The 120,009-nt window shown below is 63.1% G+C and overlaps 2 protein-coding genes across 5 annotated transcripts; both read right to left on the reverse strand.

Moving 5' to 3' along the window:
- Positions 1-16,354: 16,354 nt before the first annotated feature.
- PDGFA (platelet derived growth factor subunit A) lies at positions 16,355-34,090 on the reverse strand. Of its 2 annotated transcripts, XM_036240761.1 has the most exons (7): positions 33,638-34,090; positions 32,130-32,226; positions 27,506-27,610; positions 24,990-25,177; positions 19,045-19,171; positions 18,456-18,523; positions 16,355-16,963 (listed from the first exon to the last, which is right to left on the reverse strand). In XM_036240761.1, exons 1-6 carry the CDS (start codon positions 33,698-33,700, stop codon positions 18,468-18,470), a joined length of 636 nt encoding a protein of 211 aa, XP_036096654.1. In that variant the 5' UTR covers positions 33,701-34,090; the 3' UTR covers positions 16,355-16,963; positions 18,456-18,467. The 2 variants fall into 2 exon arrangements, with proteins under 2 accessions (XP_036096654.1, XP_036096655.1); XM_036240762.1 differs by lacking the exon at positions 18,456-18,523 and having other exon boundaries at positions 33,638-33,861.
- A 17,291-nt stretch (positions 34,091-51,381) lies between these two features.
- Positions 51,382-113,462, reverse strand: PRKAR1B (protein kinase cAMP-dependent type I regulatory subunit beta). 3 transcript variants are annotated; one of them, XM_036239966.1, is made up of 10 exons: positions 113,267-113,462; positions 102,778-102,945; positions 101,621-101,712; positions 84,445-84,506; positions 83,907-83,953; positions 75,805-75,963; positions 69,739-69,799; positions 63,516-63,637; positions 52,606-52,687; positions 51,382-52,261 (listed from the first exon to the last, which is right to left on the reverse strand). In XM_036239966.1, exons 1-10 carry the CDS (start codon positions 113,438-113,440, stop codon positions 52,089-52,091), a joined length of 1,140 nt encoding a protein of 379 aa, XP_036095859.1. In that variant the 5' UTR covers positions 113,441-113,462; the 3' UTR covers positions 51,382-52,088. The 3 variants fall into 3 exon arrangements, with proteins under 3 accessions (XP_036095859.1, XP_036095860.1, XP_036095861.1); XM_036239967.1 differs by lacking the exon at positions 113,267-113,462 and adding an exon at positions 109,887-109,992; XM_036239968.1 differs by lacking the exons at positions 51,382-52,261; positions 52,606-52,687 and adding an exon at positions 63,034-63,145.
- Between the last annotated feature and the right edge of the window lie 6,547 nt (positions 113,463-120,009).

Here is a 120,009-nt window from a genome sequence, read left to right on the forward strand (position 1 = left end):
CCAGATACTGAACTCTGAGACGGATCCTCAGGCTCCGCCCTCTGCTCCCAGCCCCACCAGGCCCACCAGGCCCCACCCCAGAGGCCCAGCACGTCCACTGACAGCCCAGCGGAAAAGCCGCTCCAGAGCCTGCTTTCAACGCTCTCCATGGACCACACACACCTGAACGCTGCCCCTGCTTCCTGGCGAACCCAGAGGTGCTGACTTTATGGTGATTACGTGACCTGTGCCAGGCTCCCTGCCCCGGGATCCGACACGCAGCAGCCCAGGTCCGGAACCCTGAACTCCCACGTACGTAGCCCTGCCGATTGCTGACTTGAGAACAGCCAGCCGGAGGACGGGCACCAGTAACACTTTGTGTGGGCGGGTGGTAGGGGCCACATCTGAGACGGTTCTGTGAACCCTGGGACGTGAGTGCCTGTCGGGCCCGGACATCCCCCAAAGTAACCACGGGTTTTGGCACAGCCCTGGGTGTTGTGAGCTGCAGCAGGAAGACTGGATGTCAAGACGCCGGACAACGTCAGCGGTGTTCTCCGAGGATGTCCTCCGTCCTGGACGGCGCCCGGCCCTGAACGCAGAGCGGGCGGGTGGCCTGTGGGAGTCCCATCTGCTGGAGAGAAGACGGCAGAATGAGCCCCGCGTGGGACAGGGCCACAGACCCCCACGGGCCGACCCTCCACGGCATGGCGCACGTGGCTGGGCAGTCAGATGGCGTCCAACGCTGCCGTCCGGCCTGGTAGCAGGAGTCCCGTGCGGCTGCTCACATTCAAACAGATTAAAAATAAATAAAATGTTAAACATTCGGTCCTCAGCCACACAGGCCACGTTTCAAGGACCCGGCAGCCACACGTGACCAGTGGCTGCCGTGTTGGACAGGAGCTCTGTCCACGTGATCGAACACGCCCCCCTCCAGGAGGTCCAGAGGCAGGAGCGGGGGCCCAGGCGGAGGGCCCGGGAGCCCTGTCGCTTTCCCAGGGCGGGTCACAGCCGCAGGCATCCATGGTCTCGCTCGGGGACTCCAGCGACCAGTGATCTGGACTCATGGACGCATCACCCCGATTCCGCCTCCACGGCCCCAGGGCCTCCTCCCTGCGCCCGTGTCCCCATCTCCCTTTTTACCGAGATACCAGTCAGAGGATGAGGCCCCCCGACTCCAGCACCAACCACCTCCACTAATTACCTCTGCAAAGATCCTATTTCCACGAAGGCCACAGCCACCGCTTCCGTGGATGTGAATGTTGAGGGGACAAGGCAGCCCCGTGCGCCCCGCCCGTACCCGGCAGGGCCCTCTGCCCCTCCCCGTAGAGTGTTGACTGTGTGTTTCCGCCTCCAGGGCATGAGCTCCTGGGTGGGCACGTGGCCTGGGCATCACGACACACCCAGAGCCTGGCCCGCAGACCGGACAAGCGCACAGAGGGACGATGACGCAGGGCGCCATGCTGGGTCTGACTGTTGTACACCCCACAGGACAGTCCCAGGTTCGGGGAGGTGACATGGGACAGGATCGGCCTGGGTCCAGGCCCAGCTCTGCCGGGTGCCTGGGGGCCATCCACCAACCAGGGCCCCGTGTCCTCTTCTCTGCGATAGGGTGGGGCTCACCTTTCGGGGTGACCTGGAGGGCGGTAAGTTGATGGCAGGGTCTAATAGGGACCCCATCGGTCTCCAAGACTGTGGACAAGGATGGGGCCAAGAAGGGGCTGTCTGCCAGGTGGCCCAGGACCAAGCCCGTGGGCGCCGGGTCGAACAGCCCTGGGGAACCCGTCCCGAGCCATTGTCCCCAGGGCGGCCTGAAGGACAGCAAAGGTCTGAAGTCCAGGGACCTCGCTGCTGGCCCCCAGGAGTCACGGGGCTGGGACGGGACCCAGCCGATGGAGGCCCAGGAAGCTTCCCGAAGGCGGCCATGCTGGGCGGTGCGGACCTTCTCACAGGACAGCCCAGGCCAGGGCGTGTCCCCTCGCAGCCCAGGAGGCCGAGGGCTGGTGACAAGCCTGGCAGCGCCCCAGGCCCGGGCGGGCTGTTTCCAAAGAGCGTGAGCGAGTCCCACAGACCAGGACAGCAACTCCATGACCGAGACGTTAAAAATAGCTCTGCTCGCTCAGTCCGCTCTCAGAATTCTGTGGGAAAGAGCCCGCTGGGGGGGCGGGCCCCCCGGGCCTCACGCTAACTCGGGCAGAAAGCGTGGGAGGAGCTCGGCAGTGGTGCCCCGCGGCTGGACGGTGGCCTCGAGGCCCATCCCACACCGCCCCTCACTGACGCGGAGGGGACGCCACTCGGGACCCTGCGGCGGCATCTGCCCCACGGGGTGCAGAACGTCTCAGCTCCTGTGGCCCGATTCCCTCACTTCCTCACCTAAAACTGTCTCTTCCCAGGCTCTGCTCCGCACCAGGGGCAGCCCTGGGCTCCGTTTCCACAGCGAGGGAAACTGAGCGCAGGACACGCACAGAAACACCCACGCTAGGCTGCGTGGCTGCGAGCACAGAGCCAACACGAGATCTCACATTCGGTCCTCGGTCCACAGGCCACGTCTCCAGTAGACACACGTGACTGGTGGCTTTAAATGCAGTGTGTTGTGTGACAGGGAGTTCTGGCGGGTGCACAGTGAGTGTGTGACATCACACAGTGAGCGTGTGACATCACACAGGAAGTTCCGGCGGGTGCACAGTAAGTGTGTGACGTCACACAGTGAGCATGTGACATCACACAGGAAGTTCTGGCGGGTGCACAGTGAGCGTGTGACATCACACAGGGAGCTCCGGCGGGTGCACAGGACTGTGTGGCATCACAGGACTTGCGATCCCTCTTCGTCTCTGCTCTGCCATCCTCACTTAGGCTCAGTCTTCAGAATTTTTTCTCAGTACTTTTCCTCATCATTGCAAGATGACTGCCATAGCTCCAGGCTTTTCATCCTTATCCACCCACCTGCAGGCAGCACTGCCTCATGCCCTAAGAGCCAGGGAGAAGGTTCCAGGAGCCCTCTAAAGAAGCCCTCTGGTCCGCAGGGCATTGGACCTGGACCTGAGAGCCATGGGCTCAGTCCTTCCAGGCAATCGTAGGGTTTATAGGACAGTCCGGGACCACATGGGTTCTGGGCGCTGGGCTGTGCAACACGGCGGCATCAGGCTCCAGGCCCCCCAGCTGAGCGCTGGCACCCAGGGTCAGTGACCTTTTCACTGGTTAGCTGTTGGTCTTCTTTAAAGACAAGAATCATCATCTCCTTGGAATCTCCCTCGGTGCCATGGTCCTGCCCCTTGATGGCTCACGGGTCTCGTGTTAGCACCAAGCCTGGCCCCCAACACACCCGAAACCTCAGGGCTCAGCATGGTATTTCTCACTCACACAAAGCCCTCGCCACTGCCCTTGGGTAGCAGGAGGCAGCTGCATGGTCACTGAGGGACCCCAGGGTCAAGTGGCCACGGCTCTGCCCTCCCCGTCTCCATCCACACTGACGGGAGAAGGTGGGGGCCACCGCGGGCCAGGGACGGTGTGGGCCAGGGACGGCGTGACCAGGGACGGCGTGACCAGGGACGGCGTGACCAGGGATGGCGTGACCAGAGACGGCATGGCCAGGGACGGCGTGGGCCAGGGGCGGTGTGGCCAGGGATGGTGTGGACCAGGGACGGCGTGACCAGGGACGGCGTGACCAGAGACGGCATGGCCAGGGGTGGCGTGGCCAGGGACGGTGTGGGCCAGGGACGGCGTGGCCAGGGGTGGCGTGGCCAGGGACGGCGTGGGCCCGGGGTGGCGTGGCCAGGGACGGCGTGGGCCAGGGGCGGTGTGGCCAGGGGCAGTGTGGGCCAGGGGTGGCGTGGCCAGGGACGGCGTGGGCCAGGGGCGGTGTAGCCAGGGGCAGTGTGGGCCAGGGGTGGCGTGGCCAGGGACGGCGTGACCAGGGACGGCGTGGGCCAGGGGCGGTGTGGCCAGGTCTGGAACCAGCACATGTCGCTCTTCCCTCCCGAGCTGCCTGCCGCCCAGCCTGGCACAGAGGCCGGTCCACCTCGCTCACTGGGTGACCCACTGGTCCGTGGCAGGAGCTCAGGCCCTGATAACAGCCGGACTCCCCAGCACTCGGGGACACGCCACGGCCCAGAGCGCTCTGTTTTCCGATGGACCCTGACAGGGAAGCCGGAGTTCTCAGGGTTGGCTCCCGAGCCTCAGGCGGCAGCAGGAGCATCTTAAGCCTCAGTGACCCCTGTGGGAGAACAGCACAGCCATGGCCTGGGGGGGGGGGGGTGAGGACAGCACGTCCGTGGAGTCTGCTCTGCCCAGCCCGGGGTCGCGGGGACAGTTTCTGCTCCCCAGGATCGGTCTCGGCCAGGGGCCGGAGCGCGGGCCCTCCGTGTGGCTGAACAAACCCGCCTCCGGCGCTGAGCATTTTCATGATTCAGGGGAAGACTGAAGTCCCGTTGTTGCTGTTTTTATCACATTAAAACACAGAATTAATTCAGCCGTTTCTCCTGACCTCGAAATGTTGGGGAGATGAATTATTCATGTCTTTGAAATCCGTTCTCCAAAACACGGGCAGAAATAAATTGGTTTTCCCCCGAAACGGGGCTGTCCACCTGAGGGGCTGTGAGTCTGAGAAATCAGGCTTTGCCAAGAGACCTGGGGGTCCCCCCCCAAGGTCAGCCTGTCCAGACGAAGCAGCAGGTGGACGGCATGTCCTGGGTGCTGAAGCCATGGTGTGTCCTGGGTGCCGCTGGGGGTCCTGTGCCGGGCAGAGAGGTGGGGGCTCAGTGGACGTGGTTGCGGGGAGGACCAGGGCCCAGGACCCCCGGTTGGACCGGCTCTGCGTCCTTATCATCCCTCATGTTGCCAGCACCCCACTTTTCTCATCTGTGAAATGAGGTTGCTGAAGGCTCTGCACAGACCTTCTGCGACCAAAACCTGACGTCCACCTGAGCCCAGGGTCCGGCTCCCCCAGGCAGCGGCCCTCCAGCGGGGCAGCACCCGTCAGGGGTGCGGGAAGGTGTCCGAGAGGCTTTCGGAGGGATGGGGAGGAGCGCAAACTGTGGCCCCCCTGGTCACCCCGCGGCACCTCCTGCCGCTGTTTGTTTCCTCAGTAGCTAAAGGCGTCGAACATCTTCTGCGCACACTGCCGCCCTTACACCGTCCTCGGTGAGGCGTAAACCGGCATCTGGACAGTTCCCGCCTGTCTGTGCCCGGCTCCGAAGACCAGCCTCTCCTCCCTGAGGTTCCCCCGGGACAGGGACAGGCAGACACACCTTCAGGCTACGGGGCTGGTACACTGAGGGCGGAGCGAGAGGCGGGCAGGGCGGGCGGCTGTCTTCCCGTCTGGGCTGCTGAGACCCGGCGCAGTTCCTGACAGGGGCCCCAACACCTCCTCTGTCAACTGGGGGTACTAATGGCACCGCCCGTGGCCCCATCGACCTGTGGGCCGGAGGCACCCCAGCTGTCAAACTGCAAACCCTCAGCAGGAGCTGTGCCCACTCCTGTTCTCCCAGAGAGGCGACCCCTGCCCAGCGGCCCGGCACAGAGAAATCAACACTGCACCCCATTTCCAAGGACCTCGGTTCGGTTTATTTTGCAGAAAGCCAGCCTTGGGGCCAATCAGCCTCCAGGGGAGGGGCAGGCGGTGGGGGGCCCAGGCAAGTGCTGGGGCAGCTGAGGCCACCTGGACCTCCCCGGGGCCCAGTCAGTGTGGCCTTGAAGTGGGGGACCAGCCAGAGATCCGTGTGGGCTCACTGGGGTGGAGTTCCCCCAGAAGCCTCTGCCCCGGGCTCCCCTGGGAGCACCCTCAGAGGCTCAGCTGAGAGTCGGGGGGCAGGGAGGGGCCTGCTCACAGCTGCTCGGTAGGTACGAAGTGGAGTCCGAGACCCAGAGGAGCAGGTGGGGGACACCGAGACGGGGGGGCTCTGTGTGCATCCGACACAACTCAGCCCTGGACACGGACGCGCAGATGAACCGGCCAGTGGCCTGGCGGGAAGCCCCCTCCGCATGCAGCATTCAGGGTCCTGCCGCCAGGTGGGCCGGAGGAACCGCGGGCTCGCGGGCTGACCAGGAGCTTCCCCGGGAAGGCTGAATGGGGGCAGGCCTGGCCTCTCTGGGAGCTGAGGCCACAGGAATGCTGGCCGCAGGTGGGAAGGGGCAGGGGTGGGGGTCCAGGGCCTGCCTTGAGGCCTTGGCAAGAGCTGGCCTCCCGACCGGGGCCTGTGGGCTCCTGACCCTGCAGGTCGTCCCTTCCTCGCAATCTCCTGTGGCTCAAGGCTTCTGAGCCTCCTGAGGGGCCCCGGGCAGGCAGTGCCCCTCAAAGCCCTGAACCAGTCTCTCCTCCTCATAGGCCAAGTCATTCCCTGCTCAGACTCGGCTGCCGGCCAAGTCCGAGCTGCGGAGTGAGGGCGCAGGGCAGAGAAGGCGCCAGGCGCCTGGCGCCACCCCATCGAGGTCACTGTCGTTAGCTGGACGAGGCTTGGCAGGCCCAGCTGGGGGACAAGAAGGAGCAAGCCCAGGATGGGCGGGAGGGAAGCGGGAGGCTGGCCAACTCCACACAGAACCTGAGACAGCCCTGTCCACAGCAGGTCGCCGTCCCTGTCCTCACACAGAAAGCAAACCTGGTTTCCCGTGAACCCCAGAGGAATGGGCTCGGCCCCCACGGTGAGCCGGGGATCCCGTGAGCTGCAGGAGCCGGGCCGTGTCCAGGCCAAGCCCCTCACGCCTGGACCGGGAGGAGGGCCCTGGCGGAGGCCTGGCCTCCAGTGGAGGCAGGGAGGCCGAGTGGGGCTGGTGTGGTGGCAGGAAGCCAGCACCTGACCCGCTAGCTGACTGGTTCCAACAGCTCGGAGGAGCAGCCTGGCCCGGGAGCGCTGGCCCCCAGACAGCGGCATCTCCTCTGAAGAATGCTTTGTCTAATTGGTTTCCAGTGTTTGGAAACCAAAGACTGACCTCACCTAATCTCTCCATCTTCGCTCCTCACCGGCAGCTCATCAGCAGCGCTGGACAGCAGGTGGTCCGAGTCAGCAGAGGGGGTGCCGAGAGAGGGAGCAGCTCTCCTCGCGCCCCCCACCCCTGGTCATGCTGCTCCTGTTAGCACAGAGGCCCCCCACAGCCAGTCCTTGTTCCTAGGACACTCTTCCCCCCGCTTCACCACCCCCCACCGCTGCTTGTCCCGGGGACTCATGCAGGTTGGAAGTCTCCCCTGACCCCACCAGACCAGGTTGGATGCCCTCAGCAGACCCTACAACCCCAGAGAGGCAGGACCCCCTGGTGGTTAAAACTCAGTCTGGCCCAAGTTAAAATTCTGACTCTTCCATTCACAAAATTGGGGGCAAATTCCTTACTGAACCTGCCCCTCACTTCCTCCTGCACAGCAGAGGTTGGTCATGGTGCCCGTCTCATGAGGTGGTTGTGAGAATTGAAACTGACCAACACACATAACGGAGCCTCAGGGTCCAAGCAGCACCTCTCCTTCAAGCCCTTCCTCAGACTGCAGTTTGTGGGATTCGTGCTCGGCTCTCCCCTTAGTTATCACCACGACAGCAATGATTCAGGGGTGCCCAAGAGTGGCAGCCCCTTGGAAGGTGCTCAGAAATGTTTGCTGGATGAATGAGTAATAAATGAATGAATGGATGGGTGGATGGATTCATGGATGATGGGTGAAAAAGTGGATGGATGGATAGATGAATGGATGGTGGATGGATGATGGATGGATGGATGGTGGGTGGGTGGATGGATGGTGATGATAGATGGATGGACAGATGGTAGGTGGATGGATGAAGGATGGATGGATGGATGGATGGATGGATGGATGGATAAGTAGATGGGTAGATGGATGGATGGTGGGTGGATGGATGGATGATAGATGGATGGACAGATGGTAGGTGGATGGATGAAGGATGGATGGATGGATGGATGGATGGATGGATAAGTAGATGGGTCGATGGATGGATGGTGGGTGGATGGATGGATGGATGGATAGATGGTGGGTATATGGATGGATGATGGATGGACAAATGGTGGGTGGATGTATGGATGTATGGTGAGTGGGTGGATGGATGGATGAATAGGTGGGTGGATGGATGGATGGTGGGTGGGTGGATGGATGGATGGTGGGTAGATGCATGGATGAATGGATGGATGATGGATGGATGGATGGATGGATGGTGGGTGGGTGGATGGATGGATGGATGGATGGTGGATGGATGGATGGATGGATGGATGATGGGTGGGTGGATGGATGGATGGATGGATGGATGGGTGGGTGGATGGATGGATGGATGATGGATGGACAGGTGGGTGGGTGGATGGATGGATGATGGGTGGATGGTGAATAAATGGTTGGTAGATGAATGGATGGATTAATGAATGAGAGACTCATGGGACCAAAATGGAGGCTCCATTATGTCCATCTGAGTGTCCTGCAAGGGCACCTAGCCCAGCCGAAAGAGGAACTACCTTTCCACGTACTGACCAGCTCTCGCCTCCCACTGTGAAATTCAGGCTGACCTGGGAGCACAGCTCTGCAGAGTCGGGTTTCCAGCCTTGGGTTCAAGGCTGCCAGAGGGCACAGCCTGTCTCCAGGACACCACTCCCTGTGCCCATTTCTCAGGAGGAAGAGGAGACAGTGTCGCTTTGCCAGGGTGCGGGAGACACAGATGCCGGGTGCAGGGAAGGCCCGGTGCTGCTTTGTGCTCAGCCCCTGGGGCCACCTGGGCCCTTGTGCTCAGACGGAGGGTAAGCTGGCCGCTCTTCAGAAGCCAGGACAGAGGTCGGTGCCAGGCGTCGCCCTCAGCCCAGCCTCGGTGGGCCTCGCCCCCGAGCCCCTTGCCCCTCCCCAGGCAGCTGCGACACCCGGCACTGTTGTGAGAAGCCGCTTACTGCTCGGGAAGTTATCATCTCCAGACTGCAGCTTCCTCAGGCGTTGCCATAGAGACGAATTTTCTGTCATAAATAAAAGTATTCTGGGGTCAGGAGATCTCAAGCATAACTAGGACAGATTTTGAGGAGGAAAATGCCAGAATTTTTTAAACACATGAGATGATGATCTGAGCTGCTTCTTCCCGGAGGCTGTTTTTCAGGCTGTTATGAATGTGCCCAGGAGCCCAGCCTCTGACAGCAGTCTGTCCCTCCTCTGTCTCCCCGAAACCCCCTCCCGGGCCAGGGACTGGGACTTCGAGACCTGGTGTTTGAATCAGGTTATGCTCTTGGGGTGAGGTCTGGGGTAACCGAAGACGGGTTGGCTCCCAGGGGTCCCCTGGCCACAGGAAGAACCCAGGGTGCTGTGTGTTCAGGCGTGTGACTCGCTCTGGCCCCGGGCGCCGGCTGTCAGCCGAGGATCCTTGGCACGCGCCCCACGCCTCCCAGAGTGCTCTGGGACTCAGGTGTGTCCTGTGGAGCTTGGGGAGGGTGTGACCTCCCAGGTGCCCAGCTCCATCCCCACAGACACAGCTCTCTTCCCACCAGCCCCACAGAAGTAGTTTTAAGCGTGTCCTTTGCTCAGGGTCACCGCAGGCCAGTGTTCGAGGAGGTGGGGAGGCAGGGGGGAGGTATGCAAAGCTGAGGGTTCTCTGGACACCACCACCCAGGCAGACAGTGCAGGCCCACAGCCAAGGACACAGACAGACACACACACACAGACAGACACACACGTATCATGTAAACAGGGTCCTCTGCCCCAGCCCCAGCTCCAGCGCCATCCCTCGCACAAAGAGGCTCTGGGGTCCTGGGGCCGAGACTGCTGCCCCCTGGGTCTCTACCTGAGATGGAGCAGCTCTGAGTCCCCAGGTCTTCCCCAGGTAGCACCAACCCCCAGGAAGGTGGATTCAAAAGTATGAAGAGGGGTGGAGGGAGAGGGAGGAGGGAGAAGGAAGGAGGGGGAGGGTTTGCTCTGGGGAGTGATGCCCTGGAGTTGGGACACTCCCTGTGGCTCCCATCCCCACTTCCCCATTTGAGAGGGTGAGAATGCCCAGGTAAGGAGGCCTTGAGGTGCCCTGTGGGAGGTCCTCAAGAAAGTCCTCCTTAACCTGCACATACTCTGCAGAACAGGACCTCTGGTCATTCCAGAATGTGGCTCAGACCCAGGGTCTGAGGCTGACCCCACTCCCATCAGCGTCCCCAGACCTGCCTTCAGCCCAGGGCTCTGACTCTGGGTGAATCGTGACACTTCACTTATTCAAACACCTTCATGAGGACAAAACCAAGCGGAAGGTGGCAGGGACCCCTCAGTGCCATCTCACCAACACTGGCCATCCGCCCTGGCCCTTCTTTCATCTGCAGAAGAGTTCTGTCTGCATGCTTGTGTTGCCTGTGCCACCACCCAAGAAGGATGTCAGCTGCCAGGGGAGACAGCAGGATGTGACGAGGACCTTTAAGTGTGCGCTTCTACTTCTAGAAAGACTGTGTGCCCAGGAACTCACACAGACCCTGCAGGGAGTCAGGGGAATCTCCATGGCCACAGAGTCAGATTGTGGCTCATCCAGGGGGGCTTCTGGGAAGCCAGAAGAAATCATGGCTTTAAAGAATATTTAACAGCCTGGGAAGGTGCCCTTTTCACAAGCAGGAAAAAGACACAGAGGTATATACAAGGAACACTCAAGGGAAACTAGAAAAACTGAGGCAAAAGAAAACACATAAAAACTTATGGGATGCAGGTAAAGCAGTGCTTAGAGGTAAATTTATAGCTGCAAATTCCTATGTTATAAACAAAAGAAAGATCTCAAATCAATACCTTAATCCTCCCTCTTAAGAAACTGGATCAAGAAGAGCAAACTCAGCCCAAAAATAAGAGGAAGGAAATAGTACAGATTAGAGGGAAATAAAATGGGGAGGAGAAATCGAAACTATTAAGACAAAAGTTATTTCTTTGAAAAGATCAACACAATTGATGCACCTTGAAAATTACAAAAGCAGCATTGAAAGAAAATGAAGACCTTAAATAAATGGAAAGCTATCCTGTGTTCACAGACTGAAGATGATATTAAGTGGCCAACCTCCCACACTGGTCCACAGAATCAACACCATCCCTATCAAAATTCTAGCTGCCCTGTCTGTAAAAAACTGACAAACTGATCCTGAAATTCAAATGAAAGACAATAAACTCAAAATTACCAAAAGAGTGTTGACCATTACACTGTAATACAGTTGTGTGTAATTTAGAAATTAGGAATCTCATGAAGGATGGTCTGGATCTCCCCATTAAGTATAAAAAGGAATCCCTGGCCCAGCTGGTGCGGCTCAATGGACTTGGTGTCATCCCATAGACTGAGAGGTCCCGGTTCGATTCCCAGTCAGGGCACATGCCTGGGTTGCAGGCTCGATCCCCAGTAGGGGGCGTGCACAGGGCAGCCAATCGATGTTTCTACATTGATGTTTCTCTCTCTCTCCCCCTTCCTCTCTCTAAAAAAATCAATGAAAACATTTTATTAAATGCACAACTGAACGTCCACGTAAAAGAATGACAGCACATCGTAGACAAAAATTAACTCAAAATGTATCCAAGACCCAAGTATAAGAGCTAAAACTACACAAGTCTGAGAATAGAACATGGTCATAAACGTTCATCACACGTCACTTAAAAATCACCCTGTGAGCCCTGGCCGGTTTGGCTCAGTGTTAGAGCCTCAGCCCGCAGACCAATGAGTCGCGGGTTCGATTCCAGTCCAGGGCATGTACCTCGGTTGCAATTCGTCCCCGGCTCTGGTTGAGGTCGTGAGGGAGACGGCCACTCAATGTGCCCCTTTCACGTCGATGTTTCTCTCTATTCCTCTCGAGGTCGTGAGGGAGACGGCCACTCAATGTGCCCCTTTCACGTCGATGTTTCTCTCTATTCCTCTCTCTCCCTCCCACTCTACCTGAACAAAACATGGAAAAATGTCCCCACGTGAGGATTACAAAAAAAATCACTTTGTGCATACAATTTGGGGCCTCTGGGGTCCTGTGGTCTGACCCAGTCACCTTACAGACGAGGACACGGAGATCCTGTGTGAGATCACACCTCCCCCAAGGCCAGGCCGCAGCAGAGACAGCTTGGTGTGTGCTCGGAAGAGAATGAATGAGTGAACCAACCAACCGACCGACGAACCTCTGAGACCAGGCCACAGCCCTGCAGACCCGTCTCGGGTTCAGGTCCGGTGTTTCCGTCGCTGCTCCTGAAGGCAGTCTGAGGAGGGCTGTGTGGATGACCCTGGCTTTGGTTCTGGGCTTGGACAGAGGAGTTGGCACGGCCAGCCTGTGCCGGGGGCAGGGCAGAGGGTCCTGGACCAGAAAAAAATGGGCAAGTGTCTCTGAGGTCAGGCAGAGTTCACGGCGCCCCTGGTGCTGAGCTGAGGCCGCTGAGAGGGGCAGAGCCTGCATCCAGCCCAGGTGGCAGCCGCCTCTAGGAGCACAGGTCCTGGCAAGTCTGCAGCAGCCCTTTTCTCTCCGGAAACGCAGCTGTGAGAGGGGAGCCCCGCCCTGGGAACTCAAGGAAACCTGGGGACAGAGCGGTGGGCGGGGCGGCTCTGCAGGCGACACCTGCGTGTTCTCCCCCAGGGCCCTGAGCTGGGACCAGGAAAGGCCCGGGAACCACGCTGAGCCACCCCAAGATGACACCCACCCAGGCCCACGCACAGGCCGAGGGGCCGGCAGCGCACTTGGGTGGTGCAGCAGAGTCGAAGGGGCTCAGCCCGTCTGGCCCACCCGGGACCTCTGACGGCCACACTGCAAGGGGCATGGCCAGCCCAGAGCCTCTAAGTGCTGAGGGCAGGCTGCCCCCCCCACCCCGTGCTGTGCTCCTGGCTGTGGGGCCCTGAGGGCTGCGTCCCCCAGGAAGAGTGAGGGGCTCGCAGCCCAGCCCTGTGGCGGGGGCCAGGCGGTAGGATTGCGGCCCCAGCAGAGTTCTGCCAGGCCGGGAGCGGCCGTGTGTCCCCTGCCTGGACACTGCCCGAGGCGTGGAGGGAGCCTTTCTGTGTCTGCCCGCACACCAGGTCCCAGAGGGCTTTCCAGGTGGTGCGGAGCCAGGTGGCAGGGAGGCCCTGGGGCCAGCGGGCTGGGGACTCTGCTCGGCTGGGCAGCCAGTGCCTGGGCGTGGCAGGGCGGCCCAGGAGCACTGCCCAGACCGCAGGCGGAGGCCAGGCCGTGAATACTACACATTTTTGGCAGCTCAAGGGCCTGGCCGGGAACAGTCACAGTTTTATTCTGCAGAAACCACAGGCTTTGCGTCCCCGGCCCCTCGGGGAGTGGGGGTGGGTTCCAGCCTAGGCCGCTGGTGAGGGGTGGAGAATGTGGGGTGACAAGCCAGCTCCTGCCTACGGCTGTCACCTCCAAGACCAGGCTGGTCCTGGCCCCCAACCCAGGGGTGAGCCCAGAAGCTCCTCTGTCAGTACCCTCAGGGCCCTGACCCAGGCTCTGATGAAACAGCCTGCTGCCCCCTTCAGGGACCACCTGGGGACCCAGAGGAGACTTAGCTCCAGCCCTACCCCCAAGGGTCCAGACTGATGTGGAGATCACGGGCCAGAGAGGGCGGGGGGCCCAGACCCCCACATGGGCCGGGCAGGAGGGGGGCGTCGAAGTCTTCACCACCTCGTCTGGGGTCCCCCGGCCCACCCCCTCAGCTCACACGCCGTCCTACTGCCCACGCAGCAGGGCTGATGGAGGGCGGGCGCACACTGACCTCCCCATTGGGGAGCCGCTCAAGGCTGACAGCTGGCTGCAAAGCGGTCTCCATGGGCAGCTCCATCCCCACCCCTCCAAACTGCAGAGGTGGGGGAGGGGGACCCCAGACTCCTTCCCAGCACAGCCACCAGCAGGAGTTTCTGAGAACAAAGAAATGACCTACCCGCCAAAATCACATGACAAGGTCATCCAAGGTCGTATGAGACACCCAAGGTGTCATGGCGAGATGCCCAAGGCCACACTGCTGGGCGGTCAGGGCGAGGAAGAGCCCAGGAGGGCCACATGCTGACCCCTGGGGGTCCCCGCCGGTGGGACTGCGATGCTCACTGTGCTCCCCAGCCACTGGGTCATGAGGCTGGCAGGACGTCAGGTCCCCCGGCTGGCAGGGCCCGTCCCAGGTTCCCAATTTCATTCTCAGAACAGGATTCTCAGCGGCGCAGGAGGTGACAGGACCCCAGAGACAGCCACGCCCACGGCCCGGAAACTGGGACCCAGCACCCTGCACTGTGGTTTCGGACACATCCACGCCCACGACTCCTCCCCGATGGGTGTCCCCTGGAGGGGGCCCTGCCTGACCTATTTCCCCTCAATTGTTCATTTAAATCAACATTCTTTTAAGTGAAACTTTGTATCACTGCAGAGCATAACTAGCTGGACTTTCAATACATCCCTCAGCTGATACACACCCACCCCGGCCAGGGGCACCTCCTACCTGGCTCACACCTCCACCGAAACCAGGCCCCGAGACAGAATGAGCCCTTCGACACACCTGCTGCCCCCCCGGAAAACGCTGGGTTCCCCATCACTGCTCCCCGCTCAGGGTCATCTGAGAGGGTTAAGGACATGCCTAGGGCACAGCTCCCTCTCCAGGACGGGGTTGGAGGGACCCGAGGCCAAGCGCACCCAGACTGTCTGAGCCTGGCCTGGGCCAGCAGCTGGAGGAGACGCGGCACCTGGGGGCCAGCAGGACAGCTGCTCTCCAACCAGGTCCACTCCCCTCACAGAGCAGACACGGAGGCAGAGGGAGATGCCCACATTACAGGGCAAACCCACCCCCTGGAACCCGGATCTCACAACCCAACAGAACCAACACAAGGCAAGGATGGGTGTGACCACGTCACCAGGGGTCTCCAAGCATGTGGACAGGTGGACAGGCCGCTGCCCCAGAGCTCCCAAGCCCCGAACTGCAGAAACAAGGACAAGGCGGGGCAGGTGTGACCCATTTCTGCACAAGGAGGCAGACAACCGAGACCCCAGCAGGGCCAGGGCCCCCTCCTCTGTCCTCGGCGTGGCTGACCCTCGCTCTGCCTGAGCTGCAGGCCACTCGGGCCCCGACAGAGGCCTCTGGCTCAAAGACTACAAAGAGCCAGCCCAGCCACACCCAGATGCAGCCCAAGGTGACTGTGCCGGTGAGGTGCCGGTGAGGGGCGGAAAATACCAGGAATGCAGGGCAAAGCCTGCAGGCTGCATGGACGTAGCTCAACCCACCAGGCAGCCCAAGTCCCCACTGCCACCGACTTCAACCCTGGACCCTCCTGGTGGCACCTCCCCCTCCCCGAGCACAGGCTCCGTAGGCCGTTCGTCAGCCGGTGTCGCGTGAAGGAAAACTGAGCAGGATTCTCAGTGCATCACGGACACGAATACACAAACGACGTTTACACATCTCACATCACGCACTCACGGGCTCAGGGTCCAAACAGTGCTGCCCGAGGCACCGGCCGGGCCCAGGGTGAGAACCAGGGGCCACAGCCTCCTGCCCACCAGTCCCCCTCCCCACCGGCCCCTCGAGGTGTCGTTCTGAGAACCAAGTGTAGAAAATGTGTGCTGGAGGAATTTCTTTATAAAAAATCCCCCGCAAACACATGATGGACACCAGAAACAGCCCCACAGGCAAAAGGATCTTGCTGGCCACACGCTGGGCAGCCTCGAGGTTGGGACGGCAGCTGGCTGGCTCGGGGAGTGAGGTTACCTCCTCCATCCCCGTGGCTGCTCTGGCGGGTGCAGGGCCTCCATCTCCGAGGGCTACAGGCACCAGCGAGGCTCCGGTCCCAAGGGCAGGAGGCCCAGGGACGCCGCCGGCCCAGAAGGCTCTCCTCCCCCCATGGACCACCCGGGTGCCCCAGCAGCTGCACCTCGGGCCGGGACCAGAGGCAGGACCAAGACTCAAGTTACGCAACTAGAAGACGGTGACCACGAAATGCATTTCACGTGTATGGGTTTTGTTGGTGCTTTTTTCATCTTTTGGTTCAAAAAACAAAAACAAAAACATAGCAGGCTCTCAGGTATGCAAAATGGTCATATTAGATAAAAATACAAACTTCACCTTTACAAAACAAAAACAAAAAACAACACACGCACATTTCTCTTGAGTACACGGAAAAGCGTAACATCTTACCAAAAATAAAGAATTTAGGTTGTGTGCACACACAGGCAGTCGCCACCTCCCAGCCACCGGCGAGCGCACGGGGACAGGAGACCGGGCAGCATTTGATTGGTTCACGCATAGTTGTCTCAAAATGGCTTAAATTAAAAAGCAGAGCAAGACGGGGAGGGAGAAGCACGTCAAGTCAGAAACATCTAGGAAATGATGCACAGGTGGGTGTACCATGTTTATTTTAATACATCTTTCCGTTTGCTCGCACCCCGCCAGGAAACACCATCTCCCTGTCCTGACTGTCACAGCAGCCGGTGTTATTGGTGTCAATGTCATCCAAGAGATAATTTAAAAAAAAAAAAAGCTAGGCAAAGAGTAAAAAGGAAAGCTTAATAATCACTTTATGGTGTAAAAAAAAAAACAAACAAACAAACCCCACTTAAGGCTCTCAGGAAGGTTCCGTATAGACTTAAACACTACAGCAAGGAGATGTGGTTTCTAAAGTCCCGTGGCGGTTTCCGAGACACCCGCTCCTGCGCACCCCTGCAGAGCCGTGGCACCTGTCCGTCCTCCAGGAGAGCGGGCTCCGTCCGTGTCCTTGGCAAAAGCACCTGTGACCACCCTGGACAGAAATCCGTCCACCGAGGCATCCGTCGCTGCCGTCCCACAGGGCGCCCTCCATTCCCGCGGCTGTCTGGGCATTGTTGAGTCAGTTCTGTCGGTCGGGTTCCGTGGCTGTTTGCTCTCTCTCGACAAGGAAGCTCTCACTGTCTCACCGAGTGCTACAATACTTGCTTTGATGTCACATTAAACAAACGCATACGTCTCTTTGTTCTCCAGAGTGTGCATGGAGACAGTTTTTCACGGAGGAGAACAAAGACCACACGCTGGCAATAAGCACCGTACATAGTAGGTTCAGGAATGTAACACGCCATGTACATCCATGTCCCGGGAAAGGGCTGCTAGCTTATCCTCACCTCACATCTGCAGGGAGAGGGAGAGACAGGCAATGAGATGGGACCATGACAACCACACCGAGCGAACTCTCAACCTGACCAAGGGCACACGCACGCACACGCATGTGCACACACGCGCGCACACACACAGCAGCCAGTCTTAGGATCCGAAGTTTTCGTGAAATTTTTCACACCACACAGGGTTTGTTACCCTTTCTGTAACATCCTGACCAGAGCTGGAACTAGGATCTCAGGATCTCACAAAAGAATAAGGCTTGAGAGTAATTCTCTTGTACACATAGGGGAAACTGAGCCCCAGAAAAGTTCTTCTCAACTTCCACTTTCTTCCAGCTGAGGGCTTGATGTGATTCCTGGAGCTCTGGCAGCCACATTGGGCCATGAGGCAACCCTGAGGATGGATACCACCAGCCAAAGGAGGGGCCTCTGACCAGGCAGACCTACACCGAGCTCTGAGCTGAGAGCAGCTCGTCCCGTGCTACGTCCTGTCCCCTGGTCATTCTAACACCAGCCACGTGCCCAAAGCCTGAGTGTTAGCAGGGCCGGGACAGCAGGGACACCTGCCTCTCACTCTGGTCTCTGCCATCGGCTGGCCCATGGAGGCCGGAGCCCAGTGGTCGGTAGATGCACAGACAGCACAAAACCGCCCACACCCGTGGGCCCTCCACCTGGGCCTTTCCCCCTCAGACTATCCTCAGTAATGTGCCTGACTCACACGCCTCAACATCTCCTGACCTGGGAGCTTCCTGCAGCCACACTGCCAACCACAGCCCCCTCGATGCCCTGTGTCCAGGGAGTCCTTCCGCCACCATGTGCTGTGGACGCCACGGAGGACCAGCTCTCCAGAGCCAGAGGCCAAACCAAGGCTCTGGAGGCCTGGCGCTGGCCGCTCCGGGCCGCTGTGGAGGCAGCAAGCCCCCTGCGAGCCTGCATTTCCCACACCCCCTTGCTGCTGAGCGACGGCCGTGCGGTCAAGTGAAGGTCTCGGGTGGCATTTCTCGAAGAAGGTTGTTTTACCCTTCTCCCCACCCTACTCTCTTTTAGCCTGGAGCGTGGGTGTGATTCCTGGAGCTCTAGCAGCCCCCGATGACGACATGGTCTGGTTTCCCTCTCTGTACATGAGACGGGAGTATCTACCCTCAAAGATCTGTCCAGCCTCTGACAACCCTTAACTGCAGCGCCCATAAGCCTGTGTTTTTACCTGTCTAGTGGGGAGGTCACGCTGCCCGAGCTGATTCCAGGGCTACCCAGCAAACCCCAATCACTCGGCTCATTAGATGCCCCCAATCAACGAAAGGACCAAAGCCAGAGCGGGGCCTCCGGGCCAGAAGGGCTGTGGGCCAGACTTCTGGGCGAAGGGAGGGAGGAGTCGGGACCAAGCGGGAGACCCACAGCCAGAGCAGAAGCAATCAGGGCCGATCAGGGCCTCGTCCGCGGTGATTCGCCCTGATCAGTCATCGCACCGCCCCCGCGGACACGGCCCATCCAGCGACAGCTCCTACCTGGTTGGCTTGTTAGGTGGGTTTTAACCTTTTTCTTTTCCGCTTTTTACCTGACTCCCTACGCCTTCCTGTTAACAGAAGGGCAGGCAGAGTGAGCGGCCCGAGGGCAGGCAGGCAGGGGGCACTGAAGTAAGGAACACCTGAGCCGCTGGTCTTTCTGGAAGAAAACTACCTCCATGCGTGCAGGTGTGGACTCTCCCTGGGCCCCAGCCTGGCCCCCTGACCATCCTGCTCCCGGACGGTCTGCCCGCTGGGGAAGGCCGAGACCCCTGGCCATGCTGCAGCCAGCGACCCGGCAGCCGACGTCCCACCTGGTGGCGACCTTCCGCACACACATCTCCCCTGCGCCCCCAACCAGCCCTGCTGACCAGGGCCAGAAACTTCAGACACCCCCACCCCTCCGCCCCGCAGCCTCTGCCTCCCTGCCAGAGCCAACAGCTCGCCCGCCTCCCGCCCGTCCCAGGGACAGAATCCACCCACGCAGGTGCCCAGGGTCAGCAAGCAGCTGACTGGCCTCGGGGCCGCCCCGATCCCCAGCCCGCCGCGCCCACGCCCGGGAGCCCAGCCAAGGGGAGCGCCTGCCGCTCACCTGCCTCCTCCTCCCGGGGGTCCGGGCTCGGGCTGCTGGGCACACACGTGCACTCCAAGTGCTCCTCCAGCCGCACCTGCACTTCTTTCAACTTTGGCTTCTTCCTGATGTACTCCACCTTGGCCACCTGCAGGACGACAGGCCGGGTGAGCCCCTCGCCCCCAGGCCAGGAGGCGCCTGACCTCCAGGCAGGGGTGCGGGTGGAAACAAGCCCCAGGCGGCATTTGTGGTCTGGTCCTGATTCCCCCGATAACCCGCGTGCCAGCAGCCTGAGGGTGCGCTTCAGGGGGAGCCTGGGAGGGATGATTCCATGTTTTGGGGGCATCTGGGGTACAAGGCAATGCCCTCCAGTGTGTCCTTGGTTATCACAGGGGGACCCCGGCCAGGGCAGGGGCGACCCTGCTGTGTGCTCCCCCCCAGCCATCACCCTCCCTCCTTCTCCTTCCTGCAGCCCCCCCCCCCCCAAGAGCCGGCACGGCCCCAGGCCACACAGCCTGCCCCAAGGACCCCCCACCAGACCGGCTGGGCCAGGCCGCCCCACAGCCTCAGTCCCATGCAGGAGGCCTTCTCTGGACGCCAGGCCACAGGCCTCTGTGGACTTGGAGGCGATGTGGGCAGAGACCTGGGACTGTCCCAGGGGTCGGTACCTCTTCAGTCCCATCCGTGGCCTTGCCGGCCAGCACTCTCCAGACAGAACCACGGGGCGGGCCCACTACCCGGAGGACTCGCAGGGGAAAATGGCCCCAAGTCCAGGCAAGAAGGGGAGCCTCCAGGTCTCATCCCCACGGACCCCAGGACACCGGCTAATCCGTCCTGGGCATGCAGCTCCGCCCTACACAGAGGCACACACACACATGCACACACCCAGTGCACACGCCTGATCACGAGACCTCAGCCTCACACGCGTACACACACCCAGCACACAGCCCGTCCTAGGACCTCGGCCTCACACACGTACACACACCCAGCACACAGCCCGTCCTAGGACCTCAGCCTCACACGCGTACACACACCCAGCACACAGCCCGTCCTAGGACCTCGGCCTCACACGCATACACACACACCCAGAGCACACAGCCCGTCCTAGGACCTCGGCCTCACGCACACCTGGCCCTCAGACTTGAAGCCCGACCAGTGAGCACCACCAGCCACCACTCCCTCCTCAACTGCCCGTGTGTGTGGACAGGAGGTGACAGGAGACTTTCCCATCCCAAAGGCCACAGCCGGGGCTGGGTCCCCAGCAGGCACCACCACAGCCGCCCGCTGGCCCCAGGCCCCACACAGAGCCAGGGGCACGGCACACATACAGGCCCACTGCCCACTGGGACCCAGGGCCCAGACCTCAGACACCCACTCATCCCCTTGTTGTTCATCTGGGGAAACTGAGGCGGAAGGGGAGCAACACCCACAGGCGTCACCCCAAGCACGTAGAGGGCCATGCGGAGCTGGCGGGGGCGGGGCAGCAGACTCTGGCCCAGGGCAGCTGGGAAAGGGGAGAGGAGGACCTTCGCTGACTCTGCGGAGGCCTGAAGTCCACAGAGCGGATGACCCTGGGAGTGAGGTCAGCCCGCACCGACCACCGGGACCCAGCCCACAGGCCAGCGGCCCGAAGGTTCGCCCAGGCCCGGCCGGGGCCCCTCAGCTACATTCGCAGTTAACCCTCCGCGCAGATTGTGGGCACCTGGCTGGCGACCCTGTGACATGGTGAACCCCGTGGCCGGGTACGAGCTGGGGGTGGGGGGTGGGGCCCCAGAGCCACCCTGGGTTTGGGCCAGGCCTGGGAGGTTTCCTGAGTGGAGAATGAAGAGAAGCTGACCCCCAAGACCTGGGACACGCCGCCCACCCACCTGCCCTTCGCCAGGGACTGAGCCTGAGAAATGTCCACGGGCCCCGTGGGCGGAGCCCTGCCTTCCGGCCTGCAAAGTGGGAGCAGGGTCCCAGGGTCCCAGGGAGAACAGACAAGGTCACTCTCGTAGAAGCACCTGGAACTTGGGACTGAGCTGCCTTCCCGAGCGACCCCGGTGTCCAGACTTCCACACAGGCTCCTCTCACCAAAGTCAGCCCCCCGGCTCCTGCCTGCACCCTGGCCACGCGCCAGCCTTCCTCGAACAGGAACAAGTCTGCCTAGGCAACACCTGGGGGCCGCAGCTCCCTGACCCCCTCCCCTGAGCCCAAGCAGGTGGGACCCAAAGGCCAGCCCACGCCCCGCCATGGCCGCTGGCTGAGTGCCCATGCACCCCCTCCACAGGCTCCTTCCATCCCCTTGGCCTCCGCTGGACACACAGGAGGCGGGGCAGGCGGGCAGGTGTCCTGCGCTGGTCCCAGGCCTCACCCAGTTTCCCCTGGGGGACAGATGCCGAGCCCCAGCTCAGCCGAGACCCCCAACTCCTGGGCACAGGGAGCAGGGAGCGCTCTACCTCAGGGCAGGGTGGACCCTCCGGAAACACCTCCCCACCCAGTCCCTCTGCAAAGCTCACACAACACTGGCCACCTCCGGCTGAGAACCGCTCTCTTCAGACGGTCTGTTTTTATCAAAGAAAAAAGACTGAGGGTGCACCTGGGTCCCCAGGGATTCCAGGATGCCCCGCACCTGTCTGGGCAGGAAATGGCTACATTTCCCCCAAGAACACGCCGTGAATATTAAATTCTCTGAAGCACCCTCCGCTCCAGCCAGGTCCACAGAATGACACATTTCGTCCTAGGAACCCCATTCCTGTAACCTCGGCCCCCGGACCCACACTGGGGCCCAGGTGGGGTTCCCATGTCCCTTCCTTCCCCGTTTGTGTCTCGATGCCTGGACTGCACCTCACAAAACAGACATTTCAACTGCCCACCACTGGGGGTGTCTGCGCCCTGAACCACCGGCTGATGCACCGGAAATGAGGGGACGTCTCCCCTCTGCACAGGGGAGGCTGCACACAGAAGGCTCCAGCTCCCAGGCTGGGCTGCCAGGAGGCGGGAGGCCCTGAGGGACCCCAGGTCAGTCCCGACCGGCCCACCGCAGCAGTGACTGTGCCCCCCATGCACCTCTGTGCGGCTCACAGCCACCCCGCGAGCTCAGTGCGCCCACTTCCCAGCGAGGAGGCTGAGGCAGCAGACAAGGCGGCTTCTGCCGCGGGGAAGGGGCTGGACCTGCAAACAGCCGCCCCGAGCTCGTCCTTAACCAGGGGCCCCCCAAGTCGAGGAAACCTGTCCCCACCGGTGTGACAGCTCCGGAGCCGCTGCTCCAGACATGGCTTCTCTGTGTCCCCTCCCCGGCCCCACAGCTAACCCCAGGGCCATGCGGACCGACAGAGTGAGGGGACCCCTTCTCCCCTCCACCGGCGGGAGGCAGATGCGGGTGGGAGGACAGACCCCAGGCTCCTGAGCGGACTGAGAACTAGGCCGCCGCTTCCAGCACCCAAGGCCCAAGGCGTGGCCTCCCTGCCCACGGGCTCCCCACACCAGCACAGGCACCCCTGCCCACGGGGGCTCAGAGGCTCTCCCTGGAAATGACACTTCGCCCCCCAAGCCTCCCAATTCTCCCTCAGGCCCTACACTGGACCACACAGCCATGAGGCCCCAAAGGGCCCCTCTACCTCCACCACGGGTGTCGAGGCCCATCCCTGGCACCCCGTGAGGACCCCCAGACCTGCTTCCCAGAGTCTAGCAAAGCAGAGCTGGGTCCTGGAGACCTGGGGGGCTGCCCACGTGCATTTCCTGATGGACCTCGGCTCACGCCACAGGAGCCCTCAGACCAGGCGGGAGGCGGCCCTGCAGCTTCTTCCACGGGAGACGGAGCTCACAGCCGCTCCTTCCTGTGACCACATCTGCACGGGCCCCGGGGACACCAGTCACGGCCACCACCAAACTAACCCCAGGCGTGGCCTGCGGGACAGGGTCCGATGTCAGTTCCTCGGGGAAGCCAATCAGGGAGTGGACAGTAATGCTGACCTCAGCAAGCCCAGAGCAGGGACGTCAACCCCCCAGAACCCCGGCCTACCTGACAGCAGCTGTCCCTGGCTACCCTGGGGTCCTGTGGGGGTGCTGGGCCCCTGCCTCTAGATCCTTCCATCGAGCTGCCACAGGGGAGGGGGCACAGGCCCCAGAGGACAGGTGAGCCCTGCCCCAGGCCCTAGGCCTGTGATCTCATGAAGATGAAGGTGGGGGGCTGGCCATCGACCCCAGCACGTCCTGACACCCAGGGTCTGGGGTCCACTGGGCAGCCTTGAGCCGAGCTCATGCTCAACAGTCCACCTTCCTGGGCATCGACAGGGTGGCCACACCCAGCCTGACTGTCATCTCCGTTTATAAGGAGCCTCTGTGACTCCAAAGGCCAGAAACCAGGAAAGTGCCACCCGGCCAGGATCCCGCCTGCCGGCACCCACCAGGCCCAACTGGGGCTCGGATGCCAAGGGCCTGCTCTGTCTCAACCCCAAGTAGAGCGGGGACAGACTTCTGGCCAGGCCGGTTGGCCTCCACAATGGGCCCCCTGTTCCCACTGACCTTTTGTCCCCTTTCAGCCAGAACCCCAGTGTCTGGGGCCGGATGTTTTCCTGCCAACCCTCGGATGGGTGGGCAGGGCGGAGGGATAGCCCCGAGCCTGAGCGGAGCAGGGACCCGCCTGCCTGGTCTCCAAATGCGGGTGGAGCCCCTGTCCCCCTTTGGGCTGACCATGACCCCAGCTGGGCAGGTGGAGGCCGTGGGGCCTGCGCCCCGGGCACAGCTCTCCCCGCCCCGAGAGCAGCCAACACCCGGGGCCGGGAGCACAGCGTGTGGGCCTTGCAGACCGTGGGGCCACAGGCTGTGGAATGTGCTTGCTCAGCTCCCAGGTGGGGCAGAGACCTCGTCCCCGAGGTCAAGTCTGGTCCCGGTTACGGGTCTAAAGGGCCTTCTCATGTGACAAGTGGCCCGGCCGGCGACACGGCCCTTCACCGAGGAAGTGTTTCCCCTGCACCTCACGCGGAGGCCAGGGGCTGACGTCGAGGGTTTGGAATGACTAGTCGTCAAGGAATGAGTCCTACGGCAGCCCCAGGCTGACATCTTCAACCCCGGAAAATGGCCCACCTGCCAGCAAGGCCCAGGGGGAGGGTGCAGGCCCGCGGCCCAGGGAAGGACCCACGCCCCAGGGTCCTAACCCACCCAGAGCCTAGATGGGGAGCCCCTGACCCCTCCAGCCTCCGCCTCCCTTCCGAGAAGCCAGGAGACACCCAGGCCTCCCTCTAGTCCTGTCCTGCAAAGGGCCAGGCAGGGACTGAGGTCCAGACGCAGAAGCCTCCTGGCAAACAGGACGGCCCTGCCCCAGGCTCTCTAGGGAGTTTCACAGGCCAGACACCCAGGTGTCATGTTTTAGACCCATTTCACAGAGGAGACACGTGAGGCTGGTCAGGGGGGACCCAGGCCCCGACAGAAGCTTCCAGCCACTGGGCCACAGCCAGCCCCAACGTGGCCGCCCCGAGTGACTGAGGAAGCAGGGTTTTCCCAGGACTCGGGCAGGGAGCACAAGGAACCCCCACGTGACCTTCCCACACCCGGCCCAGCGGCCCTGGGTCCCTCAGCCAGCCCTGGCCCAGGGCGCAGAGGGCTCGGCCTCAGTGAGCACAGGTGGTGGTGAGGGCGGTCGTCCCCCGTCCCTCCTGAAAGGGGACAGGCTTGGCCTCGCCGCGCCCCGAGAAGGGCCCTCCCAGAGACACACTCCATGGACACCCGCATCTGAGTAGAAGGGGGTACCCTCCTGATGTACAGGCAGCGAGCCCAGGGCCACCCCGGCACCTTCTCCCCGACTCCCGTGTTCTGGGAGAGGTTCTGGGCTCAGTGCGGGCTGCGGGGACTCCCCGAGGCTGCCTTTGAGAAGAAAGGTGTCCTTCTGCACAGCTGCTCCCTGCGAGAGGCTGCGTGGGGTGCAGGGAGGGACCCCAGAGCAGGAGACGGCCCACCGCGCGCCCTCCCGCCGGGCGCGGGCTCACCTTGACGCTGCGGTGGTGCACGCGCGACGGCTGACACTTGACGCTGCTGGTGTTGCAGCAGCCGGTACAGCGCCTCACCTCCACGCACGGCGGCCAGATCAGAAAGTTGGCGGACGTGGGGTCCACCTGGCTCCGCGGTATCTCGTAGATGACCGTCCTCGTCTTGCAGACAGCGGGGACGGCCTCCTCTGTGGAGAAGGAGCCTGGGTGAGCGTGGAGGCCGAACCCCCAAACCCCAGAGCTGAAGCAGCTCCAAGGGCTGGGCCTGGGGCTGCTGGGAGTGTGGCTGCTGCTGCCTCCAATGTGACGTGTCACAGCCCAGGGTCCCCCACACCCCAGGGTGCTGCTGAGCCGTCCCAGCGGAGCAGGAGTGCGAGGGCCGGGGGGGGGCAGGAAAGGACTGGGGTCAAACAGGAGGGACCCCTATGTGCCAGGAGGTAGGGGGTGCACAGCCGGGCAGAGGGAAGGAGGCTGACAAGCCAGGGAGCCACTGGGCAGAGCACGACGCAGCCCAGGGTGCCCAGGGCCAGGCCCCCTCCCGCAGACCCCACAGGAGGTGGTCCGGTCTCCAGGGCTCATGCCCAGGCTGCTCTGCACCATCCCGTCTGGTTTGCTGTGGGGGGGTGTCACGGGGGCCTGGGGAGGGGTGTCAGGGGACCTGGGGGAGGGGTGTCAGGGGACCTGGGGGAGGGGTGTCACAGGGGCCTGGGGGAGGGGGTGTCACGGGGGCCTGGGGGAGGGGGTGTCACGGGCTCTGGGGGAGGGGTATCAGTTGAGGGCCTGGGGAGGGTGTCACAGGAGACTGGGGCGGGTGTCACAGGGAGCCTGGGGGGGTGTCACAGGGACCTGGGGGAGGGGTGTCAGGGGGGCCTGGGGGAGGGGGTGTCACAGGGGCCTGGGGGAGGGGTGTCAGGGGACCTGGGGGAGGGGTGTCAGGGGAGCCTGGGGGAGGGGTGTCAGGGGACCTGGGGGAGGGGTGTCAGGGGGGCCTGGGGAGGGGGTGTCACAGGGGCCTGGGGGAGGGGTGTCACAGGGGCCTGGGGGAGGGGACCTGCTCCTAAAAGGGAAGCCCACTGTGAGGACCCCACATTGGCCACAGGCCCTGTCTGTGCTCCTCAGCACGTCAGCCAGTCCAGCCCAAAGCCCTCAACTCCTACGGACATCAGGGTGGGACTGATGGACGAGAAGCCCACCCCAGACCCCAGCACACGGCCTCCCGGCCCAGCTGGGCTTGTGTAATGGCTGCCTGGCAACATCCAGCCAAGGAGACTGGCCACCTGGAGGCCCTGCTGCCCAGACACATGCTCAGGGCACCCAGACAGACCGCTCACTGAAGCTGTCACCCGAGCAACACTCAGGGCCCTGGGACCCCGAGCAGAGCTGCAAGGAGCCTCCCTGGGGATGAGGGCCCCGCCCCGCAGGCGCGCCCCGTCCTCGACACCCAGACTCACTCGCCCGCGGCCAGCAGGGAGCTGGGAGCTCCGTCTCAGGTAAGAGGAGCACGAGGTGCCGCTGGGGGTGTCAGACGCCCCTCCTCTGCCAGGGTGAGACCTCCCAGGAGGGACCCTGCACCCCCCAGAACAAGCCACTGAACTGGGAGGTCCGGAAGCAGGGGCCTGGCTGTCCCACGGAGGGGACGGTGAGAGGGGCCCGGGAACCGGACAGGAGGCCAGGGGATGGAGCCGGGGGAGGCCTTTGGTCCAGCCCTTTACTGTGCCCGAGGACACGCCTCCCCACTGGGGCAGGACGGGCCGGCCCAAGGGTTCTGCAGCCCTGGCTGAGCACTGGCCCTGGTGTGGGCTGGAGGAGTGACCCATGTGGCCGCAGCAGTATCACCTGGGGACAGCCCGATTAGCTCCACTAGGACCCTTCACCCACACACCGTGCTCAAAGGGACAAGCGACAAAGCCCATCTTCTGGGAGCAAACAAGCTCGGGGGAAGTCACCGGCCCGAGGTCGCAGTCAGGGCTCAGAGTACGGCCACCGAAAGCAGGCGCATCCTGAGGGCATGGGGCAAATGGGCCACAGCCCCCATGGCACCCCGAGGCAAGAGGGCACAGAGCCCGCAGAGGCCCCTCAGCTAGCAGACCTGGGCTCTGGGAGAGGGACAGGAACCAGCACCCCAAACCCATGCCAAGGCGGAGCCCAGGAGCCAAGCCTGGGGGTGGGGCACAGAGGGGCCTCGGGAGCGGCCAGCTGGGCCCCGCAGGCGGCTCCGGGGCCGCGGCTCCCACCAGGAGCACCCGGGCGGCACGTGACGAACTGGAGATGAAACATGACAACTTCCAGCAAGGCCTCCCGGAGAGCAGGCCCCAACAAGACCGGCACTTAAGGAATTTATGACGGCTCCCCCTCCAGGGCTCTCGCAGGGCTCTCGCAGGGCTCTCGCAGGGCCAGGCTGGGGCAGGGAGGCACCCCTGCAGGAGGGAGGAGCCCCTGAGCAGGCTGGGCCTTTGTTTTAAGGAGGAAGAGGCAGGCTCCCCCGAGGCCCCTCTCCGGGCCCGGCCCCAGCTCACCGATGCTTCTTTTCCTCCGAACAGGCACCGGCCGCTTCTCAGGTGTGTGCTTGGTGGCGGGGCCCCCATGAGCTCTCAGGCCGCTTTCCAGAGCATCTTCAGCCCCTAAAGGTACAAAGAACAGTGACCGGCTGGCCCCCAGGCCCATCCACACCACTTCCTGCAGCTCAGCCCCACCCGCGCTCCCCAAGATGAAGGGGTCTCCTGGGAGACCCTCCATGTCCACGCAGGGCGTGGCCAGATATGCGGGAGAGAAAGATGCCCGGCTGCCAAAAACATCCCACCCACCTCCGCAAAGCCTCCCCGGACACCCCCACCTCACTGCACCTCGCAGCAAAGCTGAGGACACAGGGGGAGGGCTGCAGGGTCCCCACTATGGCACCTCCTCCAAAGATGCCCCGGAGAGGGCTGAACCAGGCAGGGATGGCCAAGGCTGGCCCTCCCAGTCCACAGACCCAGCCACCTCGTGGACGGCACCCTGGACGGGGCTGAGGACTGACTGGCCAGGGTGCTGCTGGGCTGGGCTGTGTGCCTGTGTCTCCTTCTGCCTCTCACTGAACCCACAGGGTGGAGCGCCCTGACCTCGGCGGGTGTCAGCAAGGCCAGATGGCTGGCTGGCAGCCAAACCCCACTGTTCCTGAAGCTGGTCCACAGAGGGCGAGACCCCCAAGGCACACCAGAGGGAAGCAAGGCCTCCCACTTAGCAGGACCAAGGAGCAGCTGCGGGGCTGGGACAGGCGTCCTGGTGACGGACAGGCGTCCTGCAGGAGCAGGAGGCCTCTGCCGCCAAGCACCTTACTGAGGGCCACGATCCCAGAGCAAGCTGCCGGGGTGGGGGTGGCAGCTGCAAAGCATTGGGCCCCAGAGCTAAGATCAGAACTGGACCCTAGTCCCCCAGACTGGTGCAGCCCCCCAAACTCACACCCCCAGCCTCTCCTTCCCCAAGGCCCGCAGGTCTCAGAGGGAAAAGGTGGGTGAACGGAACACCGAATCCTGCCACCTGCCATCTGGCCAAGCCCAGCCCACTGACCCTGAGCGCACCTGGATTTAGTGTGTCACCTGGTTTTACCTCCTGTGCCCCCAGACCCAGCTTGGAGGTCTTCCCCCGCTTCTCCCCCTCCAACCCCAACCTTACCAATAAAGAGCCAGGGGCAAGGGGGTCCTGGGGAGACGCGTTCCAGCAGCTGCACAAAGACCCCCACCTGCCGCCACCTCAACCCCCCCTCCCGGCCCTCTCCGGGTGCCTGGCCCACCTGGGCCCAGGGACGGCCACACGGTCTGAAGGAAAACCACACACCACGCCCAAGGCACACACGGCAAAAGGCACACACTCTTTTGAAGTCTGAGCGGAACTCAACTTTTCACTGAAAATGACTCAATGTTCCACTGCCCCTATTTTTCTGAGACCCAAAATAAGATCAGAAAAGAACTACTCATGCTCTAAGAATTTCCCATCACCCAACTGTTACAAGAAGCACTCTTTCATGAAAAAGTGACATTTATGAGTCATGACTTGGTGGTGGTCATCTCGCTATCGCCAAACCAAAGAGCAGCTGGTCCGCAGAGTCTCGGCACTCAGAGAGTCCAGTGACATCGGCTCCCACTCCCCGATGCCCTACTGCGGCCGGCGCCGCCTGCTTCCGTCAGCGCCGAGTCGTCCGGTGTGCGGTGGGCACCGGTGTCCGCGCCCGAGGACACCGCGGCCCAGGAGAAGGCGTGACAAGCAAGGGCAAACACTGGCAGGACCTTGTGTCCAGGCTCAGCTCAAGCTCCCGCCCAGGCCTCCGCCTGCCTAATGAACAGAGAGGACAACGGACCTCCCAGTTCATGCACCGGCTGAAATCTGAACTGGTTTTGGGGACAAGAGACAGAGTAGAAACAGCTTCTGGTCAAACAAGCCCACCCTCCGCCCCCCATCAAGATGGGTGGTCAGCAAACCAGCCAGTCTTCGCACACGGGGAAGCGGCCTCGTGGTGCTGGTTGGCAGGGACTTACAGGAGAAGGCCGGTAAATCCCGCCCTGTGACTGCTCTGCCGACAGCTAACCCTTTTGTCTCCTCTGCAGAGAAAAGAAGCCCTCCAGCCATCAGCCCTGGTGGGACGTTAATGGGCCGTGGGCCGGGATGGGATATTTATGTATCGTTTACTCAATGACCCGCGGGCACAGAACAAAGCTCGGAGGCCACTGGACAAACAGGCCCCAAACTCCACACACGTGGAAAGTCAACTCCCCGTCCCTCCTGCACACTCAGAAAGGAATTCGCAGGCTCGGGGATTTTCTGAGCTGGGGTGGGAATCCGGTGCCTCAAGGCCTCCAGCCACACCTGGTCGGAGACGCCAGCTGCCTCTCACCTGCGAGATGGGACTGCAGCCCGCCCACTAGGAGGAGTCCACAGTCCCAAAAGCCAATTGCAAAGCCCCGTCCACGGGAGGAAGGAGCCCCTCTGTTTGAAACACTTCTGCTTCCTGGGCTTTAGCCTCCCACTCAGGTCCACCTGGAAGGGGTCCCCACCTGCACTTGCAGAGGCAGCAGACTGTCAGCGGACTCCTCTGCACCCCCGCCCCTTCCCCACTGACCCCAGACGGACCTACAATGAGACCTAGTGGGGAGCCCAGGCCCGGAGGGCAGCTTGATCCTCCACAGCTGCTTACAGCCTTCCCCAGCAGCCCGCTGGGGTTCCACTCTCCACTCTGGGTGGGAACAGGGGCTGGGGGAAGACCCCACACACACAAGCTCCAGGAGTAACAGGTGCAAGCCCTGTGCTCCCGAGAGACTGAGGTCTTCTCTGGTTTTCAAAGCAGAGGGAACAGGACGAATACTTTGGGTTGTGTGTCACCAAGGACACCGGAGGGGCAAGCTAGTGGCAAGGAACATCCTAGAGGTCCTCTCTGCTCACCCAAAACCTCCCAGGCACAGAAAGTCTTGACAGGTATCCGGACGGGGCGGCCACTCCTGTCCCTGGGGCGGGAGGGATGTGAACTCCTGGGGCTTTTTATGAGGCGAGGATCTGAAACCCGCTGAGACTGGCTGGAGAATCCTGGCGTTTTCGGTTCAGACACTCGCCCCCCCCCACCCCAGGCTCTGGGCCCAGAAGCCCCCAGGTCAGGAATGCCATCCGCAGAGCTCCAGGAGCAACGCTAAAAGCATTAATGGTGGGGGTTGGGGAAGGCGGGGCTGCAGGACCAGAATAAGAATGGTCGCTGCAGAAAGTCGATGGCCCATTTCCCGGTGGTGTCCCAGAGCCTTCCAGCTTGGGGGCCCTGCACTTCTCAGACCCCCCTCCGAGCAGAAGCTGTAGCCCTTTCTCTGGGAGGCCGTTCCCCCACCTTCCCAAGTGCACTGGGCCCAGCAGCCGGCTGGTGGGTGCCTTCCTGGCTCACCAGAAACAAACCCTTCTCCCCAGGGCTACACATCAAGGGGCAGATACCCCCCCATCCCCGCCCAAACCCTGATCTCCAAGTGAAATTCTACCCAGTTCCCGATAAGGATCAGCCAAAGGATTTCCTGGGTCAAGAAACTACAGAAACCGCCGGCCTCGCTGCAAGACGGTCTCGGCACGAAATACAAACAGCTCAGGCCTCTCCGCCACCATAATTAGGTACAAATTTCCAAATGGCCAGACCTTGTGATTTCCCTCCATTCCTCCACCCCCACCTCTTTGCCAGAGTAGTTTTCGGAGAGAAATCTTTTCACCGATCTGCCCACTTGCCCACCCACCCACCCGGCCGCTTTCCGTGGACAAGCTCATTGTGGGCCCCGGTTTCACTGGTCAATAGTCAGTTTCCTAATAGGAGTGTTTCCCCAGTTAACACTGACCCTGGAGTTCCCACGCTACAACCAGGAGGCCAGGATCCCTGTCCGCCTCCTGGACGGAGCTCTCTCTGGTCCACACCCCAGCAAAGCCACCACCACCCCCGGGCTCCCCTTAACCAGCCACCCGGGTCCCCGAGACCTTGGCCAAGGCCACTCTGACTGCAGCAGGCACTCCAGGGCGCCCACAGTCTACTTCACAAGTAAACTCGTCCAAAGTGGCTGGGCTCCAGGGCCTGCGGGCGAGCCCCGAAATAGTCCCCAAACAGCAGATGTGTCCAAGGCCCGCCTTTTTATTGGCTCGTGAAAAAAGAGAAGACATGGCCTCCAGCAACCAGAAAAGCCCAGCCCCGGGCAGAAGCAGCGCACGTTCTTGGGGATGCACAGGGACCCCGACCAGGGCCCGTCCACCCCTCCTTCACCCCCGCCCACCTTTATGGCTCTGGGCCCAGGGCCTGGACCAGCTCCCGGCCCCTCCTCCCGGCTGGAGGGCAGGCCCCAGGCAGGCACACCTGGCCGGGGCACCGGCGCCCTCTATGCGGCTGAACTTTCTGTGACACACGCGGCTTGTTCCTTAAATGCAAAAACAATCTCTGGGCGAGCGAGCAGCCCTGGCCGCCGCTGGGAGAGAAAGTGGTGATTGGAAGAGAAACTCCTGACTCATCCGCCTGGGCTTTTATGGCCCGGGATTGGATTCTGACCTTTCGGTGCGCTCCTGCGCGGCGCCCGGCCGAACGCGGGAGGCGGCTCGCGGCTACCTCGCTGCCCGCCCGCCCGCGCCCTCCCCGCGCGCGAGGGAAGGGGCGCGATTTACCTACGGAGTCTATCTCCAGGAGTCGCTGGAGGTCCCGGATGCTGTGGATCTGACTGTGCGCCAGCCTCTCAATTACCTCGCGGGGGATCTCGGCTTCCTGCAAGCAGAGCCACACGGTCAGCGCCCGCGGCCCGGCTCGCGCCCCCGCCCAAAGCGCGTGGTCCCCGCCGGAGATGGCTCCCGGCTCCGCCCCACGCGGGCACCTCACCCGCCAGGCCGCCGGGTCCCCGCCGGGGCCACGGAGCCGGAGGCCGGGGGTGGGGCTGGGTGAGACCCCCAAATTCTCCATCCCCATCCACGTCTGCCCTTTGCAAAAAAAAGCCCGCCCCACCTTTAAATGTTCAAACAAAAGCCCCCCCCTCCAGCCCCTCTGCCCGGGGTGTCCGTTACAGGCCGTCTGGGGGCCCGGGGGGCCCGGGGAGTTGCTGATTTAATAGTGAAATCAACGTGCAGAAAGATCAAGTTGAAATGCGTCACGGATGGGCGAGGAAAGTCACGGCAGCCCTAACACTTTAATCTAGCCAGGGGCTTAAATTTCACACCCCGGAATCCCAGGCGAACCTGCGGGGGAGAGGGTCTCTCCGTCTCACAAACACGCGCGCGCGCGCACACACTCACACCCACACTCGCCCCACCCCGCTCCGGCCCAGCAGCGGCCCTAGCGCCGACGAGGACGCCCCAAATCCAGCCAGCGGCTGGGGGAGGCTGCAGGGAATGTGAGGATTAAATATCTACCTCCTGCAGCTCCCGGGTCCCTGCCCAGACAACCCCACCACTCGGCCTCCCCCCGATCCGTCCCGATTTTTAAAAGGACTCGGGGGTCGCGGGGCGTAGGTTTCAAGCACGAAGTTCCCACGACGGGGGGCCGGAGAAAGTCATTCATCAAGGAGAGCTCCGGGGAATTCGGGAGTCGAGATGGGGGGCGAGGGGGGAGGGGGAGAGACGCGGGCAGTGGGAGGGCGCGGGCGCCTGCCCGGCCCCGGCTCGCCTCGCTCAGCCACCTGTAAGCAGGCCCAGGGCGGGCGGGACTGCGCCGGCCCAGCCGCCCAGCCAGGCTTGGGGACCGGGTGCCCGGAGCTGCGGCTCCGCGCTGCCCACCCTGGCTGCCAGGGTCCCTACCTGTTTGTCGGCCGCTCTCCCCCCTCCCCGGGCTCCACCAGCTCACACACACCCCCTTCCGCACTCCCCGCACCCCGTTTCTGCATTGCCCGCCGCGCCCGGTTCCCTCCCCGGAGAGGAGCCCGCGCCCCCCGAAGTTTCTCCCCGCTCCTCCACCCCGCCGCCACTCCGTCCCTCCCGGGCAGAGCGACGCAACACGCTGAAACTCACCAGACACACTTGGGCAAAAAATAGCACCCAGTCGGGAGAATTTAAAAACCGACCACCCGAACGAAAATCAAAACGCGCTCTGCAGAGCCCGAGCCCCGGACTCCCCGACCCGCTGGCGGCCGCAGGGGGCGTGCGCCGGGGCAGCCGGAGAGGGGACGGGACCTGGGGACGGCACCCACCTCGGCCAGGGCATGAGCGAGGTAGACGCAGCCGAGGAGCAGCAGGCAAGCCCAGGTCCTCATCGCGTCCCGAGGCGCTGGCGGCTCGGCGAGGAGGCGAGGCCGCGGGGCGGGCACTCCAGCCGGGCTCCTGTGGCGGCGAAATTCAGTACCATCCCTCAGGGAGCGCGGCCCAGAGGGTGGCGCGGAGAGCAGCGAGCCGGTGGAGCGCGCCCGGCGCGAGCAGCGAGTGCAGAAAGGCGAGCAGCGCCAGGGAGGAGGAGGAGCGGGGAGTGCGCGCCCGCCGCGCCCGTCGCGCCGGGATCCTCCTGGGCCGCCGGGTAGGGGGTGGGGACGGAAGGGGCGGAGGGCGGGGGCTGGGCCTCTTCCTTGGTGCGCTCCCGGTGCTGGCCGCCGCCGCGCTCGCTCCCGGGCGCGGGCTCTAGGAGCGACCTGGCCGGTAATTCTGCACGTTGGCGGGCGTCAGCCCCGAGAGGGAGCCTGGAGCGAGGCTGGAGCCGCCGCCGCTGCCGCACCACCACCACCCATCACCTGTCTGGACGCCTGGCCAGGCCCTGGCCTCAGGCTCGCGCTCTCTCTGGGGGCTGCGGGCGGCCCTGCGCGCCCACCGGCGGCCTGCGCTCGCCTCCGGTCTCTTCTCGCCACCGCCGCCGCCAGGCCGGGCACGGCGCGGCCCAGCACAGCGCGGCCCGGCGGCCTGCGTGCGCCCCTCCGCGGCGTGCCCTCGGCTCCGGCGCCGTGCTCCGCCCTCCGCCGGCCCGAGCCGGGCAGCAGCCGCCGGCTGCGCGGGGCTTCGCCGCGCGGGCCCGAGGGCGGGCGCAGGAGCGAGCCGGCGCTGCTGCTGCCAGCAGCCGAGGGACAGGCGCGGGCAGGCCCGGCTCGCCGGAGTTGTACGGGCTCCTTGGGGCGCGCGTGTGGAGCCGGCCGGCGACGGGGAGGGGGTTATAGCGCCGCCGCCGCCGCGCCCCTCCCCCGCCCCCTCCCTATCGCCTCCCCCGGATTCCGGGCCCGGGACCCGCACCTCGGAAGCGCGCGGGGGCCGCACGGGCCGGGCCGGGCCCGGCCGCCGCCGCCGCCGCCGCCGCCGCAGTGAGCACACACACGGGCTCACGCGGGCAGTGAAATCCATCCGAGCCTCGCGCCCGGCTCCGAGCACAGCCGCCGGGCTCCGCGCGCCCCTCCCTCGAGCTTGCCCACCCTCCAGTGCCAGCCAGCTGCAATCCTGCGGCACCGGTCGGGGAGGGGAGGAGGCCGCCGCAGAAGCCGACTCGCCTATCGGGCCCCAGCGGCAGCAGAGAGCAGCGCCAGAGCTGCGACGCCAAAAAGGGCAAAAGCAGGCCGGCCCCCGCCCCCCGCCCCGGCGCTCGGGCCTCTTTCCACGGTCGGGATCCAGGGCCCCTGCCTCCCCCGCTCCATAAAAGGAGGGGGAGTGAGGCTATGGTGAAAGGTGGGCGGGTTTGGTGGCCTTCTGCGGCACTTACCTGGTGGCCGCCACGCGCCCCCGCCCACGATCCGAGGCCTGGGGCGTCTGCATGAGGAACCGCCACCCACATCCCGAGATGAGATGCGAGGACGCCCAGGGGCTGCAGGGCGCCTCCTCCCACCCTGGGACCCCGCGTCCCCCAAGCCTCCACGCCCTCGTGGAAGGCCGGACTGCGGCCTAAGCCGGGAACTGGACAGGGTAGCGAGGAAGGGAAAGAAAAGGAACCCCCCGAGTGTGAGCCTCGGGCGCCGGGATCCGCTGGGCGCGGAGAGCGCCACCTCCCGCCAAGGCGAGACACAGCGCTGTGCGGGGGCAGGAACGGCGGCGAGCCGGAGGCCTGAGCGCGGCTGGACCGCTCCACCCGAAAGGGCGGGTGCGCCGGGGCTGGGTGGAATTCAGCCCACCTAGACCAGGTGGGATAGGACCCTGGCGACCGGCCCTGTCACCCGCCAGTGTTCGTCCCTCGAGGGGGTGGATGAGTTTCTAGACGGCCCAAGCGACCCCAAAGCCATAAGGCCAAGGATCCTGGAGACCAGCAGACGCCCCTCGCCCGTTGGGGCGGGTGGGCGGCAGCGAAGTCCGCACCCCAGCCCTGGGCAGCAAAGGCGCAGCCCCACTGGCTGACTTTGCTCTTGGGCTGGGCGGTCCCTGGCATTTCAAAGGAGGGGCTTGGGGGTGCTTGCCTTTTCCCAAATACCTGGGAGTGGGGAGCTTCTCCTGTGGCTCCAGAGGACTTCGGTCGTCACGGTCCTTCACAGGCCTCCACACACCTGCAGCCTCCCACCAGCAACACGACCCCGGCCGGCAGAGACCCCTGGACGGTCAGGATGGAGAACAGAGGCAGCAGCAGGGAGAACTTGGAAACGTTTAGGAGCCATGAAAGCCACTTGCCTGTCCAGGTAGAACCTTCTGTTGCTCCGGAGGGGGACCACTGGAAGTTTCTGGAAGGCAGCCAGCCGCACTGCCAGGACCCTGGCCGGAGCCGTGGGAGCTGTGCCCTGAGCATGTGGGAGTGACCACAGGTCCAGCTGAGCCCCCATCCCTCGAGGGCGGAGAGGACCCAAGGACATTTCTCCAGGGTTATCAAAGGACTGGCTTTGTTAGTGGGTGTGGAAGCCAAGGAGAAACCTCCAACCTCTTCTTAGAGGGTCTGCGCCTGGGGGTCCGTGCCACCTCTGAGCCGCCTGGCGCTGGAGTTTGGGGCCAGCAGGGAGATTTGGGTACGTGGAAGGGGGTGCCTTGGAGGAGCCTCCAAGACCAGATCTAGGGGAGCAGGGACCAGCCTGGGTGCATTCCCCCGGCACACACTATGCTGTGAGGGGAGCGAGGGGGCCTCCCTCCCTCCCTCCCTCCCTCTCTCTCTCTAATCACAGGCCGCTATTAAAAATAAAACTAGTCCTCGTAGTCATAGCAACCAGGACAACAGCCGCTGCGTGAGGGTGGCAAAAACTTCTGCAGCCCCAAATCAGCCACCCGGGGGGAATCAGGACACCATGTGCATGGGCGTACCAAGGCCCTCCCTGGGGTAGGACAGGGACCCCTAACCCTGCCTGCCCCACCCCCACCCCTTCCTTGGGAGAAACTGGCAGAAGCTCCGTTTTCGAGAACTGGAGATGGAGACAGGACTGACTTGACCAAGAGTTCACCAACTTGGACGAGAACCCTCCCTCCCACATGGACTCCCTCCCGGACCCTGGTCCTTCTTCAACACCCGCCTATCCGGACTCCTGGAGAGGGGCTGTGTGAGGCTTGGGTGGGGATGCTCGGCTGAGAGGGCACCTTCTCTGCGGCCTGGCGGGGGGGAGGGGGCGCTGCACCTGCTCCCTGAGGATCAGGCCACGTGCTGCTTTTCGCCCGGAACCGCCCCATTAGGTCCACACGGATCACTGCAAACGTTTGATAATGAGACTAAAGATACTTGAGTCAGAGGAAGCACAGACACCGTTCCGGGCTCTGTGGGCGGGGACCCAGGCCAGGGCCAGGCGGGTCCCCAAAAGCATGTGTCGGGAGGCCCGCGGGAGGGACCCTGGTGGAAGAAGGGATGCCAGGGACCCTCCAGGCTGCAGAGGTGCTGGTGGGAGGTGAGGGGCACTTGGCGGCCACCTCCCAGTCCCAGCCTTGCCCTGCAGGCGCACAGGTCCATGATCACGGTGAGCCAGGAGCTGCAGACGCAGATGGCAGCCCGGTGCCGGCTGAGGCAATTGGCAGGGCACCCACCCGAGGTTCCCTGGTGTGCAAGGAGGCTCCAGAAAGACCCGGTCCATTCCTCAGAGCCATGGAGGGACGGAAGGAGACCATGTGCCTTCAGTAAGAGCATCGCACAGCCCAGCATGTGTGCAGCCAGCATCCCCCCAGGACCCGTCCTTGGTGGACGGTCCCAGAGCAGATGGGAGACGCTGTCCTAGGCAGCGGCGCCCGCGGCCAGTGCCCACACCCAGCTGATCCCTGGCCCCAAAGTGCGAGGGGTTTGCCAGGCCCGGCGGCCCCTAGTCTCAGTTCTGAAAATGGGGACCAATGGCCCTGAGTGCAAGGCTGCATCTGAGCAGTGCACCTGCAGAGCCCTGGTGTCCCGGGCGGGGTGCAGCTGCCCGCTCCTGGGTCATGCAGGTGGGGCCAGAAGGGCGTCCAAACCCAGGCCCCTGCCGGTGCCCGAGTGCATTTCAGAGCAGTCGGTAAGGCTCTCAGTTCATCCCGGAGCAGCCTCCGCTGAGTGGGTGTTAATTAAGTCATCAAGGGTGCCCCAGGCCCGCAAGCAGGGATCAGGCCCTTCCAGTTCAGGCTCCCGGAAGCCAGAGGCCTGCCAGTGAGCAGGGCAGCCATTCGTGTTGTTTTTAACTCCCTATTAAATACTTTCTAAATACACAAACAGATTTGTGAATATTCTGTGAATGAAGGCCTGCGTCAGGGGGTGCCCGCGGGCGAGGGAGGGAGGGCTGGACCGGCCGCAGTGGGAGCCACCCCGGTGGGCGCTGTAGACTGGGCTGTGCCGTGCGGTAACACAGTCTCCCAGGACCCAGTGTGAGAGTAAAGAGCGTAAAATCTCTCGTGAGTACGTTTTAGATTAGTCCATGTGAAAATGGTAACATTTTTGAAATACTGAGTTGAATAAACTATATGATTGCAATTAATTTCACTGCCCTGGCCTGTTTGGCTCAGCGGTTGGAGTGTCGGCCTGCGGTCTGGAGAGACCCGGGTTTGGTTCCCGCTAAGGGCACGTACCTTCGGTTGCAGTTTGTCCCCGGCCCTGGTTGGTCGTGCGGGTGGCAGCCACTCGATGTGTCCCTTCACGTCGATGTTTCTCTCTCTCTCTCCCTCCCACTCTATCTGTACAAAAAATGGAAAAATATCCTCGTGTGAAGATAAAAAAAAAAAAAAGAAGTCATTTCACCAGTTCGTTTTTCCTTTGTTTAATGTGGCTACTAGAAAATGTGAAATGCCACGTTGCTCCAGTGTTTCTGCTGGGCTGTGCTAGTGTAGACACCAGAGTTCCCGTCTACACAGCAGAGCCAGCCACTGAGTGTGTGTGTGGGGGGGGGGGGGTAGGGGGTGCTGCCTCCTGGGAGAAACCCAGAGCCAGGGGTCAGGGCTCCCAGCCTCATGGCTGGGTGACCTTGAACTATTTAGCACCTTGGAGCTCAGCGTCCTCACCTGAGGAACAGCGGCTCCAAAGGTTGGAGAAATACACACTCATTCAATACGCAGGGACGTGCCAGGCACTGTGGAGCCTGGGCAGCCACACCGGACAGGTGGCCTTGCACAGCTGCACACTGTTTCAGGGAAGGACCTGGGGGGTCAGGGAGGCCTCTCTGAGGAGGAGCCAATTTTGAGGCAATTTAGATGGAGCCTTCTGGGCAGATAACAGCAGCAGGAGCAAAGGCCCTGGGGCAGGAATCTGCTTGGCTTGTTCAAGGAACAAGGAGGGTGGGGATGGTAGGAGACAATGAGCTGGGCCAGATGCTTAGGCCTTGAGCCCAGAGCTGGTGCCAAAGTCAGAGCCGCCGCTGGCCATCAGGAGCCAGTCAGGTGTCCACGGCCCACCCTGTAGTCCCACATCCTCGAGGGGTTCAGAGCAGCACAGCCTGAAGCAGCAAACCTTGGAAACAACCTAAGCCCAGGTGTGAATAGACAGGCCTCTTCCCCCTCGACCTGTTTGTGGGAACTGTGTCCATTCAGGTGACGGCTGTAAAGACACTGTAGCCGGTCATTCACATCCAGTGTCCCCTGGCTGAGTGTGGGTCCCGAGTCTTCCGAGCATCTGCGAAGTGGGTCCAGGCTGCGGGTTCGGCGCCTTCTCGCCAGCGTCTTGTGTCTAATGTGTTCACATTGCTCATCTAGGAAACTCAGTCACATCTGTTTAGAACAGATGTTTGGGTAGTAGAAGCCATGGTTCTGGGCTGGGGGTGGCAGGTCCCCTCCCTCCCCAAGCCTGGGGCTCCCTCTGAACCAAGGGTGCCTGGGAGCTCAGGGGGAGGGGTCGGGCAGAGAGGCCCCATGCCCTGTCCAGGGGAGAAGGCACAGCCCACTCCACCCTCCAGTTCCGTAGACATTAGGAGTCTTGGTTGTGGTGAGGAGAACCCAAGGCATCGGTCCCGTGACCACCAGGCTCTGCAGGAGCAGCTTCAGGTACGGCTGGATCAAGACACAGCTCGGGAGCTCATTGCTTAGAAAGTCATCCTGGTAGTTCAAGGTTCCGGGTTTGATTCCCGTCAGGGCACATACAAGAATCAACCAGTGAATGCATCAGTAAGTGGAACCACAAACTGATGTCTCTCTCTCTCTCTCTCTCAAAAGCAATAGATACATTTTTGAAAAGACACAGCCCATGTCTTCAGGGCCCTCAGCCTTCATCTTCCCCTCTCTCTAGAGGCTGCAGGCCTCCCCGTCCCCCCGCTCCGGTGTGCCCCAGGTTCACGGCAGCCCCCTGCCCACCCCCACAACAGCCTCCTGGCCCCAAACTTTTTAGAGCATCAAGACTGCATGTCCCAGGCCCAGTCTGGGGGGCACCATGCTCCCCGATTGGCCTGGCTGGACCCAATGCCCAGGACTCCTTGGGTCGCCCTCAGGCCCCCAGGAAATGAGACCACCGCGCCCCCTGGCCAGCGGAGGGGGGGAGTAAGGGGAGGCCCCGTGATTCAGGGCTCACTGTCCTGAGTGGTCCTGACTGTGTCCTTCCTCCTCGGGGACTCACCACCCGCCCGTGACCTTGACGAGGGTTTGGGCCCCGCAGGGGGCAGGCCTGCAAGGCCTCCCTGAGTGACCGCTGGAGGAACGTTCTCACCTCGGCTGTTTCTCTCCACCGGAGAGAGCAAAGTACTGTCAGATAACCTCATCCGTGTCCTGCTGTGACCCGGGGGACATCTGGGGGAGTGGGAGGCCCACAGCCTCTGCAGCCCTGCTCCCCTCTGGTGGGGCGCACAAGGGGGCGGCCCATGGGTCCCTCAGCATCCTGAGCACCCACCACACACCCATCGGGGGCATAGAGGGGCCACCGTGTCGCCATCGGCGGAAGGAGCCCAGGCCCCTGAGGAACGAGTCTCGGCTTTGAGAGCTGCTCCACCCGTGCTGGCTGCACATGTGGGCTTCACCTCTCAAGGAAGCAAGTTCACTGCCCATCGGGTGGCTCAAGCCAAGGACGTCTCAGCACAGAGCCCGGGGCCGCCAGGGTGCGGACCACGTCTCGCTGACCCTCGCGGACGGGCTGTGTGCAGAGACGCTGGTACATGCCGAGCGGCACCGAGAGCCTCCAGCTGCCCCAGCTGGGTCCTCAGAGCCCTCAGTGCAGCCCAGGCTGTAGTGCGCCCCTCAGCCCGAGCCCCGAAGTGAAACCACCCAGCTTCGGTCACAGGGTTATTTCTCGGCCTGCTGACTGGGTTCTGGGGTGCTGCCCACACGCAGTGTCCGCCTCTCCCGCTTTGACAGGGACTCGAGACACATTCACCCGGCAACACACCTTTGCTGGTCTGCGTGTGGGCCATGTTTCGTCACTGGGGGCCCCGCGTGAGCCACCCTGACCCTGCCCTCGCGGCGCTGACGAGCAGGGGGCTCACCTGCCCATCTCAGCTACACGCTCTGGGCTGCAGAGACGCTCTGGCCGACACACTCAGCCCAGGGCTTCAGGAGGGGTTGGATCAGGGAGCCTGCTGTGTCTGCAGTTCTCTCCATGACAGCGTCTTTCGGCAGAGGTGCCAGGAGGGCCGCTGGACACAGCTCTTCCTGTCACACTGAGCGAGGAGGTACGACGCTCTCGCTGACCTCTGGAGACCGGGCAGCTTGCTCAGCCCACTCCCCTCGGCCCATCCCTGCGTCCAGCTTACCCCCGCCGGTCAGTCACCAAGCTCTGAGGCTGAGGCCTTGCTCAGTTCCCAGGTCTCTGGCTGACCGAAGGGCAGTGTTTGACCCGGCGGCCACACCCTCCCCCTGGGCGTGGTCCCCCATGGCTTCCAGGACCCCCACTTGCTGCTTTTCCGAGTCCTCCCTGGAGGCCCAGTCTCGTCTCCGTGGGGCCCCCACCGGGTGAGCCAGGGCCCTCCTGTCCCCTCTCCCCCTGGGTGCCTGACCAGTCTCACAGCGACCATGTAGCTCCAGGCTGACGATTCTGCAGCAAGACCAGACCTGCCCCCGAGCCCCAGATCCGTAAGTCCAACCACCCCCTCCGCCCCTCTGCCTGGTGTCCAGCAGACTTTTCAACCTTAACACGACCAGGCAGCCCCCAGACCTGCTGCCCTCTGGTCCCGGGACCCCTCCTCCAGCTGCTCGGCCCAGCACCTCAGTTCCTGGGGCCAGGCCGCCCCCCTCAAGCCCTCGGGCCTCGGACTGTGCAGGGCCTGTGTCACTGCAGGGTCCCGTGCAGCCGGGCCGAGGCCTCGGGGTCGCGGGGCAGCTAACAAAGACCCCAGAACTCCAGCAAGGAAGCAGGATCCTGGACGGGGCCGGAACACCCGGTCCAGTGTCAGGTCCGAGGTCAGGCTCCGCCTCCTCGAGTTTGTTCTTGGGTCGGTCACGTCGCGACTGGGCCTCAGTTTCCAGCGTTGTCCCAAGACCGAGAGAGTAAAACCACACCGAACGCTGATCACCGCTGTTCCTGCGGGTCAGGAAGCAAGAGCGGCGTCGCTGGGCCCCTGAGGGGAGCGGGGACCTGCTGCCCGGTGGCCTCCCAGGGCTGTGGGCTGGGGCCTCGCCGCCGCAGCCGTGCCGGCCTGTGTCCTTACAACCGGACGCCGCTTCCTCAGGAGCCAGCGTGTCCCTGCCGGCCTGTCCGTCATCTCCAGTTTCCTCCTGGTCACGCAGACCAGCCCTGCTCCCGGGGAGACCACCAGGAGTGGGGATCACTGGGCACCTTGGGGGCCCGCTGCTCTCTTGACTTCAGGGTCCTTGCCAGGGTCAAGCCAGCTGGTGAACTAAGTGCCCGGGCGAGGGTGCCCGAGGGGCTTGGCACAGGCGTCCCCTGGGCCTCTGGGGCCTGGACACCTCCTGCCTCCAAGAATCAGCCGCTGCGTCTCCAGGGACCTGGGCGGGGCCTTGTTCTGGGGGGGATGTGGGAAGGGGCCTGCTCATCACGTCCCTACAGGGTCCCTCCCACACAGCTCCAGGACCCCGACACCCCTCACCAGCTCCGAGCGGGGGCTCCCCACACACCGGGCCTACACGCCCTGCACCAGGAAGAACGGGGTGAGGACCCCGAGCCCTCGGAACGGCGCTGCACACGGGCCCTGAGATGCCCAAGGCTGTCCGTCCTGCACAGCAAGGCCTGGCCAGCCCCCCTCAGACGCAGGCAGCCCAGCGGGAGTGGACAACCCACGAGGCCCTGCCCCCGTGTCTGAGCCTCCAGGGGTCAGGATGAGAAAGCCCACCAGGCTCCCCAAGGGCACCTCTCGGTCCAGGGCCCAAGGGGGAATCCCAGAAGGCTTCAAGGAGGAGGTGGCGTTTGAGCGGAGCCTTGAAGGACAGCAGCCAGTGCGGGGCTCCCCAGCCCAGGAATTTTCCTTCCTGCCTGGCCCCACCCGGCTTATCTCCCGCTCAGGGAAGCAGATCCCAGGGGCCTTCCCGAGAAGGGCAGCTCGCCCTCCCCCCCTCCAGGCTGGGAGCTATGTCACCGGTCTGGAATGCACTTTCAATTCCTCCCTCCCCTCCCCCTCGCCCTCCTCCCCCACCTCTGTCCCTCTTCCTTCCCCTCTCCTCCCCGTCTGTCTTCACCCTAGTCTCCTCCCGTCCCCACCCCCTGCCAGTGCCAACCCCAACCAGCCACTCTGGGGATTTCCAGACTGCCCATCACCCAGGAGGCTGGGCGGAGGGAGGAGGCGCCCTGCAGCCAGGGGGTGGGGTTTCCTCAAGAGCCTCCCCCAAACCCTCCAGCCCCAGAGGGAAAGGCAAGCTCTCAACACCCCTCTGGGCCAGGGGCCCCACCTCCTCTTCGCCTCAAGGCCTTTCTCTTCTTGGGGTTCCAACTTCAGGAAGCGACTGAGCCAGGGCCTCCGACGGTCCGGTGGCCTCCTTGGAGGAGGGGGCATGTCTCTCCCAGGCATCCGCCCACTCCTGTCTGGGGCAGCATGCTGTGGGTTCTCAGGTCCTTCACCTGCCGCTGTGCGCTCCTCCAGGCCTCTGGCTGTCCCAGCTTCCACCGGCTCCCTTTCCTGGCCTGCGGCCTCAACTAGGGCTGGACGGGGTGTGGCCCACAGGTGTTGGAAATGGGACAGAGTCCACCGAGGCTGCCTCCCTCCCCTGGAGGGCCCTGCCCGCCCCACCTGCTTCCCTAGGCACTCGGCCTGCTCAGGTCTCCCACCTGCCGCTCCCAGCGTCCTCTGGGTGCCCAGGGGCCACTGCGGGGGAGCCGCCCGGGGAGGTCAGAGCCCACGGGAGAACTGGCCGAGCCCACCGCCACCTGCGTGCGGCATGTCCCTCAAAGCCAGCCCCGCGGGCCTGCACCCCTGCCCTGTCTGACATCTGTGGGCACCGTAGGACGGCAGCTCTGTGTTTGCAACGTGGGCAAAGGCTCAGACCTGGGGTGCCCTCGGAAGGCCCCTCCCGCTGGAGCTGGGGCAGCCTGGGTGAGGGGCCCACAGAACTTTCCAGCCACGTGTCCACCCGCCGTGCCTGTTTGGAGCTGGGGCACCTGGTCAGCTCTGCAGCCTGTGCGGAGTTGGTGCGGGAGTTCTCAGGGGGGCTGGGGAGCATTCCCAGGGTTCACTCACCCTCAGGTGAGGCCTGGGGTCCTCCTGGGCCCCCATGCACACTGAGGTTCCTCACGTGCCCCTGGCTGAGACCCCGCCAACCACGTCCTGAGGAGGCCAGAACCCAAACTCGCTGCCCATGCGCGGTCTCCCTGCCCACCAGACGGGCTGGGGACCCCAGGGCCCGTTGGTCCCCTTGTCCCTGAGACCCGACCCCACACTGACCACTGGTGAAATGCCTGAACAGTTTGTATTTTCCGTGGAACCCAGGGCCACCGTGTGCCAGGCCCCCGCTGGGCCACGCTCTGCTCTCCCGGCTCGGCCCACAAGTGACAGTGGACGGGCCAGTGGCCTCAGGGACAGGCCTGTGGGCTGAGGGGCAGGGGGTGTGGAAGCCCAGACGAGAGGCTGGCCAGGTCCCCTAACCCAGCACTGGGCCAGCAAGTGGAGGGCATGGCACCTGCAAGGTGAGCCACCCAGCCAACCACAGGACACTGCCCACTGCAGACACTGCCCCGCCCCTGCCTGTTTCTTCACTGGCCTCCGGGTGTTTGCTCTGAGGAGGAGGCTGGCCAGCCTTCCTGGGCTGGTGGCCCGGCCCACACACGAGGCTTTATGACCAGGGACAGTCCAAGGTGGCAGGGGTGAGCCCGGGCCCCACCCAGCTCTGACGGAGGAGACCTCACCTGGGCAGGAACAGGAGGCCCTGGCCTGCGGAGAGGACGGGTCCTTCGAGCCCCCCACCCTGGCCTGGCCCGACTCCCACAGGCCTCCCCAGCCAGCAGGCGACTTCCCCTCTCTGCGCTCCCCGGGCTGGGGCTGGGACCCCAGTGACGGGGCCTGAGGGCGCCCTGCAGGCCGGCACACTCGATGTCAACACACGGTGGGGGGCTGTTCTACATCCACGTGCCCCCATCATGGCCAGCAAGGCCTGAGGCGGGGTGCCGGGGTTGGCAGGGCCGCCCGCGCTGGGCGCTCTCGAGGCCTGGGGAGTGAGTGAGCAGGAACGGGCAGGAGGGCCTGCCTCACCTCCCAGTGGTCAGGGCAGGACACAGACGGGGGCGGGCCTGCACCTCTCTGCGGGCCGGAACCAGACCCCCCCGAGCGGCTCCTGAGCTAAACAAGGGGTCCTAGACACAGGTCCCCTGGCCGCCTCTGCCCCCAGGGCAGAGGGACCGTGTGACGTCAGTCCTCTTCCTCATCCCCAGCACCCCAGGGACCGGGGGAAGCAGCAGGTATCACCCTCATTCTCAAGCACCGCCCACCCTAACCAAAGGGCCTGCGCCCACTGGCGGGTGGCACTGCACCCCTGAAGCTTCCAGGCCGCCCACAGCTCCATCCACGGGAGCCCTGGAACCCCACACCCACCGGCGGCCGTCGGGACCCGTCGCTCCGCTGCCGCCGTGTCCCAGGCCCAGCAAGCAGGGAGGAAGGCAGGGCCCTGGGGTCACGGTGGGTGCAGGGGGCGTCGAGGAGCCAGGGACACCCACTTCTGAAGTCCAGGAAGAGGGGTGTGTGGCAGCGTGGGCAGCTGAGACCCAGGAGGGCCAGACTGGTCTCTGTCTGCGGGTCCCCGACAAGGGTGCGGGAGACCGTGAGCAGCTGGTGACAGATCACCAGGCCTGCCCAGGGCGCTGGGGTGGCAGAGACAGCCAGTCTGGGGGAGGTGCCCGCAGCTGGGCGAGGGGGGACCCTGGGCAAGGCCCTTCTCTAGCTCAGGGTGGGCGTCGGTGTGGCTGATGCCCCCTGGCCCCACCTCCCCACTGGCCCTCAGACCTCCCATCCCCGGACCAGAGCATCCAAACCGTGTCCAGAGTGTGGCCACAGCCTCAGGCACCCTGGGCCCCCCCCCACCCCCGGCCAGCCCGCACTGAACCTGTCTCGGCTGCCCTGGCCCTCCTGCAGAGCGGCCGTGCGGGGACACCACGGACAGCGGACGAGTGCAGAATTCCCGTGGGGGTGTCAGATGCATGACGTCCTGGGGTCCCCAGGAGGGGGCCGTGTGACCCACACGTTCTCCTCCGAGCAGGTAAAAGTTTCTGGGGTCAGTGATGGTCTTACCAAAGCAAAATAACAGTCTCTCCTGATCAGGTGAGGTGGAGGAGTTACAGGGGCCTGGGGCCGGGCTGGGGTCCCAGCCTTGGCTCTGGCAGCCCCCTCCCGGGACCTGGCGAAAGCCCCTGTCTCCAGCCGTCAGATTCCTCACCCGGCGAACCCCCTGGGGTTCCTCTGCCCCACAGCCCGACTCACTGGGACCCAGGCCGTCCCTGGGAGGCTGCGTGTGTGTTCAGTCCATCCTGCATTCGCTCCACAGACAGCTGTGTCCACTGTGTGCGTGGGCTGGGGGGCAGCTGTGCACAGCGGACAGGTCCCTGTGCGGGGAGCTGGGCCCTGGAGTGAGCAGGTGGGGTCTGCACCCCGAGGACACAGACGGCCCGGGGCCATGCGCTCTCGGACCCTGAACCGAGGGAGCGGTGATTCTAGACCCTGACTGGGATGCTTTGCCACTTCTCCCAGCAAACTGCGGGCCTGTGTCCAGGTGCGTGGGGACCGCCCGGCAGAGGCCCAGACACCTGGGTGGGGCCCAGTCCTGGGCTGCGGCTGCGGGGTCCGCAGCGGGTGTTTCTGCCTCTAGTTCACAGCAGTTACAAACCATGAGCTGCGTGTAGCGGGGACACATCTGTCCCCTCCATAGAGGGGGCCCCTGCGCAGCACCCAGGTGCCCCTGTCCACACCCTCAGAGGGCAGCCCGCGAGAGGAAGGGGGGACGCGTCAGTCTCCCCACTTCCCAGACGACACAGTTGGGGCTCAGAGGAGGGAAGCAACTTGCTGCTGCACAGAGCTCCTGAGCCGGGCAGGACGGAGGCCGGCCGGCTGGACACCTGGGTGCCCGCGGCCGGCACGGTCCCGGCTCGGAGGTCAGGGGTGGCCAGGCTCCTGTCCAGTGTGTGGCAGATGTACACCGGCCTGATTCTCCAGCGGAGGCCGGGGTGGTCTCCAGTGGCTGACAGTCTGTCCCAGAGGCGGACCCCGCTCCAAGCCCAGGACTGGGAGATCCGGTGCCCAGAGACACGACCCGCGGTTGCTGCGTGACCCCACGAAGAGCTCTGGGGGCCCAGGCACGCGAGGGGCCCCGGGTCTCTGAGAAGCGAAGTGGAGGCTCCCTGCCCTTGGAGACCAGGTTGAGCCCAGGACCCCGGGAGGAGGGGTCAGCCCAGACGGCGTGGCCAGCACAGAAGTTGACTCACCAAGTTCCTGTTGTGCTCACACCCTGAGGAGAGAGTTCTGAGGGGAGCGAGGTCAGCGAGGCTGGTGACCCCGGGCCAGGCTTCCTGGAAGGGGGCGGGACCCGCTCGCTCTGCCGAGGCCCCTTCAGGCCTGTCTGGATCGAGGGTCGGGGCCCAGAACCCCTGTGGTCATGAGAAGGCTCTGGAAGGCAGGACCCAGGACCCCAGGTCAGACCAGGCCACCGTGAGGGCCTTCCGGACAAGGGGCCACCCCGCCCCGGTCCCTGTTGTGGGGCCTGCCTGTCTCCCCAGCCTGGCAGCTGGGCCGGGAGGGAAATGCCCTGCCTGAGTGAGTCACCGCCCCCTCTGATTCAGCCGCCCCAGGCGGCGGGTGAGGCCGGGGTGCCCCGGCAGGGCATCCCTGCAGGTCTCGCCATGCGGCAGGACCGCCGAGCCCCTCCGGCTGGTGTGTGCACCAGCGCCCCCCTGTACAGACGGGCAGCCTGCCAGGGGCACAGGCGCCCAAGGCCCAGGCCGGCACAGCTGGATGGGGGACGCAGGGCAGCCGGACAGGCCACAGCGAGAGCACCCCCATGGCCACCGGCCGACTCAGCACAGGGCTCATCCTCTGGCCAGAGTCCCAGCCCCCCGGAATCGGTGTCCCCGAGGAAGCCCCCCCCCCCTGACCGGTGTGAGGGGCACAGGAACTGTGAAGGGGTGAAGGAGCGATCGAATGCACCCATCCGGGCTCCCCAGGCCCCTGCCCCCGCCCAGGTCAGGGAGGACCCTGTGTTCCCTTCCAAATGCATTTGGGGTGTATTTCTAGGCCTTCCAGAGAGGGGAGGGGAGGCCCCGCTGCCCTCCTCAGCCCGGCATCTGCTCCCTTGGGCACGCTCCCCTGCTTCCCTGAGATGAAACAGAGAACCAGCCCCTTCGCCCAGGTCCCTCAGCGCCAACACTCACAAACCTGGCCCGATGCCGCCGCCGTCACGGCACCGACCCAGGGCAGGTGCCCACGGGCAGGGGCCCGAGACAGCCCCGCCCGGCCCCTCCCAGCGCGCCCATCGTCCTCCTGCGACTCATTCCCAGGCCGGGTGGTCACACGGCGCCATTCTCGGGCCCACCGGCTGCTGCGGTCAGCGGGCCGCCTCCTGGCCGAGCAGCGTCCCAGGGCGGGGACCACGGGCTCACCCCCCGCGGGTCCTGGCGGCCCTGACCCTTCGCACACAGGTTTCGTGTGGGCACATCTTCGGTTCTCGGGGACCAGTGTCCCGACAAGCAGGTCGTGGGAGAGGAGTGTCCAGTTAGGGTTTTGTTTTATTTTTTCTTTTTTATTTTTTTAATCCTCATCCGAGGACATTTTTCCATTTTTTTGTACATACAGAGTGGGAGGGAGAGAGAGGAAGAGAGAGAGAAGCATCGACGTGAAAGGGACACATCGAGTGGCTGCCACCCGCACGACCAACCAGGGCCGGGGACAAACTGCTACCGAGGTACATGCCCTTAGCGGGAACCAAACCCGGGTCTCTCCGGACCACAGGCCGACGCTCTAACCGCTGAGCCAAACCGGCCAGGGCTCAGGTTTTGTTTTAAAGAAGCGCTGACGTCCCCCAGCGTCCCGTGGTCCCCTGCCGGGCTCATCGCCATTTCTGTGTCACCACGGTGATGGGCGGTGGCGCGGGAGGTGACCGCGTGGCTGCACCCGTCTGTGAGAGCGAACAGGCCGACGCCCGCAGTTCCCGTGTGCCCGCTCCCCGGCTTGGACCCTGCCTGGGTTGGCTCTAGAACTCTCCGCCCGTGGCTGTCCTGGTGTTTGTGGGAGGCGTGAGCCAGACCCTGGATTCCCCAAAATTTCCCTCCTGCAACCCATGTGCTGGTTTTGTTTTTATTTGTTTTTAATTCAAATCTTTTTGGGACGGACTCAGTGCCCGGCCCTGGGAGGCCGGGGACCACAGGTGAGTGACCAGGCCCCACACCGTCCCTCCGGGGTCACAGCCCCGGGCTGCCGCCACCACACCCCAATCCTTCCGGAAGCAGCCTCGAGATGAGGGTGTGCCCAACGGCCCCCCCAGCAGCTGAGAGGAACGGGGACCAAGCCACGACCCCGGGACACGAAGGGTGGACAGCGGCCCCGCCACGTGGCCCCTTCCCAGGTCTGCTCCTTCCAGTGCCCCTGGCACTGCCCAGGGACCGAGACGGGCTGGACAATGGCCCGGTCTGTCGTCTCAGGAGGACACAGCGGGCTTTCACCAGCCCCACAGACGGCGTCTGTGCCCGCCTGGTGCCAGAGGGGGCAGGCCCAGTGCCCAGCTGGGGAGGATGCTGCTGCGGCCCAGGCCTCCCCCCGAGACAGCCCCCGAGGCTTCCTGCGCCTCCAGCCAGACAGGGGCCACAGAGGGTGCCCTGCCCACCCCCGCCAGCACCCCAGGGCGCCCGGAGAGGAGGCGGCAGCCGCTCAGGGTGGTCCCGTAGGCATCTGAGGGTGGAGCTCGGGGCTCTGCCCAGCTCCTGTGTCCGCTGTGACAGGTGCCCAAGCTCACGGGCTCAGGACCACCCCCTCGGCGTCCCAAGGGCGTCCGCACTGGCCCACAGGCCTGCGTGTCTTCAGTGGCCCGTCTGGTCCCACGTCGACTCACGGGCCCCGTCGCTGAGCCCGCCAGGCCCAGACTTTCAGGGGAGGGTGGAGTCGACCCTCAAGGTCGCCAGGAGGGGAGAGGCGTGGACAGCCACCGGGGACACTCCTCCAGCCTCAGGCTTCATCCCCCACGATGGCTGGGCGGCCACCGTGCTGTGACCTCAGAGGCACGTCCGGAGCCCTGGGGCAGGGGACCCGGGGGCAAAACCAGCCTCAGGGCTGCCCCAGACTCTGACACCCTCCCCCAGAGGACAAGGCCAGCCCTCCTCTCGCGTGTGGCTGGACTTGGTGGCCGGTCGCTAACAAGAAGGTGATGGTGTGTGGGTTCGAGGTCACTGGCCACGGCACCCCCTTCTCTGGGTACCTGCTCTGGGGAAGCCACACGCCACGTTGTGAAGAAGCCCAGGAGAGGCCGCGTGGCAAGGAGCCGAGGCCTCCCGCCAACAGCCGCAGGGGCCTCTGGCCACGGTCAGCCTTCAGAGGGCGCAGCCCCGCCCTGGTCCGGATGGCGGCCAGAACCCGAGTCCAACCACCGGCTGAGCGGTCCTGTTGCCCGGCTCCGAGGCCCACTGGGTTACACAGCACAACCACGGGGCGCTGGTGCCGACGCTGGGAGCACTCGCACGGGGCCACGCCCGACGTGAAGTGTGCGGTTTCGAGGCTCCACACTGAGAACACCGTACAGTCTCCTGTTAACACACACTTCATGCCCACAAACGACACTGAGAAATGGCGAGAAGGTAAGTTTTATGTGACGGATGTTTTATCACAATGAACACGGAAGGAAGAGCATTCTGGGGGGGCTCAGGGCACGCCGAGGGGGAGGGGGCACACTTAATACCACATGCAACGCAGAACATCAAGATACAGTGAATGGCGTGAGCCGGCCACAGCCACGGCCGGCTGCTGGGGCGCCATGTGCCGGGCACCCCAACCCGCACGGGCAGGAGCAGAGGTGGGCTAATGGCGCTGTTTCAGTTGCCTCGGTCACCAGCAGCGACCACGGGCCAAGCCCCAGGCCGGGCGGGCTCAGGCGGCTGAAGACACGTTCACGGGGGGTTTAATCGACAACAACGAGGTGTGTAGGGTCCAGGGGACCTGAGCTCAGACCACAAGCTGTGTGGGGCAAGGCCTCCTGATCAGGGGAGTCCGGTTCTGACAGCGCCAGGCTGTTTGAGGAGATCCCCCCCTCCCTCAGTGTCTCCTGGAGCTGCTCTGCCCCCCCCCCCCCAGACAAGCAGCCGCTATCCGGGCCCCGCGAGAACAGCGCACCTGTCTTGGAGAGCCCTGACCTCAGGGAGTTCCCTTCCTGCCCTGGGCGCTGTGGCCCAGCAGGCGATGGCGGGACCTGCCTGGCACACTGAGGGGCCCAGGTCAGCCGACGTGGACCTCCCAAGACGGGAGCACCACGCCCGCCCGGCACACCTGCGTGGGGTCACTGCGCCGGACGCAGAACCAGCCGGGGCCCCGCCTCCAGGAGGCTCTCCTGACCCTGAAGCCCCTTCAACAAGACCCGCTGGACCCTCTCCTGCTTCAGACTCAACTTCCCCACCAGCTGGAGGGGACTGCGGGACACCCCCTCGGACATCGCTGCCCACGTCACAGAGCCCCGAGACCCCGGTGGCCGCCGGAGCAGCTCCGGAGAGAAGGGTGACCGGACAGTGACCAGCTGGCCGGGGCCTCATCCTTCCCTCGGCCACAGGGTGAGCACACTGCTGCACCCCCCGGGAAACGGTAGGAGCGGGGAGTCCACAGAGCACGGAGAGGTGGGAGGTGGGGGACGGCGGCACCTCCTCGGCCTGGGGTGCCCCTAGTTGGCTTGTTCTCAAAGTGCACAGGTGACTGTTTAATTCCAAACACGAGTCTGGAGGGAGGGCCAGCCCCGCGTGCTGGACGCCAGCCCGTGCAGCCGCGCAGACGCGCCCTGGGCGCAGGGGGCTCAGACGGTGAGGGAGATGAAGCTGTTGTAACGTTGGATGTTCCTCTTGAGGATCTCAGAGCAGGGGCCCAGCACACGCTCGAAGCGGGGCCGGTCCAGCCTCACGCACTTGAGGGGCCCCCGCGCCACCACCGTGGCAGCCCGAGGCCGGTTCAGGAGCAGCGCAATCTCCCCTGCGGGCCGGAGAGGGTGCAGTTAGGGGCCTGGCCTGTAGCAGGGCTGCCGGTTTGGGGAAAACCACCCACACCCCAGGGCCCTTGGCTACATTTGAGCCCAATGAACCAGTGAGCAGTCAGCACCAGCGCATCCCCCCTGAGGACACGACCCTTCCTCAGTGGGCTGACCTCCAACTTCAGCACCATGTCCACCCCGCCCTGGGGGTCCTGTGCCCCCGAGGACAGCCCTTGGCCAGGACAGTGGGTCAGAGCCTCACACCAGGCTGGGCCGCCTCCTGGGGCCCCGCGGGCCTCCACCCTGCACCTCCCCGGGCCCTGTGTGGGAGCAGCTCCCCACTCACCGAAGTAGTCAGAGGGTCCCAGGCGCCCGACCTCCACATATTCCTCATTTGGGGACCGGCGTTGGAGGACAGAGGCCGTGCCCTGTGGACAAGGGGACACGTGAGGGTCAGCTGGCTGGAGGTCATCTATCAGGGGTTCCCCTCCCCCCAGCTCCCTTACACATGCCCCCCCCCAAGCTGGATTCCCTGCTTCCCTCCTCGAGGACAGAGCGGGTGGGGTGTCAGCGCGGCGCTGTGGTCGGCCAAGGGGCCTCCAGAGACCTGTCCTCCCAGCCGGCGCCCTGTCCTGGTGGGCGGCAGTGGTGGCGGCAGGGAGAGCTGACCTCCGCTGACTCTCGGACGGGGAGAGCGTCCTGCCCAGCGAGCGGGAGAGCTCGTGGGTATGTGACCCCTGCCGACCCCACAGGGCCCTCAGCAGACCTCGTAGCTCAATGATTAACACGGGCTGTGGGGACGAGACAGAGCCTGGGGCGCGTGACCCCGAATGTGGCTGGGCAGCCTGGGGCAGGGGGTCCAGGGGGGACCCTGGTGCTGGGGGGGTCCAACCCCAGGCCCTGCCCGCCGTGTGGGGTGTCCCCCATCTGCGAGCCTGAGACTGCGTGTCCTCGTCACCAGGAACCTCGCTGAGGCGCGCGGACGGCCCAGCGCACACGGTGTCACCCTCAGCTGAGCCCCTCGCCGCTGGTCTCCGGTGCCTCCCGATTTGAATTCTGAGCCGCCAGCCGGTCACAGCTCCCTTCACCCTCCGCCCCGGGGCGCCGCGTCCCCTTCACAGCCCAGGACACCGAAGCGCCAGGGCACGTCTGGGCACGCCCGCTGCCCATTCAGCTCTGCAAACGTGACTTCGTTTCCAAGCGGCCGGCTCACTGGGCTCGCCCCACCTGCATGCCGACGGCCCTGCCTGGTTAATGTACAACGCCCACCGTGCCACCGTCTGGGAGACAGCGGGCCAGGGGACCCCACGGTGCCACCTGAGGACCCCCCTAGGCTGAACCCCCTGGCCCTGCTCCGGGCACCGGGTGTTCGTGACGCCCCCATCGATAGAGCAGGACGGGTCCACAGTCACTGTCTCCACCAGCCGAGGCTCGGCCTACACAAGAGCCCAGAGGACCGGAGCCCTGGCCCACCCACCAGGGCAGCCCTGGGCACAGCTCTGGGCTCAGGGCCACGGTGGAGGGGGGCTGTGGGGAGCACAGGGGTTCTGGCCACCCTGGGACCCCAGTACGTGAGCCGTTGTGACAGGCGTGACATGTCTGGGTGTCCACACACCTGCACCTTTCTACCCGTGACCCCTGGCCCAGTGCACCCCACACGCAGACCAAGTCCGCCTTTGAGAGCCAGGCGGTGCTCAGGGCTGCTCACGGGTGTCTCCAGAACCCCACTGATAGAAATACCCACCGCGGCGGCGGAAGGTGAGGTGGCTACAGGACGTTGGTGGCAGAGCCCCCAAATGGAGGGGCCACATGGGCCCAGCCCCCCCAGGACCCACAGACCCTTCACATTCCTCCACCTGCCTAGTCGGGGGGCTCTTTGTCGCAGCAGCTGATGTCTCCCTGACAGACGCACACCCGTCCGTCCTGCGACTGCTCTGGCCCGGCCTCAGCACGAGACACCCAGACGCCCAGCCCCACGGGGGGGGGGGGGGGGACCGGCAGTGGACGGGGCGGGCGGGGCTCCCACCAGCACCACCGTGTCCTGAGACGCGGCGACGGCGTGACCTGCACATCCTGGGAGTCACGCGCTGCTCTGGAGCAGTTCCGGCGTCCTCCGGGGACAGTGAGCTGGAATTTTCTGCGCTGGAAAAGTACACTTGCCAGAACTCCAGATCATATTCCCCAAATTTCTGTTATTGATTCTGACCCAGCTCTAAAAATAAACCAGGTCACAGACCCAAGGACCGGGAAAGAGAGGTTACTGCCCATGCTCGGGGGGGGCACAGAGAAAATGACCCACTTTCCTTCGAACTTTTTTATGTTTAAACATTTTTCCACAAAATCAAAAGCAAAATGGACCTTTTGGTTGTCTGCATCGTCAGCTGAGAGCAGAAGGCCGTCCGGCCACAGTGGACGGTGCTCCTCCAACGCCCCAGCCCGGCTCAGCCCGGGACTCGGGCTCGGGCCCTCGGAGGACCTCGTCAGGAACTCATGCAGGGCCGGGCACCGGAATCACTGCCCACCGGCCACACTGTGCTCACCGCCCAGACAGCAGGCCAGGCCAGCCACCTGCGCCTTCAGCGACCACGGTGCAGGAAGAGGGGAGCCCAGCTCCAAGGCCAGGGTGACGGAGCCCAGACACACACGCACGTACCCTCTGATCCCACTTGCATGAGATCTGGAACAGGAAAACTACTTTAAGTAAATTTATTTTAAAAGACAACATCTCAGCCGTACGTGGACACTGAGGTCGCTCTCATAAACTGAAAGGCAGATGGACAGACGATGCAAAGAGGCAGGTGCTGGGAGGTGATCAGGACGCTGTCCCCAGCCAGAGTGCCCTCGGACACAAGGCCGTCCACTCTGGATGCACCGCCCACATTGCTGAGCCCGAACCCGGCTCCGGGTGCTCGAGCCACAGCCCTGGGGCGGTCTGGGCCCGTTTCCTTCTTCACCAGGTGGACACAGTGTCAGCCAACCTGATAGTGCTGGCCAGGTCGGAGGCTCTTGGCTTAGAAATAGTACCATGCACGTCAAATGTGACATCGTCACGAGGGCACAGACGCTGGAGTCCAGTTGAAGAGTGGATGAGACACGGAATGCTGGTTCCCATGCTCTCGGTGTTCACGAGACGTCCACCCCCAATAAGCCCTTGGAACCTGGGAAACCACTTATAACTGTACCTGCTTTGCCTTTACGTCCTATGTGAACATGTTGTTTGCTGGTCTCTTTCTGTATTTAAGCAGAAACAGACTCCTAATAGCACATGTGCACACATGTGCACACATGCACACACATGCACACACATACATGTAGACGTGCACATGCATTCACATGCACACTTGCATGCTCACACACATGCACAAATACACGTGCACATGTACATGCTCACACACAAACATGTATGCTCACACACATGCACATGCACACACGAATACTCACACACATTCACCATTCACACGTGCATGCTCGCACACGCACATTCACACACTGCATGCTTGCACACACACACTCACACACCTGCATGCTCACACACGCACACATTCACATGCACGCGTGCACACACATTCACATGCGCATGTGCATGGTGACACAGTGCACATGTACACTTGCATGTTCACACACATTCACATGCACACATGCATTCTCACACATGCACATACATTCACATGCACATGTGCATGCTCACACACGCACACACATACCACACAGCCTGAGCCTGTGAACACCTCCCAGGCAGCCCTGTGCACACGTGTTTAAAGAAGCAATCATTGTAACAAGCTGCTGTCTCCACGTGGAAGACGCTTTCGCAATCTTCACTGAAAGTCACGACCCTCCAGGTCTTTCTGTCCCCGAGGGGGCTCGTCCCTGAGAGCTCCTGCCGCCTGCGGCTCCGAGCGCTGGGGCGCAGCCAAGCCTCCGCTCCCGCTGGCTCTCAGGGCCCCCGCCCTCGCAGGCGCCCGCCCCTCTGCTGTGCACGTCCATCACACACTCTGGGCTGCAAACTGTCGTCAAAACAACTGCACAAACACACTCGGCTGGTGAGCAGCCCGAGGTCGGTTTCGTGCCAACGTTTAATGGATCACCCATGAGGTCGGGGCCTTGGCGCGGGTACAAGCCAGCGGCTTCCGTGGGAAAACAACACCAGTGAGGCGGGTCTGGCACCGGGGCCGGGGCAGCAGAGGCCCTGGCTGGCGAGGGTCCCCGCTGCACACCCAGGATGCCCTGGTGCTCGGACGGCAGGGACTCCTGGGAGCAGTGTCCGTGCTTCTCTCTGGGTGATGAGGGGGAGCGTGGTCTGGGGTAGTGACCCATCCCTCAGACCCAAAGGAGGGCTGGGAGACCAGAGGCCAATGCCCCGGGGCCCTGGGGCCGAGGCTGACCCTGCAGAGCTGTGCTCCCTCCGTGCAGGCCCAAGGCCAGCAGAGCGTCCGGCTCTGGGGCATCCCCGCCTTCTGCGTGGGGTCAGCCCCACACTCCAGAGGTCAAGAGCTGCCCCAGCCACGGTAGCCGAGTCACAAGTGAAAGGCACCAACAGATGGCAAATTGCTGATTTCTGTCTCACCCGAATCACTGTCTAAACTGTCCGGTCATTGTGGGCACTTACAGACGCGGCAGGACCGGGTAGTGGAGCACGTCCAGGGCCTGACCCCACGGCTCTGGAGGCAAACCTCAGCCCTGGTCAGCTAGGCGGCCTCAGTTTCCCTGCTGTGAATTAGACACCAGTCACCCCGACTTCCCAGGCTCTGGCCAGGCTCAGGTGACGGGACAGGTGTTGGGGTGTGCAGATCCGGGAGCTGGTGTCCTCCGGGTGCTGGGACTCTGCTCACTGGTGATTGGGAGCTCACGGTCACTACCCAGGGACTCGGAGGGTCAGACGGGCTGAGCACAGACACGAGCAGCAGAACGGAGGTTCAGACAGCCCGTCGTCACCACTGTTAGTGATCAACGGAGGGCTCGGTCGGAGAGACGCAGCGCGGTCCCTACCTTCCGCGGAATACTACTCAGCCCTGAAAAGGAAGGCCCTCTGACACCTGCTACCACGTGGGTGAGCCCCGATGGCAGCGATCAGCCAGACACAAAGGGACGGAGGCTGGTGACTGCACTTCTGCGAGGTCCCTGAAGGAGGCAGGTTCACAGACAAGAAGTAGGAGGGTGGGTGCAGGTGGAGGGGACGGGTGGGGAGCGAGCGTCTCGGGACAGAGCCTCAGCCTGGGGAGATGAGAACGTCCTGGAGATGACGGTGGGGTTGGCTGTACAACATGAATGTACTTAGGGTCCCTGAACTGTGCGCCTAGAAATGGTCAGAATGGTTGTGTGTTTTGTCACAATTTAAAGAAACAGACGTTGTTTTTGAAGGGCCTGCCCATTGGAATCCTGACTGGCCCTCGGCCCAGGACCAGGCCCTTGGGTCTCCTGTTCCTGCAGGGTCCACGGGCTCCCCACGGGTCCCTGGTCCAGGCGGGGCCCCCAGGTGCCCCCATGCCTCCCCACCTCTGTCCTGACCACTCAGGAGGGCAGTGACCTCGTGCTCAACTCCCCCCCCCCCAGGAAGCTGCCTGTGTCTGTGTCAGGAACCTTTTCCCGGGGTCCCACGGCCAACTTGAGGAGGGCAGCAGGGCCGGGCGCCGCAGCTGTGGTGGACACCACCCAGAGAGACAGCCGTCCCTCCCCCTCAATTTTGCTGTGACCTAAAACTGCCCTAAAAAGTCGTCTTTTTAAAAAGAACCACAGTGAGACCCTGGCACCTCCCACTGCGAGGGACCCAGGCCCGTCACCACGGAGGACGAGGTCTGTGAGTGCGAGGGAGGTGACCGCCAGGCGGCCCACGGCAGCACGGCCCCTCGCCCAGCCGGCCGTCTGGAACAGTGTTCCTCCCAGCTTGGCGCAGACAGAACGCTGTTATTTTTCTGCTGAAGGAGGCCGGACCGAGAAGGCGCCTTCAGCGCGGACTGTGGCCAGTGAGCGCCGCTTTCGGTCCCCCCGCAGGGAGGGTCTGGCATGGGCCGCGAAGACGCAACACCAACCCCTGGACGGAGCCCAAGGCCAGGCTGACCCTGTGCAGACACTGACCCACGAACGTCGAGAGCGATGTCCAAGCTGCACGTCCGGAGGCGTGGGTGCCACGGTCCAGCCGTCTCCGGCCCTGTTTGTGCTCCCGCGGCTGGGCTCCTGGGCACCTTGTTCTCCAACTGGAAAACTTCTACTCACCCTTCAATACCCAGCCCCCTGCCCACCCCCATCTTCCCTGCCCTGTCCTGGGCCCACACCCTGCCTTCCTGCGTGGCCTGGCGCGTCCCCATCAGAACCCGGCGCATCTCCAGAACGCAGGTCAGAGGACTCCCTTCCTCTGCGAACACACAGCCCGCAGCCACCATCTGCGCCCCCCCGGGCAGCGTCGTCCTTGGCTGGAGCCCAGATGGGGCGCGGCAGGTGCAGAGGGAGGAGGGGACACGAGGGCTGGGTGGTCTCCGTCTACACGTCCGAGACGACGGCGACCGCTCGGCACGCCCCCTTCGACGCGAGGTCCTGCGGACATTCACCACATTACTCCGCGGGGAGGGGATGAATCCGATCTGGCGTTCCCATGGCAACGCCTCCCGAGTGCAGCTGGTGTGAGAGCCGTGGATTGTCACTCTCAGGATTTTATGGGAACCGGCTGGTGGGGTCCAGCTGCCCCCAGGCTGTGCGGGGTTCCCGTGGGCACAGAGACAGGGCGGCGCGGACGACGCGGCTGCGGGAGCCCGAGGCACAGCCTCACCCGCCTGGGCTTCAGGAGAGCGGACGGCAGGGGCGGGAGTCGGTTCTCCAGAGAAGCCGGAGCCAGGAGGGGTGTGCGTGGGGACCCCATGTCAGGGAGCGGCTCGCGGGACTCGGTCCAGGGCCATCTGCAGGCAGGGCCTGTCCTCCCGGGCCCCGGTCCATGCTCTGTCCAGGAGAGCCTTCCACCGACGGGACGAGGCCCACCACGCTGGGAGGGCCTCGGCTTCACGACAGCACGTTGGGGTCTGTGTGGACCATGCTGGACCTTCGCAGGAACAGCCTCTGGGCGCTGTGGGCTGGCCAAGCTGCCCCATAAAATGACCTCCTGCGGCAGTGACCATGGGCTCGTTGACTTCCTGAGCGTCACAAGAACTCGGGGTGAAACGCACCGACGCGCCCTGAGCCTATTACAAGCACACGGCTCCCACCAGAGCGGCTCACGGCAGCGTGTGTGTGGCAGGCCCTCTCCTTTACCGGAATGTTACCAGCCAGGTGTCACTGAGATCGCAAGTGAGTGACCCCACGTGGCTTCTGGAAGACGCACAGGGCACCCCTTCTGCCCCAGCCGTGACGTCCTGGCCGCCTTCTCTCCCAGAACTTCCGTGTCAACGTGCAGGCCGCTCCGCTCAGCTCTGCCTCCCAAACCCAACACGCAGCCCTGGAGACGCAGCCTCGGGGGCGCCGGGGAGAGCAGGCTGGCGGCTGGGTTGACACGGCGCATCTGTCTTGAGCCGGCCCGGCGGGAACCACGCCTGAGGCTGCAGAGGTCTGAGAGCTGCGTCCCAGCTCTGAGAGCATCTGATTCCCGTGAACCCCAGTCCCGCTGTGACTTGGAAATCTGGCCGATCACAGAGGAAGAGGGAAAAAATCCACGTTGCCAGGGAGACCACTTCAAACACATTTTACAACGCGGTGGAAGCTACACCTTGCGAGAGGCTGGGTCACGCTCAGAGGCCTGCACAGGACGCCATGCACGTGGACGGCCCCGCCCCGCCGTCCACAGCGCCAGGTCCGCGGTGGCCGCAGTCACAGAGGCTAGCGCTGGTCAGGTGCTGTTCTCGGCCACCTGTTGGTGCAGACGGTCTGGAGCCCCCAGAGGAGGGTGGTCAGTGCCTCGCCTCAGCAGGGGAGCCGCTGGGACCGCTGAACATCAGCCGCTCATGACCACACAGCCTCGGCGCCAGGCACACCCTCAAAGATGACCCTCTAACGGCCGTTAATGGACGAGCAGTAGCAACGCCCAGTCCCCAGAGCCGGAGACCCAGCAGCCCTCCGTCGTCAGCAGGGGGTGGGGGGAACACAGGAAGCAGAAAGTGTGCATCACTCTAGGGTGAGAAGGGTGCGATGCACACACCACACATGTGCACACAGCACACATACACATATGCGCACGTATGTGCACACATCATACACAGCATGCATGCACACAGGTGTACACACTGCACACAACACACATGCACACACCACACACAGGATGCGCACACATGCACACCACACACCGCATGCATGCACACATGCGCACACCACACACAGCATGCATGCACACAGGTGCACACACCACACACAGCATGCATGCACACACTGCACGCATGCACACACCACACACGCACACAGCACGCATGCACACACCACACATGCACACAGCACACATTGCACACAGCACACATGCACACATGCACACATGCACACAGCACACATGCACACACCACACACAGCACACATGCACACACACACACACACACAGGCAGGGACTGCCCAGCAAATGGCAGGAGCAGAGCCTCCAGGATGTGGGAGTGAGACGCTGCTGACTGGGATCTGTCACCTGCTGGCCGTGCGTGTCCTTGGGCAGAGGACCAGCCCTCCCTGCCCAGCCTCCCTCGCGAGACACATGTATGGTGGAATTCAGATGACGCTCGGCCCATCCTAAGCTCAGTCCCCGCCATCACGTTGACTACGGAACAGGTGGTAGAGACGCCCTCCCCTCCCTGAGCACTCTGTGAGGACCCCTCGCCGGGCTACGCCTTTCACAGACGTTTCTACCATGTTCCACCCGTGGCCTTGCACCCAGCTGGGAGGAGGCTGGGGCCACAGGGAACAATGGACAATTGTCCGTACTGGCCAGCGGCCCAGTCCCTCCGCTTTTAGACCATTAACTTGGAGGGTGCAGAGCCCTCCGGTGAGGCAACAGGGCTGGGTGGGGACTGGGGCCCGGCAGCGTCCTCATCCGGGGCCGCCGCCTCCCAGGGCCACCTGGCTGTGGCCAGGCAGGAACGGAGTCCACATGGCCAGTTACCGCACTGGGAAATCGAAGAGATCAGATTTTTATGTGAAATATCCTGAGTTTTAAATACCGGCAATTTATTCATTTAGATGGAGGGCCTGCCTCTCGGCCAGCCCCGCCCTCCGCCCGGCAGGTGCTCCAGCGCTGCTGTCACTCCTCGGCGAGGGGTCCTGGGCTGGCCCCGCTGCTGGGCGGTGGGGCTCAGCTGGTCTCTGTGCGGCCGCAGGCGGGTGCTGGCGGGGCTGCTCCTCTGCAGATGCACTGGCTGGACATTCAAGGTGGTGACCCGAGGGACCGACTGCTGGAGAGGAGGGTCATCCTGCAGGCCCCTGAGGGCAGGGCCAGAGCTCCACGGACAGGGTCCCAGGGGGTGACCTGGCCTGACGTCCACACCACTGCCGCCGGGCCCCCTGCTCGAATGAGGACCACAGCCGACACTCGGGAATCGGCCTTCGCTTTCCCGAGGAAACGCCATGGAGACCGGCAGCCGCCCTCAACCCCGCAGGTTCGAGCCCGGGTGTCTGAGTGATGGCTGAAGGGACCCCTCTCCCCAGACGGACCTTCGCTCCCGCCTCCGGGAAGTGCCAGGCGCACACACGCCCAGAGAGGTGACTGTCCACGGTCGCTTTCATGGCTGCAGATGGGGGCTCGGACGTGGCTGGGGCACCACAGGGCTGGACACCGTCGGCAGAGCAGCTCGGAGGCCTGTGGCGAGGGGGCCCCGTGCAGCCTGCAGTGCAAGTGGCCCCACCTGCCCCTCCAGCCCAGGCCACAGCTGCACACGGAGATGCAGGGACCTCGCTAACACACGGTGGGCCCAGGCGCTGTGCCCAGGCCGGCAGGGGAGCCACAGGGGCCTCGGATCCAGCATCGGGTGCTGCAGCCGCAGCCCCGGCGTGTTCTGTGCCCTCGAGCAGCGGTGAGGGAAGCGGGGCCAGGCCCAGCACCTGGGAGCTGGCTGCATCGCTGGCCTTGGAGGCTCGGGGGGGGCCTTGGCATGAGGTCTCTGAAGTTACAGCGGAGGGACGGAGGACGCTGGGGGCCCGTCCCACATGGACCAGGTCGTGGTCTGCTCCGCCCGTGGTTTTAGTCTCTCGCCCTTTGTCCTTCTTCAGAAACACGACTGCTGAATGAGTCTCGAGTGTGAACACGACCCTGTGGGGAATTCACCCACGCGGGCCCCTCCCCCAGCGCTCCGCGGGACCTTGGTCTCCGCCGTGTTCACCACCAGGCTTGGCACTGGGGCAGGAGGGAGGTGACCAGGTGGCCCGTGAAGACCCTCCCCCTCCGTCCCGCTGTCCTGCCCAGCGTCCGACCTCCCCTGCAGGGCGGCAGCGGGCGTGGGAAGGAGCCCTGAGCACGTGGGATTTTATCTGTGTTGCTCACACTTACGGAGAGAGTTCCGCCCGTGTCCTTCCCACCCGCGGCCCTGGGCCAGCATGGGCATCCGGCAGTGACGACGGCGCCAGCAGCCACCCCGCGGCCGTGCTGGTGCCCCCGTCCCCAACGGCAAAGCCCACAGCCGACGAGTGTGCTCTGCTCAGCGTGCGATGGGATTCTCCCCGCCCTCGGGACAGAAGGGGAATAAGCCAAGTGACCCCCAGACTTCAGACACTGCGTAAGCAGGAGGCCGCAGTCCGGCAGTCACGACCGTTCCCGGGCTCCTGCGGGGGCTGCTCCCTGGGCCCAGCCGAGGCGCCGGGGGTGGGGACGCTGCCCGGACAGCTGCTTGCCCCCATCACTGACAGGCTCCGTGTGGCCGCGGGGAGGACGGCCCAGACCACCTGTCGCTGGCCCTCGGCAGGGCCCACAGGAAAAGTGACTCACGGGTGCAGCTGGGAACCTGGCACCATTTTCCAGAATCAGACTCTCACGTGAGGTCACCGCAGACCCCGCAGCCCCGAGGACCACGGCGAGACCACAGCCTCCACCGCCTGCTCCAGAGCCCAGCGCCCGTCACACAGGTTCTGACCAGGTGTCGCCGCGGACCCGCCCTGGCCCCCCACTCCCTGCGCATGGCACCTTGGAGGGCTGGGGGCACCCTGCGTTTGGAGCAGAACCCCCTTCTCAGGGAGACGCGTTAGGACCGGTATGAGGCCGGCCACTCCCGAGGCCGCTGTGGGGGATGAGGGAGCAGGCTGGGGGGCGGTGACGGGGGGCTGGCAGCACACGACCCCTGCCCAGGTCCCCAGGGCGTGCTCTCGCGGACTCACCTCCGTGATGATGAAGAAGTCGTCCCCGGGCTCCCCCTGAACCACAATCTTCTCTCCATCTTCAAACTGGACGGGCTCCAGGGCGTCGGCCACCGTCAGCCGCTCCCACTTCTCCAGGGACTCTAGAGGGGACAGGAGCCGGTCACCCCACAACGTCATCTCAGAACACCCCCGCGGCCCCCAGCCGTCAGGCCCCGCGGCAGGGCGCTGGTGAGACAGAAGGTGGGCAGACTGGCGCCCAGGTCACACGCGCCCACCTCAGGGACGGTCACACACGCCCACCTCGGGGACGGTCACACGCGCCCACCCTCGGGGACGGTCACACACGCCCACCCTCGGGGACGGTCACACACGCCCACCCTCAGGGACGGTCACACACGCCCACACTCGGGGACAGGCTCCAGGACGCCCAGGTCACACGCGCCCACCTCGGGGACGGTCACACACACCCACCTCAGGGACGGTCACACACGCCCACCCTCAGGGACGGTCACACACGCCCACACTCGGGGACAGGCTCCAGGACGCCCAGGTCACACGCGCCCACCTCGGGGACGGTCACACACACCCACCTCAGGGACGGTCACACACGCCCACCCTCGGGGACGGTCACACACGCCCACACTTGGGGACAGGCTCCAGGACGCCCAGGTCACACGCGCCCACCTCGGGGACGGTCACACACGCCCACCTCGGGGACTGTCACACGCACCCACCCTCGGGGACGGTCACACACGCCCACCTCAGGACGGTCACACGCGCCCACCCTCGGGGACACGGCCGGGACCAGGCAGCTCCTCCAGCCCTGAGTCTGAGCTCTCACTGAGCACAAAAAGGCGTCTCGTCTTCAGAGGGGCACAACCACCCACGCTTTGCAAACAGGGTCACAGCGACCGCGAGGGCAGCTCAGGTCTAAACAATCTGGCGCCGTGAAGCCGTCCCCCACTCCGCGGAAACACCCTTCGCCCGCACTCAGACGGGCACCGCCGCCCCCTCGCTTCAGGTCAAGGGCCCTGGTTCCAAAGCCAGGTTCACCTCCAATGCTGCAAATTCGGGGCACGTTGTTCCTCCTCACACCTTCCTCTCCCCGCCGGTACCCCCCCCCCAGCCCTCCGGAAAGAAAAAAACCAGTATGTTCCCTTTTACAGAAAACACAATTGCCTGATTAACTTTTCCTGGCAAAAGAAACTTCCCTGGCCCGCACTGATCAGACGCCACGTATGTAGGTCAGCTGCTAAAAATACGGAGCGAACCCTCTGTTCAGATCCAGGTGAGGAACGGGATTTCTCTGCTTTGAACTCCCACTGGTGCCACGCTGCCACGGCCACGCTTTCAACTAGCCGGGGTCACGGGGTGCCTGTGATGTGGGAAGGAGGGGAGCCAGGCACCCCTAGCCCACCTGCCCACCAGCTCTCTGCAAGGCCTGCACCACACAAACACAGCTCGGTGACCCAGAACAGGGTGTCCCCACGCGCCCACAAACACCTGAGACTGGACCCCTGCCAGTGACCTCTGAGAGACTGCAGTCTGTGTCCGGGACCAAGGGTTCAGGCTGGCGTGTAAATGCGTTTTGCTTCTCGGTTTCCTCGCAAGGGCTACCAGAGACGTGTGGTTGACAGATCACGTGTGGTCGTCAGGTCACGTGTGGTCGACAGGTCACGTGTGGTCGACAGGTCACATGTGGTGGACAGGTCACGTGTGGTCGACAGGTCACGTGTGGTCGACAGGTCACATGTGGTCGTCAGGTCACATGTGGTCAACAGGTCACGTGTGGTCCACAGACACGCATGGTCAGGTCACGTGTGGATGACGGGTCACGTGTGTTCGACAGGCCATGCTGCGGCTGGAGTTCATCCCCATGTTCGACCGTGGGCTTCCTCCAGTACTTCTGTAGCCCTGAGTTCTGAGGACCAGACTCCCCCACAGCACACATCAGAACACCGTGGAAGGCCACGGTGGATGTCACAGCAGCCTGTCCGCCGAGACCACTCCCAAAATAGCGCGTGGACACTTCCTACGTGCTCAGGGTCCCTGGGCCAAGGGTCCCCAGTGCTGACGGTCTGCCCTTCGTGGGACAAGTTCCACGTTTACTGACCCTTCCTGAGAGGCGTCACCAACACGGCGCGGTGGTGGGTGCCGCCCACGACAGCTCACACAGGTCGGTGCCAGGAGGGCAGCCCGAGGGGCAGGACCTGGGCGCCACGGGAACTCAGAGACACAATCCAGTGACCACCTGGGCCGTGTCCCTCGGCCGCCGACCTATGTGTTTGTCAGGAGAAGCCAGGGCCTGGGCACGTGCAGTTACCCCAGGCAGGCGGCCTAGGGCGAGGTCCTCCTGCCAACACCCCCGGGGACTAGCGCAGCTGGTGCACACTGAGCTGGGAAGGGGCAAGGTCTGGTCATTTCCCGGACAGCCACAGAGACGCCAGCGCACTTGGTGGCGACTGCGTCCCCCACGGGGAAGGGAGGCGCCGGGGTGGCAGCCGAGCAGGTGTCCGTCTGGTGGCATTTGGGGGCCGGGCCACCCCTCCCTGCTCGGGCTCAAAGGGAAGAACAAGACAGGCCTGCGAGGTCCCGGGTTTGGAGTTTTCATGGCGCTGACACACCCCTTCCCTGGGCCCCTGGAAACCTTGGGGACCAACCAGGAGGTGCCAACGTTTTCTCTGCCAGACACGACATGAGAACACCCCCTGGAAAGAACTCAGATGCAGAATGTGACTCCGTGTCTGCGAACCGTCCGTCCAGTCCGCCGACACGAGGGTCAGGCCCGACGGCCAGGGGGCCGAGCCCGCAAGGGTCCCCACGGCCTGACCCTTGTCTTTCGTTACCACAGTAAGACAAGAAGAGCCCCGGCCCCTGGGAATCCGAGGGGGCTGCAGCCTGCGCCCTCCCGGTACCCCGGGCTGCGTCTGATCCTGGTCGGGCACAGACGGGAACAAACCGGCGAAGGTGAGTTAGCGGGACAGCAACTCCACGTCTCCCGCTCTCTCAAATCGATTTTTTCAAAAAGAAGAGAACCACGGCCTTCTCTCGTTTCAGACGTGCTTCCGGGCCGGCTGCGGAGGGGACTCGCACGAGAGGGCAAGCACCCCTGCAACACCTGTGCGCCTCCTGGCCTCCTCGGGACCGCGCGTCTGGCGTGGCCGCGTGCGGCCGGGGGGCGCCGGTCAGACCTCAAGCTCCGGTCCCTCGTGAAGTCGCTCTGGGTGGAAGGGGGACTGCTCTCCCACTTACGTGGTCTCAATCCGCACTTCACCCTTTGTGTTAACATCACTCACACTCACTACAAAGAACTCCAGAAACATAGCGACGTATAAAGAACATGAAACGGTCGCAGGTCCTCCCAGGCGGCCGGGGGCCTGCGCGGAAATACCTTCCTCAGAAGCGACACGGGACGTGCTGTTTCCAACACGAGGCTCACGTTTTATCTGCTTGAATTTAACAAGAATAGAAACAGTGAAAGTGAATTTCTGGTGGTTTTTTCCTTCAATGCAAGATACGGTCTTTTCTACGAGATTCCGCTACGAAGTCTCACGAAAAGGACGTTGACGTGGTCATTGCGTTTTATGTGCACGGAGTCATACGAATGCCTGCTTTTTTAAGTCAAAAGGCGTAGAAAGTGGGCCATTCCACGCGCATTAACTTTGTCGTGAATGTCAGGGAACACGGACGTCCTGCGCGGACCCGAGGACAGGTGGGGTTCGCGTGTCCACCTCCCTCAGCTGTGGTCGCTCCCACGCGGTCCGTCCCAGTCGCCGCTCGCCTTCGCCGCCTCGGGACGTCTGGTGAAACGTGTGAGCCGAGTTCTGCAGACCAGGGAGTCTGCGTGGCCGAGCCCAGGAGCCGGAGCCTGGTGTGCTGTCCGGGCGGCTTCCCCAGCTCCGCAGGGTGACACACGTCCCCCCTGAGGCCCGGAGGCTGCGGTTTCCAGCTGTGAAGTTCGGTCAGGACGTGTCCTCCTCCGGCCTCACCGATCCTCCTCGGTGAGGGTTCGTCCTTCCTGTCAGCAGCTCCCTCGTGGTGGCCGGTGCGTCCCCCGGGCGGGTGCCTGTGTCTCCCAGAGGCCCTGTCCCCCTCAGTCGCTTTCCCGGCCTCCCGTGGTCGCCTCACCTGGGTCTTCCACGCCAATAATTCCATCTCTGGTCTTGTCCGTTTTTTTAAATTTGGAAAAAAATTAACCAGGAAAGGTCTTATGCCCTTAGGATGATAGAGAAGTTCCATAAGCCACGCCGACGTTTTGTTCTGGGGACCCACGTTTTCACGGAGACGAGCTGACGCGCACCATCGGCCGTGCACAACTCAGACACAGACACACGCAGGTGGTCTGCACGGTCGCTGTTGTGAAGACCACTGGCCGAGCGTCCACGACCGAGCCCTCACGCCCAGGCGACAGCCTCCGAGGTCGTGAGCTGGCCGGCCCCCAACCCAGCTCATCGCCAAGGCTGCACCCTCGCCTCCGCTCTGCTGTTCCGTCGTCTCGGCCTCTGTTCTGTGTCACTGAATTTGTTCTTAATAAATCCTGCGCTCTGATCTGCTTTCTGTTTCCTTGGACGTGCCTTCCTCTGGCTGGGCTCCCATCCAAGCTGGACAGGGGGCTGGAGCGGCTCAGCGGTTGCAGCGCTGAGAATCGGCCACGTGTCCGAACAGGCTCACCACATGCGGCCTTGGGACCTGCACAGGGGCCCAGAGCCGAGCCTGCGCCCTTGAGCACCTGCCCCGGGTGGACAACCCCCCACTGACACACCGATGCCTTCTGTCTCCTCCTCTCTCACTCCTTTGTGCTCTTAGAGGGGGGGACCTGCCCAGCTCACCGTCGTCACGCACAGTCTGGCCTGGGCTTCCTCGGCTGGAACTGCCCTGCAGGGACGCCTGCTGGACGGTGACTCTTGTGGTTCCGGAGCCACGGCCCTCTCTTGTCCCTCACCTACCTGTCGGTCCCTTCTAGGGTCTCAGGCTGCCCTGTCCCAAACGGCAGCTACTGCCACCCACGCTTCTTTGTCTAAGTAGGTTACAGCGAACAGCACTGTCACTGCCAATGTCCCGCTGGCCACGCCAGCCCACGCCAGCCAGTGGTCACCCCCAGCCACGTGAGAGCACTGAGAAGGCTCTGCTGGAGAGAACGCTGTTGACACCCCAAACCAACAGAACGGTCACCAACGTGCTCGTCAGACCCCGGAAGGGAAAGCGCAGGAGCACCAGGAGCACCAAGCCGCCAGGGGAAGGACCTCCACGCTGCAGCCTCACCCCCCAGAAATAACAACGGGCGCCACGCAGGACTGACTGACTGATACGGACGACGAGCTGGAGACAACGGCACTGACGGTGGAGAGACAGAGAGACAAGCAAGCACAGCTGCAGACAAAGATGGCTCGGTCGGACCAACAGCAGTGTGTGTGCATGCATGTGTGCACTGTGCATTTGTTCATATATGTGCATTGTGTGTGCTTGTGCATGCTTGTGTGTGTGCGCGAATGTTCATGTGTACACTGTGTACTTGTTCATACATGAGCATCATGTGTGCTTGTGCAAGTGTTCATGTGCATGTGTGTGCGAGTGCTCATGTGTGCATTGTGTGTTTGTTCATACATGTGCATTGTGTGTGCTTGTGCAAGTGTGTGTGCGAGTGTTCATGTGTGTGTGCGAGTGTTCGTGTGTGCATGGATGTGTGCACTGTGTGCTTGCTCATATATGTGCATTGTGTGTGCTCGTGCAAGTGTTCATGTGCATGCATGTGTGCTTGTGTGTATGTTTTGCGAGTGTTCATGTGTACATGCATGCACTGTGCGCTTGTTCATACATGTGCATTGTGTGTTCGTGCAAGTGTTCATATGCATGTGTGTGCTTGTGTGTGTATGTGTGAGTGTGCATGTGTGTAGTGTGTGCTTGTTCATATGAGTGCATTGTGTGTGCTCATGCAAGTATTCGTGTGTGCTCATAAATGTGTGCACTGTGCTCTTGCTCATATGTGTGCACCTGTGTGCTCATGCAAGTGTTTGTGAGTGCATGTGTGCACGTGTGTGCTCGAGTGTGCATACTGTGTGTTCATGCCTGTGTACAGGTATGTACAAGTGTGTGCACACACACTTGTGTGCAAGCGCACATCTAGGAGCATGCACATGTGGCTGAAACGTGTTTCCCCAACTTGCCCAGCACAAGACCATGGGGCCCACCAGCCTCCTGGGGCACATGCAGGGGCGGGGCCTGCACAGGTGCTCACACTGACCCAGGATGGAGACCTTGCTGAGGAATTCCTCGTACATCTTGCGTTTCCGCAGCGTGCTGCCCTGTGTGGGAGGAAGGGGAAAGTGAGGAGGTGGTTGACATTTCCAAATTTCCCCAAATGACCTTGAACTCTTCAAAGGACACCCTTTGAGCAATCCATGTCCCGAAAGCCCCTCCAATGACCAAGAGTCAAGGGAGCTGCTACCGTTCCCAATGGCCCAGCACCTTGTCCCCAAGACAGGGGACCATGAGGAGCACAGGTCACCCCAGTGCCTCCCACCCGCTCCTGCAGGACTGCGGACCACGCTCTGGCCGTTGGGATATAAATGGCCATGGTGGGTGCTCTGAACATGCCCCACGGAGAAGGGCCCCTCGTTCCTTCCTGCTGGCTGGGATGTGGGGACCATGACTGGAGCTCCGGGAGCCCCGAGCCTCTGCGGACGGAGCTGCCAGGCCTCTGTGGGGGCGCCGGTCCTCCGGCCCACAGGACAGCTTGAGCGTGAGGAGCAACCGTGGGTCAAGCCATGTTTTGCGTGTGTCACACCCATGTGGCAGCCCGTCTCTGCCGGTCCCCTGACTACGGCCAGGGCTCGCATCCCTGGAACGGGCTGACCGGCTGACTGGAGCACGGTGAGGAGTGAAGCCTGAGACTCTGGACGCTGTCCTGAAAGGACACGGTGCTCTGGGGGGGCTATGGAGAGGCCAGGGCGCCTCGGGCCGACCACCAGCGCCCTGTGGGTGAGCCACTGTGGAAATGACCCTCTAGCCCACCAAACCCGCAGCCACCCAGCCGAGAGGTCCGATGGGGCCGCCAGCTACACCGCTTCCCTCACGACCAGACACTGTGTCCACCAAAGTCCCACGGCTATCGCGGGCCACTCAGCTGGGGGAGGTTGGTGGCTCAGCCACCGCCTGCCAGCCCTCCTGTCCACTGGCGTGGTGGACGAGAGTCCTTGCTCCCGTTGGGCCACCGCACGATGGCATTGGTTTCCCGCCCATCCCATCCTCAGGCTCAGCGGCGTCGGTTTGCACAGGGTGTCGGGTCCCTGCAGCCTGGTGTCGGGCGCTGAGCAATGTGTGAGGAGACATCGGGAAAGGAGAGAGTCAGACAGGGGAGCGAGACCCCACGGAGGGCCTCTGCCCGAGGGCCGCCGCTCAAAGTGCCGGCCGGCCACCCGGGAGTCAGGCACACTGCTGCTGGCGGTCACCACAAGCCCCACGTGGCCCCGAGGTCACACATGTGTGGTGTCACCATCAGTTCTCAGAGACATGAGCACCTTCAAGGAGTCGTCCAAGTCCCGCTCCAAGTGGTACCCAGGGGCCAGGGATCCTGCCCGGCCCCTGGCCCACCCACTCTCAGACGGACTTCAAAGCAGATTCGACTGAGACAGCTGGTGGCCCTGCAAAGAGGGGCCCACTTCCTCCCCCGGGAAGGTGGGCCCACAGGAGCTCGCCCTGTGGGGTGGGAGGGAGAAGCGGCCTGGTGGGCATGGAGCGGTGAGCCGTGGGCAGACACGGCCCCATCCCCTGTCCCTGCCCCGTGGCTGGACACCGCTGGTGGGCAGCAGACCCCTCGGTCCGGCCTCCCTGCCGAGGGTGGGAGAGGGTGGCGGAGGCAGAGAAACAGGGAAGGCGCATGGCACTAATGGCCTGTCCCCAGAAAACTATGACAAAAATGCACTTGCAGTGAAGTGTGGGCAGGAGTGTCAGTCCCAGGACCAGGCTTCCCACACGTCCTTCTGGACCCCAGGGTGGCAGGGCTGACCCTCCCCGCCTGTCTCAGCTGCTGGGCACGGAGCATGTCCCGTAACCCCAGCTCCCCGGGTCTCCCGGTGTCCCTCAGCACCCCGGAGGGAATGCTGAGCCCACGACGGGCACCAGCCCCGAGCACGCCCCCTGCACATTCCAGGGCCTCGGCACAGAGGACACTCGGGCTGCCCGCCTGAGAGAAGGGCCCTTGTCGAGTGGGTGAGTGTGGGCTGAGTGTGCACCTACGTCTCTGAGCCTCAGTGAAATGGTGATTATGACTTCCCAGCCTCACTGAGCCATTTCTAAGGACAGACTCTCAACTGTTCCTACGTTGTTGACGGTGATGATGATGGTGATGATGGTGCTCATTGTGGTAGTGATGGTGGTGGTGATGTCAGTGGTGGTGACTGGTGGTGGTGGTGATGGTGGTGGTGGTGGTGGTGGTGGTGATGGTGGTGGTGGAGGTGATGATGGTGGTGACTGGTGGTGGTGGTGATGGTGGTGGTGATGGTGATGGTGGAAGTGATGATGGTGGTGATGGTGGTGGTGATGGTGGTGGTGGCGGTGGTGGTAGTGACGGAGGTGATGGTGATGGTGGTGATGCTGATGGTGGTAGTGACGGTGGTGGTGGTGGTGGTGATGTCGGTGGTGATGGTGGTGGTAGTGAGGTGCTGTACTCCTCACCGAGTACAGTGAGGACTATGGGAGAGTCACACACTCTACTTCCAACCAGAACGCCCATGACCCCCACTCCTAGACCAGTCCAGCTCTGTCTGGGCTTCAGGTCCTGCACCAGGAGGGTGATCAGTCTGGCGCCACATCTGGGTGTCTGACCTGGCTTCTCCCTCCCTCCTCGCTACCAGTGCTCTGCCAGCGGCATCTCCAACTCAGCCCAGGAGGCGCGTTGTCCGCTTCCCACCGAGAGGCAGAGGATCCCAGCCTCAGAGCACCTTGCCCATCATCGGCGGGTGCAGAGACCTCCGCAAACATGCGCTCACCGCGCGTCAGCACACGGCGGGCCCCCCGGGACGGGTGCACAGAGAAAGCGTGGGGAGGCCTTCCCACTGCTACCAGCAGAGGTGCCTCCTGGGCGGCGGCTGCTTCTGCCCTCAGGGTCTCTGCAGGTGAGAAGGCTGAGTGGTCACACCTGCTCCTACCCACGAGGCTGCTGAGGGTGGGGTCAGGTTAGAACAGGAAGTCTGGACCCAAGCTCAGACCCCTGCTGCTCGTGGACACGGCATTTCTCTTGAAAAGTAACTTACGATTCACACTGGCCCCCAGGGCCATGCCCACTCGGACCCACGCCGGGCCTGGGACCTGAAAGCTCAGGGCAAGGGGCCCACGTCCCCTGTGGCCGGGACCCCCGGGGAAGGAGACCTGCCTCTAGGGCTGATGGGACGCCCTTCTCTTCAGGAAGTGTCTGCGACGGAGCCGGCGGGTGAGGCTGGGCCGGGAGCCTGGCCGTGTCCATACCCGGGTGGCGTCCCGGAGGCCAGCCGTGACCTCAGGGGTTCTACAGGGCGTCTGCTGGCCGGCCCCAAGGTGGGCTCTGCCGGGGAGGCTGGGGCCGCCAAGGCCACAGCACAGGGAGCGGCCGGGGGGCCGAGGAGATGGGGCCTGACTGAGCCCAGGACACCTGACCCTTGGTCCCAGGGGCCGGCAGCTCTTCAGGGTCCCAGGATGAGGCCGCGTCCAGGGGAAGGGCAGGCGGGTGCTGGTAAGAGAGACGTGTGGACGGGGAGAGGCCGAGGCGTCCGGAGCCCCTAACTGCCAGCACCTGGGACCTCGGCTCAGGCAGCTGGGGCCACAGCGATGGAGACGGAAGGGCCTGTCCTGAGACTAGAAATGAAAGGTCTGCAAGGTCCAGACCAAGGTGCACCCCCCATGACCCCACTCCAGACGGGAGCCAGGGCCCAGGTGGGCGGCTGGGGTTTCGGTGTCGCAGCTCAGAACCCAGGCTCCAAAGGCCCCAGGCCAGTGGGAATCTGGACACCCCAGCTCTGCCACCTGGGTCCTAAGTATGACCCAAGGGGACAAAGGAAAGAAGGAGACAGTGGGGGGGGGGTGCCGGCCACGTGCTGGGAGGGAGCTGGAGGAGGGCGGAGCCCTGGCCCCTGATGGCAGCAGGTCCTTCCTCTGGGAACCAGAGGGAAGAGGGGAGATGCTGTAGGGAACAGAGTCTGAGCTAACATTTCAGGGAGCAGCGCTGTCCCTGGGGACCCCACTGTCCCCTCCCCAGTTCCTGCTCCCGGGGCTCGTCCCAGCTCAGCGCCAAGTGGGCGCAGGAAGACCCACTCCTTGGCGTGGGTCCACGCAGGACGGAGCCAGGACACGCCCGGCCGGCCCCACGCTGCCACCACCCCCCCCCCCCCGGGAGCGGCCCGCAGACGCCAGCACAGCTGGGGCTGTTCTCAGAGCACAGGGACCCAGAATTAGCACAGAGGAAGCGCCAGCTGCCTCGGTGGTTTGGGAACTTCCCTGAATATAAGGTTCCAGCCACACAAACCCCACGGCCGAGAAGGGCCTGGCGTGGACGGAGCCGGAAAACAATGGCTCATGCAGCCCGAGCCAGGTACACCCAGGGGGCCGGAACCGTGCTCCCAACGCCCACGCTCTTGCAGGAAGGGTGTCTGGGGACCTGGCCACATGGAAGGACGGAGGGAGAGCAGACTCCAGACAGGAGAGCAAGCACTGTCTCCGCTGCACCACGGGGCAGGGCCCTCCTGGTGCATCGCGGTGGGCGCTTAGGGTGGCGGCCACCTGCCCGAACACCGTGCCGAACCCTGTATCATGACAGACCTGGGGCCAGGACAGGCCACAGGCAGACACCTTGTCCCTCCTTCCTGAGGGGCCACCGGGGTGGGACGCCCCCTCCAGGCTCACTCCTGGCTGAGCTCACAGGCCGGTTCCCAGACTCTCCCTGAGACTCCCCTCCGCAAACCCTCCCTGGAAACTGCACCCCCGGCGGCCTTGAGGGGACGACCAGGCCCCAGAGGTGGTGGCCGCAAGCAGGCAGGTCCAGCCCCCAGGAGGGCGAGTGGAGAAGGGGCCCGGGTCCCCTGGCAGTGTGCTCACCTTGGTCACCTGCCTCCTGGTGGGCAGGGGTTCCGGGGTCCCCGGCCCCACAGGAGCTGGCTCTGGGGAAACGCCACCAGCAGGGCAGGCCCAGGGCTGCCCTCAGCAACACGCCCCCTGCCATCCTGGGCCACCGACCGGCTCAGAGAAGCACCTGCCCCGCGGTCACCAGGGTGAGCACAGGCAGCTGGGGGGGGGGTGCGGCTTCCCAAAGGAAGGACGCTTGGTGCCCAGCGCCCTGCCCAGAGGTGGGAGGGGAGGGACCAGAGACCTGGGACAACAGGGACCCCCTGGGCCAGTGCAGGTGCCCAGATCCTCCTGCTCTTCCCTCCAGGTCAGCAGGGCCCCGTCCTCACCACGCTGGCTCTCCAGCCGGCCAAGCTGCTGGGTGCAGGTGGACTCTGGCCACACGTCTGCTTAGACTCCCTCAGGGGCTCCAGGCCACCCCCTCACCCCGGGACCCCACGCACCCACCTACACGGTCTCCCGTGTTCCCAGTGTCTGACACTCCTGCCCGAGGCCTCTGCTGAAATGCCTTGTCCAGGGAGGGGTCTGCACCGCTGCGGGACAGCAGCCCCTCCCCCGCCTCTGCTTTATTTGCCCCCAGGAAGGGCTGCCACCCAGGCAGGACGCGCTCGCGTCACCCCAGCTTCACGAGGGCAGACGCTGCTCTGTCTGTGCCGACCCGATGGGCCGGCCCAGCAGCACACGCAGCGCCTGGTCAGTGCAGGACGGGCTCTGAGCGGCCCAGAAAGACCTGCCTCCTCCCCGGGAGGGTCGCGAACTCACCTGTGAGCACCTGAATCGGCCCCTGCCCTCCATAGCCGGCTACAGGCCTCACGGGCAGAAACCCAAACAGCAGCAGCTAAAACGCCAGGGACCACTGCCCACATCGGGAGTCTGGAGGAAAGCAGACTAGCAGGCACAGGGCCCGCTGTGCCCCCCAAGAGCCAGGCCCCACACCTCTCTCCACCCGCCTGGTGATGGTGTTTCTTCTCAAAGTCACCTCATGGTCCAGGACGGCAGCTGGAGCTCCAGCCCTCGCGACACACTCCAGACAACCAGGAGAGGGAGGGAGGCAATGTGGCTGCCCTAGGCGTCTGCCACCTTTTACCAAGCTTCCCAGAACCCCCTCGACATCCCCACCAGCACGCAGGCCCTGCCCCCTGGGGAGCTGAAAACCCAGGCCTCCCCACCTGGGCTCGGGTCCCAGGCCCTGAGAAGCCCTCAAGGGGCCGCTCACCATGAGGATGCGGCGGTAGCTGTCTCGGTCGATGCCCCAGAGCTTGAGGTCGGTCTTGGCTTTCACGGTGGCTGCCCTGGGGGTGCCGTAGATGAGCGCGAGCTCCCCGAAGCTGCCGCCCTCGCTGATGCTGGTCACCCACTCTCCGTTCACGTACACCTGGGAGAACAGCATGAGGAGCATCATGGGACACGCGAGGGTCACACCATGGAGGGCTCTGGAGCTGGGACAACGTGGCCCCAACCGAGGCCCAAGCTGGTGGGCAGAATGCCGGGCTCTCCTGCCCAGGCCCAGCCAAGGTGCTCGCCTCCCCCAGCCTGGCCTGCTCCACCCGAGACCTCACATCGACCCCCAGAGGCAGATGGCCCTTAGTGCTCATGGCCGACGGGCAGGCCAGGGCTGGAGGCAGAAGACGCCCGCCCAGGGCCCCGGTCTGTCCAAGCAAGTCCTGCCTCTTTCTAGGGGGTCTTCTGCCCCATCCCCATCGACTCTAGACGGGCCTCTCTGGGCCTCAGTTTCCCCAACTGCACACGGACGGTCACACTCTCCACAGGCAGCTCTGCTCCCCGCTGCCATTCACCAGCCGCCCCGAGCGGCCCCCACGCCCAGCCTGCGTCTCCCCCAGGGCCCACCCTCCCCGCCCCCAAGCAGCACCCCAGCTCCCGGCCTGCAGTCAATGGGCCCGCCAGCGCTGAGGGCCGGACAAGACTCCCTTTCAGCCGTGGGCAACGCCCGCAGAGTGTTCCCGCTAAGCGCGGACCCCGCGGTCCGTGTCCGTGCGGGAGCCGCACAGACTGTCCATTATGCGGAGCGGTCACTACAGTCGGCACAGGGCCTGGTCCCACTGCGCGTCGACGAGCCCGAAGAATGGCTCCCGTTGCGAATGGGCGCAGCTCGGGAAGGAATGGATTGCGATGAGTCATGGAAGCCGGTCTCGTCGAATCAATGACTCATTATCTTGGTGATGACTGGGGCACAGAGCTGCCCAGCTGAAGAACATGCCAGGCAGGTCCGGAGAACTGACCGACCATAAAGCTTCCCGAAGGAGTCTGTGTGTCTGTCCAAGAGCCTGCAGAACCCCATGGCCCAGGCCCAGGCGGAGCCTCCCACCCCCGCTCCCAGCCTCACCCATTATCCCCTGCGCCCACAGCGCCCTCGGGCCCAGGAGGGGAGTCGGGTACATGGGGAGAAGGAACACCAGCACCCACTGGACAAGGCCTGCAGGAGTCAGGACAGTCTCCTGTCCTCCCCACCGGGCAGCAGGGCGCCTGCCTGGAGCTGCCCAGGATGAGCGACGGGGGAGGGGGCCAACCACCCAGGGCTTTGGGGTGAAGGGAGGCGGAGAGCACTCCAGAACCTCCGCCCCAGAGCCGTGGGGGGCGCTGATGGCAGCCACAGCGGGCAGCTGGCACCCGAGCCCCTCAGCTGGTCCCCTCACGGCCCACGCCCATGACATCCTGAGACATCCTGACCGTGTGGCTATGACACACATGTCAACATGCACGAATCCACGTGTGCGGCTCGGTGAGCTTCCCCATCACTCAGATCGAGGCGTGGGGTCTGCGGGTGCTGCCGGTGCCCCCGCCAGGGGTGGGTCTCCCAAGGCGCCACGTGCGTGAAGGGGCCACGCAGCACATCCTCAGGGCCACGCGGTGGTCCGTCCTGGGGTGACGGCCCATTCGATGCCAGGCTGACGCAGAACGCGGCGTGAACACTGCACGGGCACGCCGTCCTCTCGTGGGACATCAAGGTGCACGTGTGGGCTTCGCTACCTCCCAGCGCTTGTCCCAGGGGCCCTCCTGCCCGAGGCCTCGCCAGGTGGTGCGGCTCAGGGGTCACGCTCGGGACCCAGGGAGCCGCCGCCCAACTGGCTGCCAGAAAGGGCCAGGACACCCCCATCCACCGCCGAGGAGCCCAGGGGCCCAGGGAACGAAGCAGGTGTCAGCAGAACCACTGATGCTGGCTGTGCCCCAACTTTCCCGGGCTGTACCCCAAAGAGGGGGCATGGCTGGTGCTGCAGAGCAGGACAGAGGGGACCCGGGGCCCAGTGCCCACAGGGGCTGCAAACCTGTCACCCCAGAAGCCCAAGGACTCCGAGCTCCCCGAGGCGTCAGAGAACCATTGTGAGCCTCCAGCCCCGGACACAAAGGCCGTCTCTCTCCGGACACTGGCCTCTGTCACCACGCCGGCCCCACCCCAGCTGGCACGCACAGGGCTCCTTCTTGCTTTGTTTTATTTTCTGTTTTTCTTCTTCTAAAAGAAGAGTTGTGGGAGGCCCCGCTGGCTACGTCTGCGCTCTCGCCATTGCCCGTGGTGCTCCGGCCAAACCCAGGGCTCCCACCGGGCCGTTCTGCGTCCGTCCCTTCGCTCATTCACGAGCTTGTTCATTCCCGCGGCCCCGCGAGCGCCGTCTCGGGCCCCGCCTGGGCTCGGCCGCACAAGGCAGGTGAATCAGTTCACGGGACATGCCGACCACCCAGGAGCGGGCGGTAGGCAGATGATGGTACGAACGCACCCTCGTCCTAAGTGTGCTACCAGCCACGAGAGAATGGGGCGGAGGGCTCAGGCAGGTCCACAGGAGAGACAGCCGTGCACAGACTCGTGGGGCGAGCATCTGAGGCAAAGGGACAGGATGTGCAAATGCCCTGGGACAGGACTGAATTTGCAGGGTTCCGGCGGCAGCCGCACCAAGGCAGGGGGAGGGGCGTGGATGTTCTCCTAGAAGCCACAGACCCCATCGGGCAACGTCATCAGTTTACGTCTGCGGTGCCCCCTCTGGTGCTGTGTGGAGAGCAGCCTGGGCAGCCTTTGGGGAGCAGAAGGGAGCTCGGGGCCACAGGGATACTCAAAGGCCGTTGGGAGCAGCGGAGCCAGTGGGAGTCAGACGCCGGGATGGGGCCCAGTGACCGGCGCTGTGACAGGCAGTTCTGACAAAGCTGGGGTGGGGCTCCCACAAACTCAGGACGGAGCCGGGGACAGTGGCGGAAGGCACAGCAACCCGCCTGGTGAAACCCCAGAGTCGAGCCTGGCTGGTGCGGCTCAGCGGTTAGAGCGTCGACCAGGGCCCAAGGGTGAGGGTTCAATTCCGGTCAAGGGCACGTACCTGGGCTGCAGGTTTGACCCTGGTCCCAGCTGGTACACGTACGGGAGGCAACCCACCCATGTGTGTCTCTCTCTCCTCCTCCTCCCTCCCTTCCACTCTCTCTAAAAAATCAATGGAAAAAATACCCTCGCAAAAAAATAAGTAAACAAGCGAACAAAAAAAGAAATGAAAAAGTAAAGGAAACACACACACACAAAATAAAAAGCATCCTTGGGTGAGGATACAAAAACCCCAGAAGCCTGCCCAAGGCAGCAGAGTTTTGTCAGCACAAGACTTTAGGTGCAGAGCAGAGAGCATCGCCCACCGGGCCGAGCCCACCTGGCCAAGCCCACCAGGCCGTGCCCACCTGGCCGAGCCCACTGAGCTGTGCCCACCTGGCCGAGCCCACCAGGCCAAGCCCACCTGGCCGAGCCCACTGAGCTGTGCCCACCTGGCCGAGCCCACCTGGCCAAGCCCACTGAGCTGTGCCCACCAGGGCAAGCCCACCTGGCCGAGCCCACTGAGCTGTGCCCACCTGGCCGAGCCCACCAGGCCAAGCCCACCTGGCTGAGCCCACTGAGCTGTGCCCACCTGGCCGAGCCCACTGAGCTGTGCCCACCTGGCCGAGCCCACCTGGCCGAGCCCACCAGGCCGTGCCCACCTGGCTGAGCCCACCAGGCCGTGCCCACTGAGCTGTGCCCACCTGGCCGAGCCCACTGAGCTGTGCCCACCTGGCCGAGCCCACCTGGCCGAGCCCACCTGGCCGAGCCCACCAGGCTGAGCCCACCTGGCCGAGCCCACTGAGCTGTGCCCACCTGGCCGTGCCCACCGGGCCGTGCCCATCTGGCCGAGCCCACCGGGCCATATCCACCTGGCCGAGCCCACCGGGCCATATCCACCTGGCCGTGTCCATCTGGCAATGCCCAGCTGGACAGGCAGCTGGGGCCACTGGGAGCTGGGCAAGCTGCCAGGAGAGGTTAGGTGCCCAGCGAGGGGGCAGGACCCACGACCTGGCTCCACACCTGTCCCCAACCCGATTCCACAGAAAAGAAGACGGGGCTAAAAGAGCTGTCTGGGTGACAGACACAAAACCGGTCACCTGAGCTATCCCCTTAACCGAGGCAGCCACGGCACGTGGCCTCAGCCCCGCCCACGCCTGCCGTTGCCATCACAGCCGGTGAAGAAGGCACTCGGGTGCCGCCAGGTGACGACGTGCGCTTCCCCCGGCGGCGAGAAAACGCAGACGGCCCATCTCCTTCTGCCCCAGCTCCTACCAGGTGAGCTGACACCTGGGTCCTGGGAAGTCAGCTTTGCATGTCCCCCCTGCAGCGTGGCCCCTGAGGCAGTGCCAGCCAAGGCCGCCTGCTCTCCCTGCTCATCAGGAAACCCCCCTCGTAGGGAAACCCCCCTCTGGGCTGCCTGCCCCACCAGGTGAACCCAGTTCCTCCCCTCAGTGGCCTTTAGCCTAGAACACCTGGGGGCTGGTTTGTTTGGTTTTTGCTTAAGCTGCGTCCCCAGCAGAGACATCCCCCAAAGCTCCTGTCCGTGACACCCAGGCCACGTGGACAGCCATGTGGGTTGTTTCCACTCCTCGACGTGGCAGGTGGTCAGGCAGGCTGCCCCAGTGGAACCCCAAGTTCACCATGGCTCAGGGTCCCCGCCTGCCCTGCCCCATCAGCCCCACGCACACGGAGGACCCACCACGTCTAGGGCCCAGAAGGTACCGGGATTCCGTAGAGAACCCCACACCAGCTCAGGGCCACGGCCACTCAGTCATCTGCGTGACTAATGAACAGAGCTGCCCCGGGAGCAGGGAAGAGACCACACATCATGCTCACGGCAGGTGGACGCGGCCCCGGGCCCACCTGCGGGGTCTGGGGACACCCTGTGAACTGTCCAGACAGTGGAAGGTCACTCAGCCTTGAAGAAGACACTGACACATACAACGTGGCTGAGGACACTGCTCCATGAGACCAGCCGGACACAGAAGGACACACACTGTGCGATTTCACTGCTGTGAGGACCTGGAGGAGGGAGGTTCAGAGACAGGGAGCAGAGGGGGTGCCAGGCGGGGGGGGGGTGTCTCGTGGGGACAGAGCTTCAGTCTGGGAAGAACAGTCCTGGAGGAGAGGGTGACGTTGTACCACAGCGTGAATGTGGTGGACACCCTGAACCGCGCACTCGAAAACCATTAACACAGTAAGTTTACAGTATGTGTTTTGTCGTGTGTATTTCACCAATGAAGAAATAAAACAGACCCCCCGGCAAACACTGACTAAAACTGTGACCCGGGGAGCCAGGGCCACGTCCTGGGGCGACCGTCCGGACGCTGCCCCGGGGCCCCGGCCCCCCCAGAGGGAAGCTGGGGTGGGGTGAACCCCGCACGAAGGCCGGGGGAGGAACAACACTGCTTCCCGAGCGTGAAGGCCGGCAGCGGAGAGCCCTTTTTAGTGGAAATGCTACGTTCCACGAATAAAACAAACTGGGAGGTATTTTTATACCGAGAAAGCGGATTATAGCTCAGCCACACACACCAGCAGCATTCCGCTGCCTCCAGAAAACCATAATTTACACCAAGCCTGGTGCTGTGCCCTCTGGTCACCTGGCCGACCCCAGGGAGCCACTGGGCAGGGGCAGGGGCAGCGTCCACCCGGCAGAAGGGAGGGGCGCTCCGGATGCCCACCCCACATCCTGCCCACGAACAGGCCAGGGGGCTCCTCACAGGGGGCTTAAGGCACCAGGGGCCATAAGACAGATTCAGGGTCCCCCTTCCACTGCCCCAGCCTAGGTAACCCGGTCACTCCAGCATCGGTCACCCCAGCCCCAGTCACCCCAGCCCCGGTCACTCCAGCCCCGGTCACCCTCAGCAGCTCCCGACCCACGTCCCCACCGCCCTGCCCTCCATCAGTCACCACCTCATCCCACCAAGGGCCGACTGGCCCAAATTTAAGACTGTAGCCAGGACACGGGGGTACCCACGGTGCCCAGACATCCTGGCCCTGGTGGGCTGGGGTCCAACGAGCACCTTAAAGCTGCCTGGGGCCCTGACCTGTCTGGCTCAGAGGTTAGAGCGTCGGCCTGAGGACCGGGGAGTCCCGGGTTCGGTTCCCACTATGGGCATGTGCCTCAGTTGTGGTTCGTCCCGGCCCCCATTGGGGTCGTGCGGGTGGCAGCCACTCAATGTGTCTCTCACGTCGATGTTCCTCTCTCTCTCCCTCCCGCTCTGTCTGAAGATAAATGCAAACATGTCCTCGGGTGAGAATGAAGAAAGCTGCCTTGTACCTGCTTGCCGAGGCCGGGACTGGGGGTGGCGGGACCTGCCCGAACACTATATCGGGGAACTCCCAGTGATGAGGTCACCTTTTCCCTTCTCAAAACTGCCTCCACGTGCCCCTGGTCTGTACCTTCCTGGTACATGGGCAAGAGACCACGAGACAGGTGAGGGGTCAGCTGAGCAGGGCGCTGGGAGGGGAGACGCCACCCACTGTACTCCCGGGGCCGCACAAGGGCCCCGCACACAGCAAGAGGCACATCTGGGCAAGAGAGAAATAAAGGGAGGGGGAGGGTCTGGGGACGGTGGGGCAGAGGGCCAGGTGGAGGCCAAACACCTCAGCGGGCCCGGCTCCGGCATCCACACCAGGCCGACGCCCAGGTGGGCCGCTGGCCGCGTCCGTGTCTGTCTTCTCTGCTTCGTGGGCTGGTGTTTCTTTCAACCCGAGTGAAGCCGGCAGAGCCGACTGTGGGCTGGCAGGCCGAGCCCAGGGCAGAAGCCTCCGCCTCCCTCTGACCCTCTGCCTCCACACTTCCTCTGCGGCCTCTGGCTCCTGCCTCAGGTGCCCCTCTTTCGTGGGGCGCCCACCCCCACCCCCGACACGCAGGCTCAGGGCAGACAGAAACCCCGACTCCTGTCTTCAGGGCCGAGGGCCCTCAAGCGCCGCGTGACCTCGCTGCGAGATGCCCACGGTGACTCATTTCCTCCGCCACCACCTCCGGAAGCTGAGGGCCGCCTGCCCAGTTCCCAGACACAGCGGGATGGACACAGACAGGCTGCTGCAGAGATAAATAAGTCTGTGTCCCCCAGAATAGCTTGACTGAACCGGACACTGAGCCCTGAAATACCTTGGCTGGGGCAGCCCGGCCAGAGTGACATTACCGGGCAGCAAGGGGCACGGGGGGGGGCACCTCGAGGGGCATGGTCTGCTATGAGGGGTGTGGGAGTGGGGGCCACCAGATGCCCCGTTCCCAGCACTGGTGTCTGAGGTTCAGGGGTGACTGGGGGCCAGCCTGGGATGTGGCGGCCTGTGGGGTCTCACGTATATGTCCTGACTGTGCACCAGGACCACAGACCCCCAAAATGCAGGGGCAGACTCGGTCCCTGCCCCCGGGGCTTCCAGTCTGCATGGGGCCGGCCTCAAACACACCAACAGGGCGGGGTGCGGAACCAGAAACGGGGTCCTAGGAAGGACGGCTCGGTGCCGAGGAGAAGCCACGGCCTGCGGGGCACCTGCCAACGCCCAGGCTGAGGAAGTGCGCGCGAGAGGCCAGAAGGAGAAGCAGGAGATGAGCCAAGGGCGGGGTTCCCGGCACAGGCCCGGGGCCCTGCCCTGTGGTCACGGCAGGGGGCTGGTGTGGCCAGGAGGCAGGTGAGGTGATTGAAGGACAGCAACTCCATAAAAGTGGGTCCCCCAACCCTTCAGACAGGGGAGACTCAGTGATCAGAGCAAAGCCAAGTGAAAAGGGGAGAAAGCGACATTCCGTGAGACGTTCCGCATCAACGGCCAGCGAGGCCGAGGGAGGCTGGCGCGGCTGGGCCACGGCCGGGGCGGCGTCGGTGAAGCGGACCAGCAGACGGGCACCGGGCGGGGACGGGCTGGCTACACCCGCGCCACCTGCACACGTGTGTCTCAGACTGCGCTTCGACACCTCCCTGCTATGTTACACGGAGTGGATGACTCCCCGGGGTGAACACGTTAGAAATGTACCGAGACGCTGTTTTCCAAACCAGCCAGGCGGTACTTACGTCTACTTCCCCTTGATCGATGACGTAGAAGTTGTCGCCTTCGTCCCCTGCAACAACAGAAGAGATGAAAGGGTTCAACGCAACGGGCACGGCTGCGGCGTGTGTCACCTAAACCACGTCACAGAGCTGGGTCTCATCTACGTTTTAAAATTCTTTAGGCAGGAAGGAGGGGGCCCCGGGGCGGGGGGGACATCTGTAATCCTTCCAACAATAAGAAAAGTATTTCAATAAAAACGGTCTGTATTCAGGGTGGACAACACGATATGCATTTTCACAGGGAACCTCGGCGGTCCACCAATGAACGCCCCAGCTCCCACGCGGTCACTTCAGGGACGACTGCACCTGAACCGCTCCGTCCGGGTGGGGCCCCGGTGCTCAGACAGGCACTCGGGTTTAAACGGCAAGACTGTTGACATGGGCTGGGTTCGCTCGTTAAGCAGATCACCCTTAAGTTTCGTTAGTGACGTTTATGCTGGTCATTCTTTAAGGGGACAGCCCAGTGTTCCCCGGTTTCGGCGCAGAGGGGACTGGAACGTACCTTGCTGAATGACAGTCTCCCCAGCGATGTGCGTGACAGGGAACATGGCGTCGAATATGTCACTGAAAAGAAGACACGGCGGTGTGACCCTGCTGCGGCCCCACCCACGTCCCTCACCTCCCAAGGGGCTGTTTTGTTGAAAGGAGGTCACGTTCACTGTGGAAGGAGCACCCACGTCCTTAAAGAAGGAACGAGGTCCGTGCCCTGGCCGGCAGCTCAGTTGGTTAGAACACGCTCCCCATACCCAAGGCGGTGGGTTCAACCCCGGTCAGAGTGCAAACTCAGCAGTGAACGTGTGAATAAGTGAGCAGCACGTCAGCTTCTCGCTCTCCCTCCTTCTCCTGAAAGTCGGTCAGGGGACTCACGGCCCGAGAGCGGCGCTGCCTCAGCACACCTTCAGGTCCGTTCCTGCACCCCGGAGGGGCTGCTGTCTGGGTTGGGGTCACACTGCAGACCCTGCTTTGGACGCCAACTTAAAAAACCGAAGTAACAGCCGGCGTGAGCATTTCTCACGTCGGGAGATCGAGTTCGAGAACGGCGGTCCTGACGACCTGTTCTCCGCATTCTCCCCTCGCAGGCGTCCTGAGAGGCTGGACGTGAGGTCACCCCGTGGACCCCAGACTCTCCCTCCGCTCCACGAGCCGCGGAGCCCGGGAGGCCGAGCCCGCGGGGCAGCCTGGCCGTTTAGTTTTTTAAATTTAGTTGTGAGATGGACTGAGGAGGGGACGTGCACCCCTCGCCACCCCCGAGAGGTGGGCAGGGTGGAGCGTGCCATCAGGACCCTCATCTCCTGGGGGCTGCAGCCAGACGCAGGGTCAGAGGTCAGTGTCTACACCCCAAAATGCAACGACCGCCCTCGGAGGCTGCGCCCACCCACAGAGACTGGAGCCACAAAGAGCTGGCAGGTGGGGGTGCACCCTGAAGGCTTTTCTGAAGCTGCTGCTCTTGGGTCTCACTGTGACCCCCGCTTCCCCCATCCACAGACACTGCTGAGCACCCTGCACGAGGTGCTGGGCTCTGGGGACACAAAGAGCCCTCCACCCAGCCAGGGTCCGGGGCTGGCAAGGGACAAGCGGGAAGAGCTGTGGCCATCAGTCCCGAGGGTACCAAGGGTGGGGTCACCCCTTCTGCACCCCAGGCCTGTGGGGTCAGTACTGCCGTCCTCCCCATCCCACACGTGTGGCGGTGCCAAGGTCAGCGCAAGCAAGAGCAAGGCCAGACTGCACCCCTCACGGGGCTCCCCTTGGGGCACAGCCGGAGCAGGGACGCCAGCCTGGGAGAGGACGGGTCTGGACGAGGCCAGGGACAGCCCCGCAGGCCCCTCGCCCAGGCCCCCGCTCACATGCTCTCCATCCAGGACACGGCCCAGGCCCTTGATTCCTCCTCAACAACCTCGCTCTCCAGCTAACACCGTTGCCCGTCTCCCCTCCTGCGCCCCTCTCCCCCTCCCCCGTGCCCGTCTCCCCCTCCCCCGTGCCCATCTCCCCTCCTGCGCCCCTCTTCCCCTCCCCCGTGCCCGTCTCCCCCTCCCCCGTGCCCTTCTCCCCCTCCCCCGTGCCCTTCTCCCCCTCCTGCGCCCATCTCCACGCAGGGAAACAGCTCCTCTCTCTCCAGTTTGCAGAGCTGCTCACGAGTGGTAGACACTGGCCTCAGACCCCTTCCTGCGGTCGGTCAGCTGTGGGTCCCTTCCTGTGCCGTCCTGCGTGAAGCTGCCCTCCTTCCCGGACCAGAATCTCCTGTTTGCGGTTACGGGTGGTGCTGTGTGGGTTTTCCCCGCAGGCCAGAGAGCAAATACTCTCCCGTCACCGCCTGGGACCGGGTGTGACTTCAACCTCAGGCGCTGCCTTCTCTCGGCCTGGAGGCCGGGCGTCCGCGGCAGGTCCTCACGGGCCGGGAGGGTGAGCTCTCTGGGGTCTCCTCTGTGAGGACGCTGATCCCGTCACGGGGGCCCTGCCCCAGTGACCCCCCTTAACCCTAAGCTCAGCCCCAAGCCCCATCTCAAATACCATCCCATTGGGTTAGGGCTTCAACACACAGGTTGTGGGGACACAATTCAGACCATAACAATGACCTCCCGCTAAATACAGTTTTCATGTCTGTGTTCGGGGCCCTGGGCCGGGGGGCAGGGGGCCTGGTTCTGTCCTTCCCCAGAGCCAGCCAGCACCCCCACGACATCCGTCACACACTCTCGGGGTCCGGTGTGAGCCAAACGGCGTGTCCCCCACATTCACGCCCGCTGGGAGCTTCCCGTTCCCCGAAGGGGCTTGGAAAAGTGAGAAGGGACGTTGGGTGGCGTCTGACAGGCCCACCTGGAAGCCCAGCCCTGCGCTTCGGGAGGGAGGCTCTGGCCCCACTTAAATTCTAGTGCTTGTTGGTCCCTCGGGGTTTTCTACGTCCTCATGTGCCAACGTCGGCACCATTTTCAAACTCGGCAAATTTAAAAGCTGAAAACTGTAAAGATGCAAATCTGGGGCACGTATTTGGAAAATAAAAACGGCCTGAGGAACAGGGGCCCCCTGTCGGCGCCCGGACGGGCGTCCCCAGCTGGGGTGGAGGCCCCTGCACTGTTGGGGTGAAGCCTCCGTCTCTCTGTCAGCTGTGAGGCTCTAAGCAACACTCTGTGAGCAGCGATAGCTCAGGCCCAGCAGCAGCTACAGAGGGAGCACAGTGTCTGCAGACCCCGGAGCCTTTCTGGGGTACCTGGTCCTGTCTGGGGGTTCCTCAGGCACAAACGCCCGGCACTGGAGAGAGAAACACAAAGGCCGGGACCCGGGGGAGCACCGGGGCATCCACGGGGGCCACGGTGCCTGAGCCGCAGGGAGACAGGCCCCACCCAGAGGCACCGGTACACCCGCCGGGGGGACCCCGCATCACGGACGCCCAGGCCCACCCCGGCTCGAGGGCGGCGGCACCTACGGGTGCAGAATGATGAAAGTGGACGTTTGCCTTCAAAACGGGCATGGCCTTTGAACCTGCATGGCTGCTCACGGTTTTGATTCCTGTGAGCATTCCCGCCACAGACACGGTTTACACGTGTGGGTGGGGCAGGCAGGTGTACAGCTGTGAGCAGCTCGTCCTGTGTTCCTGCTCACTAACTTTCGTGTTCTCTTCCGCATAAACTGTGAACCTCTTCTCACCCAACCCCGCAGATAAGACGTGGCCACAGTGCAGTTGGTGGTCATGGGGATTTGACATGCCTGATGGCTCACCACACTGCAGAAGGTGGTACAGGCGGTGTTCTCAGACAGTCTGCGGAGACACGCCTGTGGGGGTGGACGCGTTCATCACAGGTCCATTCAATAAAGCAGGTCACAGGCAAAAGCTGATAGAATTGCAAGAAGTAGACAAATCCAAATTATAGAGGAAGATTTCAACACCCCCTACCAGAAATGGACAGACAGAGAGACCGGGCAGGCAGACAGCCAGGGACAGAGCCAAAGTGAACAGCACGGATCCAGCTGGCACCCACAGACCACTTTGTCCTTCTCGGGCTCCCATGAAACATTTACGAGGCGCCCCATCTCCTGGGCCACACGACACACCTGAACAAACTCACGGGAATGGAAGCCATACAGGGTCCGCTCTCAGAGCACAATGGAATTAAAGAGAATCAACACAGGAAGTTAGCTTGAACATCTCAAAAGAGTGGCAGATTAGAAACACATGTCTAAATAACACAAAGAAGCCTCAAGAGACACTGAAAAGATTTTGATCTCAATGAAAATGAAAATACAACTTATCAAAATGTGTGGGATGCAGCAAAAGCAGTGCTTAGAGGAAAATTTATAGCACTGAATGCCTCTATTAGAAAAGGAAAAAAATCTAAAGTCAATAACCTAAGCTTCCACCTTAGGAAACTAGGGGAAAAAAGCATGAATTACATTCAAAGTAAGCAGAAGAAAATAAATAATAAAAGTTACAATGAGAAATCAATGGAATTTAAAATAGGGAATTAACAGAGAACGTCGATGAGACCAAAGCTGGCTCTTTGAAGAGATCAAAACAATCCCAGAAATATTTAGCCAGCCGACCCTCCCCCACACATACACACGAGAAAAAAAAAAAACACAAATAACTAATGTCAGAAACAGAAGAGGGACAGATCACCACAGATCCGGTGGACATCAAAGAACACACAGCCCGGTCAGTGTGGCTCAGTGCCTGAGCGTCGTCCCGTGGACTGAGAGGTCCCGGCTGGGTTCCTGCTCAGGGCACATGCCTGGGTTTCGGGCTCAATCCCCAGTAGGGGGTGTGCAGGAGGCAGCCAATAGATGTTTCTTTCTCATGTTGATGTTTCTATCTCTCTCCCTTCCTCTCTCTCTTTAAAAAAACAATAAAAACATATATTTAAAAAACGAATAAACAAACATGACGAACAAGAGGAAGGAGAGGCCGGCACTCCACACGGCTCCTGACTGGGAGGGTGGGGTGAACATCTCGCTGGCTGGGGCGCCCCCAAGGTGGAACCCTGGCTCCACCACAGAGGACCCCCTCAGCCACCCCCTAGGACGCCCACACCCTCCCAGAAGCTTGACCAGGAGCCCCACCGGCTCGTGCCCACCCAGAGGCGCCACTGGACGCGGGTGAGAGCCAACGGTCAGCTGGGGCCGAGCTGGACTGACCAAGGCCAACGCAGCCCGTGCCTCCAGTCCAAAGCAAGGCGGTGGACACAAAAGGGGTGCGGCCTCTGCTGTCACATTCACTTGACACGCAGGGAGGGCGGTGTGGGGCCAGCCCCCTGCTCACCCCGCCAGGCACCAGCTGTGCCTCGAGTGGACCTGAGGAAACCATCTCCTGCGGCCCTGGAAGGACCATGCGAAGGGACCAACGCTGCTCGAGGAAGCCACCCCAGAGGTCAGGAGACCCCAGAAGCAGCCAATGGTTTCTGCAGACAGTCCAGCAGAGGAGACTGGGCACTGCAGGCGCCCGGCCAGGCCTGCCGCCCACGCTGTGACCGCACTCGGGCTGGGAACCTCATCACAACCCTGCACCGAGGGCTCGGGCCGGTTCCCGGGAGCCCAGGGGAAAAGCCCCCGCATTTAGGGTGGCCCCCGCTCCCCGAGTTCAACAGAGGCCGGGGGAGCTGCCTCCAAGGCCCGCTCTCCCGAAACTTGAATTCTGGGTCTTTTTTCAAAAACTCTGTTCCCTGAGGAAGAGACCAGCTGCCTGAGGTCACTCCGGGCTGCCCGGGAGGCATTCCGGCAGCAAAGCCAGGAGATGAGCCGAGGGCCCGAGAGAGTCAGCCCACTGCAGACCTGCCTGGGGTTCAGGCCTGGGTCAGCTGGCCTCCCCACCGGCCGGCGGGACATGGCGGCCAGCACACCTGCTCCGGGCTTCAGTTCCTCGGGTACAAGTGGGGGCAACCTCGCCCGACCAGCACAGAGGTTTGCAGCATGCCACGTCGTCATACAACCCTGTCCTCACCTTCTCCAAGAAGTCCTCCAGGACTCACACACACACACTCACATCCATCAGTGCTCCTCGGTCCCCACACCCGTCGGCAGCACACTCGAGTGTGCCCACTGCCCCCGCCCCCGTCTGGACCCTGTGGGCAGGGCTGTTGTGCAGTGTGACCAGTGCCAACCCCAGATGGATGAGGAGTCTGTCGCCATAGCCACCTGGTCACCACAGGGCGAGTGGCCCCGGGCCCACACTGCAGCCCAAGGGCCCCTCCCAGAGGCCGCCCAGGGTCGGGAGGGAGGACAGGAGGGCCTGGAGGCGCCCCAGCCCTGGCTGCCGTCCTCTCCCCCATCACCCCCAGAAAGGACTGTTTGTGGGTAAGAGGCACCTGCTCACTTTAAATGCAGCGGGCCCGCGGAGCGATCACGGGGTCCAGGCAGCGGGTGTGTCCTGACCCCCAGACCCCTCCAGCACGTGGGCAGAAGACGCCCATCAGGGCTCCTGGGGACGCCTGTGTTTGCTTCCACGGCTGCTGGACGGATCAGCGGCTCCTGGGCGGTTTCAGAGGGCTGGGCACAGGCCCTGGCCACGGGGGCAGGGCGCCACCTGGGCAGACAACCCCAGCAGGCGAGGTGGGTCACTGGGTGCCAGCATCTGAGGGGACCCAGGCGGTGGCCTTGCTATGACAGGGCCAGCCCCGGCTGGTCCTGGTCCCTCCCTCCCCCCAGAACTGTGCCTCATCCCGGCCTCCTCTGTCCCACAGCTGGACAGTGACACCAGGTGGCCGGCATCCCAGCCAGCGGCTGCCACAGGATGTGAGCAGACGGCAGGTCCTCTCACAGAGCTGATTGGCCAGCACGGCTCTGGGCGGGGCTCCCTGTCCGTCTCCCGCCTCGGGCTCCGTCTCTCTGGTCTCTCTGCCTTTTTGTGCGTGTCTCTCCGTCTCTGTCTCACTCTGCCCTGGCGCAGCGTGGGCGCCACACGCCTCACCCCATCCTGTCTGCAGCACCCCCACCAGCAGCTGGGACCAAGGGAAGGAGCGGGCAGAGTGTGGGGCAGGCAGGCCTCCTGCCCTCCTCCCGAACCCTGAGCTGGTCGTGGGCCCCCCACAGCAGGTCCTGCCTCCTTGGGGGTATCAGGCAGCAGGACAGGTCAGAATAACTCGGTGACCATGGGGCCCCAGAACCAGGACCTGTGGCCGCACCCCAGCTCTGCTGCCCACGGGCGGTGTGTACCCCCCCCCCGGGTTGGCCCCCACTCCTGACGTAACTGTGCGGGCAGAGGACAGACAGGGCTCCAGGGCTGCTGGAACCCAGCCCCGGGACGGCACCCCAAGAACGGCACCCCGAGTGCGGATGGAAGTGTAGACCACGTAGACTGAGTGGGGGCTGCAGGTGTCGCCGTCACTCTGAGACTCACGGGAATGACCTGGGCGGGACAGCTGGGCCCCGCGTGGCCCTCCCACCAGCCCTGCTTGGGGCCGGGCCCAGCCCCAGGACCATCGGGCACACAGGCTGGTAGGAGGACACCTGCCCACGCAGGCCGAGAGGGCGAGGACAGAGACTCCGCCTGAGGCTCGAGTCAGGTGCGGATTTGGGCTGCGGCGTGACCGGCATCACAGTGCCGTTTCCTGGATGACCTGAAACAGGTCACACACCCAACGGAGCCGCACACCCCTCAGCAGCATGAACACCCGTTCGAGGACCCCGTAAACTCATCACCAGCCAGGTCAGCAGGGCCACCGCTCGGGAGAAGGTGGGACACTCACCCAGGGACAGTCTCCACTGAGAGCACCGAGGTGACCCAGCCCCTGAGAGGGGAGGGGTCCCGCCCAAACCCACCCACCTGGTCGGGGGCAGGGGGACGCACCCTGGAGTCCGGGCCCTCACTCACTGCACGCTTGCACCCCCGCACCCCCTCCTCAGAGCACCAGACGCCGCACAGGCTCGGCAGGGCAAGGTGTCCCGTCTGCCGGCAGAGACCCTGCAGTCCCTGGAGGGGATTCAATCCACCCTGTGCTCCGAGGCTCGGCTTCCTCAGCCGCACACAGGGCTGAGCACCAGCCTCCTGGGGTCATCGTGAGAGTCGACGTCTCCGCACACGACCGCCGGGCCAGCCTGCCTGTTCCAGTGCCTGCGCCGCCTTCCCAGCGGGACTCGGACTCACGGATCCTGCTCAGGGGCTGGGCCCTCGGCCCACGGCAGACACCCCATCTGCCCGCAGGGCGGACCCGAGAACGACGGCCCAGACAGCTTTGCTGACCCCCCCAGCTCCTCAGCTGGGCTCATTTCACTTTAAACCCCACCCCGTGCCCAGAGGAGCCGTGTGGCAAGCGTCTGACCACGGAAAACCTTCCCCCGCACTGGTCCCAGAGGCATCTTCAGAAGCCTGTGAACACAGCTCACAGAAGTGAAACGGTTTGGAATCTCCCCATCTGGCTGCAGACAACGTGCGTGGTGGTGCCCAGGAGGCTGTGCCCCGAGGGGCCAGGGCACACGGCACAGGCACACAGCACAGGGGCACACGGCATGGGCACACGGGCACACGGGCACACGGCACAGGCACACGGGCACATGGCAGACTGCACACGGCACACGGCACACGGGCACACGGCACATGGGCACACGACACAGGCACACGGGCACACGGTACATGGACACACGGCACATGGCATGGGCACACGGTACATGGACACACAGCACAGGGCACACGGCACGGGGTCCCTCCGCCAGGCCCAGCCAGGCCTTCCTGCACGGCCACCTGCCCACACACCCCTTGCGGCTCCCACAACCACACCCTTCTTGTCGTGGAGAAGACACTACCACCCCCTGGAGGTAGTTTACCTACAGGAAGGCGAGCCTGGCGCCCGGCGCTGCGGACACTGCGGGACGGAAGGTCTGCACGGGGGAGAGACCCCGCTCGGGACTCGGAGCCTCGACAGGGACACACTGTCCGTTCTGCATCCGGCTGATGGACAAACGCGACGAACTAACATCCCCACAGACACACCGCGGTCCCAGGAGGGCCCAGAGCGAGAGGGGTGACACTACCTGGCTTCGGAACTCGCCGAGGCCACGGCCACGGGGTCACGTCCGCGGTGCTGGGGCAGCGACGGCCTGCGGAGCGGTGGACCGGCCCTGAGCCCAGGGACACTCACTACGGCCGCTGACCTCCAACAGGGGCCAAGACCACCCAACGAAGAAAGAACTCGTTCCACCAGATGGTGTCGTGACAACGACACACCTCTCGTCACACACAAAAGGGGCTCAGAGGACACAGACCTCAGTGGAAAAGGTGAGGCCACGGAACTCTCAAGAGGAGAGTAGGAGCCGGTCTCCGTGAACACGGGGTAGGCAGGGTTCTTCGCCATGACAACAAAAGCACAACACGTGAGGAACAGCCTGGCCAGTTTGGCTCATCGGTTAGAGCGTCGGCCCGCAGACCAATGGGTCGCGGGTTTGATTCTGGTCAAGGGCACGTACTCGGTTGCGGCTCGTCCCCGGCCCTGGTCGGGTCATGCAGGAGGCGGCCAGTGGATGTGTCTCTCTCACATCCATGTTCCTCTCTCCCTCCCTCTCACTCTATCTAACAATAAATAGAAAAATATCCTCAGGTGAGGAATAATAAAAAGAAAGAATTGATCGGATGTCATCTAAATTGAAAACTTTTGTCCTTTGAGACACGGTTGAGGACACGAAAGCATCCGACAGACGGAAAACGGTCTGCAGGCACCTGCACCTGTCAAGTGCCCAGAACATACAAGAACTCCCCAAACTCCACCGTCAGAAGACCACGGGCTCCGAATGTGAGGACGGGAACGGACACCTGCGGGAGAAGCCGCAGACGTAAAAGCACAGGAGGCGCTGCTCGGTGCGAGCAGCTCAAAACCACACCCACGACAGAGACTCGACTCGGGAGGGTTTGTGGGAACGGGGCCCACCCCACCCCGGAGACTCGGGACCCCGCCCCACCATGCAGACGGGAGGGTCAGCCATGCGGACACTTTGGACAACAGGTGGTCCCTGTAACAGTGAGAAGAAAGCGAGCACAGGCCCAGGACTCCTCCACCGGGACCCCCCGAGGGGAGGACGTCGGTGCCACAGAGACACGCACAGCCCTGGCGGACAGTCCATGACGCCCCACGGCCGAGGGAAGAGGGAAGGACCCCGTGCTTCTCTCCCTCCACAGCCCAGATTTAGCCTCAATCAAATCAAGGACTTTGTGGCCACTGTCAAGAAAAAGAAAGCATTTTCTCACCCAGAAAGTAAAAATAAGGAACATGTTCCTGGGGTGGACAGACAGGGAGGGCGGTGGACGGACAGGGAGGGCGGTGCTCCCGGGGCACCAAAGGGTTGAGGAGCTAGGCTGTGGCGTGCTCCCCCCCCCCCCAGCTGTTCCCGGGGGAAGCCCATCTCTGTCGCACTGAGACTTGTGGACGGAGCTGCCTGGTGCCTGGGTTTGCGGGGATGGCCCTGTGCGGGGGCCGGGCAGAGAGGTGCCACCGCAGGACGCTGGAACCCTAACACTGCTCCCGCTCCCACCGCGGATGCCCGAGATCCCCCCGTGGGCGGGAGGTTGTTTAAAACAGCATCTCGCAGTCGTTTTCGTTGACAAACAGTCACCAAAACGCTTCTCATGACACCAGAAGACACGGGTTCCCTGGAGGGAAGAACTCACCCCGGGGTCGCCCACCCTGCCCACCTCAACAGGTCCCGTCTGAACCCCGCGCAGGCAGTCGGCTCCACCTCCCAGTGGGCGCTCACGACAGAAACCTGGGCGCACTTTCCTGACACCCCAAGTCCTCAGGGCACCCACACAGCCACCTCCTCACAACTCCAGCATCCGTGCCTGGCCAGGCCCAGGCTATGCTCCCCCAAGAACGGCTACCCCGTCTCAGTCTGGTGTTCCTTCAGACACACAGTCCTGCCACGCCACCCCCCGCCTCCCACGCACGGCAGGGCCCGGCGCAGACCCCAGACACGCGGGAACTCGGTTTCGTAAAGCACGTGGTTCAGGTCAGCAGGAAGAGTTGGCACAACCGGCTGTTTGGGGGAAAAATTAAGCTGGATTTACATGTCCTCAAACCAAAATAAAATTCCTAGAGAATCAAGGGTTTCATCACGAAAAGAGAGAAAAAACTGGGAAGATTCTAAACAAGGTCCCAGGTGGCCCGGCCGGCGTGGCTCAGTGGACTGAGCGCCGTCCCGTGGGCTGAGAGGTCCGGTTCGATTCCCGTCAGGCCACGTGCCTGGGTTGTGGGCTCATCCCCAGTAGGGGGCGTGCAGGAGGCGGCCGATCAATGTTTCCCTCTCTCATTGGTGTTTCTATCTCTCTCTCCCTAAAAAAAAGTCAATAAAATCAAATTATAAAAAATAATGATAAAGTTAAATTGAATTTAAAAGGTCCCGGGTGTATTTGTTTCTTATCTTGGCGTACGGAAGGCCTTCCAGAGAAGAACACGAGACGCGTAAAGGACTGAAAAATCTGCCAAAATTAAAACCTGTCCATCGACAGACGAATGGACACAGGCAGAGAGGCCCGCCCGGCCCCTGGAGCACCAGGCTCAGGAAGGAAGGGGACGCGGACGCGGACACGCCGAGGGACCTGGGTGCGTGTGCTGGGTGACACGGGCCAGACGGTGGCGGACACACCGTGCGACCCCACTCTGCGGGGACCTGGGGAGCCGGTCCAGGGGCAGGAGGCAGGCGGTGGGTGCGGGGCTGGGGGTTCGTGCTCGATGGGGAGTCTGCTTGGGGAGAAGTTCTGGAGGTGATGGTGGAGGGTCACACGGCAGCGTGAATGATTTACTGCCACAGACGTAAAGGTTAAGTGGTGAATTTTATGTTTTATCACGACGGGAAAAATTTAACTTCCATGTGACAGAAGAATTTCTCTGACCTCGAAAGACCGAAGACCAGCTGCGTATTTAGTCAACAGCCTAGCTTTGTTAATTTACAGATAACTCGTGAAAATCAGCAAGACAAGTGATGGCAAGTCGACGAAGGAAACACGGTGATGCGAAAACCAGGCCATCTTAGGAGCACGCAGGCGGCCACCTAGCAGGTGGGCAGAAGCGAGACCTCTTCCCCTGAAGGACCCACCCCGCCCCCGCCGCACAAAATGACCACGCGGGGCCTTGTCCAGAGGTCAGCAGTTCGGGGAGCCCTGCAGCCGCCCCACCTGGAGGTGCAACTTCCCCAGAAGCCGGCAGAGTGGGGGAGGAAGAGGGAGGGCGGCCAGGGCACAGCCCGCACTGCTGGGCCAGCAGAAGGTCCGGCCGCCTTCCGGACACCCTGCCAAAGCGTGAGGCCCTCCCCAGGACCCAAGCGGCAGACGCCTGCGAAAGGAACAAGGCAGGGCTGGGGACAGGAGGCCATGTCCAGAAAGACGGCACCAGAGGCTGCTCCGTCCGCGGCCCTGCCGGACCCTCCGCTCGAGTGTCCCCCCCGACCCCGAAGGTCTGGCTCAGAGGTCGCTGGTGGGGTAGGGAGCCCCGGCCCTGAGGGAGAATGGGCCCTTTCTTCCTTTGCGACCCCCAGCATCTAACAGACACCCATGGGCAACCCAGGTCGCTGAGAGGACAGTTCACTTTTGAAACACTGTCCCCACTGGGAAGGACCGTGGGGCAGGACAGGAGGGGACGGCCGTGTCCCGGGGCCTGAACTGCACAGACACAGAGCTCAGCCCTCCCACCAGGGCTCACATCCGGTCCGGTCGGTCCCCCTGGGACCCGGACAAGCGACTCCAGCCTCCCCCTGGAACATGGGGAGACCTCGTCCTCGACCCCAGGTGGCTGGCCACGGAGCGGGGGACACCCAGGGACACCGCAGACGCCACTGGCTTTCTCAGAGGAGGCCGGGCGCTCGGGACTGCGTCAGGAAGGTGGCCACTGCCCACCCCCTGAGGAATGTGGAGGCACCTGCGTCCTCTGAGCCTGTGTCCCCCGGCCCTGAGGGGTGCTGGGCGGGCCGCGGATGGCACAGGTCTGGGCGGTGAGACCCTCCTCCCAGGCCACCTGCCGTCACCCTGGCCCGTTCCCACAGCCTCCCGACGCCCAGCCACCTGGCGAATCCCTCACACCCTGGCCGGCAGGCAACTCAACTATTGTTAGTGACCAGGGCTCGAGGAGGAGCCGAGCTGGGACTCAAGGGGCCCTCAAGTCTGAAAGCCAGGGCGTCACTGTGGGGGGGGGGTGCAGAGGCCAGCTCACCGCCAGGGGCATCGTGCCCAGCATCCCTCCAGGACCCCGGTCCCCGGGGTATTCTGTCCGAAGAAATGACCCCACTTCTGCCCCTAAGCAACAGCCGCGGGGCCCCCACCCCTTCTCTGCGCCCCGGCGCCCACGTGTGCGTGGCGGGCACCTCGTGTGCGTGGCGGGCGCTGCGGCAGGGGCCCTGGCATCCCAGGTGCTGTCAAGAGGGGAGCGGGCTGGGTGTAAGGGAGCGGGAAGCGGGGTTCTGCCGCAGACTGAGGCAGCACACGCCCGGCTCAGACACAGTACAGTGCTAGGGCAGCGCAGCCCCAGCAAGATGCCCACAGGCTGCCAGACGGGGCGCCCAAGGCCCCTTCCCCTCCTCGCCCACGGCCAGGTGGGCCGTGTCTGTCTGTGCACCTCGATAACACAAGCCCCGCCTACCCTTCCACAGAACCACGGGGCTTCCGATCAACCTGGAAAGTCTGAGCAGGTGGAAAGGCAGCGAGCTGGGCGTCGTCGTGGGCGGCAGGTCAGCCCCGCCCGGCCTCATCCCAGCCAGGGTTCAAATCCCAGCTTCTCAGCGCTGTGCCCGCCCACCCAGCGGCACCGTGAACCTCACCCGCCCGCACTGTTCCAACGAGACCTCGGCGCACGTGAGGCCCGGGCCTGGCTCCGGGCGGCTCATGTGATCCCAGCGGCAGAGCCAGCTTCCTGCCTCCCACAAAGCGGAGCGCGGCCGCCAAACCCACCGGATTCACGCGGCCCTGGGCGTGCTCGCCCGGAGCCTCTGCCCAGAGGGGGCCTGGCTGTGGCCAAAGGGAGACAGAACCCTTTGCATGTTCAAGTCGTTAAGTGTCTCCTCGGACGCGGGCTTGCGTTTTCGACGACTCTGTTTTCCAGTCCTGCCTGGAGGGAGGCAGCAGGCCCCAGCCAGGGCTGAGCCGGGGGCAGGGAGGGAGCAGAGACCCCTCGGCTGCCTGTGATCGGCTGCCTGTGATCGGCAGCCAGGCAGCCGCGTGTTTTCCCCATCACCTGGGGACCTGGGCCAATCTGTGGAAAAACAGGCTGCGCAGATATGCGGGTGGGAGGAAGCCGGCCACAGACAACAGGAGGCAGCTGCAGGGCCAGCGGTGGGCCCGCCCGGGGCCTGTTTAATTAGAGCCGCAGAGAGCGGGGCCGGCTGCCAGCTAGGCCGCCCCGGGTGAGATGCCCTCCCCTCCCGCCGCCCGCCTGGCGGCCGGTAATGAGGCCTGGACCACCCACACCACACACGGTGCCCCTAACCGGCTCCTGGGGGGGCTCGTGCGCACCATCTCCAGGGCCCTGGTCGGTGAGCCTGGAAGGGACCCGAGTGAACCCAGGGGTTCCCATCCTCCTCCACCAGGCCCAGGGCGTGCCCTCCAGGCCAGGCCAGGCTCGTGGCCCTCAGGGCTCCAGAGCACCTGTGGGCCACCTCCTGAGGCTGTCTGGGCCCCTGACCAGAGAGCAACTGCCCCAGGTCCCAGGAAGAGTGTCATCTGCCTTTGCTCAGCAGCTGACCCGGCAAGGAGGCTACACCAGCCCCCGACCCCGCAGTCGCTCCCCTGGAGCAGCTCAGCTCTGCAGAGGGGCTGGGAAGGGGCTGGCCCGGTGTGAGGCACCTGCTGCCCCCCAGTCCCTCCCCTGGAGCAAGGGGCCTCCCCTCACTGGTCCAGAAAACCCTCTCTGCACTGAGGGGGACAAGGCGGCTCCCAGAGTGCTTTCTGGGGTGTCCTCAGCCCAGAGCAGCCGCGTGGAGGTCCAGGCCAGCACCAGAGGGCAAAACGCTTCAAGGGAGAAGCCCGCTGACTTGGACGACCCTCCACACAGCAGTGGACCTGCAGGAAGGTGACGGTGATGGAGGCAGTGACAGTGACGACGATGGTGGTAACCATGGTGACGACACACCCACGGACACGACTGCCTTCCGTCCTCACGGCAACCCTCACAGAGGTGCTGACTCTCCTCCGACACCCGGGCGGCGTCACCCCACAGCCTGTGATTCCTCCCCAGCCGGCTCCTCCCAGCAGGCTCCTGAACACACTTTACACTCCGGCACGAGTGTGCGGGGGTCTCCTGTGCTCTCTCTCACTCCCATGACCCAGGCTCAGACTGCCCAGGACACCAGGGACCCCACACCCCAGGACAAAGCCAGGGGTACCCATTGCCCCTTCTCCTTCCCCTCCTCGGTGCCCGGGGTCCGTCGTCAGGGGGAAGGGAGGGGCCTGGAGTCCAGAGACTCCTGTTGGGACCCTGGCTCTGCTGTGACAACAGGGGTGACCCTGAGCCAGCAACACCCTTGTTATTTACAGAAGGGGAAACGGGGGCCCCGTGCCGTCGACATGGGCCCAGAGAACACCTCCGACAAGCGCCCACCAGAAGCGTGGCCCCCCAGGAGCGACACGGTCGGAGGGCGGTGTCTGCCCACAGCCAGGCCCCGTTGTCTAAGGAAGAGCGTCAACATGACCATGACGTGTTTTCCACACGCATGTGTCTCCACACGAAGCAGGAACAGCCTGGAGGGAAGACGCACCCCCAATGGCGGAGCAGACCCCAGCCTGTGGCAGCGGGTGACTTGCCCTGAACCTGAACTCCGCAGGAGGGGCACGAAACAGAGGTGTGCTCGCCCGCAGTCGGCTTCTCTGCCGAGGACCAGGCCAGGAGGACGCGGCCGGGCCGGGAGAGAACCGGGCTGCCTAGCCCACGGCCCGAGCCTGCACGGCTGAGCCCGCTCCCCGGAAACGAAAAAGCCACCCATTTGGACGCCACAGGGAGACCTCCGTGGAAGGTCGGGGGCCAGTCCCTGCCCACCCCCCCTGGAGCCTGTTTCCTGGACCGTCCCCCTTTCTTCAGGGGCTGTGGCCAGAAAAGGGAGCCCGCCCAGTTCTGAGACGGCAGAGTTTTCCTCTGTGCCAAACCAAAGACCTGAAACACACGCGTGAGAACCTTGCTCCCCGTCAGCCTTGCGCAAAGGAGCGTGTGACCCGCCTTCTGCTCCTGCACGTCCGCCCACGTCCCGACCCAGCGGCAGCCTGTGGGGGGGCTCAGGCCCGGGGCCCCCACCTGCAGCTGGGGTGCCCGGACGCAGCCTTCAGTCAGCTTGCACCTGGGCCACCCTGGTCCCACACGACGAATTTACTGAACCAGCGAGGGCCCCCGGGAGGGGCAGCCGGCTCCAGGAAGGGGCGGCTGGAAGTTCCGTGGGGCTAAAGAGACACTGAGTCTGGTGTTTCCTAAAAAGCTGCACCGGACGACTGCTGGCCCAGCAGCTGCACCCGGGGGGGGGGGGGGCACACACCCGCTCCCAGCAGCAGGTGCGAGTGACCGAGCTGCGGGCAACCCCGCAGGTGAGCAGACTGGGGTCCGTCCACGCCACGGAGCATCACTCAGCCCTGAACATGGAGGGGCCGGCGGCTCGGGGGCCAGAGCATCGTCCTGGGCACGGGGAGGGCGCAGGTGTGAGCCCGGTCAGGCGCGAGCGGGAGGCAACCAGCCTTCTCCCTCCGCAGATCCTCGGGCGAGGGCCGAACTGCAGAAGGAAGGACATTCTGACACACGACATGGATGGACCTTGAAATCACTACGCCAGGTGGAAGAAGCTGGTTTCAAAGGTCGAGCGTGTGACTCCGCTCACGGAAAAGCCGGAACAGGCAGACCCGTTGACACACGGGGCTCACAGTCCGCCCAGAGGGCCGTCCCCCGAGGCCGGCACAGCAGTGTGAGTCAGGGGGCCCTTCCCCGAGGCCCGAGGGGCGAAGAGGGCCGTGGTCTGTGTGACCTCAGCCGGAGGGTGTGGCGTGTGTCCCAGGAGGGAGCCGCTCGGGCTCAGGGCCGGGGACAGTCTGCAGACGGCCGGCCTCTCTGGACCTGAACCTGTGACAGCAGCACCCAGATCTGAATTGCAGTGTGAAGTGGTGTTTACACTCGGCCTGGACAGACGCCCGCTTGAGGCATCTGGGTCCACCTGGTGACCAGGACGCGGCTGCCACCGGGTTATGGGAACCAGAACCGTAGAAACGGACTGGAGGCTCAGCACCAGTACCAGCAAGTGGACACCGAGGGGTGGCCGGGCCCGGGGGCCTTGCCTGGGACTCCTCTCCTGCCTGGTGCCTGCTGTGTCCCTCCCAGGACGCAGGTGACACTACACTCAGGGCCCACGGGGGAGGCCGGGACCCACCCACGGGTCTGGTCCCAGCCGTCACCCCTGCACAGCCCTCTGCATTCGGGGGTCCAGCGTTGGGTCACATTATCATTGGGGCCGGGACACGCCCACAGTGGGTGCTCACCACCGGCCCTGTGGGACCTTCGGGTGGTAATGGCTGACCAGTGTCTTTAATTCTGAGCCCACACCTTTCTCTCTGAGAAAAGTCCAGGCCACTGGGCAGCTCAGGAATTTCCAGAAAACCAATCAACTGGAAAAACATGGGGTCCTATTGGTAACGGAAGAAATGACACCGCGAGCGCCAGGCTGACCCACGCCCCCCCAGACGGGGTCACCGTGACTCACGGCCGTGGCCACGTGGCCCGGGAAGCGCCCGTCCCCGCCTGCCCTCCGGGTCCTACCTCCTCTCGTTGTCGTCCAAGTGAGCGAACAGCACGTTCCTGGAGATGGCCTTGGCCAGCGCCGTCATGGTCTTGTAGTCCTTGGGGATGACCTGCGGGCGTCAGCAGCACTCAGACCCGCGGCACCCCGGCCACCTGCCTGAGTCTGAGGAGCCACGGGACTGAGACCACGCCGCTCGGCCCTCGGCCGTCCTCGGGGACGGCCACCATCGGCAGCGGCAGGCGAGGCTCCGTGTTCATTTAACAAGTAGAAAGGAGCCCAGCCAGTGTGGCCCAGTGGCTGGAGCGTCGGCCCATAAACCAAAGAGTTGCGGGTTCGATTCTGGTCCAGGGCGTGTACCTCGGTTGTGGTTCGTCCCCGGCCCTGGTCGGGTCGTGTGGGAGGCAGCCAGTCGATGTGTCCCTCTCACACTGATGTTTCTCTCTCCCTCCCTCTCTACCTGAAGATAAACAGAAAGACCCTCGGGGGAGGATTGGAAAGGAAAGAGAGGACAAGGAAGCGGGGACCCAGGGGGCTCGGCACGGCCTGAGGCTGGGCCCCGGTGGGCTCGGAGCCTCCCCACAGGGGCTGGAAGGTCCCGGGGGTTACTGTGTCTTCATTGATTCTTTACTTCCCTGTCTTCTAAGGTAACAAACACTTTACTTAAATATTTGAAAACTGAAAAAAGAGACAAAAGGGGCCCCACGGACCTCACCCTTCTGGGGGAGGAGGAAGGGGCGGGGGGGATGGTGGGCTGGAGGGGTCTGGATGTCTATCAGCCAACCCGCGGAGCCCCAGGCGAGGGACAGGCGTCCCCACGCTAGGCGGGCTCCTCGCAGGACCTGTGCGGGGTCGCTGGGCCCGAGTCCTCACTCGATGATGAAAAGACCTTGCGTCTCAAACACCACGATTTCTCCCTTAAAAGGTCGAGAGTGGGAGGCTGTTGGGGACCCATCAGGACCCGCCAGGACCCCCGGCCGGGAGAACAGGGGCCGGGGAGCCGGGACGCCGCCCCTCCAGCCCCAGTCCATGACCCAGCGTCGCCCCTTCGCTGAGCCCGGCGGGATCACAGAGCCTCCGAGGGGTGCGGAGACCCCGCGTGAACACCTCGGGCACCCGGGTGCCGGCGGGCGGCAGCTTGACCAGGACGACGGGCCCCCCCAGACCCCACACCCACCTTCCGGACATAGGACGCGGCGTCCTCCTCCGTGTACACCTCAGCGCTCACGCCCCCGCGGCGGGAACGGGCTTTCACCACCGGGTTCGGCAGAGTCGGCGAGACCTCCTCGTCGTGCGAGTCGGACTGGGAGGCCGACTTCTGAGCCAGAATCTGTCTGTTCTCTTCCTGTGGGGGCGACAGGGACAGGAAGTGAGACCAGAGGCCCCGGGACCGTCTGCAGGTGAGCACGGAGCCAGAGCGGCTGGGTGGGAGCGGAAACAGGGCCAGGGTTTCCTCCACCTCACTGCCCACCACCAAGGGCGTCCCCGGTGAGCTCCTACATATGCGTCAAGGCCCATTCCGACGTCACCACCAGCGAGAAGCCGTCCTCTCGGCTCTCCCGTCCGCCCGCCACCTGCACGGTGTTTTGCTCACACTGATGGAGCCACGTTGCGGCTGCGACCCTCCTCCACACAGGGTCGGGCTGCAGGCATCGCTGAGTCCGCGAGTGAGTGTGAACGGACACACGGACGCACGGACAGAGAAACAAATGAACTAAACGGAGTCCAGACAAGGGTTCGAGCCCCGTGTCCCGCACTGTACAACCGTCATGACCACAGCCCACTCCGTTCCTGGTGTCAGGCCAGGGTGACGTCCCAGGGGCCGCAGGGCGGGGAGCTGACCCCATTCCCTCAGCATCACAGAGGCAGGGCTGTGACGCGGCCCCAGGACGGCACCCCTCCCTGTCCCAGTGTCGCCAGGACGGAGGCTCCAGTGAAGGGCCCTGCAGGCTGGCAGAGGGGCGGCTGGGAAACGCAGAGATGGCCCAGGCCTCGTCTTGGACCAGTGAGCATCCCGTCCTGGCCCCGGGACCTCTCCAGCTCCCACAGCAGAGGGGACCTCGCCTCTGGCTGGCACCCCTGCCCAGCCTCGGGGTGCCAGGAAAACCTCTGGTTCTTCACCGCCCCTTCCTGTCTCCGGCTGCAGCTGACGAAGTGTCCGCGTGGCAGGACGGTCAGGGCACAGGGTCAGGACAGGCTCTTCCGGCCAAAGGGATCCTCGTACCGTCGGTGTGGGGAGCGCGGCCCCAGGGACTGCCCCTCGGTCCCCGGGCCACGCTCTCCCCGGCCCGTGAGTGATGGCCATGCTTTCTGTTCCCCCTGCACTAGGCGAGGCCAACTTCCAGCCCAGAGGCGGAGGGTGGGATCTGGGGAGCCCCGGGCGAGGGGACACCGCCCACCCCGCCTGCGGTGAGCACACAGCGGCCCTTCCGGGGATTTCCGGGAGGAGACGGGGTGTTAGGGACTCTGTCCTTTCTGTAAACCTAAAACTTCTCTGGAAACAGTCCACCGTGTTAAAGCACATCCTTAGGTTATGAACTTTATCACGCGTGGGCCTGGGAGGACAGAGAGGAACAGCGCCGGGAAATACAGCGGGTGTGAAACTCACTCCCGAGAGATCGATGTTCGTTTCTGTCTTCACCCTTTCCTGTGCTTCCTCAACTCCCTAAGATGCGGTGGAGCCCACCTCTCGTCACACGACCTGGTCACTTCCGAGACCTTTCTCCCTCCGTGGAGTAAGCCGGTGATGCAGCTGAGTCGGGGCGTCGGGGGCGTCTGCAGAGGGACCAGCGGCGGCGCGGCTCCGGCTGAGTCAGACACGGACCCGGCGGAGGCTCACCGCTGGGCCCTTCACGTAAAGACATGCGGGTCCCCAGGGGGCACCGTGAGCAGCAGGACCACAGCGGCCACAGGGTGGTCCTGTCCCCTCCTGGGAGAAGCGTTTCCCACGTGGCCACGTGTGTGATGCTGGGGGTCGGTGGACACCCACAAAACCGCGCTCACACTTCACTCGTGGGTAAGTAAGAAGCGAGTGCGGTTCTGTGGGCGTGGATTTCTTCCTGAACTGACTTTTCCATGGTTGTTTGTTATGAGATTGTTTGGGAAATAAAAACCAACGCAGGGACGTTAACAAGCCCCGTCCTGGAAGTCTGTGGGCAGCTCCATGCCGTGGCCCGGCTCACCTGCGGAGACACGGGAGGGGGTGGGAACCGGGCCAGCGGAGCACCGAGGCGACAGTGTGCGAGCAGCCAGACCCACCCGGGACGTGGCTCCCACAGGGCACCACTGCGAGACGTGGCCTCGGCCTGGGGTTCCTCCCTCCACGGTGCCCAGGGCGCACCGACGGGCTCGGGGCCCACGGGGGCGTGCCACAGCTGCACACGGACGTCACGGAGCTGTGTTCACAGTCGCCAGAACGTGGGAGCAGCCCAGACGTCCTGCGGCAGGCGCCGGACAGACTGTGGCCCAGCACACAGCGCAAGACGACGCAGCACAGACAGAAATGAGCCGCCGGCCGTGAAGGACACAGCGGAACTGGACGCTCGTGAGTCGGCGACGGAGGCCAATCTGACGGGGCGTGTGCTGTGTGAGTCCAACCGAGGCGACGTCACAGAGACCATGAGAGACCAGCCCTGGCCGGGGGGCTCCACTGGCTAAGCACTGTCCCCTACACCAGATGGTTGCGGGTTTGATCCCTGGTGGGGCACATCTGGGAGGCAGCTGATCGAAGTCTCTCTCTAAAAATCAATAAAAACCTCCTCAGGGGAGGATTAGAAAGGAAGGCAGATCCGTGGCAGCCAGGGGTTCGGGGGAACAGGCACAGGGGCCCAGGGCAGGTCTGTGACACTGAGTGTCCGTCAAGCCGGCAGCCCTGGGAGCCTCGATGGCCCACAGACTCAGCGAGCGGCAACGTGTCCCACGTGTGGCGACAGCACCACGTGGATGCACCATGTTAACGACCGGGAACCGTGGGAGGAGGCGGGAAACACTCTGTACTTTATATTCAATTTTTACGTCAGCCTGAAATGCTCCAAGAGGTAAAAACTGTTAGTAGTTTTTAAAATTACTACTTAAGCCCAGCCGGTGTGGCTCGGTGGCTGAGCGTCAACCCTGCACCAAGAGGTCGCTGGTTCGATTCCCGGTCAGGGCACATGCCCAGGTTGTGGGCCCATCCCCAGTGGGGGGCGTGCAGGAGGCGGCCAGTCGATGTTCTCTCTCATCGATGTTTCTCTCTCTGTCTCTCTCTCCTTCTCTCTCTAAAATCAATAAAGAAAAATTATTTTTAAAAAAAAAGTATCACTCAGGATAAAACGTGAAATGGACCGAGCACAGGGAACAAAGTCAGGAACGTTGCGCTAACCATGTACGGGGCCGGGTGGGCGCTGGCACAGCAGGGGGTCACTTCGTCAAGGCCCTGACCGTGTGACCACCGTGCTGGGCCCTGGAACCTAATACACAACACTCCTGAATGCGAACTGCAACTGAAAACTAAAACTTCAAAACACGAAACAGGAGCCGATTAACCTGTGAAGAGACCCTGCAAAGTGAAAACAATAAAAGTTTTTCTTTCCTTGATGAAAGGAATCAGAGACCTGATTAAACAGAGAGACATTCTGTGTCCGGGGATGGGAAGATTCAACACTGGTGACCGGTGTGTTCTCCCCAAAGTGATGTACATGAACCTCAACAGGAATCAGGACCTGGGTCACTATCACCAGGCTCTTTGTACCACGTACGTGGAGCAGCAAAGAAGCTACAGTAGACGAGACAGTGTTGAACAGGAAGGCAGTTGGGAGACACTCTGCCTGAAACACTGACTGCAGGACGTGGTGGTCACGTGGCGCAGCCAAAGGAAGAGGTTCCGGCGCAGACCCGCAGGCGGGCGGCCGGTGCACCCTCCCTCAGCAGATGTTCTCAGGTGCCTCTTTTTTTTTACCCTCACCCAAGGACATTTTTTATTCAGATAAAGAGGGAGGGAGAGAGAGGAACAGAGAGAAACGACGTGAAAGGGACGCATCAAGTGGCTGCCACCCGCATGACCCAACCAGGGCCGGGGACACACGACAACTGAGGTACATGCCCTCAGCGGGAACTGAACCCGGGTCTCTCTGGACCGCAGGCCGACGCTCTAACCGCTGAGCCAAGCCGACCAGGGCTCGGATGCCTCTTTTTTTTTTTTTTTATCCTCACCCGAGGATATTTTTTCCATTTTTGGTACAGATAGAGTGGGAGGGAGAGAGAGAGAGAGAAACATCGACGTGAAAGGGACACATCGAGCGGCTGCCACCCGCACGACCAACCAGGGCCGGGGACAAACTGCAACTGAGGTACATGCCCTTAGCGGGAACCGAACCCGGGTCTCTCTGGACCGCAGGCCGACGCTCTAACCGCTGAGCCAAGCCGGCCAGGGCTCAGATGCCTCTTAAATGCAAACGCACAGGGTGTTTAGAACATGTTGATAAACTAGACCCCAGAAGCAAACACTTGCTCTGTGGAAGACATTATTAAGAAGCGAAAAGACAGACCACAGACAGGAAGAAAACATCTGCAAACCACACAGTTGGCAGAGAGCAGTGTCCATGTGCCTAAGGACACGAGCTCAGATACAAAGACTGTTCAAACTCAGCAGCAGGAAAACAACCTAATAAAAACGGACAGAAGACAGGAACAGATGCTTCACAGAGAAGACGTGCCAACGCAAAGCCGCGTCTGAAGAGCCGTTGAACCTCCGCAGTCGTCAGGAACTGCAGAACAAAACCTCCTGAAATCCCAGCAGTCAAGGGCTGAACGGCGGAGACCAGTTCTAAGAAATATGTCACTGGACCATTTGTTGTTGGGCAAACATCACAGACACACTTACACGTGCTTGGATGGTAACGGCTGCCCGTCCAGCTGCCCACCCAGGCCCCACGGTAAGACCGGCTGCCCGCCCAGTGTGGGGGTGGCTGGAGGGGAAGCAGGGTGGGGGGTAGGAGAGGGTTTAGGGGGGTAAATGGTGATGAAGGAGCCTTGACTTGGGTGGTGAACACGTGATACAGGGTGCAGATGATGTGCTGTAGAATTGTATACCTCAAACCTGTATAATTTTATGAACCTACGTCACTCCAATAAATTCAACAAAAATATTTTAAAAATTCATAGAGTTATACAACAATGAAAATAAATTTAACTTCATTTCAATTCGATGATGAGTGATTTTTTTTTCTTTTTTCTTTTTTATTTATTCCTCACCAGAGGATATTTTTCCACTTATCATCGACAGAGTGGGAGAGAGGGAGAGAGAAACATCGATGTGATAGAGCCACATCGACTGGTTGCTTCCCGCACGACTCCAACCGGGGCCGGGGATGAACCACAACCGAGGTACATGCCCTTGGCCAGAATCAAACCCACGACTCATTGGTCCGCAGACTGACACTCTAGCCATTGAGCCAAACCGGCCAGGACGTGATGAATGTTTAAAGGTGGCGCGGTGGGTTCCCCGCAGTGGGTTCCCTGTGCCCACACGAGGCCCCCGTTTCCTGTGTCGGTAGAAGGAAACGCAGCGACCGTCACGCAGATTCACAGCGTGCGATCCAGTCAAAGAGAACCCGGTCCAAGGCTCTGCATAGGCTCTTCCGGAAACTCCCAAAGACCAAGCACAGAGGGGGCTCAGGGGAGGAGGATGGCAGGGCGGGGGACAGGGTTCGTTTTCACTCTGCTCTTCATATGACATGTCACTTTCCCAGTTAAAAAAAACAAACAAGCAAACCCTGACGTTCTGTTTGTTTTTCTATTTCGCCCGCACAGGACACCGCCTGCCGTCTGTCCGTGACCTCGCCCCTTCCACCTGGGTGTCCCCAGGAGGCCAGACACGCTTACAGTGGTGGAACAGACACACAAATTGACAGATGGACGGACGGTGCACTTTCATTCGAGTTTGCCCTCCAGACCCGCAGGAGCTCAAGAGACGAGTCCACCCAGTGTCTGCGTCTGCCTGCTCCCCACGGGCGTTCCCTGAACCTCAACACAGAGTTGCCAGGCTCACGGAGCCCAGTTTAGACCACGGCCTTCGGGAACGGCCATCGAGTGGCACGGGACTCGGTTCCCGATGCGCCTCTCGCCGGCTTCTCCCTTCCCGAGTGTGTCCGCTCATTGCACAAAGCAAAGTGTTAGTTCTGCCAAAAGCAGGAGTTAGCCTAACTCGTGGGGTATTTCACCGACGGAGGAGGGGAACCACCAGGGAACGACATCGGAGAAGGTGCCAGCAGGAGGGACGGAGCAGCCCCACAGAAGCCCGTCGGAGGCCCCGGGAGAGCAGTCGGAGTCCCGCCAGGACACACGAACTCGGCAGCTCCTCTGGAGGCCGCCGGCGAGGTGGCCGGAGGGCCACCAAGTGCGCAGACGCTCTGACCCGGCACCCGCCCGAGCAGCCCAGCCTCTGTGTCCTTTTCCATCATTTCCTTCGCGCAAGGTGGTGTGAAGAGAGACACCACTGACCCTCAAACTCTCCCGTGATGGACTGTTTTACGGCCACGAGACGCCATAAATGCTACTGAAAGGGTGTAGCGAGACCCAAATGCCACAAGACGCACACTTATAATGGTCAGAATGCCCACGGTGAGCGACATCGCTGGTCCTGCCCCTCCCTCCCCTCCCATCCCCTCCCCCCTCCCCTCCCTCCCCCTCTTCCCCCTCCCCTCCCCTCCCCCTCCCTTCCCCCTCCCTCCCCCTCCCTTCTCCCCCTTCCCCCTCCCTCCCCCTCCCTTCTCCCCCTTCCCCCTCCCTCTCCCCTCCCCTTCCCCCTCCCCCTCCCCTTCACCCCATTCCCCCTCCCCCCTCCCTCCCTTCCCCGCTACCTAAAAAGCTAATGAGAAAATATCCTTGGGTGAGGAGTAACAAACAAACCAAAAAAAAAGGTCAAAATGGTCAGTTTTGCCTTGTGTGTATTTTACCTCAATAAAAATGGTCCTAAGAGGAAAAATCAAACAAACAGCGCATACGCTAAAATCACCCAAACCCCTGAGGGCACTGCAAGGACCGTCCTGGGGAAGTGCAGGACAGGACACGGACGGGACACGGACTGGGCACGGACGGGACACGGACGGGGCATGGAGGGCGCCGGTGTTGCTACGGGCTGCCTCTCCCAAGGCGCCTGAGGCGCGCTGTGGAAAGGGCCATGTCTTCGTGGTCACGGGACCTCCCGAGACAGCGCCTCCTGCAGGGCTCCACGCTGTGCCAGCCAGAGGTGCGAGCACTGTCCCCTCAGTCCACCCAGAGCCACCGGCCCAGACGGCGCGCACTCACCGATGCCCGCGTGCCAGGTGCCGTTCTCGGCCGGCCAGGGCCGCGCCCCGAGAGCTGGGCCATCCTGGTCTGCGCCAGCCCAGCTTCAGGCCTCCACACGCCTTCCTGCCCCTGATGGCTTCCGCCCCTGCTCCCCGTCCCCGCGCTCCAGCCCCCCAGAGGAAGGAGCGCTTCCTGCGCCTTATCAGCCTGCGCCAGGCGGCTGCCAGGCCCTCGGCTCTCGGGGACTTGATGTTTGAGGGTCACAGATCCCCTGAGAATCCACTGCGAACTCCGGACCTTCTCCCCAGGAAGACGAACCCCAATACAAGCAAGCACACAATTTCAGAGAATTCACAAAATCACCCCAAAGCCTACACGGATCAGCTCTCAGGACAACAGTGACAGGAACAGCCTGCGGTCTTGCCCCGGACACACGGCCAGAGGGAGGTTTGCTCTGCCCCCAGACGCCGCTGCTGTTACCGTGTCCCCAGTGTCTCCATCAGCTGTGGCCGTGGCCACTGTGGGCCTCCTGCACCCCCCGCCCTCACCGGGGAAGCAGCTGTCGGGGTTGAACTGTGTCTCCCAAGCAGACCTGCGGGAACTCTCACCCTATCACCTCGGCAGTGGCTGTATTTGGAGATGGGGTCGTTACAGATGTGATCCAGTTAAACACGAGGTCACCAGGGGCCCCGTTTCAGCGCGACTGTGTCCCTACATAAGGACATGTGGCCTGGCCAGCTCGGCTCAGCAGGTGGAGCATCGGCCTGGGGACCGAAGGGTCACGGGTTCGATGTGCGGTCAAGGGCATATACCTGGGTGGCAGGTTCAATGCCTGACCCTGGTCGAGGTCATCCGGGAGGCAACCAACCCTGTGTCTCTCTCACATCGATGTTTCTCCCCCTGCACATCCCTTCCACTCTGTCTGAAATTCAACGGAGAAATATCCTAGTTGAGGATTTGAAACAACAAAGGGGTATGTGGTGCCCTCCCAGGACGCCCGCAAGGGACCAGCCCCAGAAGGAACCGGCGGCATGTGGCCTCCAGCCCCAGCCTCCAGACCTGAGGCCTTTCTGCTGTTTCAGCCCCTGGGGGGACGTGTTACAGCAGCCCTGGCAAACTAACGCAGTCGCTATGGTGACCGTGACCAGGCCGTAGGGACGCACCTGCTTCCCTTGCTGACGTAGGAAAAGCTCAGCTGGAACCAAGCCCGCAGCCAAGGCCTTCCGGCCACTGGACGGAGCACCGGCCACCCTGCCTCCAGGCCCTCTGTCCGACCTGTCCAAGGTGCGAAACCAACTCCCGGGGCAGGCAGGGCCGGTCAGCTTCCTCAGCCTCTGTCCTCACCCTGCCTCTTCCTGACTCCAAACCCACAGCCTCCCCACAACGCACAGCCACAGGTCCGAAGCTGGACTCTTGATTCTCCCTCCGCCAACCCTGCCTCTTCCCATCGTCCCCTCCTTGGCAAGTGGCACCCCCTCATTCCAGAGCCCAGACCAAGCCCCAGGCGTCATGCCCAGGCCTCTTTGCTCACCCACACCCCGTCCACCAGCAAGACCTGGAGCACCCCCAGAGCAAGGCCCCGGGCCGTGTGTCTCCACCTCCACCAGCCCCGTGAGGTGAGCACCTGCCCACGGAACCACCGAGACAGACACCGCGTGCACCGGCTGCGCAGAGCACCAGGGGGGCACCTGCGTCTGGCCGCACCCGCCTCAGCCTCCTGTCGGCTCCCTGCCCTGGAAGCCCGTGGGCCACAGACTGGGAGCCTAGTCCCCTGCCGGGGTCACCTGTGAACAAACCAAGTCGCCCCAGTTCTAACCAAGCTATGGTTTGAGGAGGTTAAGGATATCACCTGCCTAACTGTCCCTCTTCAAATGTGCAGGAACTGGCGACCCCCACACACGGCCCTGGACTGAAACCCTCCTGAAGTGACCTTAGAAGTAACCAAAGTGGACTCGGGCCTGTGACCGTTTTCACGGATCCTTTGGAAAACAGGTTTTTACATTAGAACAGCCACAGCTGGCCGGGCCAGCGGATGCGGAAGCTGGGGCACGTGGGGGGGGGGGTCCCACCGGGTCCCTCCGACTAGGAGCCACAGTGGGAACCCCAGGAATTCCATCTTTGAAAAGCCACACAGAGCAAACGAAACCACGTCCAGGGGGAAATGTACGTACAAACCTGTGTTACTTGTAACCTTACAAAGAACCAGAAACCACCAGCTGCCCAATCAGCAGGGAGAGGCCGGGAGAACCTCAGGACATCTCCACAGCACACGCGCAGCCCGAGATGAGGTCTGTGCAGACCGTGTAAGTCAGCAGACTAAGACGCAGAATCGGCTCGGGGATGGGGTAACGACGATGTTTCAAAAACACAGTGAGCGAGCGACAGGTAAGAGGACGACAAGCGAATTCTGTTTCTCCTCTCTCCTGAGCTCCTCCGATTTTCTGTAAAAGGCACGCATTGCTCTGAAACATTTCTTCCTTCCCTTTTTTTGTTGTTTTTTTTTAACAGATTGCTTTAAAGCAGCGGTTCTCAACCTGCAGGTCGCGACCCCTTTGGGGGTCGAACGGCCCTTTCACAGGGGTCGCCTAAGACGTAACAGTAGCAAAATCACAGTTATGAAGTAGCCGCGAAAATGATTTTATGGTTGGGGGTCCCCACAACATGAGGAACTGTATTGAGAACCACGGCCCTTTCAAGTTTAAAGGGAAGAAGACAAACTCATCGCTCAGGGCTCCGTGTCCGCGGGAAGCCCCCAGCAAAAGGAAGACAGCGCTGGGCGAGGCTCAGGGACTCCGAGGTGCTTACACCAGACCTGAGCCCGGACTGGGTTCCCCCAGAGACGGGCAGAGACAGCGAAGTGGAGGCAAAGGGCCCAGGGGAGGAACCCAGAGAGTTCGGGGTGGCGGCCACGTGAGGAAGGGAGGTGCTACCTGCGGGTCAGGAAAAGCAGAACAAGGGTCCCAGTCCCTGCTCTCCAGCCTGCCCTCCCGGATGGACCCAGAGGGCGTCTCGCTCTTCAGAAAGGGGGATCAGGCATGTGCCTCCCTCCTGCACACACTCATGTCGGCTTCATCCCAGGAACGCAGATTTAACATGAAGTCCAAACGCCCACATCCCATTCGTTCAAAGCCATTTTCTTCTCCCCCAAATGCCAATGGCATCTACACCTGACCTGGTCCCCACCTCTGTCCCTTGAGGGGAACGGTCAGTGAGCCCCATAAGCTACCTTCACAGTCAGCAGTTCCTAAAATCTGAAACACCTGAATCCCGGAGCAGGAGGAGGGGCCCTGTGGCCGGGAGGAAACCACAGGACGGGGACCTGGCGGGCAGTGGACACGGTCCTGGGGACAGTGGGGCGGGAAGGGGTGCGGCAGAGGAAAGGCAGGCCACGCACTGACCTTCTCCAGCTTCTCGAAGTGCTCGCGCAGGAACTTCATGGGACGCTCGGGCTTGGAGAGGCACAAGTGCACAATGCAGTCCTTGAGCACCTGCTGGACGCCGTGCTTCTGCACGTACCGCTCACACCCCTTCAGGCTCTCGTCCTCCTCCGGGTGGGATGGCGGCGAGGCCATGGCGCCTGCGTCCTGCGTCCTGCTGAGGAAAGCACACCGGCCGCCTTCAGCACCAGCCTCGGGAGCCCCGGCGGCTCTAAACCCACGTTTTACGTGTGTCCCAAGGCTCACGGTCATGGCCAAATCCAGTGCCCGCCCAGCGGGCTACGCGGTCCAGGCTCTGCTCTGCCCTCGTCAGAGGTCAGGCTGAGTTGCTGGCAGCCAGCAAAGCCTGACCTCTAAGCAAACCCTGCAGGGATGGAGGGGACCCCACATTCTGTGCAGGGCTGAGAACCCCTGAGTGTCCAGCAGCAGCTGGTGGTCCCACTTGCGTCCATCCCTCCCTCCTCTAAGGACAAGGCAGTGAAAAGTAAATAGAGATCCACCCCAAGGGGCACCAGAGGACCCTCCCTGAGATCTCAGGGGATCAGGGAGGTGGAGGGGTCCTGTCACAGGACTGGGGGGACGTCAGGAGGTCAGGGAAGTAGAGGGGCCATGTCACAGGGCTGGGGGGATGTCAGGGGGTCAGGGAGGTGGAGGGGCCCTGTCACAGGGCTGGGGGGACATCAGGGGGTCAGGGAGGTGGAGGGGTCCTGTCACAGGGCTGGGGGGACGTCAGGGGGTCAGGGAGGTGGAGGGGCCCTGTCACAGGGCTGGGGGGGGTCAGGGAGGTGGAGGGGCCCTGTCACAGGGCTGGGGGGACGTCAGGGGGTCAGGGAGGTGGAGGGGCCCTGTCACAGGGCTGGGGGGGGTCAGGGAGGTGGAGGGGTCCTGTCACAGGGCTGGGGGGGTCAGGGAGGTGGAGGGGCCCTGTCACAGGGCTGGGGGGGTCAGGGAGGTGGAGGGGCCCTGTCACAGGGCTGGGGGGTCGCTTATCCGGAGAAGAAAGAGAAAACCCACTGGAGCCGGCTGAGGGGCTGCTGGAGGGAGGACCCTGGAGAACAAGGGCGGCACGTTCACAGCCCCGCGCTCTGGACTTGGTCCCGGTGACGCGGGAACCAGGTGGAGGCCCCGCACCCGACCGCAGGGAGCCCGGCCCGGCCCCTCCCCAGCCCGCCTGTCCCCAGGCCTGCGACCTCGGCTGCGCGTCCCTGCCGTGGGCCGGCGCCCGGGCTTCTGCTACTGGACCACGATGGCCCGCGTCCAGCCAAGGGCGCAGGGGCTCCCCCAGACCCACATTCTCTGGGGTTCTCTGGCCAGCCGAGGCCCAGCTCCGCACAGGCCGGGGTTCTGGCGCGGACCCCACCTCAGCCCCGCGTACCTGGATGCACAGCGCCCGAGCCTGGAGGCGGCTGCGCGGGACGCGGGACGCGGGACGCGGGGACGTGAGGACGCGGGACGTGAGGACGGGGAGGGCGAGGTCCCCGCACTGCAGCGGCACCGCCTTCCGCCCGCCCACACAGAGCCTTCCCCCCAGAGCCGCTCCGCCACCACTGCCCCTCACCCCTTGGCCACGCCCCGCCGCCCCTCCCCACCCCCACCCTGGTCCGGTTCCCACACCCTGGCTCCCCCCTTGTCTCCCCAAGGACTAGCCTCTCCCCCTTTCCCCCAGGTTTCCCCGACTCCTAACCTACCCGTGTTCCCCTCCCCCTCTCCCCACCTCCTCTCTGCCCCCCTTGGCACTCAGGGGGTGCATTAGTGCAGTCAGGACAGGCCTGGTGTTGGATAGACAAGGCCCCCAGGACCCTGTGCAGCCAGACCAGGACCACCACCTGGCTCCCTGTCTTCGCCGCCTCCCCATCCCCCTCCACTGCAGACCTGGGTTGCCCACCTGGCGCGTGGGCCTGGGAGGGGTGGCCAGAGCCGGCCCTGCTCACACCTGGGCAGCACATCTGTTTGTCTGCGGGGCAGGTGCAGCTGTCCTCCAGGGTCTGTCTCCAACTCCCAAGTGGCGCCAGGGGCTCTGACCACCCAGGGAGAAATGGGCTGACTTCCGTTTCTGGGTTAAGGGCACCAGTTTCACCCAGATGCCCCAGTGGGAACCCACAGGGTCACCCAGCTTCTTTCCATCGTCCACGCATACAGGTCACTGAGGCTCCAGAGCCCCTCAGTGACTTCCCAGGCCACAGCTCAGGCTGCAGGAAAGAGAATTGTTCTCATTTTCCTGTTGTCCAACATCATGTTTTGTCCCCATTCTACCAGGGTGGTGGCAGAACCTTCATGCCAGTCAGTTCAGGGTCCCCCCCCCCACCAGGAGAAAGGCAGGGAGCCCAGGCCTTGAAGGGAAAGACATCTGGCCCCTTGTCCACTCCCCTGTCCCGGCTCCCCTGTCCCCACTCCCCTGTCCCCGCTCCCCTGTCCCCGCTCACCTGTCCATGTGGGCACACCGCCGGTGGGCGGCCCTTCCCCAGCTTCTTCTGGCAGCATGAAGGTGAAGGAACAGGCTGCACTCAACTGGACAAACCAGCTTCTTTCCACTTCCCCAGCCCTGCCCTCAACATGCCTCCTGGTCCTGTCTTATCTCAGGCACACTCACACCCGTCACTCACGCCTGTCCTGATCACACAATCATTTGAAGAATTTGAGTCCATTTTCATCTGAATCAAAACTTCATTCCACCACCAACTTCAACCTTGGGCTGTCTCTAAGCTCACACCTTGCCGTCCTTGCTGCCCTTCATCCCTGCCCCCACTCCTCCCCCCTCTCCTCTCTCTCCCTCCTCCGGCTCCTCCTGGTTCGTCGGTGGGCTGGGGAAAGGACGACAGAAAAGGGCCATTTCGTCTGATGGACGTAGGGGCACAGACACTCTCAGTCTCGTCTCCTGCAAGGACCTCCCCGTGCACTGCTTCCGACCCCTCTGAGGACGGACTTCTGGTCCAGGGTCCCTGCACTCTGCTGGATGCTTCCTTCTGGCAGAGACCCTGGACGATGTCCTTGCAAGACAAGGCCTTCCCCAGGTCAGGGGACTGTGGGGGGCTGGGTGCACCCAGCCCATCAGACACGTGGCCCGTGGTGTCTCGGCTGGAATGTGTGTGGATCCCTGTCCTCACACCACCAAGGGCAGCTCCTGCAGCCTCACCTGCAGACTCTTCAGGGACCTGTTTCAGTGGTTCCCCCGAGAACTGCCCCCGCAGCTCACCCCTGTAGCAGTCGGGCACGGCCCAGCTGCCCCCTCCCCCGCCTGCCAACAAGCATCCCTTTTCTCTTGCTGGCCCTACATGAGTTAAGTGGAGGCAAATGCTCCCCAAATGTCCCACTTGCTCTTTGCTCCATCGCGACAATGAAACCAATACCTAGAGGCCGGCAGAGACGGCATCACTGAGGCACGGAGCCGGGGCCATGATCAAAGCATGCCTGAAGCTCCTCCTGGGCCTGGCTTGCTGGTCGTGGTGCCCAGTAAATGCCTTCATTGCTTACACAGTTGTGTTTGTGCTTTTTGTGACTGAGAAACACCCATGTGGACACAATGCTGATCCCCCCCATCACAGACAAGCCCACAAAATGGTCCATAAGGGGGTGAGGGGTGAATGGTGGGCACGGGGTCAGTCTAGGAAGCTGACTGGGCAATCGCTGGCCAGTACCCTTGCAGAAAGATGGTAGACTGTCCCTTGGGGCTGGGTGTGACGTCATGTGCTCCCAGTGTTGACTGCAAGGTGGAGGCCACCGCCCCGCCGGACAGCAACAAATCCCGTTTTTATACCCATGCTCTTCTATTTACTTGTGTATTTACTTAATTTCTGCCAAAGAGATAAGGGCAAAGAATTAAACCTGTGAATGGTCATCCAAAGTCTGTGCCTTTACTTCACGCTGCTCAAACAATAAATAGCCAAATGATCAGAATTCATTTGTAAATGAAATGGGAATTACTTTTGCTTCCTAATAATAATTGAGATAGAAATGGGGAGGGGGGAGCATTGTGAGGGTGACTGGAAATAAAGGGAAGAGTATAAGAGACCCGAGCAGTACGGCGTGTGTGTGTGTGTGCATGTGTGTGCACATGTGTGTCTGTGGTAGACAGAGTGTTACGGGTTTGTTTAGGCCAGTGACACAGGCTTGTGAAAGAATTCACAACCGAGACTGCAGAGAAAAGGGAGGAACTTTATTTTCTTCTCCTACAGGCGGCACAGGCCTACCACACTCTTCCATTCGAACATGCAGTTGGTGCTCAGACAGCCATTCAAAAGTCCTGCAAACTGTGCTTGTCTGAGTGTTCCTCCACCCACAGGGAAAGACCCACCCTCTGTGCTCCGCCCTTTACCTTCCCCAGCAGAAGGTGTTCGCATTCCGCGGGCCTGGGGGTCCTCACTTCACCCCCAGAGCCTTGGTGGCCAAGCCTTGCAAAGATCCAACTTCAAAGCCTCATTCACCTCCCAACGCCAGCGCAGCCGCCAAAGTTCCACGTGAAAATGTTTTCTGCAGGGGCCTCCCCGTGGCACCTGCACCTCCAGGAGAAGTTGGATGCCTCTGGGGCCACCGGGGTGCCTGTACTTCTCCATAGCTCTCATCACATGCTATTGAATAGCTGTGCCTGAGGCTGTTCGCGTCATTTGTCTCCCAGACACAGACGGTGCATGTCGAGCAGACATGCAGACACTCCTGGGAAGCACCTGGGCTCCGGAGGGGCCGTGGAGCGTGGGTCTGAGAGGGGCTCTGGGGTGGACCCCGGTGCCATCCGAGTCTCCCCAACCAGTGCCTTGGACAATACACACGGGCCCCAGCCCGCACCAAGGCCTCCCTCTGGGACAACAACTGGGCAGGAACGTCACCTGGAAAAGGTGTTAATTCTCAAATCAAGGCGGTATAACTCTCAACCGCTGCCTGGAGGGGGGGGGGCTGGGAATGGACCGTGCAGCCTGTGGTAAGAGTCCAGTGACCGGATGTGGTCACTGTTCCTCTTACCGCCCAGCCGTCTCTGGGGAGTGATCTAAGTCCTTTCTGGACCAGATCGGTTGGGGACAGGGAGGTCACTGAGGAGAAAGACAGAGAAGGGGACAGGGGAGGCACCCGAGTGCCTGGTGGCTGGCAGGGCCCCCGAACAGACGTCCATCACTAAGAAGCTTCGGGACTTTACAAGAACAGCGTCTCTATGGTTCAGCTTTGGAATTGTTCACTGTAGGTCTGGGATGCGAAATTTCACACACATTTCGCACTAAACGTCAAAGTCTGATTTAAGGATCATCTGGTAAGGGTTTGGAGGATGTGACCCCTACCCTACGGCGGCCACCGAGAAATCGGGGCACTCATGCATGCTCAGAAGCAGGTGCTCCCAGCCAGCGGTGGCGGAGGGTCAGCCTGGCTCCATTTGCAGCCCCAGAGGCCCCGGTGAGCTGCGCCTGGCCTCCTGGCCCCCTGGCCCCCAGACCTGGGAGAGAACCAGCGTGTGTGCTTTTACGTCGCTGCGTCTGGAACCAAGAAGGCTGAGCTGGAAGCTGGCAGAGGGGCGTCCGGTCCCCACCTCAGAACCCTCCAGACTCCTGGCAATGAGCATACGGGAGTGGCTTCGTGCCTCGGGGTGAACAGCCCTCTGCCCCCAGGCGTGCTGGAGGCCGACAGAGTCAGCCCATCTCTGGACAGGGACTCGTGAGAGCGGTGAAGGGAGCCACAGAGGAAACGGGTGGACAAGTGAATGCATGGACACCAGGAGCCGGCTCGAGCCCTCTGTCCCACCGGGGCCGTCTCCGTCCGCCCCAGGCCACAGCAGTCTTCTCTGGCCAGCTCACCCACCGCAGCTCACAGTCCAGTGTTTCCCCAAGTGTCAGAGCCTCTGGGAGCCTCCTCAGCCTCCCTGGCGGGCCTGGGCCATGGCGGAGTGACACCCCAGCCTTCGCAGAGGAGATTCCGAAAGCGACATTCTGCCCCGTCTCTCACGGGACACCTGCCTTCAGAACCGCCTGTCCTGCTGGGAGGACACCCAATGGCCAGGGGGGGAGCAGCTCCAGCTGCAGCACCAGAGGCGGGACACAGGAGTGACCAGCCTCCAGATGTGGCCAGCCCCAGCCTTCAGCCAGGCCCACCCATCACCCAGCTTGGTTAGTTAAGGTCATGCCCCACGGAACCCCGTCTAGTAAATGCCCTTGTTGAAGCCACTGGGTCCTGGGTGACCAGTTCTGCCGTGAGCTGGCTGGGACCTGCAGAGGAGGCCAGTTTCTGTTCGTCGCTACGAAGAGAACCGCTGTCTGTCCAGGTATCCAAGCCAGAGACCAGCCCTTATCCATCTCTCCCTGCCACAGCCCCCAATCCTTGCCCAGCGCTGCCGGCGTTACCTACAGTCTCTGAACCTGCCACATCCCCCTCTGCCCACCCTTCCGTCCAAACCAGCGGAGACACCGCAGCCTCCTGACTGGCCTTCCTTCCGCTCAAACCTCCTCACCATTCCTTGGGCACACAACCCTTTCAAAAGGCAAGTCCAGGGACTCCTCCGGCGGGCCGAGGGCCTGGTGACTGCCACGTCCCCCGTGCTGCCTCCCCGTCCCAGGGCCATGACCCTGCTCCTCGGAACCTCGTTCCTCAGGACCCACCTCCAGTGTCTCCCTAAGAACCTGCTTTGTCAGGTTGCTCACGTCACAGTCGCACCTGCTCGCACTGTCACTCGATTAGCCCCCTCTCCAGCGGCCACCAGACCCAGAAGGGACGGTATCTGCTCTGACTTA

The sequence above is a fragment of the Molossus molossus genome, unplaced genomic scaffold (genome assembly GCF_014108415.1).
Source record: "Molossus molossus isolate mMolMol1 unplaced genomic scaffold, mMolMol1.p scaffold_m16_p_4, whole genome shotgun sequence".
NCBI classification, from domain to species: Eukaryota; Metazoa; Chordata; class Mammalia; order Chiroptera; family Molossidae; genus Molossus; species Molossus molossus.

Coding starts and splice junctions, on each gene's coding strand:
- PDGFA (XM_036240761.1), bottom strand. CDS start 33,700: ATGAGGACCTGGGCTTGCCTGCTGCTCCTCGGCTGCGTCTACCTCGCT. Junction 27,611..32,129: donor CCTGGAGATAGACTCCGTAG/GTAAATCGCGCC, acceptor TTGTACCTTTAG/GGGCTGAAGATGCTCTGGAA. Junction 18,524..19,044: donor CCCCCGGGAGGAGGAGGCAG/GTGAGCGGCAGG, acceptor TTCTGTTAACAG/GAAGGCGTAGGGAGTCAGGT.
- PRKAR1B (XM_036239966.1), bottom strand. CDS start 113,440: ATGGCCTCGCCGCCATCCCACCCGGAGGAGGACGAGAGCCTGAAGGGG. Junction 69,800..75,804: donor GCTACCGCCGCATCCTCATG/GTGAGCGGCCCC, acceptor CCTCCCACACAG/GGCAGCACGCTGCGGAAACG. Junction 52,262..52,605: donor GGGACCCTCTGACTACTTCG/GTGAGTGGGGAG, acceptor TCCGGCCCGCAG/GGGAGATTGCGCTGCTCCTG.